The sequence below is a fragment of the Dendrobium catenatum genome, unplaced genomic scaffold (assembly GCF_001605985.2).
Source record: "Dendrobium catenatum unplaced genomic scaffold, ASM160598v2 fragScaff_scaffold_1608, whole genome shotgun sequence".
Classification (NCBI taxonomy): Eukaryota; Viridiplantae; Streptophyta; class Magnoliopsida; order Asparagales; family Orchidaceae; genus Dendrobium; species Dendrobium catenatum.
This window is the reverse complement of record NW_021320070.1, coordinates 3,020,887-3,129,695: the sequence shown is the minus strand read 5'-3', so window position 1 is coordinate 3,129,695 and position 108,809 is coordinate 3,020,887. Positions and strand designations below refer to the sequence as shown.

Genomic DNA, 108,809 nt, shown 5'->3' with positions numbered 1-108,809 from the left:
ACCTTAAATGTATAAATATATAACAAATTTGAGTTATGTATATAAATCCTAAAATATTAAAAATAAAACTCCTAACCTCTTAATTACATGAATAATTTTTTAAAAAATAAATTATAAATTGTTAGTAATTTAATGATATATCATATATATGTTTATATACTAAATGTATAAATACATAAAAATTTAAATTTATGTATAGAAATCCTAAAAATAAAAACTCCTAACCTCTTAATTACATGTATACATTTTTTAAATAATAAATTATAAATTATAAAATTTGTAAATTGAAACTCAAATTCATAATTTTGCAGATTCCAAACCGTGCACAGCTTCTAACCACGCACATTAAAAAAATCGCTGACCCCATCAGTCACATCAGAGAACAATAGTCACATCAGTGCGGCAGAAGAAGAAATAGTGACAAGAAGTTTTGGCTCTCTCTCTCCCTCTTCTCCCCCTTCTCTCTCTCTCTCCCCCTTATCACCTCCTTCCTCTTTTCAGACTCCAATCATGTAGCCACATATATAAGAACAGCACCAGGACCATCTTCCCAAACAGTTTCTCAGATCGAGATCCAACACCAATAGCCAGAGATCGAAATCTCTCAACAGAGTAATTAAATGGAAGCGGAGGCCTTCAAATCTCTCTCTATGGACTTTCTCAACCTTCTCATCAACGGGCAAGCCTTCAGCGACGTCACCTTCAGCGTCGAAGGCCGTCTCGTTCACGCCCACCGTTGCATCCTCGCCGGCCGCAGCCCTTTCTTCCGCCGCTTCTTCGACTCCCCGCCTGCAGCTAATCTGCACCGCAGAAACAACTCTTCGCTCAGATCAAGCTTAGTGATCCCCGTCAACTCTGTTGGCTACGAGGTTTTTCTTCTCGTTCTACAGTTTCTCTACAGCGGTCAGGTCTCGCTTATTCCTCCTAAGCACGACCAAAGGCCGAACTGCGCTGAGCGAGGCTGTTGGCATACTCACTGCTCTTCGGCCATCGATCTCGCTCTTGATACTCTCGCTGCTGCGCGTTCTTTCGGAGTCGAGGAGCTCGTCTTCCTCACGCAGGTCAACGCACTCATACCATATATATATATACATACATAAAGTTGGTCAATCAATTCATTTCTGATTGAAAATTAAACAGTATTTTTATTTGATTTGTTGGACTTTCTTCTGTCTTCCTCTTCTTCTTCTTCCTAGCTAGATCTCAGATCAGTTCAAATTAATTAGCATAATTGGTCAAACTTAAACTTAATTACACTAATCCTTTGGTATTTTTGAAGGATTTTATTTCATATGTAGAAGAATTCTTCTTTTCTTTTTCATTTTTCTGCCTGTGGTGCTTCTGTATGATCTGAGTTTATTTGTCTTAGAAGAAATTCATTGAGACATCTTAATTGTAAATTAGGGTTCTAATTTCTTACTCAGAGTTTTTCAGGCACTGATCCCAATCTATACTGTATCTATAGTGTTTGGTCCACACTTTATATATCTCTCTCCCAACTTTCCCACAACTAATTCCTTACATCATACAGTGCTTACTTTTGCAATACTATTCTTCTAATTAAGCCGTATTAAAGCAAAGCTCAAACCCTAATTTTCTTCATCATGCTTTCATTACCTCCTCTTTATTTCAACAGTAATTAAAGCTTCTAAATTACTTTCTGTCGAATCTTTTTAGTGCTGTAATCTTTATTGGTTGTTTATTTTCTTTCATCTAAAATTAATTATTACTAACTGGCTGTATGTATATGTGTGTATATGTTGGTGAAATAATGCAGAAGCAGCTGGAGAACATGGTAGAGAAAGCTTCCATAGAAGACGCCATGAGAGTTCTTCTTGCTTCTCGAAAACAAGAAATGCATCAGCTGTGGAACACCTGCTCCCACCTCGTTGCCAAATCAGGCCTCCCACCAGAGGTATTAGCCAAGCACCTCCCCATCGACATTGTTGCCAAGATTGAAGAGCTTCGCATTGAATCCTCCTTCTCTCGCCGCCCCTCCTTCCTCCACAACAACCACCACCTCCCCCTCGACATCGCCGTCGCCGTCCCCAAACACGACGATTACCACCACAAAATTCGACGCATGCGTCGCGCCTTAGACTCATCCGACGTCGAGCTCGTCAAACTCATGGTAATGGGAGAGGGGCTTAACCTCGATGAAGCCCTGGCCCTCCATTACTCAGTTCAGAATTGCAGCCGCGAGGTCGTCAAGGCTTTGCTTGAGCTCGGTGCAGCCAACGTTAACTTGCCGGCCGGCCCGACTGGCAAGACGCCTCTGCACGTCGCTTCAGAAATGGTAAGTCCCGACATGGTGGCCGTCTTGCTCGACCACCATGCCGACCCCAATGTCCGAACGACCGACGACATTACACCGCTCGACATACTCAGATCCCTCACCTCCGACTTCCTCTTCAAAGGAGCCCTACCAGGGCTCTCCCACATCGAGCCCAACAAGCTTAGGCTGTGCCTGGAGCTCGTGCAGTCAGCAGTAATGGTGCTTTCGAGGGAAGAAGCTGCTGCAACTGCGACGAATGGTAATAGTAATAATGCAGGTGGGGCAATATACCATCCATTGATGAGTGTTGAAGCAGGAGACATGGGCAACGAAAACGTGGATAGTAGCCTTAGTTTGGATTCGAAGATGGTTTATCTGAATCTTGGAATGGCGGCAGTGGGAAGTATGGACTGTGATAGCAGCAGAAATAGGTCGCAAGGGAGCAGTGGTGGGATAGGCTTGTCTTCCATTTATTCTCAGCATGATCATTTCCCATAGCTGCGCAGGCTACATACCTTCTTTTTAAAAGCAATGGAAAATGTTCTCTCTGTTTATCTTTTATATTTTGTGTATGTGTTCGATCATCTACATTTTAGTTTATATTGTCTATATTTTAATGTTGTATATTTACTTTTTTTTTTTAATTATTAATTAGCCACAATCACATTATAATAAACTTGATTAAAATGGTTAATTTACTTGATGTTTGGTTGCACCATTTTCTTTAATGTGACTGAAAATTAATAATCTTTTGCTTTACTTTTCATATACAATTTAGCCACACTGCTTTACTTTTCATATATATATATATATAAAAATAAATGGGGGGGGGGGAGAGAGAAAACAAGAATCTAAATGACCAACTTCCTCCTCTTTTGCTTTAGTAGTGGTAGAGTTATAAGGTGAAGGAAACACATCCTAGCCTCAAGAAAGCTAATATTTATTTTCTCTTTATGTGCTTTATATCTTTACCTAATTCTTTATCTAAATTCTTGTAGGCCAGAGGCCCTCATCTACAACTATGAAATCTACCCCTCACTAGCTCCAACCACTCCTATAATCAGTTGTAACCCTCATCCCTTTATAAATGATTCTTATCATGCTATTTTAAATGTCAAATAACTCATAAATCATATTATCTTCTCAAAACACTACAAAAATCCTACCTCCAAACACCTCAAAATATTTTAATTGTTCATCCTCTTACCTCGAAGACCAACTTGCAAGTTGATACTTCAATTATAGGTGTCAAATCCTCCTCCATCTTCTATTGAAAGTTCAACTTCGTTTCTCACACTATAGTCAGTATATATGATGAACTGGAAAGGGTTTCTCTCTAATCAAATCCTATCCCCATTGGGCTAGCTTTCCTGTTAACTTTGTCCATATAAATAATGAAGATGTCTCCTTCTTAATTAGATTTTGAGATGATACAAAATGTAAAGGATTGAGAAAATGTAGCTAGGCTCTAGTTTATAAGGCTCTTAAAAAGCAATGGAAAAATTTAGGAAGCTCAACGAAACCCTAATCTTATTACAATGAATGAGGTCTTCTGACTTTTTAAGCTCTCATATAAAGAAGACTTTGTATATGCATGGATGGTGGTATGTGATTATTTATGGGTAAACCTTCCATTCTAAAAAATATATTGTAGCTACTATTTCAGCTATTATTGTGCATGAATAACTTGAGGTTGAGGGTATTTAGTTAAATTGCATATGCAATAGCATGTGGTGAGTTGTACGAAGATATTTTTTCTGAAAGATGATAATGAGAATCTAAGGGACTTGTTCCTCTTTTGATGCGGTAATGTTAGAGTTATTATGAGTCTTTATATGATCTATCTATTTCTCTTGTTCATTTCTCTAAATTCTTATAACCCACAAGTGATCTTGTACAACTATCAAATCTCCCCCTCTTTAGTTATTGCTAACAAGCAGTTATAAGTCAATTTTATTTAGTTATTTGGCACTTATATATGAATGCTAAATTAACTCTTCATTCTTAATGTCTATTTCAAACACTACAAAAATCTTACCTACTGACACCTCAAAATATGTTATACTTCCTCTCACCTTCAAAACCAATCAACAAATTGGTACCTCAATTCTAGGCACCAAATCTTCCTCCCTCTATTTCTATTAAAAGAATAACTTCCTTCATCACACTACATGCATTATAATGAATTGGAAAGTGCTTGTCTCTACTCAAATCTAGGGGTGTCAATATTTGACACGACACGAAAACCCGACCCGGAAAATCCGGGTTGAACCCGACCCGATTTCAAAACGGGTCGGGTTCGGGTTCCAGATCAGTTCCAGGTTCGACCGGAACCTGACCCGTGACCCGAAATTGACACCCCTACTCAAATCCTATCATCTTTGTACTTTCCTTTCAACTTTTCCCAAAGTAATGATGAAGAGGTCTCCTTAATTATTATCTTTGAGATGATGGATGTCCCTAATGATTTGAACATGTTGAATCTTATTAATTTCTTGCTTAAAAGTGATAATATACATCGCTCTTTAGAACTAGTAAAAAAAGCTAAGAAGCTCAAAGGTGAAATATTTTAACAATCTTAATACTTTTTTCAGTGAATGAGGTTTTCTTCCTTTTTAAGCTTTCTTGAAAGGAAGACTTTCTTTTGCATATATAGATGGGTAGTATATATGAGAACTTTTAGGGAAAATCATTCAAGAAAAAGTTTACATTGACCCCTCGTAAAAAGGAATATATCAAGAACATTGAAGGTAGATGGTGTTAATTTTAAGATGAGGAGGTAGCTCCACAATATAGACATTATCATTTATACGTTCGAGGATCGGCACAAGACATATTTGTGGGGGCTCAACTTAGAATATGTTCATTATGGGAAACATTCCTTGTGCAACCTAACCATTATAATATAAAGGGCAAGGGTTAAAGGGTCACCCTATCTAATACCTTTGGGATCCTTTAAAAAAATAATGAATTATCATTGATGATCACAGAAAACCAATAATTTTCAATTATGCTTTTGAGGATGTAGATAATTTTTTCATCAAAGTCAAAATGCTTCAAAACATTAAACATAAAGTTCCAATTGACGTTATTATAAGCTTTTAGAGATATCAAGCTTCATAATTAAATTGTGGCCATGGACTTTTTTATATATCTTGTGAAGTAATTCTTGAGCAAGCAAGACGTTATTAGCAATATTTCTACCTTTTAACAAAACATGTTTGATTAGAAGAAATAATATTGGGAAGTAAAAATAGATAATCTATTAGACCTAATCTTGAAAATAAATTTTAAAGGTAGTGCACAAGCCAACTGCAGAGTCCTTATTCACAGACATTAAAACATTAAAAATCTCACCCTCATCAAGGTACTTAGAAAAACTAAAATTACCCTCATTTTTAATAATAGCAGGAATAATAGAAGGGTTGGATAACGGGAGAACATTCTTAGAAACATCAAAAGAAGATTTAAAGAAAGTTAAGGCAGAACCAATAATTAAAAATTGATCATTACTTACACCATTCTCCAGACGCCAATTTAATCATATTGATTTGAGCTTTAACTTTCTTAGAATTAAATAAGGCGTGAAATACTTAGTGTTTCTGTCACCATCGCAAATGTATTTAGCGACAGCTTTTTGTCTCCAATATTCTTCTTCCATTGATTGGAGATTAATCAAATTTTTCTTAGCTAGACACACCTGATGCATGCCAATCAAAAATACTCGTGGAAGAAGCAAATTGGTTTTCAAGGGAAATCACTTTTTTCTTAGCAAAAATAATATTATTAAAGATATTACCAAACCTTTTTATTCCACCATCTTAGAAATTATTTTAGCCTCTTAAGTTTGAGGAAAAGCAAGACCATATAACTATTCCCCTTAAAATAAGGCAAGGGAGCAACCAAATTGTTCTTCACAATATATAAGAAATCCTCAAGCAAGAGCCACATATTCTAAAAACATAATAAAAGGAAATCGGTCAAAGACAGTCATACTAAGGTGTTCTACCACAGTTTTAGGGAAAAAAAGCCACTCCCCAATGAAAAGCAACTTATCACACAACAAAAAAATTGTCAATTATTAGCGACAATTTCCGGTAGTTAATTAATAAACTGCGTAGGAAACGAACACCAGCGGCTATTTTCTGGCGGTTCTATTTTCTGGCGATTTTTCGGCAGATAAATAGTCAGAAATTAATAAATCCAAATTGTGGGTAAATCACCCGTAATTTCTGGCAATTAAACGGTTGAGAACCGCCATTGTATTGCTGGCGGTAAACACTGCCGGTATGTCTAACAACCAAACCGCGCGCCGGTTATTATCGCTGGCAAAATTAAAAAAATCGACAGTTTCTGAAAGTCGTCCGGTATCTACGTTTCTAGGGGCCAAACCACTGATTAGCCGCCAAAAACCTGTAGCATTTGTAAAAAAAATTTGATAGCCCCCTTCTATTTACACCAATTTTCACAATTACTTGCAGGTAAAAAATATATACAAAATAATTTTTTATTTTCAAAATTAAGAGATCAGTTCATATGAAAATAACAATGCACAGTCAACAAATATATTTACACAATTCATAATAACTAGAAAGAGTTCTTTAAACAAATAATAATGCATATATTCCACAATCAACATAATATATGAAATCCGCACTCAGATGTTCTAAATACACTAAATAGTTTTTCAAATAACTAACAACAAATAACAACAATAATTATCCACCGTGTCCTCGTTGTCATATGAAGCAAGTGTAGAGTCTTGCTCTTTTTTTCTTCTCATTTTCAGCTCGATATGATCGCAGCTCTACCTGCATCTCATTTTAAATTTTTATCATCTCATGTATCTCTCTTGTCAGGGCAGCAACACTCTGACTAACAGTTTTTTCAGCTCCACTAATATCATAAAATACTGAAGTAGATGTACTGCCCTCATAAGCATACCCCTGTGAACTTAAGCCATAAACCCTCCCCCTCTCCCTTCCGCAATAACGTCTAACCACGTGTGATACTCAAAATACATAATAGAGGTGCATTGAAGGCTCCAAGTTGGGACGACATTAGCCTCACATATCAATAAATATTCGAAATGACACCTCTTTCTCCCTATTTAATAGCGTTTGATGTTATATAAAAAGTAGGCTAAAGATGTTTGATCAATCTCCTCTCTTCTCTCTCTCTCTCTCTCTTTTTCTACTAATACATCACCATATGATATCATGTCTAACTGAACTAGGAATCTCTATCCCTGCCAATATTTGATATAATGTATAGAATCATTTATAATATTACTATATCTCTTGGTAGAGAAATTATTTTGTGCGGTGTCCGAACGCGTCCGGAGGCCAATCCGAACACGCCATATCACCTAATGCACAATGCATTGGGTGACATGGCGCGTTCGGATTGACCTCCAGACGCATTCGAACACCGCACATAATAATTTTTCTTCTTGGTGAGGATGTCATCATACGGAAAGGCAATTTGAAACTATATTGTGAAATTTAAGGAATCGACTATTAATCCCACCAAATCATACCCACTCCCCTAAAAAAAAAGCTTAATATGAGCCTACCCAGATGTTTTTTATTGATTTTCCTCTTTACTGTTCATTCCATTTGTTGCCATTTACCTCAATTTTTATTCTCCTTTTAGAGCTACTCTCACATTGTAGTATAAATCTATTATTGCTCATTCTCATTGACCCAGCTTCCATATACCTCTTATTTTTCTTCAATATACAAAATCAAGCTACATCCACATTCATCCTTCAAAAAAAAAAAAAATCTACAATTGAGAATTGAATTAGTGAGGAAGCTCCCTCTCTTGTCTTTTCAAGGTTTTTGTTTTTATTTGACACATATTTATAGCATCTATGGTCTCATGAGCTGTTTATTTATGAGCCTTTTGTTCTTGTCTCCCCCTTTTTCTTCACATTAATCAAATCCTGCATGGGCACCCTCTGACTCCCTCTCGATTAAAGACCATCTCCCTCTGTATAGTTTTGTTCACTAATGCTTCGTCTATGATGATCAAAGCTTCTTTTTTTTTTTTTTTCTTTTAAAATCTTATTATCAATAATCTTTCGTTTGGTTTCATTGCACGTGCAATGAGCAAAACACACTGTAAACATTAAAAGCTCCGTACTCTTTCAGCTGCTTCTGCAGATAATAATTTTACTATGGAAATGCGTTATCATGGCCTTGTCTGCTTCTGTAAGGCTTTATTTATCACAAGTGAATAAGAAGAGAGATGCAATGGCTAGTTTTGATGCTTTCGAACATGCATTCCTCCTCTGCTCCAAGAGAAATTATCTTTAGTCAGGACGGAAACTGATTATTCTGTGAGAAATTCGGACGGAAAGTTTTCGTCGAATTATGAGTGTACACAGTGATTGTGCACACTGTGTACAAAATTGTACACAATGTAAATACTATGTACACTCAGAGTCCGGACAGAAACTTTCCGTCCAAATTCCACACAAAATAATTTCTCCACTCCAAACTTGGAACTCCTATGAAACTTCAAAACGGGACAGAATCTCTGTGAGAACACTGTGTTTCATTCTTACTTTACCCATTCATTTAATTTGTTTATTATATTGTAAGTTTGGTTGATTGATGAAGCTAAAAAAAGATGAAAGATGGTGAAGTTGATGGTTTAATGGGGGTATAAGGCTGCAAGTGGGGAGATTTAGGCCTCGTTTGGGACCGCTTTCTTAATGTTTTTTAAAACAATTTTTAATATAAAAGTTAAATTATTTGTACTTAAAAAATACTTTAAGAAGCAGTAAAAAAGACGTCCCAAACGAAGCCTTAATGTGAAAGATTGGATGGCTAATTCATGGAAGCCAACTAATGGACAGCTGCAGAAGTGACAGTCAGTGACATGACCGTTGGAGTTTTTCTTTGGACATCTCATGCGACAAGGACTTATTTGGAAGAAAGAGGATCTGATGATTTGATAGAAATTCTAAGCCCTTTCTTTTTTCTTTTTGGGAAATTGAGATAAGAGGGGCTAAAAAGAGAATTAAGGGCAAAAAAAGTTACAAATTTGTAAAACCTTAAAAACAAAAGAGGTGGGACCAGCAAAAAAATCAGCTGAGTGCAACCATTAGTTTGATTTATAAGTAATTTGATATAAACAGAAATCAAAATAGTGTGAAAGAGAACCAGATGACCAAAAATATAATCAGCAAGACAAAACAGACAATAGCCATTAACAGCAACAGCAATAAGCCCAAGAAGCAAAATCACGAAGGAAAGAGGAAGGTGATAATGCTAGATGATTGATCCAAATGTTTCTAAGTCATTTTATTCACTCCAGATATTACAAATCAGACAAAAGATGGCAAAGAATAAAAAATTTTGGCATACACCCCTTCAAATTAGTTGATTATAAGCCTCATTAATTGAAGAAATTATTCTGTATGGACACCGGATGGCAAGAACCGCCCGAATTTGCCGCACTTTGACTGTCATTTTGCTGCGCTTTTACAAATACTCAGCAAAAAGCAACAAAAATGCATTCATAATTGCATATTTGTTGCCCTTTTGCTGAGTCTTTGCAAAAGCGCAGCAAAAAGACAGCTAAAGCACAGCAAACACCCTACAAATTGAATACTTGCTGCCCTTTTACAAATAATCAACAAAAGGGCAGCAAACATGCATTCATAATTACATATTTGCTGCCTTTTTGGAGAACTGGCAAAAACATAAAATCATAATATCGGTAGTTTGGGGTGCCCATAGAGTGTAAAAAATTCCAAATATGTTAACATTGTAAACAGAGTTCAAGATCGATTGAGGAGGAATCTCGAGTCCCTCTTGATTGTAGGGGTACATGTGTTTGCCTAGTGATTAGGTGGGCCTTTTTAGAACCAACATCACTATTAAAAGAGGAACTTAGCTCAGAAGCATTCAAGCTTCTTGACTACAGTACTGGGAAAAAAAAGGGGCTTTAACTCACATGTAACCAGATCCCTGATGGAAATGGCAATAATCGTTGATAATCTAAAAGTTACGACTTACATCAAATTAGGTCTTCATTTGGGATGGTTTTCTTACTGCTTTTTAAAGTAGTTTTTAATGCAAAAATTTAAATTTTTGTAGTAAAAACTGCTTTAAGAAGCAATAATTAGTAAAAAAAATTAATTTTTTTAATAAAAACTGCTTTAAGAAGCAATAAGAAAGCTGTCCCAAATGAAGCCTAAGAGGCATAACATTGGAAGCTAAATGAGAATTAAGAGCACCAGAGTACCTAGTGATTATAGAGAAGCATTTGTTGCCTTTTGTTGCTGTTGACTTTTAAGTTTTTTTCAAGCAAGAAAAAGACTAGGAAGGAGCTAAGGCACTCAAGATTGTCATAGCCATAAAAGTAGTTTTGCTGGTTTTGATAGGAATGATGGTTGATGATGCGTGCAATATATAGGTTGCTTTAGAATTTGGAAGTTAATACAATGCAATAAATACAAAAGGGGCATTTAAATACATAGCACACAAAACTATTCTATTTAAATATTTAACACCTAAATCTTACGAGTTAATCACATTTATTACTGCTAAATTCCTGTTAACCATGCTTTTCCTTTGCTACTTCATTAAACTCTTCTTCATTGATGAGGGTTTCAAGTGCGCACACCACTAGTCACATCAATGGCCTCCCAACAAGCTCTCATTGTGAGTTCATCTAATCTTCTTCATCGTCGAGGTTTTTGCAAGCACAAGCCATAGGTCTCATTAATGGCCTCTCCCAATAAGATATAGTCGCGACTTCTTCTTCACATGTCATCGTCCTATCATCTTCCCACCACGAGATTAGATCACGACTTCCTCTCTCATGCAAGAGAGGTTGTGTTAAGGGAGTGGCATCACATTCAAATAATAAGGTGTAGGGGTTAAATATATAAATATGATGATTTTAAATGTTATGCATGTAAATTCCCCAAAAAATTATAATAATCCTTCTAAAAATAATTATACTTAAAAAAGGAATTTTTTTAATAATATTCACAACTACTGCAGCTAGATGAAAAAAGGTGTTTTATATATACTAATACACATCAACTTTAGGAGCAAATACGTAGCTCACCTTGGTCTGTTAGTTGAGAACTTTGCTATCAACAAGAGATCTTGGGTTCAAGTCTTTCTTATGTATTGTGTGTGTGAGTTTGCCTTAATTGACCTAAATGCCCGTAAAAAAACAAAACCTTTAGGCGCAAACAGCAAGAAACTATAATTGTAAGTGTCGATTTATTTGGAAAGTGAAACAATACTCCAAATGTAAAGACATTTAAATCCAATGCAAGTAAAATAAAGCTTTGCTGATTTTCTTTTTTATGATGTGGTAATGTCTACAAGCATCAATTAGCTTAAAAAGATTGTTCTAAAACAAACAATCTGATAGAAATAACTATGTTAATAATAGAGAAACATAAAATATAATGTATCAAGATTTTGTAAAATAGGTGATGGATTCTTCAATATATGAAGTTAGATTAGCACGAGTGCTTTAATAGTCTCCAGAATTTATGAGAAAGAACATTCGCTAATAGTTTCCAGAATTTATAGGTGTCTTTTTAGAGAGTAGACTGGAAATAATCTTACTGCATAATTTCATGAGCAACTGTTCTTCCTGATCATAGATGGGGAATAGCAGTCTATAAATTGGTCTGCTAACATACAGTAATTAAGTCCTAGCTTGTCTGTGTCTTACAAAATACTTTTTCTAGCCCTGTATGTGTTGATATTTTGGTTACAATTGGGATAAATTTTTCAATTATATAGACTGCACAATTCTATTTCATTATTCATTTTTGATTATCTTCTTAAAATTTATGAGATAAGAAGAAAATTATCACAATCAAATTTACTAAAATACAGCTATAAAAAGTCATGATTTCACATAAAAATTTCACAATTGATCTTACTCTTTCCATTGTTAACTGTATTAACTAGTTAACTCTTTGAGTTGTCTCTAAATGGAATTAAGGACCTGCTTCTGCTTGTCTTTTCAAAATAGATGATTGTCGGTTCTCGTTATTAGCCACTTGATTAATCCAACAACAAATAGTGCAGCTTTTATATTGATATAAGCGTCAAACCTAAAATTATATAGCCGTTGAACCTTAAAAAACTGTGAAAGAAAGCCGACAAGTTTAATTCTAAAAGAAATTATATTTCTGTTTGGCGATGAGAAACAGTTTCCATAGTAGCTTGATTACTCTACGATTTTCATGTCATAATTATTTGTTCTATTGGAGAAAAGGTTGGAGTAGATCTAGTAGCAAATAAGATTAGAGAGAGTCGCCTTAGATAGTTTGATCACATAAAACGATAGCCTTCCGATGATCCGGTTAAGAGAATAGATATATTAGATTTAACCTATCTTAAGAAAGATAGAGGCAGACCTAAAAAGACTTGGCCAGAGAATATTAAAAATGAAATTTTTTTATTAAATTTAAATGAGAATTTGAGTCTTAAGAGGATACCAATGAAGAAAAAGGATTCATAAAGCCAACCCCACGTAGTGTGATAAAATCTTGATTTTGTTGTTTTTGGAGAATTGATGACAATGCATATCAAAAATATAATTAAAATATTAGATGATGTAATGAAAATTCTATACAAAATTTGCTAGAAGAAAAGGGGAAAATCCCTCAGCTATTATTAAGTTTTCTTTGATTTAGTCTCTCGACTATTACAAATTTGATCCCAAATAAACCTTCATATAGAAATTGAAAAATTTTGGGTAAAAATTTATCCCAACTTAGTTCTTCGACGGTACAAAATGGATCCCAAAGTATCATTCTTATTTATTCTAGTCTGTTCATACAAAAAACTAGCAAAGCCATATAAGGTATTGTTCAAGAGCTATCCAGGCCTTGCTAATATAAATATCTCCATCTCAATATATTCATATTTCAATTTGACCCAGAAATCAGCTTGGTCAGCTCTCAAGCCCTCAATTTGTTCACAATATGATTCAACCTACACTTGAAATTATCAGAATGATGCCTTAGGCCATCTAGTTTTACTTTCACAGTGGAAATATCCTTCATCGAATCTTCATGACAAGAATGGAATAGGAATTGAGAGTGTCAAGCCTTGAACTAATTAAGCTAGCCAGCGCCTCAATTTAACTCTCCATTACATCTAATCTAACTATAAATTTCTTAGCATCAACAGCCAAAGCAATTCACTGTGGTCGCATATGGGAAAATTCTCTGTCCCAATTCATCCTCAGCATCTTCTTCTCCTTCCTCATCCTTAATTTTGTTGATTCCTCCGTTGAACTAAAGGAGTAACACTAATCAAGTACTCAAGTTTTTCAAACAAGTTAGTCATGGAGACAATATATATATACCATCAGAACACCGGATCCCCCATATTAAGGAATAATGGCTTGAACCTAAGAAAAAGTTGTATCAGCGGCATCACCATTTCTTTCTGTAACATCTTTCACATGCAAACTACATCAAAAGTTTTCTCTACCGTTTTTAAAGACTTCTTTGGCCTGAGAGAATCGAAAACTACAGAAGGAAGAACCTCCATGACGAAAGAAAAAGATGGAATCCTAGCTGTTTATGTGGCATTATCAAATACTTAATCTAACATTAAATGATAGAGACATTCCAACTTCATCCCAGCGATTAACTGTGATTTGAAGGCAATTAACCCTGATGATTGATGAAGTTGTGTTGTGGTGTTCAATTAATCTTCAATTTAACTCTTGAAGAAACCATTTTTATAAACAATAGAAGTCACATCTCTCGAGGGGACAACTAACAGTATCGGATTGACAGATTTTTCTTAATCAATTTCATGATATTGAGAGCTCTTCAGAGAGTAATTTCGATTCTCTCTGCATGATGAACGCAGGCCTTAAGACCAATTCACTAAAATTATTTTCCACGGTATGAAATTCTACTGAGGCAATCTGTCAAACACCTTCACGGCATCCATAAACTCTTATGCCATAGATTTTAAGCCTTGCACAGCATCAGGATCTGAACATGACTTCAACATCTCTCTACAATTCGATCTTGGAAGTTGTTGCCACGATCGAATCCCTCCTCCATCATATTTTTCTTTTGGCATACAAATCTTCTCAGAAAAAATTTAAATAATAAAGTTAAAGAAGAAGGGCAGAGGCTTTGCCTGTATGGGCGTCGTGGAAAAGCTACAGAGAGAGCACCATTCACGCAGCGCGAGACGGCCCGGAAGCGAGTTGCAGTCTGTAGGGCGGTAATTTGGGACGACGGGTCGGTTTCGGTCTAAAAACAGGACAAATTCAGACCGAAATGATAATCGATCCTATAATTTAAGCACAAGCTCAACCCAAATAGTAAATTGACACGATCTGAAACCTGACTCGGACCTGAATCGAAAAAATCAGATTTTGAGTCAACCCGCAACCCGTTTGTGAAACGGGTCAGATACGGGTTCAGATTTCCGACCGGTTTGAAAATGGGTCGGATTCGGTTTGACCCGCTAACCCTCGAGTCGACCCAAATTGACCTGAAAGACACGCTCAGCGTCGTGTCATCCGTCAATCGGTCGCGGGTCGCGTAGCAGTCGCGTCAGACATCTCGTCACCAGAGGTCGCGTCACGCTCATTACAGTCCCGCTCGTTGCTCGAACTGTCGCTGGCCTGGCGCCATCTCGCGTGGATGCTCGCAAGTTGTCAAACTGAAGACCGTCGCTAGACAAACACCAGCTGCCCTGTCACTGCCGCTACCATCAAGCCCGCGAGATGCCACTGCCGGCTTACCACAGTCCCCCTTGAGAGCGGAATGTCGTCGTCCCTCCCTCAAGGGTCTGGTCGGGTTAACCCGATAACCCACACGGGTCGGGTATGGGTTGACAATCCTGACCCGTTTGCAAAATCGGATCGGGTTAGTGTCAACTCGTTTTAGGTTGGGTCAAGTCGGGTTCGACCCATTAACCCAAATCGACACCCCTATAGTAAACTAGTGACCCAGCGGCGTCACAGTCAACCTCTCTTTTGAGGTTGGATAAAATATAATTATGAAATGCACCATTGTCTATAAATCACAATCGGTTAGTTAGTTTTTTTTTTTTTCGAGCATATATTAAATTTGTAAATATATTTTATTTTAATGACATATATATATGCATAAAATTTTCCTAAATATAAAAAGATAAAATAATATTACAACTTCTCATATATATATATAAATTTATAAAATTTGCATTCTAATAATGTCATTAATTACTCATATAATTATGATCAATGCATACTAATCAACTTTTTAGTCATAATGAGTTTCAAATTTATTTAATTTACTTTTAGATAAATATAATACCAATTTTGATTAATTATTCATAAATTATATTAATCTCAAAATAAATCTAATGATCAGAGAACTATAAAAATCAAATTTTAATGTTAATTAGAATACACTGATCATTTTTTTAGTACATAGCGATGCAAATAAATAAAAAATTAGCAAATCGCCAAATAATGTCATCTTGAACAAAATTTTAACTCTCTTTATATCGGTTGCTTTATTATTTAAGAGAATATTTAATATTCACCATCGAGAGAAAATAAAACAGTGAAAATTGAAAGATTAGACATGCAACAGTCTGTTTCATAGACGCCTCTTATTTCCTTCATTTACAAGCTATATAACATCGTGTAAAATATTCTTTTCTTACTATGTTTGTCAAAGTTAGAATAAAAGTACCTTGAAGTAGACATTTTATTAATAATATTCTAATTCATTTGATCTTTTCGAACTCTTCAGCCAATTAAAAGCAAACTCAAACACACATCATATATGCAAGCTTCTAACTCAAAGACCTCTTGATTGATTATCAAAGCTCTCAACTAATAGATCAAGGTGAGCTGCATTTCTTTTGTTTGTTTGACAATTAATGATGTTAACAACGATCACTCGTTAATTCCGCCACACCTCTAGCTTGCTATTTTTTCACAAGAAAAAACGAAAAGAAAATTTTCAATAATTTTTTCTGCCAATAATCACCGTTTTGATCATCAATAGTCATATGATACCAACTGATAACTAAAGTATGATGTTTGTTAATCAACATCTTCAATACGCACATTTACGATCTCTATCATTTTAACCGCGATCAATATCGTATTTTGAATGATATTTCGCATGCACCATCCTCGTCAATACTTTGCTCTTATTTGGTATTTTACAATGTGAACTTAATTCTATTAATCTCTATTCCATCAATTTGTATAAGGGCCCACACCTCTTATTATTCTTCACAAGAAAAAGTTGATGGAAGATTTTTAGTCCATCCTCCCCACCAACAAGAACCACTCAATCCAGTACCCCCCCTAGTTTTCTCTGAGATGGCCAAGAATTCTCCACAGCTGATAGCAACTCTATTCCTCCTCCTGCTTATCTCCACAGGTAATTAATCAAATTATCATTATCTTCTACTTAATCTCTCTTTAATCCAAATTAAGTTCAGTAGCACAATTGAGAACTAGCTGGATTAGGGTTTATTGCAGAATCATCTTCTTCCTTGAGCAGCACTGTAAATGAAAAGCTTGAAGGCCTTCTTCAGCAGGTATCTTGCAGGCAAAACAGTACTGACTGTGTACAGATCTGTGGCAATTACTGTCAATCTCTCTGTGGTCATTCATGTCCTCTTATGAGATGTGATAATGGAAGCTGCTTCTGTTCCTGTAATTGATCACCAAAACCCTAAACTTAACAATCTGCAACACATGACAGGGTCAGTAGAAGAATAATTTTTATCAACAGTTCATTAGTTATTTGAAGAATCAGTGATTCAGTTGCAAGTATAGGAATTAGGAAGTAAAGTTTGTTAATTGTTATAATTATTTTTTATTATATTGTTCATACCAAAATCATTTAGCTATATATATTGTTCTTATACCAAGTGTTTAGATTGTTTAGAAATTAATTATTCTCTTACTATTTTAAAGCTGTCTTACTTATTTATTTCCTAGAAAAAGATATTTTGCAAGAAGATAGAAGAGAGAATTATATTTACAGAGAACTAAAGAAAACAAAGATTTCTGCAAAAAATAAATAAAGAAAAGAAAATTTTCTTCTCATTTGTTGCAAAAATGTAAAAAAATTGTTCAGTCTGTTATTGCAGAAGCAATCGTATATATTACTTATTGTCCTAAAGGGTTTTTTTTCTAAAATTGTTTATGAAATTTAAAAAAAAAAATTGTAATATTTTTCTCAACAAAGTTTCAATTAATTTTCTTAATGAAATCTCAGATATTTTTGTCTTGCACTTTTTTGAGGATTTTGTGAGTATTATTTGAATTTTAAAAAAATAAATAAAATTTTAACGCAAAAAAAAAATTATATATAATTTAACAGTTGCACTTAGCATGGATGATTGACCAATAAGAGTTCAAGAAATTGAACTTAAATAATTAAAATAAGATTAACGATGATGATGATAATTAAATTGTAAAATGTGAAAATACAGCGCTCCATTTTATCATAAAATGTTTTTAAATATATACATATTGTTGCGTCCAGGAGTATTCGCGGCGGTAGAGAAATATTATATTTAACGTCTTAGCATTGTACGAAGATCTGGCACGCAAGCAGATAAGGAGAGAGGGTCTAGCATTTATGAGACACCAAGATTTTTACGTGGAAAACCCCTGTAAAAGGGGGAAAAACCACGGGGCCTAGCCCAGTTTGAACGAATCCACTAGAGTGCAGAGTCAAAAATATATAAATATTTGGTATTTTGTAATAATGTAACTATTTATTTTTATCATTGTTTGTGTTGTTTGTCATTTTAAGCATATTTTCATTCTGCTTTTAATTTTGTTAATTCATTATTTTTTATTGAGTGAAAGAAGTTGTGACCCATTGTTTAGTGGATGCGAGGTTGTTTTTAATTCATCATAAAAAAAAAAACTTATTTTTTATTGTATAGAAAAGGTTGGAGTGGATCCAGATAACATTAGAGAGAATCATTTTAGATGGTTTGGTTACATAGAACGTCGGCCTTCTGAAGACCCAGTTAGGAAAGTAGATGTTTTAGATCCGGACCAGGTTAAGTAAAGTAGAGATAAAACCCAAAAAGACTGTTAGAAAGTATAAAAATTATAATGTACGTGTGGTCACCGGACCATTCATAGGCGAATCACGATGCGCTATACGTCACCCGATACACAGCAAAAAAGTGACGTAGCGTCCTGATTTGCCTCCGAACAACGTCCTGTGACCACAGAATAATTTCCCCAAATCTACATACAATCTAATTCATAAAAAAATCATAGGAAAGAAGTTTTCTGATTGCTGAATTTGCGCTGCTGGAAGGCATTTTCAACATAATTTTTTTAGCAGGCATGTGTGTACTAGAAAATCTCATTTCTGACAAATTTTATCTATTATTTCAATAAGTTTGTTCTTCAAAATAGATTATTTTCTTGTACTTTAACATTTTCAGCTGCCTTGCTCTGTCGATGGGGGGTTTCTTCCCTCCTCTTCTCTTCTTCTTTTTGTTTGGGTCCCCTCTCAAGAGAAATGAGGGGTTATTTATAATTTTTTTAGGATGTCATGACCTGTAAATAGGAGGATGATCAAGGGTAAATGTTGAGTGGTTCGGATGGACGGCCGATATTGAATCGCTTGATTGTGGACCGTTCGTCAGACATTTGATGGTCTTAATGATATCAAAATTCGGCGATCTTGGGCTCGTTGGATTCGTCTCGTCGAGTCGCTCGATTCAACTATAAGTATGTCATATTTGGAAACCATTTGGTAATCCAAATTGTGGTTTGAATCTTCCAACAACACTTCGGGTCTTCGATCGAGTTGAATTTGGTGTCATTAGGTTCGTATTTCTGAGACGCTTAGTTTGACTGTAAGTTTGCCAAAACCAGAATTCAGATGATTCCAGATTTAATTTTTGAAGCTTCCAACCTGATCTAGCCTCGAGATTCATGTCCGATCAAGATAATTTTTTGATGAGATATCAATTTTTATTTTTGACCAGTAATTGTCTTCTATCATAGAAATGTGGATTATATTTATTATATTTTCTTATCTTTTGACAAAAAATTCAAATATTAGATCTTCACTTTAGACATGAAAGACAATATTAGTCGTCCAAGTTGTAGGTAATCAGTCATACTTTGCTTTATTAAAATAAAGAGTGATAAATAATAAAATATATAACTTTAATTTAGGATCTTCTAAGAAAATCCTTGTCTTTAATAATATAGACATGCTCTAAAATCCTTTGGAAGTAACAAAATTTGATATTTTTTTTCCCCCACTTTCATAGTGGTTAGGTCATCAGCACTTCTGCTCGTTTTCAGCCTTTTTGAAGTTTGAAATCACAAAAATGATAATTTGACGATAGTACATCACAGGTAATATATTATTGGTGAAACCTTTTGGGTGCGATCGGATTCCATCATAACGTTGCCGTTAAGCATGTTTGGGCGAGAGTAGTACTAGGTTGGATGATCTAAGTCCTCGTGTTACACCCCTTTTTTAATCAGCCTTCCCTTTACCCTTTACACAGCTCACCTTGGTCTGTTAGTTGAGAGCTTAAGCTACCAATTAAGTGGTCTTAGGTTCGAGTCCTCGGTCTTGTTTATGTGATATGTGTGTGAATCTGTCTTAATTAGTCTAAATGTCCAAAAAAAAAAGTAATATATTATTGGTGAAGAGTTTGAAACTTCATTCACTTTATTGCAGCCCAAGATTTTATAATGAATTTAATAATGTCTAAAAGACTTTGGTTTTCTCCTTGATGACACTTCCTCTTAGATATGATAATTACTAGATTTTCCTTTTTTGGGGGCAAAGGGGCAAAATTTATAAGAAAATTGTTCTGAAAAAACTGTGTTGAAGACTGTACAAAACACTGAAAGGGAAAATCAAATGGGCATTACTAAAAACAATGTGGCATAAAAAATAGGTCTCCTGAGAGCAAGTTTACATACAAATAACTCTTCGTCTTTTATTAAAAATAAATGAGAGGAAAGACAATAAGTTTGGCATTACAAATTACCTTCCAAGACAGGACTTGATCAAATGATGCAACAGCTTCCAGCTTCTCAGCAGCTTATGAAGACGGAGTTCAATTTACATTTAGACCGTGCTGGGCAAAGGGAAAAGCTTCTCAAGCATGCGGTTGGAGAGGATTCCATTGGGATCCAACTCCTTGCGAGCTTTGTTATAAGAATCAACTGGAAAACGCTTTCTTAATCTTGTTTGCAGATCAACGAGCTCCTCCTTGTCCTTAGGGATCTGCAGTCAGGCTTCCATCAATTATATTATACCAAACAGAAGTGATTTTGTTCTTTTTGATGGGTTCATAGTTCACATTAAGTAATGTGATATATTATGCCTGATTTGAGATGTAAAAAATAAAACAAATATAATGCAACAAACACATAAAAGTTATTGGACACTATTTGCCACTACGTTCACATAGGCATACGTTAGTAGATCACAGTCAATGTAAGATGATTGGTGTGATTATCCTCCTTTAAGAGAGATTATTCTGTGCGGATATCGGACAGGAGAACCATCCGGTACCGCTTGGTACCGAGAGCGGTACTGACGCTCGGTACTGCTCGTTACAACGCTTGGTACTGAGGGCGGAATACTTTTGGGGTGAAGTAGTGCATTTTTATTGGCCTCTGGACGACATCCGGACTCCACACAGAATATTTTGCCCCTTTAAGAAGAGGGGTGAGTTTGTGCAAGCAGAACATCAATGACGATCAATTAGAGGTTTCAAGTGATTGATATTAGTAGAACATCTCGGTGGACTTATCATTTCAACTTATTTACTAAAATCGAAGTTAGTGCAACCTCCGAATAAACTTTTGAAGCTTTTGGCAGTATAATTTAAATATTTTTAGATACAATTCTGCATAAAAACTCATGCTTGATAAGATCTATGTTGTGAGACATTAATACCAAAATTAATTCCAAGAGAGGACAATGATGAAGAAGACATATAACTTAAAATTCGATAATATGCTTTGTTAATAATCAACAAATCATAAAGGTATGGCCCCCATCTTCCCCAGCCTTGATTAGGATGCCAAGACCTGAGTTTCGCTATGAACTCAAGAGTAGCAAAGTTGTTACGTTGCTGATAGCTAAACCACCTCCTTCTACACCGGTGAGTATTCCAATTGAGGTTGAGATATTGTTAAATTAATTTCCTAACTTGCTGACAACAAGCACTCAACTTGAACTCCCGACACCACAGGATATACCACACCAAATCGACTCCATCCTGCTTGTGAGCTTTCCTAATCAGCCACACTACTAGATGTGTATGAAGGAGAACGACATTATACAAAGCATTATTGATGAATTGTTGTCTTGTGAACTCATCTGAGTGAGCCTTAGTCCCTATGTCATACCAGCTAGGGGTTAAACGAGTTGAGCCAAGCTTGAGCTTGATTAATTAATCAAATTTGAGCTCAAGCTCGAGCTTAATTCTATGAGTTTGATTCAGCTCAAGAGCAGTCTCCTCTAATATAAACAAGAGAAAAAACATTTGATTCTTATTTTTTATTGTAATTTATGCTGCACCCCTGCGTTCACAGAGGTGTTTGTTCCTTTTAGGTTTGTTGTTGCTGCATCTATATTGTGAAGGACTTAAGGAAAAGGCAGACAATAGAATACCATTTTGAGTTCATTCCTGATACCCGTTTTGGTTTTTTAGCCCAGTTAGAACATTCTTCTACACTAATTTTAGCTTTCATTTAATCTTACAAGAATTACATATTCATTAAAAACGTCAAATAATGCAACTACAATGTGATGTAGGACAATGGAAAAAATCCTAAATGAAACTTGCTGACCAATAAAGCATTGGCTTAAAAATTTGCAACTTTCTTAAACTCATCAGATGAATAGTCAAGAAATGGATCATGTCAATAACTCAAAAGGACAGGGTAGATGAAAAGACAAGCGCCATGTTCGCTTAAGAAAAATGACTTTAGGCACGGATCCCACCTAGGCTTAAGATTCCATTTTTTTTTCTATTGGCAGATTGATTTTTAATTAGTCAGATTTTCCCCTGATGTCTATACCGGAGGTTTATTTAAGTCTGAGACCTTGCTTCCCATGAATGCAAGCCCTTATGGTTAATTAACCCTCTCACTTCTGGGGAGCGCACTCGCGATTAAGGAGGAGTCACTTTTAGCATAACTTTGGAATTTTAAGTTTAATAATCTTGGTTGTGTCATTTGTGGGGGATAGAGATAAACCCGATCAAAATCTCATGATTCCGTCATCCTGGAAATACTATAGATCTCAGTCTACCAGCAGTAATGAACCATTAGTTGTAGCATCCAATGAATTGATCAACAGTCATGGGTTGCCTCCTCTCAAGAATCGTGAGTTGATTGAGATGGTTCATTGTTGATTTTTGGTATGTCAGAGTTTGAGTTTGGGACTTAATGCTCCCTTTAGGAGCGCCTCGGTGTTTGGGTTTATTTAGTTTGGAGCTTATGACTCCTAGGAGTTGCCAATAGATTTAACTTTAAGATATGATGTATGACCTCACTTAGAAGTTGTTTATAGATTTGATTTAGGATTGAGCTTATGGCTTTATTTAGAAGCTGCCTATAGATTTGGTTTAGGATAGGTCTTATGGTTTCACTTAAAAGTTTCCTATAGATTTTGATTTAGGACAGGACTTATGACTTCACTTAGAAGTTGCCTATAGGATAGGGCATGTGGCTTCACTTAGAAGTTGCCTATAGATTTGATTTAGGATAGGACTTATGGCTTTACTTAGAACTTGCCTATAGATCTTGTCATCTTGATTTAGGATAGGGCTTACGACTTCACTTAGAAGTTTCTTATATATTTGATTTAGGATACGGCTTATGGCTTCATAAAAGTTGCCTATTAATTTTGGTTTAGATAGGACTTATTGCTTCAATTAGAACTCATCTAATGATGTGATTTAGGGCTTAATGCTTCAATTAAAAGTTGTTTGAAAATTTAATTTATTTGAACTTAAGAATAGTTCCGTGGTTTTACACTTTTCTCCAACCCCAACACCCTTTTTTTCGCTTTAGCATTGTTCTGTTGCATCTAATTTACAACTGTTTATTTGCTTGCAGGTATTGGGGCCCGCACTTTTTAGAGTTTAGTTTTTCTTGTGTTATAGATGTCTGTATGTTATATTTGGTGTAGTTGGACCATTGTATTTGGTTTGGACTTTGGATTGTTGCATTGAGCATTTCGATATAAACACTCTTCTTTTATTTATTTTTATTTAGCTTATTGTGTTTTATTTCAAATCAATCAATCAATTAATTAATTAATTAAAAGAAATAATAACAATAATTTTTTAAATAAGTAAAATTAAGATATTATCACTATTGCACAATAAATAAAATTTAGGTGGTTTTATTATTTTTTAATATTTAAATTTAATAAATAAAATAAAATTATTTTTAAAATATTAATATTTATTCAAGCCGCTTCAAGCTCGAACTCGAGCTCGAGCTTGACTCATGAGCTCGATAAACTCAATTCACGAGCCCATAAACGAGTCGAGCTCGAGCCGGCTCGGCTCACTTACACTCCTGCTCCCCAAATAGGGAGGTTGGGAAAACACTTGCCTTTCAATCCACCCGGCCAGATCAAAAATATGATGACGCGAGGGCTTTAGGACGATTATTCCCAGCACATGTAATTGGGTTTCAATCATGGTTTAAAATTGCGCAATAAGAGTCGCGCCTCAGTTCAATTTCGCCCCTTTAAGCCTCAAATCCCACGCAATGAGTTCAGGATTTGAGGTGTACGCCTCAAGTTTACTGAGGCACGCCTCGCCTCATGGTTGAGAGGAGTCCACCTCTAAAAATTAAAAAAAAAAATAACCTAATATATATTTGTTCGGTTCATACCCCCAACCCCTGCGCAGTCTTCCGTCAATTCTCGAAAACATATCTTCTCACTTCTTCTTCGAGCGACCTTTTTCCCTCTTCGTTTGGCGTCGGCTTCCTTCCACCGTTAGTTGCTCTTCGCCTATTGCTTGGAGTTATCTTCTACTGCGAGTTGGGTTGGAGTCTCCTTCGACCAACCGCTGAAAACTCTTCTTCTTCGTGGTTCCATCTTCTTCTCGGTATCGCTAGGTACATGCTCGATACCACTAGGTATATACTCGGTACCACTCGATAAAACAATGTTTAGTACCACTGGGTACATACTCAGTACCGCTCGGTATCTTTTCATACAAACAACTTACGAACTTTAAAAACAAGCATAACTTCAAAATTACTCTTACAATAAAAATTTGTACCCCGCCAGGGGGCAGCGCCCCCTTAGACCCCCGGCAGACTTGTATATTGTTGTATTCATCATCTTTAGTAATAGTTGTTAGTGTTAGTCTGCTTCTTCATGAGTGCATGCCTTGTATAAGTTTTCTTAATGTATAATAAGTGAAGCATTATGTTTAAGGATTTGATATATTGCACTACTATATTCTTCTCATAAATGATGGTCAGAAGGATAAAGCTGCATCAGGTCATAGAAAAGATCCAGCATGAAAATATAGCACTCATGTGGATGTAGAGGGAAGTGATAAAACATATATCTATCTAAAATGCAATTACTGTGATAAAGTTGTGAAGGGTGGTGTGACTAACTTTCAATAGTACGAAACCTGCCTTTTTTTTCTCTCTATCTCTTTTTCCTCTCTTTTTTTCCTTTCTCTCTTCCTCTTTTTTTCTTATATGCAAAAAATTTGTGCCAAATTTGTACACTCACGGTTCGAAAAGAGGCAGAGGACGGAACATAAGCGAAGTGCTCGAGTCGAATGCTTGGTTTGCACGAGGGCAGAGTGGACACGAACGCGTGATTACGTGTATGGGTTTTTGGTCGAACTCTGGACACAGGCTAGTAGGGGGTCGGGACTACCACTGGCTTGTGGTTTCAAACAAAAGCATGCACTGAGGGATGGGTGATGAAAGACTTCGCGCGGGACTTGTGAACCGAAGGCAGGCGTCAGGCTAATGACATGCGACTATGCTTGGGACGGCAGACTAGCAGCAGGTTGGGTCGCACAATTGCAAGTGATGTTGCGTGGGAGCGGGAGATGAAGGCTGGGGTCAAGCTCGTGGATGCAGGACCGTGGAGTTTTCCTCGGCTTCTTGTGTGCGGCACAGAGAGACGAGACGAAGGCTGTGAGACCGAAACTAAATAGTGAGCGTCTCTTTTTTTTCCATTAGCTTCTTGTGTTTTTGTATAACTGAACGGTTGAAGGAGGCATCAGTCTGGTCAAAAAAATTTATTTATTTCCTTTTTTTTTTACCTTTTCTCTTTTTTTATTTTTAATAATTCAACACGCCATAGAAGATAAAACTATGAGTAAAAGCTAGACAGGTTGTAATTATACCACCAAAATTACTGATCAATACCTCAATTTTAGCCCAGTGCTCATAAGCAGAATAATTATCCCATAGTCGTGTTTGTGCCAGATCTCTGTAAAGGAAGAATTCTTCTGTTATCTCCTTCCTCTGGCGAGCATCCATAGTAGGCAAATACATTATTATACCCACCTAGAAAAATATGAAATAGAATTAGCAATTAGATGATTGTAAAACTAAACATCATAAATTTTAATGCATAACAAACTATCACAAAATATAATGAAATTAATTTGATGGTAAAAAAAAAACTTAAAGAGCATTAAGATCTTAAGATCTAAACTCCACGACCGCAAAAATTCAGGTTAAAAGCAGTACCCCTCAAGGCCAGAAATTACTTTAAAACAAAAGCTATATTTTAAAACAGAAGCTAACACACTACTGTAAATGCAATAGCAGACATCAGTTATAAATAATAATAATAATAATAATAACAACAACAGAACAGGTACGGATGCTAAACATGAGAATCATGTAAAACAAGGCCATCTAGTTCCAAATATCCTTCACAGAGTCCTACTCAAGATATAGCAAATAAATTGCTACCTCAAGAAATGTTCATTTGTAATCAACCAGAAATCCAATGTTATATCATGATTTTGCAGATTAGCATACTAATAATGTCATTCAGTTATTTAATTTCGACATTATTTCAAATAATTATCCTAAGTAATTTGCTTTAACTTTTGCCTATTAAGTCCAGTTGTATAAGCACACCGCAGATTTACTATTGTGGAAATCTTCAGTTCCAATGACGATGATTTGTCAGAAATCAGAATAACAACTAGGAAAAAGTGAGGCAAGACTGAGATAAATAGAGAACCCAATTCCATGATATTCTTATATCTTACATGCATGGTAATTAGTAATAAACATAGATTACAATTACCATATTTTTAAGTTTACCCATCAGTTCAATGTCTTGAGGAAGATTAATTCCTATGGAGATATGATTTGTTTCTTTATAGTTACGTAGAGTTTTGATCTGATAATTGTATTAGATTTGCACAGAAAGCAACTACTGATGGAAATAGGATGGTTTTAGTATGTTGTTCCACACTTGGTAAATGTTTTTTTCAACTATGCTACTGGAAAGGCTATTTGAGGTGTACCATTCATTTGTATGTAAAAGTAAATATCAGTTTTTATTTCTTCCATTTAGAGAACATTTACCAATATCCAGTAAAGAATGAGAATATCAAAATTCGCACAGTAATAAGAATAACATAAAAAACTAAGTACCAGATGAAGCTGCAAACTTAAATTATAAACATACTGGAAAAAAAAAGCTACCCATGAGAATATATCATCTTCCTGAGAACTCCATGCTGGACTCATGAGACTCCTGCTGCGAGCAGTCCACCGTTGCTCTATAGGAGCCGGAGCTGGCACATTTTCTCTCTCTATAAGTTTCTTCAACTCCTCCATATATTCCAAATCCTTCATACTAGGATTTGCAAGAGTTCCTGCTGGAAAGCAGGTTTCTGATACCCATTGCTGCCCGCCACAATCAAAACCCAATATTTCATCACTCCAACCTACACGGTACCCCTCTGATTTTTTCCAGTATTCTGCTTCAGCTTTGTTCACTTCTACGACATAATCTTTGTTAAGAGGGTCTAAAGCAAGAAGCTTATCCCTCAGCTCAGTAAACGAAAGTTGATCTATATCTGGTTCATCAGGACTCTCACTTGTTCTGCAAGCATCTATAATTGGTAATAACGGAAAAAAGAATAAAATGTGCATTACAAATTACCTTCCAAGACAGGACTTGATCAAATGATGCAACAGCTTCCAGCTTCCAGCCACCAGCTTCCTCAGCAGCTTATGAAGATGGAGTTCAATTTACATTTAGATCGTGCTGGGCAAAGGGAAAAGCTTCTCAAGCATGCGGTTGGAGAGGATTCCATTGGGATCCAATTCCTTGCGAGCTTTGTTATAAGAATCAACTGGAAAACGCTTTCTTAATCTTGTTTGCAGATCAACGAGCTCCTCCTTGTCCTTAGGGATCTGCAGTCAGGCTTCCATCAATTATATTTTTCCAAATATACAAGTGATTTTGTTCTTTTTAATGGGTTCATAGTTCACATTAAGTAATGTGATATATAATGCCTGATTTGATATGTAAAAAAAAAAAAAAAACAAATATTATGCAACAAACACATAAAAGTTATCGGACAATATTTGCCACTACGTTCACATACGCAGACGTTAGTAGATCACAGTCAATGTAAGACGATTGGTGTGATTACCCTCCTTTAAGAGAGATTATTCTGTGCGGACATCAGACAGGAGAACCATCCGGTATCGCTTGATAACGAGAGCGGTACCGACGCTCGGTACAGCGCTCGGTACCCAGGGCGGTATACTTTTAGGGTGAAGTGGTGCATTTTTATTTGCCTCTGGACGATGTCCGGACTCTGCACAGAATAATTTGCCCCTTTAAGAAGAGGGGTGAGTTTGTGCAAGCAGAACATCAATGATGATCAATTAGAGGTTTCAAGTGATTGATATTAGTAGAACATCTCGGTGGACTTATCATTTTAACTTATTTACTAAAATCGAAGTTAGTGCAACCTCCGAATAAACTTTTGAAGCTTTTGGCAGTATAATTTAAATATTTTTAGATACAATTCTGCATAAAAACTCATGCTTGATAAGATCAATGTTGTGAGACATATTAATACCAAAATTAATTCCAAGAGAGGACAATGATGAAGAAGACATATAACTTAAAATTCGATAATATGCTTTGTTAATAATCAACAAATCATAAAGATATGGCCCCCATCTTCCCCAGCCTTGATTAGGATGCCAAGACCTGAGTTTCGCTATGAACTCAAGAGTAGCAAAGTTGTTACGTTGCTGATAGCTAAACCACCTCCTTCTACACCGGTGAGTATTCCAATTGAGGTGAGATATTAGTAAATTAATTCCTAACTTGATGACAACAAGCACTCAACTTGAACTCCCGCCACCACAGGATATACCACACCAAATCGACTTCATCCTGCTTGTGAGCTTTCCTAATCAGCCACACTACTAGATGTGTATGAAGGAGAACGACATTATACAAGGCATTATTGATGAATTGTTGTCTTGTGAACTCATCTGAGTGAGCCTTAGTCCCTATGTCATACTAGCTAGGGGTTAAATGAGTTAAGTCAAGCTTGAGCTTGATTAATTAATCAAATTTAAGCTCGAGCTCGAGCTTAATTCTAGGAGTTTGATTCAGTTCAAGCGCCATCTCCTTTAATATAAACAAGAGAAAAAAAAACATTTGATTCTAGTTGGAAAAAAATGATAAAAATATTAAGAAATTATAGAAGAAATAAAAAAAATACTAATTAATATGAAGAAACGAGATATGATTTTTAAATAATTTTAATAACTTAGTACTTAAACTCTTGAATTTAATCAATTATTAGCATATTTTAGGCTCAAAAGTTAACCAATCGAGTCAAATCTAGCTCAAGCTTAACTCATTGGCTCATGAGCTCAATCCACAAGTCATTTATAGAGCTGAGGCCAAGCCAACTAAGCTCAATTACACACCTAGTACCAACTCGCTTAGAAACCAATAAATACATTAACATGGCGGATATGTGTGTATAGCTTGACCATCAACATTGTTGCAGGCTAGAATATACGGGGTGATAGAATTAGAAAATTTTTGTCTCAGTATTGTACGGATATCCAACACACAAACAGAAGAAAACTGTAAAACCAGAATTTTTACGTGGAAATCCTAGAAAAGGAAAAAATAACAGGGTCACGCCCAGTTGAAAGGATTCCATTAGTGTTTGCTTAGACTACAAGTGGCTAACTCGTTCCTGAAATTAAGGACGATCAAATTACAATAATCAACTCCTGGGTCGAAATTTAGTTACAAACAGAGATTGGAAATCCAACAATGTTTGGTGGTCGGGCAAAAATCCGGCTTCAATTGACGGTTAGACAGAAATTCGGCGTCAGTTAGCTATCGTGCAGAACTCCGACGTCAGACAGCGGTCAGACAGAACTTAGGCTTCAGTCAGCAATCGGGAAAAACTCTGGCGTCAGTCGACTGCCGAGTGGAAGTCCAGCAATGGTCGAGGAGTCTGGTGGCAATAAAGCTATCTTCCTTTTCTTCCTTCTCTTCTCTTCTTCTCTTCTACCTTCACTCCATGCTTAGGTCCCCTCTGATGAGAAATGAGGGGTCTATTTATAATTTTCTGAGAGTGGCATGACTAGTAAATATGAGGAAGATCAAGGGTACATTGAGAGTGATTTGAATGGACGGCCAATGTTGAATCCCTTGATCGTGAACCGTTTATTGGGCATTTGAAGGCCCTAATGATATCAAAATTCGATGATCTTGGGGTCATTGGATTCGTCTCGCCGACCCGCTCGATTCGACTATAAGCATGTCACATTTGGAAACCGTTTGGTAATCCAAATTATAGTTTGAACCCTCCAAATGCGCTTCGGGTCTTTGATTTGGACTCATTTGGGCTCAGTTTGAGTTGAATTTAGTGTCGTTGGGTTCGTATTTTCGAGACATTCAGTTCAACTGTAAGTTTGCTGAAATCGGAGTTCATATGGTCTCTGATTTAATTTTTGAAGTTTCCAACTTGATTTTTCTTCGAGATTCGTGCCTGATCGAGATTATTTGTTTGATGATTTATCAAACATGATCATAATAAAAATTTGTTTTTGATACCTGTTTTAAGGAAATTCTCAACTAATTAGATAGGTCTCATATTTTTTCCAAGCTAGACCTTGAGAAAAAGCACAACCAAGTTCTAATTCATCTATGAGATGAGTGCAAGACCCAACCCGAACGGGTCGGAAAACCCAACTCAAATCTAATCTATTTATTAAACGTGCCAACCAGAACGTAGATTTTTCAAGTCGAGTTGGCAGATTGGATTATTTCTTGACACCCCTACTTTGTGGCACCCTTGGATTAGAGTCAAGCTTATGTTTATCATAATATTTATTATCTTTATTTAACATTTCACCATTTAGTCAGTTTTCCCATGTTCCTTTATTTTTTATTGTAATGTCTGCTACACCGAGCATATACGTGAAAAGGTTGGAGTAGCTCCAGTAGAAGATAAGATTATAGAGAGTCGTCTTAGATGGTTTGGTCACATAAAACAGCGGCCTTCCAATGGCCCGGTTAGGAGAGTAGAGGTATTAGATTTGACTTATGTTAAGAAAAGTAGAGGCAGACCTAAAAAGACTTGGTTAAAAAATATTAGAAATGACCTTTCTTTATTAGATTTAAACGAGAATTTGACCTTTAATATGACACAATGGATAAAAATGATTCATGTAGCCGACCCCACGTAGTGGGATAAAGGCTTGATGATGTTGTTGTTGTTGTTGTCTGCTACACCCCTGCGTTCACAGAGGTGTTTGTTCCTTTTAGGTTTGTTGTTGCTGCATCTATATTGTGGGCCCTATATTGTGAAGGACTTACGGTAAAGGCAGACTATAGAAAACCATTTTGGGTTCATTCCTGATTCCCGTTTTGGGTTTTTAGCCCAGTTGAACATTCTTCTACACTAATTTTAGCTTTTATTTAATCTCACAAGAATTACATATTCATTAAAAACTTCAAATAATGCAACTACAATGTGATGTAGGACAATGGAAAAAATCCTAAATGAAACTTGCTGACCAATAAAGCATTGGCTTAAAAATTTGCAACTTTCTTAAACTCATCAGATGAATAGTCAAGAAATGGATCATGTCAATAACTCAAAAGGACAGGGTAGATGAAATGACAACCGCCATTTTCGCTTAAGAAAAATAACTTTAGGCACGAATCCCACCCTCTAGGCTTAAGATTCCATTTTTTTTCTATAGGCAGATTGATTTTTAATTAGTCATATTTTCCCCTGATGTCTATACCAGAGGTTTATTTAAGTCTAAGTCCTTGCTTATCATGAATGCAAGCCCTTATGGTTAATTAACCCTCTCACTTCTTGGGAGCGCACTCGCGATTAAGGATGAGTCACTTTTAGCATAACTTGGGAATTTTAAGTTTAATAATCTTGGTTGTGTCATTTGTGGGGGGATAAAGATAAACCCGATCAAAATCTCATGATTCCGTCATCCCGGAAATACTATAGATCTCAGTCTACCATTAGTTGTGACGTCCAATGAATTGATCAACAGTCATGGGTTGCCTCCTCTCAAGAATCGTGAGTTGATTGAGATGGTTTATTGTTGATTTTTGGTATGTCAGAGTTTGAGTTTGAGACTTAATGCTCCCTTTAGGAGCGACTCGGTATTTAGGTTTATTTAGTTTGGAGCTTATGACTCCTAAGAGTTGTTGATATATTTAACTTTAAGATATGATGTATGACCTCACTTAGAAGTTGTTTATAGATTTGATTTAGGATAGGGCTTATGGCTTTATTTAGAAGCTGCCAATAGATTTGATTTAGGATAGGTCTTATGGCTTCACTTAAAAGTTCCCTATAGATTTTGATTTAGGATAAGACTTATGAATTCACTTAGAAGTTGCCTATAGAGTTGATTTAGGATAGGGCATGTGGCTTCACTTAGAAGTTGCCTATAGATTTGATTTAGGATAGGACTTATGGCTTTACTTAGAACTTGCCTATAGATCTTGTCATCTTGATTTAGGATAGGGCTTATGACTTCACTTAGAAGTTTCTTATATATTTGATTTAGGATATGGCTTATGGCTTCATAAAAGTTGCCTATTAATTTTGGTTTAGATAGGACTTATTGCTTTAATTAGAACTCATCTAATGATGTGATTTAGGGCTTAATGCTTCAATTAGAAGTTGTCTGAAATTTAATTTATTTGAACTTAAGAATAGTTACGTGATTTTACACTTTTCTCCAACCCCAACACCTTTCTTTTTTTTTTTTTGCTTTAGCATTGTTCTGTTGCATCTAATTTACGACTGTTTATTTGCTTGCATGTATCCCCTGCACTTGTTAGAGTTTAGTTTTTCTTGTGTTATAGATGTCTGTATGTTATGTTTGGTGTAGTTGGACCATTGTATTTGGTTTGGATTGTTGCATTGAGCATTTCAATGTAAACACTCTTCTTTTATTTATTTTTATTTAGCTTATTGTGTTTTATTGCAAATCAATCAATTAATTAATTAATTAATTAAAATAAATAATAACAATAATTTTTTAAATAAGTAAAATTAAGATATTATCACTATTGCACAATCAAATATTAAACTAATTGACATTTTTTAAAATTAATTTATTGTTCTCCTAAATAAATTTTAATTTTATACGCTCTCAAATTTCTCTCCAAAATAAATTAATAAAATTATTTTTAAAATAAAAAAAAATAAAAAAAAAATATTTTTAGAATTAAAACAATATTTATTAAAGCCGGCTCAAGCTCGAACTCGAGCTTGACTCATGAGCTCGATAAGCTCGGTTCACGGGCCCATAAACGAGTCGAGCTCGAGCCGACTCGTCTCACTTACACTCTTGCTCCCCACATAGGGAGGTTGGGAAAACACTTGCCTTTCAATCCACTCAGCCCGATCAAAAATACAACGATGCGAGGGCTTTAGGACGATTATTCTAGGCACAGGTTGTTGGTTTTCAATCATGATTTAAAATTGCACAATAAGAGGCGCGCCTCAGCGCAATTTCGTTCCTTTAAACCTCAAAGCCCACGCAATGAGTTTAGGATTTGAGGCGTACGCCTCAAGTTTACTGAGGCGCGCCTCGCCTCATGATTGAGAGGCGTCCAACCCCCACGCGGTCTTCCATCATTTCTCGAAAACAGGTTTTCTCACTTCTTTGAGCGACATTTTTCCCTCTTCGTTCGGCGTTGGCTTCCTTACACTGTGAGTTGCTCTTTGCCTACTGCTTGGAGTTATCTTCTACCGCGAATTCGGTTGGAGTCTCCTTCAACCAACTACTGAAAGTTCTTCTTCTTCGTGGTTCCATCTTCTTCTTGGTATCGCTAGGTACATGCTCGATACCACTTAGTAAAACAATGTTTGATACCACTAGGTACATGCTCGACACTGCTCAGTATCGTTCCATACAAACAACTTACGAACTTTAAAAACAAGCAGAACTTCAAAATTACTCTTACAATAAAAATTTGTACCCCGCCAGAGGGCAACGCTGTCATGCCCCGAGATCTAACTTGGAAAGAATGTCAATTAACCGGCCATTTACCAGAGTTATCTACAATTCTCCAATTAATCACAGTCTAAACAAAAGTTTATAAATTAAAAGCATCAATAACAAGTTGATTCATATCTCAAAAGTTCATGTACAATACTCATGAACTACACTACAAGTACAGAAATCTATCATGTCCTGAGTACAAAAGAATCACTATCAATCAAAAGACAAAAACCTGAAGATCCGGATCAATTCCTATCTTCTGCTCTCTTGCCCTGACCTGAAAATATCAACCACATATAATGAGCTTTACAAAGCCCAGCAGGTCACCTAATACCTATAACTGAAATCAAAGCACGGCGATGCTATCAATATGCATGTCAGTCAATCAAATTCATATCAGTCAATGGTCAATGAGTCTATGCAATACGGAAATCCATAGTCAATGAAACCAGTCAATGCAGCAGCAGGCTAATCGATAAATCTAGCTCAATCAATACACGTCAATCTCGAAGAAAATTAATCAATCCGTCAAATCAGTCAATCCGTCAAATCAGTTGCGTTGAATCAATCAATCAAATCAAATCAAATATATCTAGTCAATAAAATCAATCGGAAAAGCAATACGATAAATCTCAATCTATCCTATCAATAAGTCAAATGTAGCAAGTCAATACAATGCAGAATCAATAGTATCAATAAATCTATAAGCAATATCAATAAATCTATAATATCTATATCCGTAGCATCAATGAATCAATACGATATCTATATCCATCCATATCCATATCAATGTCAATAATCAATAGTATCAATGCTCAATGATCAATCAATGAAATCGTGCAGTAACAGAAACCCATAAAGTCGTCAATAAATCCAATCGGTAAAACATCAATTCAATACAATAAATCCGTCAATATCAATAAATCAATCAGAAATCAATAAATCATGCCTATCAGGAAATCCATACAATGCAATATCGTACACATGCAATTTCATACAATGGTCTTACTGAACAAGCATAAACACTGGCTATTATCAATAGTGATGTTGTAGAAATCCATAGTGCTGTTGTAGGTATCCATAGTGCTTTTGTAGATATCCATACGTTGGTTTCAACCAACATTCAACCAGGTTAAACACTGGCTATTATCAATAGTGCTGTTGTAGAAATCCATATTGCTGTTGTAGATATCCATAGTGCTGTTTAGATATCCATATGTTGGTTTCTATAAAAAGAGTCGTCACTCTATTGTCCGTCGGTCGCCCGTCGGCATATCTATAAGAACTCCTTATGACTCCCATCCATATATCCATAGTCGATATCCATAGTCGATGTTTAAAGGAAAGCCCGTCGGCCCACCATCCTGTACAGGTCAAGTCAATCTCCAACCAACGTTCAACCAGGTTTCCACTTATCTTTCAGTATCAATAATCAATTTAATAATCAATATAAGAACAATGCAGAGCAATCATATCAACATTCATATGCATATCCATTCAATTCATCAATATCAGAAAAATCGGAAATCGTACGAAATTCGGCAGCGTAACGGTAGTCTATCAAATTTACACAAAAATCCTACAAAATCACAATTTACCAAATTACAATAGAATGTTCACGACAATAATACAAGACTATTATTCTACTGAATCCACATTAATAAACATCCTGATATTATTCTATTCAATCAAAACCGCGTAGAACCCAAAATGACCGGTGAAATCGTTCCAGAAAACACTCAAATCGTGTAGAATATTCGTATCTATAACATATTAAAAGTTGTGCGGTGAAAATTGTGTCAATACAAAATCAGATCCAAAATTCGACTACGAAAACACAAAACAGGTCACAACACAATCAAAACTCAACATCTCTGAAAACAGAAATAGGATTCAGAGTCCTTACCACGAGATCTACACTTTCTCCAACAGCGGCGTCGGACGAAAAGCGCTCCGCGGCCTCCGAAACCCAAGATTTCTTCTCTTTTCCTTTCTCTTTCTCTCTCTTCAAAATTAGATATTTTATAAAAATGATTTTCTCTCTCCTCAAAACGAGCTGATTTTCTTATATCTTTAGTCTGATCGGCCTGGCCGATCGCCACATCGTCCTGGCCAATCAGAACAAAATCAAATCGTCCTGGACAATTCCACATGCCGATAATTAATTTGCCAAAACCCCTTGCTCTCGGGATTTTGCCATACATTGATCGTCCCAGGACGATCCAAAATCGTCCTGGACGATCCAGTCCAGAAATCATTCCAGAAACACTCCAGAAATCAGCTCTTTTCAATACACTGATCGTCCTAGACGATCTCAACATCGTCCTGGACGATCCTGGGAGGAAAAATCCAATTCAGAGAGGAACAGTAAGGGAACGAGGTCTCACAAGCCCCCCTTGGATCCCCGGCAAACCGGTATATTATTGTATTCATCATCTTTAGTAATAGTTGTTAGTGTTAGTCTGCTTCTTCATGAGTGCATGCTTTGTATAAGTTTTCTTAATGTAGAATAAGTGAAGCATTATGTTTAAGGATTCGATATATTGCACTAATATATTCTTCTCATAAAGAATGGTCAGAAGTAAGGATAAAGCTGCATCAAGTCATAGAAAAGATCCAACATGAAAACATAGCACTCAGGTGGATGTAAGGGAAACTCATAAAACATATATCTATCTAAAATGCAATTTTGTGATAAAATTATGAAGGGTGGTGTGACTAACTTTCAATTGTACGACACGTGCCTTTTTTTTCTCTATCTCATTTTCTCTTCTTTTTTTTACATTCTCTCTTCTCTTTTTCTCTCCTCTTTTTTCTTATATTAAAAAAAATTGTGCCAAATTTGTACACTCACGGTTCGAAAATAGGCGGAGGACGAAACGGAAGCAGAGTGCTCGAGTTGAATGCTTGGTTTGCATGAGGATAGGGTGGACACGAACGTGTGATTACTTGTATGGGTTTTTGGTCGAACTCTGGACACAGGCTAGTAGGGGTCAAGACTACCGCGGGCTTGTGGGATCAAACAAAAGCATGCACTGAGGGATGCGTGATGAACGACTTCGCGCGGGACTTGTGAACCGAAGGCAGGCGTCAGGCTAAATGACATGCGACTATGCTTGGGACGACAGACTGGCGGCGGGTTGGGTCGCGCGATTGCGAGTGGTGTCGCGTGGGAGTGGGAGATGAAGGCTGGGGTCAAGCTCGTGGATGCGGGACTGTGGAGTTTTCCTCGGCTTCTTGTGTGCGGCACAAAGAGACGAGACGAAGGCTATGAGACCGAAACTAAACAGTGAGCGTCTCTTTTTTTTCATTAGCTTCTTGTGTTTTTTGTATAACTGAACGGTTGAAGGAGGCATCAGTCTGGTCAAAAAAAATTATTTATTTCCGGTTTTTTTTTTTTTTTTGCCTTTTCTCTCTTTTTATTTTTAATAATTCAACACGCCATAGAAGATAAAACTATGACTTACAGCTAGACAGGTTGTAATTATACCACCAAAATTACTGATCAATACCTCAATTTTAGCCCAGTGCTCATAAGCAGAATAATTATCCCATAGGCGTGTTTGTGCCAGATCTCTGTAAAGGAAGAATTCTTCTGTTATCTCCTTCCTCTGGCGAGCATCCATAGTAGGCAAATACATTATTATACCCACCTAGAAAAAAATGAAATAGAATTAGCAATTAGATGATTGTAAAACTAAACATCATAAATTTTAATGCATAACAAACTATCACAAAATATAATGAAATTAATTTATGGTAAAAAAAAAACTTAAAGAGCATTAAGATCTTAAGATCTAAACTCCACGACCGCAAAAATTCAGGTTAAAAGTAGTACCCCTCAAGGCCAGAAATTACTTTAAAACAGAAGCTATATTTTAAAACAGAAGCTACATACTACTGTAAATGCAATAGCAGACATCAGTTATAAATAATAATAATAATAATAATAACAACAACAGAACAGGTACGGATGCTAAACATGAGAATCATGTAAAACAAGGCCATCTAGTTCCAAATATCCTTCACAGAGTCCTACTCAAGATATAGCAAATAAATTGCTACCTCAAGAAATGTTCATTTGTAATCAACCAGAAATCCAATGTTATATCATGATTTTGCAGATTAGCATACTAATAATGTCATTCAGTTATTTAATTTCGACATTATTTCAAATAATTATCCTAAGTAATTTGCTTTAACTTTTGCCTATTAAGTCCAGTTGTATAAGCACACCGCAGATTTACTATTGTGGAAATCTTCAGTTCCAATGACGATGATTTGTCAGAAATCAGAATAACAACTAGGAAAAAGTGAGGCAAGACTGAGATAAATAGAGAACCCAATTCCATGATATTCTTATATCTTACATGCATGGTAATTAGTAATAAACATAGATTACAATTACCATATTTTTAAGTTTACCCATCAGTTCAATGTCTTGAGGAAGATTAATTCCTATGGAGATATGATTTGTTTCTTTATAGTTACGTAGAGTTTTGATCTGATAATTGTATTAGATTTGCACAGAAAGCAACTACTGATGGAAATAGGATGGTTTTAGTATGTTGTTCCACACTTGGTAAATGTTATTTTCAAATATGCTACTGGAAAGGCTATTTGAGGTGTACCATTCATTTGTATGTAAAAGTAAATATCAGTTTTTATTTCTTCCATTTAGAGAACATTTACCAATATCCAGTAAAGAATGAGAATATCAAAATTCGCACAGTAATAAGAATAACATAAAAAACTAAGTACCAGATGAAGCTGCAAACTTAAATTATAAACATACTGGAAAAAAAAAGCTACCCATGAGAATATATCATCTTCCTGAGAACTCCATGCTGGACTCATGAGACTCCTGCTGCGAGCAGTCCACCGCTGCTCTATAGGAGCCGGAGCTGGCACATTTTCTCTCTCTATAAGTTTCTTCAACTCCTCCATATATTCCAAATCCTTCATACTAGGATTTGCAAGAGTTCCTGCTGGAAAGCAGGTTTCTGATACCCATTGCTGCCCGCCACAATCAAAACCCAATATTTCATCACTCCAACCTACACGGTACCCCTCTGATTTTTTCCAGTATTCTGCTTCAGCTTTGTTCACTTCTACGACATAATCTTTGTTAAGAGGGTCTAAAGCAAGAAGCTTATCCCTCAGCTCAGTAAACGAAAGTTGATCTATATCTGGTTCATCAGGACTCTCACTTGTTCTGCAAGCATCTATAATTGGTAATAACGGAAAAAAGAATAAAATGTGCTGCTTAGCATAGATAACAATTATACTATTGTAAGGAAGTTCAGGAAGAAGACAGTATAGCGGGCTATTAATGGGCCTGTTGAGCATTATGGATGTAGTTAGCAATATTGTATCGGTTTGGGCAAACTGTAAGAACAAAACTATAAGTAAATCAACCAAAAATAGCATGTCAGAAACTAAACAAGGTGAGTTATTTGGAATGGACAGGTTCATTTTGGGATCCAGTAAACCAAACCTGATGGGGTTAATTGCCAAAAACAATTAAAGAATATATATATATATATATATATATATATATTGGAAGATGGCAGCAATAGTAAAACAAAATAAAAACGGGAAAAAAAGGAGGGCTTTCCAAAGGGAACCGGACAAGTGCAGGAAATAGTGAAGTGAGATGGGGCTTTGTTCTTACAGAGTAGGCTTTAGAGCTTTGAAATGATCAAAATATTCGGTATCCAAGCTTTCTTATATTTCCCTCTGTTCATACTAAAGGATAAAACTTCTAATACTGGAAATTAAACACAGCCGCATAGCATCATACAGCTAGCCAACAAAAATAGGAAAATAAATATCATTCCTTGTCAGGTAATTTCAGTCAGCTACTCCAGGTTAAAAAGGAAAATTAGATCAAGGAACATGAAAAATACTTACAAACCAAAAAAAATCTGAGAAGCAAATGTCACTGACTATATCAGATAGGTTCCAATTAGATCTTTGGTTAGCCTGGCCGTGATGCAACCATAAAGGTTGCTTGAATTAAAGCCAACGGGCATTCCACTTGATAAATTTCAACAGCTGAAGCAAATACCTAATTTATAAATCAACTACATATCTGATAAACCTACCTATGTTTCTTGAGTGACTCACGAAATAGATGACGGACATGTTGTACTGCTTCCTCCTCTCCAAATTTTCGTGCCATTTTTGGCTTTTTCCACTTTGAAAGAGGATTACACTGTACAACAATGACAGTGTCAGTGTAAGGAATCCACAAGTATTTCACATGTTTATTTTCACCAAGCCATTTCCTGCAAATGAAGGAAAGGAATTCATTAAACATGGAAAGTATCCTTGACAGCAAACTTTATAATGTATATTAAATATAGATATAGTTTACTTGAAAAAAGAACAGGTAGTACTTGTGATTTTTTCTGATTTCATTCATATTAGATACAAATGTATGCTCCACAAGCTCATGCCGATCAACACACTGTATGGTGACTTCTGCAACCACTCCCAACCCACCTAAGCCACAGCGAGCGAGATAAAACAGTTCTGGGTCTTTCTCGGGAGAAACCTCTATTGTTCCTTTAGCAGGGGTCACTAATTTTATGCTGACAACCTGTTCATCAATAGGAGGTAGTCTTGCTCCAGTACCATGGGCACCAACCTGAAGGGTAAGTATAAAAATGAATAGAAATGTTTATGAAACGGTAAATGGAAATCTTAACTATCATAGAAAACTGAGGCAATAATGACAAGCAGTGTTTTGTCCATGAGAAAACATTTCTAAAACCAACATTTGAATAAATGGGCGATCAATATTACATGTATGAAGTGGAGAGCTTGAGCTGCCCCTGCAGTGAACACTGAAGATTTCAACTAATAATAGCAGCAACGAGGTAGGAGAAGAAGAGGAAAGATAAAGTAGCGGACTGCACACCGTTTCATTCATACTAACTGTAATTGTGCAAGTGTAGCTGAGTATGATTACATTTGAGAGTTGGTTTTAAACTAGAGGTTGTGAGAAGGTGGGAGGACATGAATGAAGCAATGAGGTGAAACCGTACTGGGAATGGCAGATTCAGTTTATTCTACTTTATAGCATTATCCTCCACACATTGAGAGGCTCGACAGGGATGATCAACTTGATGTTGAGATGTTTGTAACAGGAGCTGCGAGAAGAAATGTGGATATGACCCAAATCTTCAAGCATGAGTCAAGGGAAAGCGCATATGGGAGAAGAAATGTGGATATGACTCGATATAAGACTGGCAAGGTTTGGATCAATCAACATCCACATTTTATAGTTGGGATTAGGAATAAGTTTTCCAATGGCATCAGACACTAGCTTTGTAGGGCAACAGAAGGATCCATCTAGATATCCTTCATACCTATTGACATGAAAGGAGTTTGAGAAATCTGAGATTTCCATGTAAAATGATTTCATGAGTAAGTTGAAAGAAGATGATATGTTAATGTTAAAAAATAAACTTTATTTGAAATGGATAGGCTTGCCGCGCAGTCGTCTGATCGGGTTCTCCATTGGAGGTGCAATGTGAGATGAGGAGCAAGCCAATAAATCCATGAAGGTAATGTAAGGAAAATAGATGAGCCGAGGAAATGTAAAAAAAAGCGGAAGAAGATAATAATTTCGTAGGGCTCCACAACTCAAACACCATATGAACTACGAGTAATAAAACCAGATAGAGAGATAGGAGAAGAAGAGACTAATAGCAATGTGAGTAGAAAAAAATTTGTTGTGTTCACTTATTCAAGTTAGGAGCCTGAGTATGATTCCATTGCAAAGTTGGTTTTAAACCAGTGGTTATGATAAGGAGGAGGTTATACATAAAGGGATGAGATGAAATAGTATTGGGAATGGAAGCTTTAGCATCTTCTACTTTATAGCAATATCAAACACAATGCTTTGGAACTTAGATATCCGTAATGGAGCTTCGGATAAAAGTATTGTTGTCAACAAATGCATTTATGGCCTTCTAACTCTGCATTAAAATAATAAAATTGAGATTTATCCCAATTTATATCCTCTGCTATGAAATATATTTATAGAATACCCTCATAGAAATTACATTGAGTTGGTAATCAAATTTTATTAAGCTCAATTACATAGGAGTGGATATCTTAATGGACGATACAAGAAGAACCAGAAAATCAATGACACATAATGAAACGGCTAGAAAAGAAGATCAGTCTAAGTTAACATAAGTTTAAGTGGTGGATGATGATTGAGATAATATAGCTAAAACCAAATTAACACATAATGAAAATAAAGTAAGGTGAAGAAAAAGTTCATAAAACAATACTAAATTGTTGAGAAGAAATGGAGATGATACTATGCAGTTGAAGTTCAATCTACATAAGCATGGTTCTAAGTTAAGAACACCATCAACCTCATATACAATGAGGTCTAAGAAAATGAAACTTTGTATATAATCGTACAAAAACTAATATAAGTTATTGACAATGTTATATGAAAATTGTCACAAGTCAGTTGCGAGATGATTATGAAAAAGGATGGAGTAGCAAAGGCTTTAACAATTGAGTAACAATTGAGATATTGAATTGGAAATGCATATATATAAAGTGGAGCTCGCAATAGGGTTGAGGGAAATGTTCAATAGGGAGGCATAGAAATCTAGAGTACAGCTAGCAAAAGAGTTGATGATAATGTTAAATAGGGCATACATCAAATTAAAAGAAGACATTGGATTTAAAAGACTAGCAAATCAAAGGAAGATATGATACAAAGATTAAAATGCACCATACTAAGTCTCAACGAGTTTGACCAAAAAAAAAAGGTAAATTCTGACAAAAGCTAAGCTTTTGTAGCACTAGATTCAAAAGCATATAGAACTAACAAGGCTCAAGCTACTAAACCTTGTTTGGGGTTATCCTAAAGCTTCTTATGAAGCAGCTTGCAGCCTAAAACCCAAACAAGTGCCCAGTACAACTAGACTTAAAACTGGTTTGACTTAAAATATCCTCTTATGTAAGGGATGCAAATGGATGCAGTAGAAGTGTAGAACCAAACAAATGGTTCCTTTTGCTTTGTTGTAAGCTTAAGCAAAAAAGGAGATGGATAGATTGAGTAGAATTTCATTTAGAGGAATCAACTAGCAACGGTACTGTGCATAGTAGAATATCATTCAATGGGCAAACAAGCCCTATGACTAAACCAGCTATACATGTAGCCCATGAATTAGTTCACTAAGGAAACAGCTCAGCTCCAATCCCATAAATAAATAAGGAAAGGGCATATATAACTAATCAATCATCTCCAAGACTAACATATTGTGCCATGACTGATTCATTGTACTCCCAATCCTTTTTAAAATATTTGTGGAGCATAATATTGGATAAAGAAGAATATTGCAAGCTTGTTGTATTAATAAGGTATGTTATGTTTGAAGGAAGTGGAGGTAATGCAAATGCATTTTACTTCACAATTTTATATAGGTGCCTAATTTCAAAGCAATTAAAATACAGATAAACATAACTTAAAAACGTGAATAAATCAAAATTTTCTTTACCAATCCTATTGAAAATTTAAAAGAAAATTTTATTGGTCGTTATGACTAATATGTCCCCCGCCTGCAAGAAATAAAAGCTCAAAACATTATCATCAAACAAAAAAAGGAAAAAAATTAGTTACATTTCAACTAAACTAAACAAAACAAGGAGGTAAAAACCAATTTCAACTCAATTAATTTATTATCATCATTTCTTTTTTATTTCCTCTTTTTTCAATTCATCCTAACCAAATAGAGCCTAAAGGTATTTTTAATTTCGTATCAAATATTTGGCTCCAATAGGTAATAAGATTTTTTATTTATTTAAAAAACTATGAATAAATACTTTTTTAACATTGACAGCTCCCTAATAAATTGTATTAAACAAAAATGGAAGCAAAAATTTTCTGGTATTCCATCAACCAAATAATAAATTTATAAAAAAATTCAATCAATTTTTCCTCAGTCAAACAAGTGGGTTGAGAGAAGTATTTTCAGTTCAATTCCTTTACTACTCTCCTTTCCACTTCCTTTTCATTTCACTCCTTCAATTCCTTCAAACCAATGAGCAACCAATGAGCCTTAATCTTTAAAGTACAAACTAGAAAACTATTATTATTATTATCATTATTATATTGCAAGTGTTTAAGTAAATAACTAGAACTATTGATGCTTGCATGACAAGGGCTGACGCAATCCGAAAGCTAAAACATTCACCAAAAAACAATTAAAAGTAGAGAAAAGAAGAAAATTTTCAGAAGAGCTGGACAAAAATGAACATAAACCTGCAAAATGCCTCCGATCTGCTGTTCCCTGATGGAAGCGAAATTCTGGAGTGTGAGTCCGTGCTCTTTGAGCGCGTCCACGAGCTGAGAAACTCTTGCCCCTGCCTGCACCCGAACTCTCTTCTTCTCCTTATCCACATCGAGCACCTTATCCATGAGCGCGAGATTGACCATCCCAGCCCTCTGCAGCCCGATACCATTGGGCGAGAGGCCGGAGCCAACGGGTCGGATCTTTTGGCCACGCTCGTTCGCGTCGTGGACGATCTTCTCGAGCTCCTCGAGGTTCTCCGGCTGGAGGAAGACGCGAGTATAGACCTCGTGAGTGCCGCTCCAGTTGCTAACGGAGTGGAGATCTTCGGGTAACGGAGCGTAGCGGAAGATCTGAGCTTTTTTGTGCTTCGCGTTCGCGGGGAAGGGAAAGGAGTAGTAGGTAGCGACGCCGCAGCCCAGGATGAGGACGAAGTAGCCAGCGTACTTCCGGAATTCTGAATCTGACGAAGAAGAGGAAAATGGGCGGACGAAATCGAGCTGAGGTCTAGGGTTTAGGGTTTGAGAGCGGCCGAGGGAGGAGCGCAGTAGACCGGCGCACCGCCGGTAGTAGAGCCAGCGCTGCATTGAATTCTCTCCCTCTCTCTCTCCTCTCTCAAATTTTAAAATTTATCCTAGAATTTACGTATATTAACAAAAAAAATTTATATATTTACATATTTAACTATTAAATTTTATACTTATTTATTCAAATCATATCAAAATTTATGTACATCAAATATATATTTCATTATATATATTAATGATATTTGTATTTGTGATATGAAGATGTAAAGGAGTGCACCATAAAAATTATAGCATAATTTGAAAACAATGAGAGTGATGAGATCTTTCTACAACAAGAGAGATAACATGAACTTGATGCAAAATTCAAAATTCATCAGTGCAACTAGCGAGAATCATGTGATAATAAAACTTGGAAGATAAACATTTATGAGCTAAGACTTCTAACATAAATATTTTAAAAGAAAGACAATATATGATAAACATTTGGGAAGAGGAAAGTATCACAAAAAATGTTTTAAAAGAAAAATAATAATATTTGTGTATACACATATGTGCCTATATAAACAAGTTGTAGGTATTCAATAGTTTCCCATCAAGGAACTTAATCATGAGGGATCATATGATCAAAGTGGCACTCGTTTAAAGAGAGCATGACCCCACAAAGGCATAATTGGCACCAACTTATGCTTGGAATGGCTACTATCCTTTGTGCATATTGCAATGTGTAGACTTGTCATAGGAAAGCGTAACGATGATGTGGTCTATCTCAACGAGCTTCTATAAAAGACACTACCATGTAAGTACATGCCTTGAGGATCACTCCCCTTAACCCGAACCTGCTCTATTGTTCCATGATTAAAGCTACTAGTTTATCACATATATCCTCGTTTAAGCTACATGAAGTGAGCACATCTAAAAACTGTGACTAAGACTTCATTGGCTAGACTCGTCCCTGGCTTGCAACTGCCTTAGTCCAGGGGAACCATCCTTCGCTCATGGGGTGTCTCACCCCCGTAATCTAATGAAAGAATTAAATATCTAAACTTTTGTTTTGAACCATAATACGGAATATATCATAGCCAAATAAGTAGTCTAAAATAATAATTAAAAAAACATCCATCTAAATTCTCATTCCAAAATAAATGATGTACAAATAATTCATCATAAATTCATTCTATATATCAAAATATAAGAATTGAATTACAAAGTACCTTAATGGAAAAACTTCTAACAGATCCGCTCCTATCAACCTCGACTCTATTGAGCCCTTTTTTCTTTTCCTAAAATGTTATGAGTCAATAGAATGAGTATCCACAAACTCAGTAGGCAAACCCAATTCCCATTACATAAGATCAATACTCATATTTGTAATTTATAAATAAAGGTTTAATTATTAAAGCCAAATAAGCATGAAATAACTATTACTTTTCAAGAAACTTGTTAAAACTTATTTTTCTTATACCAAAATGTACAGGGTAGCAGAACAGAACGTCTATTTCCACCTATATTTTTACATAAACATTAGAGTGCACGTGTACGGGGATAACATATTGTACTTATCTATGGAACATTCTTTTGTATTTAACTCAATTTATTTATCAAAATATTATATAAGTTCAACTTATATCATTTAATATAATATGCAAGTATCTGAATTGTGATATGCATGTCCTAGTATCTGATATAACTCCACTTCACTTATGTCTCCCACAATCAACCTCCGTTAGGTGAAGGAGAACATCCTAAATCCCCTTATAACCCCACTTCTACTAGTGCCTTTCTTGAACTCTCACTCCTATATAAGTAGATGGGGTTAGAAATAATCTTTCACATCCGTACATAATAGATGAACCAAAATCAAAAGCAGACCAGAACAGAAAGCTAGGCTTTTATAACATAACTTATATTGCACTTTATCATTCTCCCATATTAGAACTTCCATCATATAATCGTGGATGCATATGCAAAGATTACCAAAATCTACAAGTATATAAGATGTTGAACTTGAACATAAACACACTTGTGCCACATTGTGGAGGATAATGCATGCATGATTGACACATTTCTTTTAACTTTTATTTTAAAAAAAAAATGTTCTTTAAAACATCATTTTAGGACCTTTAATGAATTATAAAGAATACTAGAAGAAATTGTTTTAAAAGAAAATACTTAGAAATTCATGTGGGTAAAATAAACTTAAAAAAATTGTTTATTTCTTTTAGTTAAAACTAAAATAAAGCATGATATAATATATTAGAAGTTACATTGTGAGAAGTTTTTCATACTTATTAAAATGCATTATTATTTCCTAACATTTCACGTAAATATTGGAATTAAAATCAGAAAAAGGACTTCCGTCATGTTATAGACTAATGTCGAACTTCGGCTCGAACATCGATTGATGCCGGACTTCCGCCAGACCACTGATTGTAGCAGGACTTTTGCGCGGCCACCGACTTTTGCATAACTTCAAGCCGAGCACCAACTGATATTGTACTTCCGCACGGGCCACCGACTATCGCCAGACTCCTGCTCGGTCACTAATTGACGCTGGACTTCAACCCGGTCACCAACTGATGTTGGAATTCCACCCAGCCACTAACAATGGCCGAACTTTTACCCGGACACATACTGTTGCTGGAATTCGGCCTGGTCATTAACGTTAGCATGCAAACTTTTTGCCTGATTATAGACTGGCGACAGAATTCTGCCCGATCACCGAATGACATCGGACTTCAACCCGGACATCGACTATCACCGTACTTCATCCCGGTCAACGACTAACGACGAACTTCTGCCCGATCACCAACTGACGCCAAACTTCTACCCGACCACCGACTAACATCAGATTTATGTCTGACCATTGAATGTCGTCAGATTTTCATTTGATCTCCACTCGTCACTAGATTTTATCCCGATTGTTGATTGTTGTAATCTTAACATCATCAATAGGACGTATCAATCATTTGTAATATATTCAAACACTAGTGTAATCATTTCAACTGAGCGTGGCCCCGTAGTTTTTCCCATTTATCAGGTTTTCCACATAAAAAAATATTGTGATACTGAATTCTCTATTTGTGTGTTGGATATCTATATAGCACAAAGATAAAAAATTCTAACTCTATCGCTACGTATACTCTAGCCCGCAACAATAACTTAGAATGAATAAAGCAATTTAATATATGTTAGACACTCTCAAATATTTTGAGCATACTCTGCGCCCTATTTTTTTCTCTCATTACTCAAACTCACTTCTCTCTCTAAGCTCTCTATCTATTAATAATACAATTATTTGCTAATAAAATTGAGTATCTCAAATATTTCTCTCTCTATAGATAATCAAATTACTTAGCTCCACTTAAAATATAAACCTGCCGTGTTCTCACATTAGCCTACACTAAACTCCAACTAACCCCATTATAAAATGTTTTCTAACAGCTACCAGATATCTGCTTACATTAATGACAAAACTAGCGCTGGCTTGACTTTATTGGCTTTGGCTGTGCCGGGCCCAGTCACGCTCCAGCAGCCAATAATCACGCGATGATTCCACGGGTGAAGTTTTGGGTGCGATCTAAATAAGTGCACTTAGCCTGCAACAAACTTATTTTACCGCCTCCTTTCTTCAAAATGTCTGGCTTGCACTTATTTGAGATGATCTTAAGCTAGCGGAACCGATTTACCTTTAGGAGAGTACATGAGGGTACAGCACACCGCTCCATTCTCCGAGCTGTCTGAATCCCGAGTAGGGATTTTTACCTATGGATGGCTTCAATTCGAATCAAACCTCTCTCTCTTCACCGTTTAGGCCTCCGTCGAAGGTGAAGCCGAAGCGGGGCTCCTCTTCCTAGCGCTCGCCTATGGGATTTTGAATCTGTTTTCGATTCTTCGACTGAGGTATGGGCGGAGAAAGGGTATCGCAGTTTGTTCTGATCTGCGAATTCTTGCGGGGTGTTTGTCTTGATTTGAGGCGAAACTGATTAGATTTTGGCCAAGTTTTTTAGGGTATTCACGGTTAAGAGAGTCTGGGATAATTTCATTACGTTACCTTCCTGGATCTATTTTAAAGGGACGCATGGTCTATGCTTGGTTTGTGGTTTTTGTATTATGTGGTACATCTAGGGACAATGTGGCATATTTGGGTTCTTTTGATTGTGCGTTGCTTGATTAGGTTGCTTTTAATTGTTTTTTAGCGTGTTATTATATATAAATCAACCATATCTGCTTATTGGCTGGTAGCTATTTTGTGATTCTCTAGGAATGTGGTTTCGAGTTAGCAGTGGCATTTGCGCATTGTTAAGCTATGCTATCACCATGAAGCTGCACATTTTCTTGGCTGTAATTGTGATCGTGTCATGTATGGTTGCAAACTTGCATTCACGTTTATGAAAGTTTTGAGTTCGCTGTATTGTGTTACCAGATTGAGTGTTCATTTTTTTTTAAATTGACATTTTTCTATTTTTTTTTTCTTGTTTTGAACTTCTCCGCTGTGCCTTGAACGCCTATGTTTGCTTGCTAAATTCGGTTTGACAAATCATTGATTGTGAACCAGCATGAACCATCCACAACTTGGACTTTCCAAGCTGAAGTCACCTGAAGCCTTGAGTTGGTTAGAGCAAATTCTCGTCAAGTTGCCCAAGAATCAATTCTTACTTCTTCCTTAATTTTGAGCTACTGAACTTTCTCAATGACTCGTACAGTTGCCTATTGGCTAAGACCATTTTCCCAAGGAACTCTATTACTTGCCTTGAGTGCTATCTCTTTGACTTGGTGTTCTTGCCTGAATAACTCACTAAGGGTGCTCGCTATCAATTTGAGACTCATGCGAAGGTCCCAACTAGCAGTCTAGCACCAACGATAATCCAGACGTGTACGCCACACAATTAATTACACTAAGTTCAAGTCATGTATTTTTTCCATAATCACATCTTGTAGTTTATTCTATCTCTTCGGCCTTGGTCCTAACCTATAAATAAGTGTCTATTGATCATAATTAGATATCATGTGGTCTTGTACTTCGGGGAAAAATTCTGTCTCACTGATCTCTCTCTTAGAATCTCTTTTAGATTCTCTCATAATCATCCCCATCTCTCTTAAGTGTCTCTGTAACCCTATTTGATTGGTTCATCTCTATTGAAGGAGTTCAAATGGATCTTATGTTTTCTAATTATAAGAGGATATTTGAAATTTAGTCTCCCACTCGCTTCCCTTATGCTCTTTAGGCTTATTTCCTATATTTGGTAGGGTCTTTGTATCATTCTATGGACAAAATTAGAACCAACATCCCATAAGATGTCGTGAATATAGTTATGATAAAGAACTATATTATGGATTGTCTTGTAGACAAGAAAAGGTCTTTATGCAATAAGCAACCTAACAATTTTGTCACCTTCGAGCAGTTGCAGGGCATGGAGGATAGTTTCACGAGGATGATCTAGGGAATCTTCAAGCACTTCTTTAAGTTATTTTTGCCATTCCCACACGAGAGCGTGAATCACCCATCTCTCCAAGGCATCAAGTGTGCCAAACCTTAATGATAGTGCTCCAACGTTTTTTTATGGGTGAGCCCAACTTCTCAGAGGAGAGTACAATAGAGGATCTTCTTCCCATTAATCAACAAAGCCTCATGCTTGCCATTTGAATGTTTTTTAGTACAAATAATGAAGGTTCAAGTTCAATCACATCCAAAATTCAAGATGCTAATGCTAAATTCTTATAGAGGGAAGTCAGATCTGATTGGCCATGCAACTTGTTTTGAGTCATCAATTTCTTATCTCATTGTTAGCGATGCTTTGAAACATAACGTCGGCTCCTCTTCACCATTATTAAGGAGACACCACTATTGTAATACTTTTTTATTTCTTCAACGAGCCCCTTTTTGACTTCAAGTGGGAATTCACAACCAAATTCATTAGTGCCCATAGTCTGCTAAAGTTTTCACAGGTTCTATTGATCATGAAATCATAGCTAAATGAATCACTCTATTGTTTCATTACTCGCTTTCAACAAGAGATGTTGGATGACCAATACTTTGGATCTTGTTGACCTGTAACTACATCAAACCTAAACGAACAGCTCACATAATCACTCGACCCAAGCTCTCGATCAGCCAGCCTCTAACTATCGCACTAACTCAAACATCAGTAAATCACACAACCCACGTCACTCAACTGCTCATTCCACGTCAGCCACGATCGATCCCACAACCTTCCCCACGATCTCAAACCATGCTCAAAACCGTCGCTCCTTATGACACAAAAGGCTCGTTCAGCCTCATTTGCACACTACAATTTACCTGTAAATGGAAGTCAGAGAATTTGTAGTGTTCTATATATTATGCTACAGGCATACGAGAAGCTCTTACAAAATAAACTAGTCTATCTAGGATATAAGCGAGGAACTTCTAGTTCATGTTACCATTCACTTGTAAATAAGAGCAAGATATTTATAGTGCCCATAACAACTAGCCTGTGAGCAAGAATAAGGAGCTTGTATCGAACAAATCAATCCACCTACGAGGGAGAATAGGAGAATTTATAGCAAACAAGATAATTCTTCTACTAGCACGACCTAGTAGTGGTGATTGAGCAAACACCCTCTACGAGCCGTGCTAAGTGATACTTAGAGGAGTTAAAACAAACTAAATGCAATAATTGAAATCCAGAAAGCATTAACGTCACCGAATTCACAATGTGTGCAAGAGGACAAAAGATGTTCGTAGGTCCTTAAATGAAATCTTGGCATTTTTCTAAATAAATTCACTTGGTTAAATGGATCATATTTAATTATTTTAAAATGCCTCCCTTATGTATTAAATATGATCCCTTAAACTAAATACGCCCCTGCATGTGCTCCGACAAGTGCAATAAATTTCTAAATGCCAATGTCTGAGAATGCTGCGCAGGGTCAAATGCTATAATTCGCATGTGCTCCAATCGTCTCTAAGTCCCAAATCCAACGATACGAGAATGTTGCGCGGGTCAAATATTGATGTAGGCCAAGGGGGGGTCAACACAATTCTATGGAGCCTTGGCTATTTTCGGTTTTGAGTTTTAGTTGTTGAATCTTTAGTTGTGCCAAGCTCATTAATATCTAGTGGAGAAGTAGCTCATTATGAGCTAATGACTTGCTATAAAAATATGAATTGGGAACAAGATTTGGTGTGTGGAATTTGCTCTTTCACATTCCTCTTGAAATTAAATTGCTGCAGCCCTTTTATAAAATCAAATTCAAAACCCTAAAACTATTGCTATTATACGATAGATTCATAACCTATGTAATCTCTTTAACGACTAGCCTTAATCGAAAGTTCTCTCATATTATCGGGAGGGGTAATTAACTATAGGGGCTTGCGCCTATAGGATACCAGAACTAAGATCAAAATGTCCTCACAAAATGAGGACGAAATCTCTGGGTAGTGTCTTATCTAAAACACAATCTGCCTTCTGAAAATTCCCCCGAAACCTAATCTTGTTAAAACTCTCTGCCATCATCGTCACACATACACTCAAAAGAAAAATATACGGATGGCGCGGAGAGGCCGGGATCATTCACACACATCATAAAATGGGAATTTTCGGAGCCCACAGATCTTTTATTGCCCGAATAACTCTCACACACAGTGCCTTCGAGAAGGTCCTTTACGCTACCTTTCTGGTTTGTAGCAATCATAGAAGTTGATTGAATCGGACAATATTCACATTAATGCGAAGGAGTACATGCGACTTTGATCTCCATACTGCATTGTTTTAGATTCTTTGGGGATTTGTGACTATACTCCTGATATCATAAAGGAAAAATCACACAACAATCTAGATAAGTTTATTTAGAAGTCCCAACATCTCTAATAACAACAAAACAACAACAACGTAGGGGTTTCACCACAAGAAATGAAAAGGGGCCTTAACTGTCTGCTAAAAAATTGAGGAGGTTGCCTTTAAAGTCTAGGTGTTCGATTTAGTACACTACAAGTGTCGCTGGTGGAGATCATAGATGCATTCACGAAGGGTTATTGTTGTGAACTTTTGCCAATACACACAATGCTTGTGGCTTGTCGTGTCTATCACGCATTTCACATTCATGATATGGAGAGCTATCACCACCTTTTTAGCTCATTTAAGAACTTGCCTGTGCATACAAACATAAAGAATTTTTCCTTTTTGAGCTTGGACGAAAAATTGATAAGGTGCTATTTGAGTAAAATAAGAACGAGCATGCCCCAACATAGATGATACTCATAATAGCAATTGGTTGATCGATTATTGTAGGAGCTATGGCTGAAGCATCAATGGAAGTAGACATTTGCTCAAATGTCTCTGATTAGAAGAGGTGGATGTTGCTTCTAGTTGAGTTGGGTTCAAATTCGCTTGAGCTTGGAATAGGCTGAAGAAGTTCATGATCTTGGAAACTTCAAGAAAGAACAGTAGTTGCAAGTCAAGTTTGAAATGATCTCGATAAAACACAACTATGCGTTAGAAAGTAAGTTGGGGAATCTCATGCGCCCTTATTGTGAAGCACTCTCGAAGTCACAATGCTAGCCATAGAAGTTTATCATTCTTCTCCTTGATGGAAGAAATAAATATCCACTGTGATTTGCAAAGCATTTAGGGCTGATATAACCAAGCCAGCTATCATTGAAGCAAGAACTTTTAGTGAAGAAGAACAAAGGGAGTAGGAGAAGGCAAAGTGCAAGGAAGCACATAGAGTGAGGTGGCAAGGTTGCAAATGCATAAATAAAGCATAAAAACATAAATAATGGAAAAAAAATGTATTTATAGGCAAAGAACATAGAAGACCCCAACTGCCATATGTCATATTAGCATGTTAATTTCATTAAGACTCTCATCACAGTCATTGATGTGACTGCCAAATCTTTGGGTAAAGATTTTACAATCACTACATATCCATTCATGAAGTTGAAACGACAAAACACTTTTGATTCAGTCAAACATTGATGTTATGGTCAAATACTGATTTCACAATGATGGCCGACTTCACAAGCGAAGGCTGATGCCACCATCAGAGATGACTTCAAAATCTCTGTATGGCTTCTGACTTAATAATAAAGCTACAACTTTTAGTTGGAGGATCGATTTCAAATTATTGACTTTTTTTCAAAGACAAGTGCATAAATAAGTGTAACTTCACAAATAATGAGGTTAAGTACATGCATATAATAAAAAAGTAAGATATAAAGGTAGTATTATAAATACAAGTAATTTCTTAGAAAAAAAAAGATTTTTTATTTAATTTAAAGATTCATTACATCAAGTTCAAATAAAAGAAAATAAAAAAGGAAACTTTTATCTCAAAATTTTATTATAATTCCTCTCTTAACAAGGTGCATCAAGTAAAAAAGCACAAAATTAGCTTCTGTGAGGATATATTGCAAGAGTAGAATAATTCTGATCTTATCATACATCAATGTTGAAGCTCCTCCATACAGGTAGTGAAACCTTGTTTCTAGGGCTATCTCACAGCATGATCGCTTCTTAAAATTAACTGGTGCTTAATGAACTTCTCACCCGTTGCAAATTGACTAATTTGAGAAGTTTATGAAAACTTTTCGTTAAGATTAATTTCATCCACAACTCATTGATCTTTTGACAAAGGCTTTTGGTGATTCTGTTGGGTTGCTCGACAAGGCAACGAGCTTGCTCGTTATGCATGACTTATATTTAATTGAGACGCTCCCTGTCAACTGAATTGGAGACTTCAAAGCTTGTGAATTTCATTTTCCTGTCATTTTAGCATTGTTAGCCTCCATTTTGACTTTAAAATTTCTTGCCAGCTTCTTCAAAGACTCAAATTCGGAAATTAGCTCCTCAAACATATTATTAGGGATCTTCATCCTTGACCCCTAGGTGAATTTATTGTGGGAAAGTTCCCTTAAAATATCCTAACTTCTCATTGGAGCTTGACCTTCTTCCTTATCAAAAGATGCAGCGATTGTAGAAGTCGTTATTAGCTTAACTCCAAAGCATCGCTAGCATGGTTAATTCAACTAACGACTTCAACATCTTCAGTAAGCAAGCTGCTCCTTGTTGGCTCTTTTGCACCCTTGGCTTATTCACCCTTTGGTTGAATGACTTTTGGGAACTCGCCCTCGCCTTTTACTGAAGTAGGCCCAAGCATTGCGAGAGTCATCTCCTCATAACCTTGTGGAATGTTAAAGATTAACTAAGGGGCTGTTTGGTTGACTAAAAAAGGAATGCAGTGTAAAAAAATGCAGTGTAAAATGAATACTTTGAAGTTATTTGGATGAATGTAAAGTAAATGCAGGTGAATGATTTTTTTTGTTTGGTTTTAAGTACTGAATGTAGTGTAAAGTCCAAAAATGGCGGGTGGCGGTGGTGGTGTCCGGTGGTCAAGCAAGATTACTTGTGGCGTAAACGATTCTCGCTCAAAATTGGGCGAGTTTGGTTTACTAAAAAAATGAACGAAAATTATTTACACTATATTTACTTCACTTTACTTTGGACCAAGGGAGGCCAACAGGAGTTTGGATAGGGAGGGTTCAAGCTAATAAGAGAATAGGGACGGTGGGGGAGAAGATCGGCGGGGTGTGGGGAAAAGGAAAAGGCCGGATGTAGGGGAAAGGAAGAAACGATAAGAGAATACTACGAGTACTAACCGCGAGTCCCGGAATCCACCTGCGGCTAACAGGTGATGCGTGGCCCTCTCTAGGGTTTTTCCTTTCAAGAACTCACAAAAAGATCAAGAACAAGAAAGCTGAATTTTCATTAGTAATCATTCATCATTCCATTACAATATAAGAGATAACAATATATAGGCCTAGAAAATAAAATAATAACGACTCAAATGCCTCTTGGGCTACAACTCAAACAAACTCAAAAGAAAGGGTACAATCATAATTAGTAAATAAACATAAATACATAAAAAATAATGGCTGTGAATCGTAGCCATCGATCTATGATTCCTACGCTGATAGACTCGTCGATATTGTCCGATGTCCTCATCAGTTCCGGTTCTAACCTATATTGCTACCTTGTTTTCTAGTGCTCCTTCAAGGACTGTGATCAATGATTCCACTCTTTCAATAGAAACTTTTTCGTTTAAGCTATAAATCCCTCAGATGTATTGGCTTTTCAATAGTCATCTTGCTTGGTGGGAGGACCCAACTTCTACCAACGCAGTTCGAAGTTGATATTCACTTTCTTTAGTAGAGGCGTCTCCACTGATGCAAATCCTTCAGCAGATTGAAGCTCTGCACATCACAATGTCCTTGTATTTCCTCATGATCTCATTAACAATAATAAAGCTTGAATGATATTCAAACTTCGTCATCGTTACAGTGGAAAATAGTTCCTTTGAAGCAAGAATAATGATTGAAGCAAAGCATAAAGTCTTTCAAATGAGTCATGAGCCTCACATTTATAGAGACTATTGCTGCTTTGTTGACCAAGTGCCAAATACCTGTTAACTCTGTAGAGCCAACACTATAGATCAAGCCTAAGTCTTTTAGGTTGAATTGGATTTATAGAAACTTTAATTATACTATCATTCTTGGCTTATCAGAAGGGACAAAAGAACTAGGAAACTGGTGTACACCATATTTACTTGTGTTAGGTCAAGTAAGTTATTGAGAGAGCTTAAATCGGGTTCAAGAAGTTATCAGTTGTGAACCAACGTGACCATCTACAACTTATAACTCACCAAGCTTTAAGTTTCCTAAAACCTTGAGTTGCTCAAAGACAAATCTTATTTACTTGACAAAGTCTTCATGCTTAGTTGCTTACTCGCCACCAAACATTGAGTTACTAAGCTTGTCTGAGGACTAGGCCTATAAATGAGCCTAACATCAAAGAGCGTGCTAAGTGTCAAACACGAGCTATTTATGAACAACAAGCTTTTTTGACAGCCCTTATGGAGGACTAATAAATTTGTCTATTTGCTAAGGCTATTTGCCCTGAGTACTCGCAAAATAATTAGGGTTGGTTATCAGAAAAACTTGCTAAGTGTGCATACTCCTAGTCCTTGATTTGTTTGAATTTCCCAACTGGGAATCGCCTATAAGCCTAACTTGATCGGTGCACAACTAGCCTCACGTAGTCCAAATCATGTATTTTCTATATAATCATATTATATAACCAATTCTATACTGTCGGACTTTTTTCTCATTGATATGGGGTCACTAGTCCAGCATAGGCATTGTGCAATTTTGCGCTTTTTGTAATGTCATCCCATCAAACTCTTTTCGTAGACTAAGATTCTCTTTGGAATTTTCCTTTTATCTCACGGAATTTTCTCTAAACTCTATTTGACTCACCCTTCTCTGTCTAAGGAGTTCAACCAATTTTCTGCAGTTCAATACACTTGAGAGAATTAGCATTTTATCTCTTTTATACTGCTCTTTGGGTTCAATCCTTATTGCTAGAAGGGTCTGTTATATTTTCACATATAATTTTGAGCCAAAATATTCCAACCAGTCCCACATTTGAATTTTGTTTGTAAATAATATTATTTTTAAGGCTATGCTTGTTCATTATTATTTCAAAACATGTCATTATGCAGTCTAAATGCAAGCATAATATATGCTCCATATTGTTTTTTTTTTTTAATTTCATGCCACAGTATTAATGATTTCTGTGCTATCTAATATGATCATCAACAAATCTAACCTTATTTTTTCCTCTCGTTTGTTTTATCCATTAATATTTTTTGATATGTATACGGTAGCTATCATAACTTGGATTGACATTTCAATAGCTGCAGTTTTATGATGTGAAAAAACCAAATCAATTATGTTTTTCTATAAAGATTTTATTTTCCTCAAAATGTTTGCAAACTAAATTGACTCCTACATTATTGCTACTGTTATTCAACACCGACTATAAATAAAATGTTCCATTATAAGTAGAATAGCCTTTTTGTCCGTTGTTGCTGTCATTTAATATTAACTAACTGGAAATAAAATGTTCCAATACGACCACAAAATATAAATAATTGACATTAATTATCATTTCAGTTGTTACATGAGGATCGGCGAATTAATTTGAATGTTGTCTTTTATTATTTTTTCTTAGTTGTTTTATTGATGTTCACACTATTGAGCAAAATTAGAGAGAAAAATTTTGGGTTACTATCTTGAGGATAGACTTTTAAGTGGCTTCATTTATAGTATATGAAGGTGGTCTTTATTTCTTGGAGTAATTTATGTTAAGGCCCGTGAATTGACCATCATTTAGTTCTAAGTCATTTGATTAATTTGTATTATTTTTAATCCTATCCAATTTCAAAATTTAAATTGTATTTGTAACTATTTTTGATGCCAAATATAAACTTATATTTCTTTTCGCATGTGTCATGAGCCTGAGCTGCTGTCTGCTCAAGCCAAATATAAACTTATCTTTATCTATTAGTTATTGAGCGTCCTTTTATTTTAAAATGCTTAGCTTAGATTGTATGTCTTGTCAAATATGTAGTATATTTATTATCGTTTAATTAATCATGTAAGTTCTCTCAAATTATTTTATTCCTTAATTTATTAATATACATTGAGAGAGAGAACGCCTAAGCATTATTAAGGTTTTGTTTGGGAGAACTTTAGACCACCTTTTTTCCCCTTTTTTAAAGAAATATTTGCACTAAAAATCAACTTTACAAAGCAATAAAAAAGTTATCCCAAACTAAACCTAAATCTTTTAATTGAGACCTAGAGCACTTTTCTACGTTGGGAAAAGTCAAGTTAGTTCCTACGTGGCTTAACCTGACTTGCCAATGGAATTTGCCAATTTGGTGATATTGGTGTGCTTATGTCCAATCAAGCTGCTTATGTCCAATCAAGCCAGGCTAAAAAATGAAGCAAACAATCCTTTCGGTGTAAATTTTATGCCTGTAACTAGTGAATATTCTTTTCCTTAATATATGGTTATATAGATTTGGTGAACGTAGTCATATGAGGATCCTTACTGAAATATGGCTTACAATTTGCTAGTTCTTGCTTTTGTTGAATTTTTAAGTATATAAAACTTAATTATGATAACGAAAGTGTTCACTAATGAAAAAAATACTGGAGGTATCTATAATTTAATATTATTTAATTTTTTTTTAATTTCCATTTGGTCAGGCTGGGTGGACAATTAAAGTCATGGCAGCTGGCAGCAGTTACTTTGATAGTATGGTGGATGATGTTGAGATAATTGATCCACCTAAAGGTGAATCCATGATGGATTTGGGTGAACATGGGAATGATCCAACACCATTCCAACCAAAGCCCAATACATCTGTTGTTAGCAATGTACGCGAACTGCTAGAATGCCCAGTATGCTTGAATGCTATGTATCCCCCTATACATCAGGTTTGCCACTATTATGATGTTTCTCTTCTTTTTACTGGTATATTTACCATTCTTTGACTAAGATTTGCATATTAGTTCGTTGCTGAATTTTATCTATACTGGTATGCAATGTCCATAGGCACAGTTTCTGTTATGCATTATTTTTTTAATATCATTAATTTTAAGTATCTGTATTGGAATGACTAATGTGATTTTAGTGAAACACTCCAGCGGACTTCAGAAAATTGATTTCCTTTGGAGGAAAATTGGATATTTTGTTGTAAAGAGATGCTTTGGTCATGAAGTTCAATGTAGGATACTTTGCTTTATATTGAAGGTTTAATTACATAATTTTCTCTCTCACATGTTTCCAACATTTATCGTTGTTAAACATCCTCAATCATGATTTCTAACCAAGGTACTTCTTAACTTTCAAGCTAATGCTATAATTTTTAATTTGAACCCGGAAACTTGTTGACATCACTTAAAATTAAGATCTCATTCTAAATTACCTTGGATTTGCCTGTATTTTTTACTGTAGAAATGATGCATGGGAATGGCTCAAGAATGCTTATTTAATGCATTAATTTCAAATATCTCTGATTTTGCAAACTTTTTCTGCAGAATTATAGATACTTTTCTGCTTTATCTGTTTATTTGGAGAAATATTAGAATGACAAAAAATAAAATAAAAATCGGAATCCTTAATTACTTTAATCTTGAAGAAGGGACTGCGGATATTGGGGCCTATCTTCTGTGTTTTTATTGTTTTTTAGAGAATGAATCATTGGGTTTACATGAATTTTTGTTGTCGGTTTTGTTTTTCTGCAAGCATTTTACTAAAGCATTAGTAGTTCTTTTAAATATTAAATAAACTTGATCCTGCTATATGTGGTCTTTCATGTTGAAAACTTTGTTAATGTTCTTTGCGCTGCTTAAATGGATACTGAATTAAAGAAAATCACAGATTTGTGCTGAACCTATCTTAGTAAGGGCCTCCATGGTTGCTTGTAAGCCGATGAAGTGTCACTTCATACTTCCGAAGTCATAGCTGGGGAAGTCATTATTGAGTTGTTTGGTAGTGCTTTATTAATATTTATGAAGTTGAACTTTTAGCTTCAGTTGCTTGAATTACATAATACATGAGCTCAGGAACTCTATAAGATCTACTTCTTAGCTTCACGTAAATTGTTTCAAAATGAAGAGAACAGCCAAGCAAACTGTTAATTTAATTCAGGACAACTGTAAAAAAACTTTTTAAATGAACCACAACCTATAAAGAAATGCCAACTTGGCTCTCATGATAAGAAACAATCAAAGTTGGTTCAGTAGCATTACAGCATAGAATTTAATCAATTTATTATTGTCATCCTCTTTGGCAACTTATCTCTCGTCAAGTCTGTTGTTCAATGTAATGGATGATGTAAAATCCATTGATAAAAAAAAAAATCTGTTGTTCACGAAGTTTTCCCAAAAATTGGAAAAGCATTTAATTAATTGAAATTGCTGTACTAGACTTGTTCAGATTTTTGGAAAAAATTGGAAAACCATTATATTGATTAATTATAATATTAATTAAATGAGCAATTTAAAAAGTAAAATTAAAATCCAAATCTAAACTAAAATTCAATGAATTGAATAAATTGGAATTTTAAAAGTTAATTAAAATCTAAAATTTAAATAAAATTATACCTTTAAAATTTTAATAATTATTTTGAACTATAATTTAATTAATTTAAGTCTAATTTGAACAATTAATTAAAATCAGAACTTTAGTGAAAATTTTTAATTAAAACTTTTACTTTAATTGAAATAATCATGAGAACATCTTTTAATTAATCAATTTAAATCCTTTAAATGAATTAAATTTATTGAGCAATTAAATTTAATTTAATTAATAATACAACAACAACATCAAGCCTTTATCCCACTACGTGGGGTCAGCTACATGAATCCTTTTTCTCCATTGTGTCCTATTAAAGGTCAAATTCTTGTTTAAATCTAATAAAGAAAGGTCATTCCTAATATTTTCTAACCAAGTCTTTTTAGGTCTACCCCTACCTTTCTTAACACCATCTAAGGCGACTCTCTCTAATCTTATCTTCTATTGGAGCTACTCCAACCTTTTCATGTATATGCTCATTTCGTATCATATCTCTATGGGTAAAGCCACTCATCCACCTGAGCATCCTCATCTCTGCCACACTTAACTTAGTATTATGCTTCTCTTTTAGTTAATAATATAATTAAAATAATTAAATAATTTTAAAATACATTTAAAATCAATTAAGGAGCTGAGTAGTTAATTTAAAGAAAATTTAAATCCTTAAATTAAATTAAATTAAATTAAATTTTAATTAATTAACCTAATTTATTAATAAATGCAGCTAATTTAAAATTAAATAAAATGCATTAAATAAAATAAAGAATAATGTTCATGACTTCACGCTATTAGACACCATACAACTCACACTAAAACCTAAACTCCTAAAATAAGCTAACCAAAGCATAAAGCAGAAAGAAAAGCTCTAAAAATCCTAAAACTAATCCCCTCCAGCTCTATAACAAGTAGCTCTCTAAGCCCCAACTCCTGATAAACCCTTTAGTTGCAAGCTGCAATTTACTAGCCTCAACATACTTGCTTGTAAACAAACAAAGCATTAGTACGATGTACTAAAGTGAAATGTACTGGTAAAAATAAAACTAGTACTGGTAAAACAAAACTAATGCTAGTAAAATTGGTACCGGTAAAACATGTATTGAAAGAACAAAACTAGTACCAGTAGGAACATAGCTGGTACTAAAACAAACATGTACTAAAGTAAAACTGATACTGAAAGTAAAGGAGAGAGTACTGAACAAATAACTCTACTTAAGTAAAAGATAGACTACTGAAGTAAGAAAGCTACGAGCACTACTATAAGTAAAACCACAGTAAACTACTGAAATCTAGGGTAAAAGGCACTAGTGTCGGGTGGTAGGGTGTGTAACAACTCTAATGCCAACCTAATAGGCAACAACTAGCTAAATAGGATAAATCTCAGTTAAATTAATGCACACAATGACACAACCTCCCATGAGGAGCAACAAATACTCCCTTAGGGGAGTAATCAAATCCATTGGTGACTTCCAAAGGGAAGCAGTAAGTCCTATAAACCAAACATACTTGGGTCGCCTAGCTTATAGGTTTAGGTTGTAAGACCCAACCAACAGAACAATTCTAAGCGAAGCTGTAAGACCCGCATGTTAGGGAAGCTTCTATGTGAAAAACTCTAAACCTTTTAAACCCACAGGCCTCTTCCAAAAGGAAGCAATAAGTCCTACCAACCAAACACTACATGGGCTACTTCTAAATGAAGCCGTAAGACTCGCTATACGAGCTATTTTCAATGAAAGCCGTATGCCCTGACCCAAATTTAAATTACAAGTAACTCCTAAATGGTGCCGTGAGACTTAACCTAAATCTACATGACAAGCAACTCTTAAACGGGGTTGTAAGACCTAACCTAAGTCTAAATTACACGCAACTCCTAAATGGGGTCGTAAGACCTAATCTAAATCTAAACTACGGGCAACTCTTAATCTATCTTCCAATGGAGCTATTCCAACCTTTTTATGTATATGCTCATTTCGTATCCTGTCTCTAAGAGTAAAGCCACACATCCACTTGAGTAGGCAAGAGAAGAGAACAATAAAGGAAAAAAAAATATAATATGGACAAATATAAAGAATAATGAGGAAATATAATATTAATATATAGTTCAAATTCTTACTACTATAAATAGTGCCATATTCATTTCTAATGGTAGTAATTATTTCCTTGCTTTTTTTTTGTTGGTAAATGTGCATTTGAATCTATCCTTCTAACGCTTGCCATTCTACTTCATTAAGTTACCTTGTATTTGAAGCCTTATATGATTTCTATAATATGATTTTGCAGTGTTCTAACGGCCATACACTATGTTCTGGCTGCAAGCCTAGAGTACATAACCGGTGCCCAACTTGCAGGCATGAGCTTGGCAATATAAGATGTCTTGCTTTGGAGAAAGTGGCGGCTTCTCTTGAACTCCCTTGCAAATACCAGGGTTATGGCTGCATGGGTATATATCCCTATTATTGCAAGATGAAACATGAATCACAATGTCCGTTTAGGCCATATAATTGCCCTTATGCGGGTTCTGAATGCACCTTTGTTGGTGACATTCCTTTCTTGGTTGGCCATCTTAAAGATGATCACAAGGTTGACATGCATAATGGAAGTACGTTTAACCATAGATATGTCAAGTCAAATCCACAGGAGGTTGAGAATGCAACTTGGATGCTAACGGTACTTTTCTAACGCAAAATATTCTTATGGTACTCGATTTTGTTTCTATTAACAAAATTTGACATGTGATTTAATGAGCCTTTGAGATTTCCATTGTCAACTCTATTTTCTTTCAGTTTGATCTTATTGGTGTGACTTGGGCATTGTTTTCTCCATACAGTTAAATAGCTATAGCACATGTATTAGTAGCTACTAACAATAAGTTACCAACAAGTATAATTAAACTTTCTAATTAGATTTACTTTTGCTGCAGTGGCCACTGAGTTAGCTAATAATAGAATTGTTTGGTTGCTACTTATGCTAATAAATTAGTAATATTTGTTAGTTGGTACCTCACAGCAGATGGCTATTTATCAAATTTATTAGTAATAGCAATTCTATAGCAGGCAGTTAGTGCGGGAGTGGAGTTGAATGCTTATGAGATCTTTTTCGAAGAGCTTGGTCAATGCATGATTGCTTGATCACCAAAATTAACTGGATTATTGTGATTAAGCTGATTTAGGCTTTGTTTGGGATAGCTTTTTTACATCTTTGCTTTTCAGACCGCAATCACAATTTTCATTTAACCACTTTTTTTTCACTTCATTAAAAAATTTTGTATTAGAAAACAGTTTTCTACAATAACTTTAAAAAGTTACTTTATCTAAAATAATTTTAAAAAACAGTAAGAAAGCCGCCCCGATGAAGCCTTTGTCAAAATGCCCAAAGAAGGCGTACATTTCAGAAGAGAAAGAATGTTGAGGTTATGGGAGCTTCCGAAGATTCTCACAGTAGATCCATTTCACTATCTGGGAAGTCTAATTAGAAGAAGACAAAATTCAATAGCCGTGATAGTCCGATGAATTTGAATAATTGCAGTAAGTGTGGAAAGCAACATAAAGGATAATATCTTTCTGGAACAAATACATGCTTTTGGTGTCATCAACCTAGACACATAGCTAAGAACAACCCTAATCTAGGGTAAAGACCATCAGGGGAATCAAGAATGAATGCTGCCTTCTTAGAGAATTGTTGGCAGACTAAGGATGATAGAATCAGTTACTTTCATTCTAGGGATAAGTCAAAGTCGACCAAATACTCAACATAGAGTATATGTATTATCTCAGCATGATTTTAAGGACTCACCTAAAGTAATTACATGTATGATAAAAATTCAAGGAATGCCAGTGCAAATGCTCTTTGATATGGCTTCACACTCCATTTCAGAAGAATTTATAAAAATAGTTGGATTGAATGTTCATGAAGTACCCACAATTTTAGAAATATTAATGCCAAATGAGTCCAAAATGAATGTTAATAGTTTTTGTCAAGTTGAGTTCGTAATAAATGAGGAGATTTAAAGCAATTCTGAATATATTACTGTTACATGAATTTGATGTGATTTTGAGAATGGATTGGCTGTCAAATCACTTTGTGATCATAGATTGCAATATGAAGATAGTAAAATTTAAATTATCGAGTAAAAAATAATGTAAATTTTATGAAGATAGAAGAATATCTTCAATGGTAATTACTTATATGAATGCTTGTAAATTGCTATCTAAGGGATATCAGGATTTATTTTGCTCAAGTAAGAGATACAATTAATGAAGTTAAAGAGTTAAAATATATACCTGTAATGAAAGAATATTCAGAAATGTTCCTACATGATTTTCTAGAATTAGCCCCCAGAAAGAGAGAGATAGTTCACTATCGATTTATTCCCGAGTTTAGAACTAGTAACAAAAGCATCATACAGAATGACAATTAAGAAATTGCAGAAACTAAAAGGAATTGTCAGATAAAAGATTTATTAGGCCAAGTTCCTTGCCATGAGGAGCTCCATTGTTATTTGTAAAGAAGAAGAATAAGAGTTTCAGAATGTGCATTGATTACATGGGATTAAATAAGCTAAATGTTAAAAATAAGTACCCATTGTTTAGAATTGATGACTTATTTGATTAGTTTGAGGGAGCTACAATTTTCTCTAAGATTGATTTGCATTTTGGATATCATTAGTTGCGCATTAAGGAAGAAGATATAGCTAAGATTGCATTCAGAACAAGATGTCATTTATGAATTTGTGGTGCTGCCATTTGGAGTGACGAATGCTTCAACTGTATTTATGGATATAATGAATAAAATTTTCAAATATTTTTTGGACATATTTGTGATCATATTTATCAATGACATTTTCACTTATTCAAGAGATTTAGAAAGCAATTTCAATCATCTGCATGCAGTGTTGCAAACACTTAAGGAGAATAAGCTGTATCCTAAATTCTCATAATGTGAACTCTAGTTGAATAATGTTAATTTTCTTGGGCATGTGATTAGTGGTGATGACATGTCTGTTAATCATAATAAAATTCAGGCTATTGCAGAATGGCCAAGGCCGATTATAGTTTCAAAAGTAAGGAATTTTCTGGGTCTTGCTGGTTATTATAAGAAATTTGTGGAAGGATTCTCTGAGATTGCAATGATGTTATCCATATTGATTTAAAAGGCAGTAAAATTTGAATATAATAATCAGTGTGAAGGAGCTTTTCAGGAGCTGAAGAGTTTTTTAATGACTGCTCTCATATTAACAATTACGTCAAGCACAGAGGGATTTCAAATTTTCTGTGATGCTTCGTTGAGGGGTCTTTGTATTAATGCAATATGATAAGGTAGTGACATATGCTTCAAGGAAGCTAAAATTTCATGAAATAAATTATCCCACAAATGATTTGAAATTAGCAGTTGTGATTTTTTAGCTTAAAATTTGGAGGCATTATTTATATGGAGTCGGGTGTAAGGTCTTCATACTAAAACGAGTATTGGAAATCTATATCAGGCTTGAGATTGGAAGGAACTTGAAGCACAAAAGTGACCAAGTGGGTAATTACAAATATTTTATATTATTTATTTCAAGTATTTCATGTCATAGTATTATGTTGACTGAATGTTTAAGATATTAACAAAAGTAATTAAGAGGCATAATATGGATAATTATGTTAGTCATAGTAAGGTTATGTTTTTATGTTATATGTATTGTTGATGTTATATCATGTTCAAATATTTGTTTTAGCTAAATAGTTAATGTACAATAAATTTGAGAATGACTGAATAACTGAAGTTCATACTATAATATATGTACGAGAGAAAAATATTTTTATAGATTTATATAACAAATAATTGCTAATATGAAATGAAAAGTAAATTAAAAAGGAAAAAGGTGCATGCACACAAATTATAGGAGCTCATCCCCTTATGATATTGACGGGAGACACAACATACTCGTACTCATTAAATGTAAATGAAAATTGTTGTACCTTCATTGATACAAATTTTAGACAACGCTCTATACTAAATGAGAAAGGGAATAAGAATAAATGAGAAAATGAAAAATGGATGAATATTAATTGAAAAAGCAATACGTTATTTGACAGATATATAATAAAGAATTATATCATATCCATTGATATATTTATATATATGTTAATTGGAAAGAAAGAAAAAATGCATATGATTCATTCTATTTTTTATATATAACTATTATGTTAAAATTGTGATTTTTCACTGAGTTTATCACGTAAACACAAACTATTAAACTAATTTTTATTAAGTTTTGTGTTGCAAAGATGAGGATGCTGAGGTGGATGAGTGCTTTACTCTTAGAGAAAGGATGCGAAATGAGCATATATGTGAAAATTTTGGAGTTGCTCCAGACTCCAGTTGAAGATAAATTAGAGAGAGTCGCCTTAGATGGTTTTGTCACATAAAACAGTGGCCTTCCGATGACTCGGTTAGGAGAATAGATGTATTAGATTGGCTTATGTGAAGAAAGGTAGAGATAGACCTAAAAATACTTCGTTATAAAATATTAGAAATGACATTTCTTTATTAGATTTAAATAATAATTTGACTTTTAATAGAACATAATGGAGAAAAAGGATGCATGTAGCTGACCTCATGTAGTGGTATAAAGACTTGATGTTATTATTATTGCTGTATTTATTATTCTACTTAAACAAGTCTTCAAATTGCTAGATAAACCGAAGCATTGGAAAGGCTGAAATATCTGAGGTTAACATTAACTAGTAGCCAAAGTACGGTGAGTTAAGAAAATACGTTTCCAGTTCGAATGCATCTTCATGATTAATGAGTCTATTTTTCCTTAGTAGTTTTGTCAACTTTGGTAATCAAATTGGTTGTAAATATTTTACCCTCAAATCTGCGAGTCAATTGTTTATGACATTAGCTGCCATTGAAATGCATTGCAATTTGTTCCCTTAGATTTCAGAATTCAAAGACTTACTTAATGTTCCGATTTACATAATGCGCTCTGGTCCTGATTTTTGTTAATACGCAAGCTCCTATCTCTTGAACATTGAGAAGAAAACATGCAAACTTGGATTTCACGGTCTAATGAAGCCTCCTATAAGTAGGTGTCAACATGAACCCTAAATCATCATAAAGTATTTTATGCTTCCACCTTACCTACTAGCCAGAAAACATATCCACTTATTGCTAAAAAGGGTTGCTTTAATTGCTATTCACCATTATCTTTCATGTTCATTGCAAATATTGGTGTTTGTGGATTGCTTTGGTTTGTAAATTTGTTTGTGGGGCGGAAGGAAAGTTGAAGGACATGGCATTTGCATGGAATAGACTTCAGTTCATGCGGTTCTAGCTAAGCTGTCTTTAGCATTATATGAACATCTGAAGTTAGAGTTATGCATCAATCCCTTATACCCCCTACAAATTTTTTTTTTTTTTTTGATTAAAATGCCCATAGCATTAAAGAAAAGAAATTACAACCTAATGAAGAAAATCCAACACATCACATTCCTCCTTTAACAAAGATAAACACGAAGAAGGAATGCCAATACTAGTAATGTCATCCCAAATAAAATTACTAAATAAAACAAATTTAACACTAAATCATCGAACTTATTACAATTTCTATTAGAAAAAAACTGAAAATAACTTGATCAAAATTCTTTCGAAACGAAAAGTGACTATCCCACATGCTTGAACCTAGCTTTGGACCCTTCAAAAGATCTTTAAAGAAATTTGATTGCATTGTAATTGTCTCCTTCAATAACTATTACTTTTAACTTCCCACATACAATCTTGACTAACCTTTCCCAATGAAAGGATAGCCATTAATTCCAGTTGAAATGCTACATTAACAAGAGGTCTTTGTATCAGAGTTGGATTTTTATTATGTTCTTCACTAATCCATCGCAGTTTATTGATAATTATAGAACTTTCTAGGTTTTCAGTTGCTTTGGGCAATATTTCTGCCTGCACTTCGAAGCATTTCAGTTGTCAATGGCGCCAGTCTACATAGCTTTCCTTCGCTTCATGGGAGATGACTCTGATGCCAAGAACTATAGCTACAGCCTTGAGGTTGGGGCGAATGGCCGGAAAATGATCTGGCAAGGAGTGCCGCGGAGCATCAGAGACAGCCACAAGAAGGTTCGCGACAGCTACGACGGCCTCATCATTCAAAGGAACATGGCTTTGTTCTTCTCTGGTGGTGATAGGAAAGAACTAAAGCTCAGAGTCACTGGCAGAATTTGGAAAGAACAGTAAGCCATCGTAAAATAATAATAATAATAATAAATAATATATATATATAAGTCTTGTGTTCTTTTTTTTTGTTAATTTTAGTCGGTGAATTCTTTTTCAGGTAGCAGTGAAGGATGAGTGGGAAGACAGATATGTTGTGGTAGTGACTTAATTCATGTAAGTTATTCTGCAGTTTTTTTGTTTTCATGTCTTGAAAGGACGACACAATTCAAAAGTGGGTTGAATTGAGTTGTTTTAAATATTTCTTGTTAATTTTTAAAAATATTTTCTCTATTCATCCAAGCGTTTGGGTTTGATGAAGAGTGTTTGAGTCATAAAAAATTATGAATATTTGCGAAGTACGTGATAACAAGGACTAATTATTCTGTGACAGAGAGAACTGTCCGGATTTGCAAATGGACAGCAAATATTTGATATTTACTAAATAATTGAATATTTGTTCCTTTTGCAGAAAGGCAGCAAATATTTGATATTTACTAAATAATTGAATATTTGTTGCGCTTTTGCAAAAAGGCAACAAATATTCAATTATTTAGTAAATATTAAATATTTGATGTCTTTTTGCAAAAACGTAATAAAAGGACAGTAAAAGCGCAGCAAATCCGGACGATTCTCTCCATTTGGTATTCGCACAGAATAATTTCTTGATAACAAGATTGATTGTGAATAAAAATATAAGCAATGCAAATAAAAAAAATGAACAATGCAAAAATATAATAATTTCAACAAGCTCTTTTTATAAAAATTAGCTTGGGCTTGTGTTATGAACCTTCACCAACTCTTGGCTTTTTTTTTTCTTACCCAGAAACTTATACTAATTTTGCTAATTTATACTGTCATGTGCTCACCTCTTTTTTATTTCTTTAAAATAAATTTAATTGATATTTGTTAAAAAATAGCAAATAATTTTTATTTGTGTAGCCCCTTGAACTATAATGATCTTTATATAGTCTTCTCGTGAAAACCGGTACAGCACAATCACTGCGATAATTTTTTTAAAAAAATGTGCTAAAAATTTGATTGATTATTATATAATTATGTGGTATTATAGCGTTAGAATAATAAAATAATATAATGCCTCCATTGTCATGTAATGTTATGTAATGATATGATACTTATTTAAAGGATTATTATTAAAAGAATTATCCTAAACTAAGTTCATCTCTCACAAGCAAAAGTCTAATAAAAACCGGCTTGTTTTTGTGAGAGTTTGAGTTCTCATTTGAAAACTGTCGATTCTGTTGACGGAATTAAAATTGAAATATATATTTTTTAAGAAGATGATCGACTAGATGCATTGCTTCGGTTCAAAAAAAAAAAGGAGAATGAAAATTGACCGAATAGGGTAAATTTTTTTACTAAGCAAGTTCTTAAGATTTTTTTTTTTTAAAATTAAAATTATGCATAATCGTCTGTTTAATGGGCCATTTGTCATACATAGTTAAATGGCCCGATTAACCGTGATATATTAGACATACCAAAATCGCTCGTTTAATGGGTGATTTTACAATGATAAGAATTGAATCTTCTGCCCGATGCTCTAGGCCACCTGCATCTCCTGCGTTCGTCTCTCTTGATCTCGTTGAAACTCCGCATGGCCATCGTTTTAGGGTTTTTTTATATACTTTTTTTTTTAAATTTTTTGTTCATTTCTTAATAGAAGTATGGATATGGAAAAAAAAAGGAAATGCATCATATAAAGTTGCAGAATAAAGGGGTTTTAGGTTAGTTCTGTATGTGTTTTTTAGATATATTTGAATAAATCATTGATAAAGCATAGTATATATGATTATTATGCATCATTTGAGTTTGGGGATGCTTAATCCTTGTTTGTAAAATTATTATGGTTCTTTTTACTTGGCTCTGCATGGTGATGAATTTCTAATGAAATTTTGTTTATGTTTCATAGATATACTAATGATTATGATGGTGAAAGCTAAAATCAGTCAATTGAAAGAATGTTTAGCACATTCCACTGATGATAGGTTAGAGAAGATGGCTAGATCAAGTGAAATTTGCTGGTGTTGTATGCATTCCTAGTTAGAAATAAAAGACTGCATATTAGGGTCACACACGTCGAAGTCATGGAGATTCTCTATTACAAGGATGGAGTCGGTTTGAGTGAGGAGGGTTGGAAATTTCTGCTAAAGAGGTTTATGGAACAGGTGGGACATGTACTGTTGATTAATGTTCTGAAAGGTAGATATGCTGAAATTGGACGCCGTGAAGATGGGTCGTTTGAGGTGATTATGGACAACCCAACGATTGATATAGCTCACTGTATTCTTTACTGTAAATGATATCTTACAGCTGATGCATTACTCGTTCAAATATATGAGAATATGATTTTTATGCTAGGTAGAAAGAGAAAATAATCTCAATGCATTGGACTAACAATGCGTCCAGCATTGGTTTAATCATAAATTCAATTGCTACCCAACTCAATCCCTAACTCCAAGCATACATGTGCATCGTGACCAAGAATCGTTGAGGGCTTTCTTTTTTTAGTACTCTACTAAGCGTGTTAGTAAGTGGTTTGCGTCTGATATTGTCTAAGTTATTATGTTTTATGGATATGTATGTTTGTGTCTGTCTAAATGTGGTTTTCTATTCAATGTTCTTATTGTTGTTGGAATGCTGCTTCTTCTTAAAATTTTTCTATCTCTTATATTTACATTTTTGGTACTTTTTTAAATAAAAGGAAATAATGTTACGAAAAAAAATTAAATAACATAAATTATACTATTATTTTGAAAAAAAAAACAAATGTTGAAAAATAAAGTAAATTAAAATCAAATACTAATTATAATAAATCATTAAATATTTTGTAATGAATAATTTCTCAATAAATCAATACCTATATTCAATTTTAGATATACACTTTTATAGTGTTTAAGCTTCATTTTTAAAAAATTCCAAGTACTTAACTTTATATTACTTCATAATTTTAATTAAAAATTTTAAGCTATTTCAAATTTTAAAATTATTACATGTAACTAAATAACTAATTTATGTACAACTTACTAATAACCAAAATAAAAAATTGGCAATAATGACATTTTGATTGTCACAAAAATTTTGCAAAATTTATGAATATACAAAATCAGAAATATTTATGAATTTTTTTATGCATTGCTAATCACTCGTTCGCCCATTAAACGGACGATTATGACTAAACTTGCCCAAAACCCGTCCGATCGACTACACCCAAAACCCTTCTCCAAACTACAACCTCCGTTCCGCCGGCTCTCGTCGACTCAACCCGTCGTCTGCCTAACCTAACTTGCGCCACCACCATTCGTCCGGCACTCCGGCCACGATCCCGCGTGCATCGCCCGCTCCTTCACACGAAAACAGCCGCGTGATCCTCCCGCATCGCCTTCGCTGCTCCCGCACGATGGAGCCCTTCTACCCGGCTTGCGGCACCACTGCTTCTTCTATACGAGTCGTGAGTCCTCTGTGTTGCCTTCGATTTTGAACAAGCACAGCCCGATACCCTGTTGTTGCATTTTTCAATTTACGAGGAGTAATTTAATTGAAATTTGAGAGTGATTATTTCAAAATTAAATATTAATTTGTTGTTTAATTTACTTAATTAACTAATTTAAATTTCAAACATAAAATAAGACCCAATTAATTGGTTAGTTAAAATTTGAAATTAACTTAATCAATTAATTTAGCATTATAATCAAAGTTGAATTTTTATTTAATTAATTAAATATAATTAATCAATTAATTTCAAATTAAATTTGAAATATAATTTAATAATTAATTAATATATTTAAAAATAATTTTCATTAATTAAGCAATTACTTAATTAAAATAGATTAATTGATTTTTTTTTTACCATTTAGTATGATTTCAAAATTTGGAGAGAGCCACTCTCGCGAAAAATTATATTTTTTTTAAATAAAAAGAATAGAAAAAAAGGGAAGTGTATTTTCCACTAATCAACCCTAAGTACAAGCTACAAACCAAAGTACCTACTATCTAATCTATCTATCCTAAAGTCAACAAACAAGCTACTTCCAAAGGGAAGCAGTAAGTCCTACAAATCCTAGGATGACTTTTAAATGAAGCAGTAAAACTTACACTTTAGTAAAACTTTTAAATGAAGTACAACAAACCTAAAACCCAAACAAAAGCCGTAAGACTTACCTAAATAGCTAGACATCTTCTAAGAGAAGTTGTAAGATCTGTTGTTCGGAAAATTTCTACAAGTGATGAACCAAATTAAACTACGGGCAACTTTCAATGAAACCCATAAGACCCACTTATAAAGCTTACAGATTATTTTGAATGAAAGTTGTAAAATCCACTTCTAAAACAATCGGGCTACTTCCTACAGAAGCCGTAAGCCTCGAACCAATTCAATCAAATGGGTAACTTCTAACTAAAATTATAAATCCCAAAGGAAATCAACTATTGAGTATTATAACAGATGTAAATCCCAAACCATGATAAAATTACAACCCACTCATAATCACTTCAGTTTACTCAGGATTTTTGACAAGAGGCAACCAATGGTTGCTAATAAGATTTCATCGACACTACGATCAACGATTGTTAGTATTAGTAGACTGAAAACTATTGTATACTCGGGATGACTAAATCATATGATATTGATTAAGTTTACCTCTATTCCCCCCGCAACTAAGACTAAGACACCTAAAATTGTTCATCCTTAATTAAAGTTCTCTTTTACACATTAAGAGATGTAATTAATTATGAGAGCTTGCACTCATATGAAGTAAGGATCCAGATCTGACTAAACCCTGAAACTACAATCAAAGAAAATATGATTAACTAGAATCTGTTTTAATGATAATGAAATCCTAAGTCTGCAAATCATGATTCTTACATACATGCCATTTTTTTTTTTTTTTGAACCAACAGTTTCATCCGTTAATTGTGTCGCAAATAGTATTGAGCAGAGCTTTTACAACGTCAACGTTATTTATTTCAGTATGCTTATATTTCCCTAAATCAAGTGAAATTGTACAAATGGACATAATTCATATTTGAGAGTGTTGACTATCAAACAAGAGGTCTTGAGTTCGAGTCTTGTGTATGTAGTGTGTGTTAATTTGCCTTAATGGACAACTACTACCCGAAGAATTTTAGCTCAAATAGTATTCTCTTGTTTTTTTTTTTTCAACTTAAAATTTAAATCTCAGTATGCTGATGGTTTTATTTTTAATTTTTTAAATCTGTAATTAATTTTATACCCACCTTATAACTTTGTTAGCTTAGCTTAATAACTCAATGCCAATTCAATGGTAAAACAAATAACCTGGATATTTCCAGAAAAAAGTCCTCAAAGGAGTAGAAATTATTCTGTGCGTGACACCGGACGCAACTCTACATTTGGAGATGAATCAAGTGCAACCACATCAGCGGTACCAAGCCGTGGTATCGAGCGGTACCAAGCAATACCAAGCGAAGGGGTGACGTGGAACATTCTGGATGGTCTCCGGATGGCGTCCGCACATAATAATTTTTCTCAAAAAGGAGAAACCATCAGAATAAAAGCTGGTACAATCACATAGAAAATTAAGTTGAATCACATAACAAACAATTATTACAGTAGATCTTTCAAATTTAAGAAAGAGCTAAAAAATCTTAAGTAAAAAAGTCAAATCCACACAACTCATTTTGGCCTGTTAGTTTGGAGCTTAGCCTACCAACTAAGAGGTATTGGGTTCGAATCTTGTGCATGTGATTTGTGTGTGAATCTGTCTTAATTGACCTAAATGTCCCCTCTCAAAAAAAAAAAAAAAAATAGAATCAAATTTAGTTGTTTTCAGTTTACTTTGTGTATGCATATTTGTTGAAGTGATTGTTGTATGGATCATGAAAGTTCCTTTGTGGGTCATTGATTATATTGTGATCTGATAAGTGTATAAATCTCTTTGTATAATAGTTTGTTCTATGTGATTCTTTAAGTATTGCACCTCAAGTGTTTGATGAATTGCTCCCAAAGAAAAGCCATGGGCATTATGGCTTTGTGTGGTGAGATTGCTGTTGTAGAACTTTCTTCAATATAGAATTATAATTATAAATGAAATTTCTTTTAATTAATTAAATATAATTAATCAATTAATTTCAAATTAAATTTGAAATTTAATTTAAAAATTAATTAATCTATTAAAATAACTTTAATTAATTGAGTGATTAATTAATCAATCAAATAAGTTTTAATTCATTAAAATAGATTAATTAATTTTTTTTTACATTGACCACGATTTTAAAATGCGGACAGAGCCACTTTGGTGAAAATATACATTTTTTTTTCAATAAAAAAAAAGAAGAAGTGCATTTTCCACTAAAGTCTAAGCACAAACTAAATACTGAACACTAAAACCAACATTGAAACACTAAAACTCATAAGCTCAAAACGCTAACAAAACTAAAACTCTTCTTCATGCGCTTCGCTGCTCCAAGAAAGCTCCAGCAGGTACAAAGCTTAAAATACATACAAATAAGAAACAAAACTGTTCAATACTAAAGCCAAACGGCTAAAGCAAGAAAGGGTAGAGTGTTGAACTAAACTAATGAAAGAAGAAAAAAATAGGGCACTATAATAGAAACATTAGTAAGTGTCAGACTAATAAATAACTGCAAATCAAAGTACCTGTTATCTAATATATCTATTATACACAGCTCATCTTGGCCTGTTAGTTGAGAACTTATGCTTTCAACTAAGAGGTCTTGAGTTCGAGTCTTTATGTATGCGTTGTGTGTGTGAGTTTGCCTTAAATGTCCAAAAAAAATATATATATATATATTATAAACTCAACAAACATGCTACTTTCGAAGGAAACCAGTAAAACCTACAAACCCTATGACGACTTTTAAGTGAAACAGTAAGATCCACATATTAGGAAAACTTTTAAAAATGAAGTTTAACAACCCTAAAACTCAAACAAAAGCCAAGGCAACTTTTAAGGGAAATCGTAAAACTTATCCAATCCAAACCTTTGGGTTTGCTTAGCTTATAGGGCTAGGTTGTAAGATCCACATTCGGGTTACTTTTTAAGCACAAAAGTCGTAAGACTTACAAAAATAATCAAGCATCTTCTAAGGGAAGTTGTAAGATCTGTTGTTTGGAAAAGTTCTATAAGTAGTGATGAATCAAATTAAACTATGAACAAATTCCAATGAAAGTCATAATACCCACTTCTAAAACTTATAGACTATTTTCAATCGTAAGGCCTACTTGTAAAATAATCAGGCTACTTCCCATAGAGGATGTAAGCCCCGATCCAATTCAATCAAATGGGCAACTTCTAAATGAAATCATAAATCCCAAACTAAATCAAGTACTGAGTATTATAACAGATAAAAATCCCAAACCACGATAAAATTACAACCTACTTGTAATCCCTTCAATTTACTCAGAATTCCTGAATGGAGGCAACTCATATTTGCTAATAAAATTCCATGGACACTACGATCAACGATTGTTAGTGTTGCTAAACTGAAACCTACGATATCTCCGAGGTGACAAAACTATGAGATCTTGATCATGTTTAACTCCATTTCACCCACAACTGAGACTAAAACACCTAAAATTATTGAGAGTTCTCTTTTACGCAGTAAGAGAGGTAATTAACTATGAGGGCTTGTGCTCATATGAAGGACTCAGATCTAATTAAACCCTAATACTACCCTAAAAAGAAATATGATTAATTACAATCTGCTTTAATGATAATGAAATACTAAGTCTGCAAAGAGGGATTCTTGCCTACGCGTCTTTTTTGTTGAGCCAACAATTTGATCCGTTAGTTGCATTGCAAATAGTATTGAGCAAAGCTTTTACAACGTCAGCGGTATTTATTTCAATATGCTTGTATTTGCCTAAATCATGTGATGTTGTATGAATGAACACAATTCACCTTTGAGAGTTTTGACTATCAATCAAGAGGTTTATATATATATATGGTATGTGTTAGTTTGATTTAATTGATCTAAATGTCCAAAAAAAGTTGTACAAACTGGAGATAAAAAAAAAAAAAAACTATGTATTATAGAATAAAAGGGTCTATCTGACAAAATAATGGATATACTTGACCTTCGTTGTTTGGTACAACTTTCTGTAATAACTTTTTAACACAGAATTTCATAAAAAAAAAAAAAACAGTGGTAAACAATTTTCCTAAATTAATACTCCAACTATCAAAATAGAAGGCTTTACTTTAAGGCACGCCAGATAATGAGAATATTAGCTTTTTAGGTAATGAGAATATAGAAACGACAACTAATAGCCAAATAATTTTAGCTCGAATAGTATTCTCTTATTTTTTTCAACTTAATTTTTAAATGTCAATCTCAACTAATACAATTTTGATGGTTTTTTTTTAATCTGTAATTAATTTTATACCCACCTTATAACTTTGTTAGCTTAGCTTATCTAATAAAATATGAATGGATTTCTATCTTTTTAAGAAATTTAATATATACACACACACAGACGAGAAATAATATAATTGATGTCTCTTCCATCATCCTTAAATGATAGCAAATAGCTAGATGCCAGTTCAATGGTAACAAATAATCTGGATATTTCCATAACAAGTCGTCATAGGAGGAGAAAATATTGTGCGATATCGGAAACAACAATACGTTCGGAGTTGAATTAGGTGCAATCATATCAACGGTACAAAGCCGAGGTACCGAGCCACTTATGATGCACAGACACAGACACGGCAACACGGATACGACACGACACAGATACGGGAAACGTCAGTTCTTGAAAATATAGGATAGGGACACGGGTTGGATATGGTATTATAGTTTTTATATTTAAAAAATAGTGTATAAAAATTAAATAAGTATAATTTTAAAAATAATTTGAAAATAATAAGTAATTTAACTAAAATTTGTGCTTAAAATAATTAGTATTAGGATATGGAGAGTCAGACGTCGATGCTGTTTATCGGACACCGAGAGAGAAGATGAAAATACATTCACAGCAAAAAAGAAATGAAAATGAGAATATTCGATGATTGGGTATTAAGTGCGGACGTTGATTTGGTGTTGTGAATAGGAAATAAGAAATTTAGTTTAAATCCCGCCAAATACAAGAAATTATATTTAAAAAATTCATAAAATATTTAAGATACACACGTCAGACACGCGTGTCCAATTTGTATTTAATATTTTTTAATCGGACACGTTGTCGGCGTGTACGACAAGTGTCGGACGAGTGTCGTGTCAGATACGGTGTCGGACACTGCACGCCTCTTTGAGGAGAAATGTCGGTGCATCATAGCGAGCCGCAGTACCAAGCGTACCAAGTGAAGGGGTGACGTGAAACATTCTGATTGGTCTCCGGATGATGGACGAGACGACGTTCGGCGTCCACACAGAATAATTTTTTCTCAAAAAGGAGAAACCATCAGAATAAAAGCTGGGACAATCACATAGAAAATAAAGTACAATCACATAACAAACAATCATTACAGTAGATATTTCAAATCCAAGAAAATGCTAAAAAATTTTAAGGAAAAAAATCAAATCTACACAACTCACTTTGGTCTGTTAGTTGGGAGCTTAACCTACCAACTAAAAGATCTTGGGTTCGAGTCTTATGTATATGATGTGTGTGTGTGAATCTGTCTTAATTAACCTAAATGTCTCCCCCCCCCCAAAAAAAAAAAAAAAATCCAAATCCATCCAATCCTGCATTGTTATTGAATAGCAAGCAACAAGAAAAATCTACAAGTGGCAACAATTCTAAACCTAAAATATGCCAAGCTGCAAACAAACAGAAATGCCTTCTCTGCTCTGGGACAACTCTACAGAGACTAAATAGTTCCTCTTTAAACAACTAATGGAAAACATTTTAAAGGTTTTTCAGCAATCAAGTAAAGCTTAATGTTCAGGTACTTGGTGAATCGAGGGCATGCTATTCCATGGACAAGAGTCCAGAGAGACCTCAGCTGGGCTCAAGTTATCACCTTGAAGTGCACAAAAAGAATCCGAGTTCTCTTTTGTTCTACGGGAATCTCTTAAATTCCAGTTTGATCCAAGCAAAGCATCAGGTCTCAGGAAACCTGGCTGTGTGTCCGGCGTGCTGGTGGTGGAATCCTGTTCAACCACCATTTTTCCATCTGAACCTACAGAAACCATATTTACAAGCTTCCCGTCCTGTATGTAAGAGCGAGAAATGAACGATATGTACAAATAATGCTCACCTGAAGTAGCTTTGGGAGTAAGTTCTTCCAAGGAATTGCTAGTGATCTGTGCGTGTTCATCGACAGATTGGGAGAAGGGAGATCTCTGGTCACAAGTTTCTTCCCATTCTGCAGTGCAGAAGTTCACAGTTGTACTTTCCATTATGTCGCTGAGAGTAATGGCAGAAGAGCAGGAGCTTTTCTCAGATGACTGGTTCTTTCCACAGTTTATCTTCTGCGACTCCTGAACCAACGCTTCTAACAGGCCATTGCTTCTTGGTGAAGCACAGTCGGACATTAATGAAACATTTCCAGGAGATTGGACGAGGATATTATAAGGAGGTGTATCCGGGCATGTCATCCAATTACTATAATTAGTATCTGGACATTGGAGTGAAGGGAGCTCCAGCTTCACAGTTCCTGCAGAGTGCCTGGAAGCAGAGAAGTTGCCATGTGATAAGCCATGGCTGCCAGGTATGGAACACGATAACAGGTTCTTCATATCAGGGTCAGCATCATAGGAAAAACCTAATCCGAGGTTCCGATACATTGATTCAGAGTGCCCGCTTGTAAGTTCTTTGAAGTTAGAAACAACACTGCCAAGGCTACCGTGGTATCCAGGCAAGAAGGTTTCAGATACTATATTTCGCTTAATATCGTTTAATCCTTGGTTCAACAAGCTGCGAGTATAAGGCCACTCAAGGCCCTGACTTAGAAGGTCTGATAAAGGTGCGTATGATACTTGCCCAATAGTAGTTTTGCAAGGATCAAATCCAAATTCCTGCATCTCATTCATGGCTTCATGTAAAACTCCACTGTTCTCTATATCACCATTGCAGAACTCACCGTCAATCTGGATCAGCTGGTTCTCATTTGAATCTCCTGAGCAAATACTACTGGCAGGGTAAAGTGGCAAGCCAGCTCGCTGCAATCTCTTTGTTCTTGTATTCCAAAAGTTCTTTATCTCATTATCTGTCCGTCCAGGTAACTGAGTGACACATTTGTATAAATATATAAGAGTATATCAAATCCAAAAGAAAACTAACTAAAACATGATAATTCAATAGTATGAATCATTAAAATTATGAAGCCATATGCAGGTTTTTATAGCATACAATATTGCAGAACTAAAAATGTTAAAGTTTCCATAAAACCCCCATTGAGAGTATGCCCAAATAAAATATCTATATCAGCCATCCAAGGAAAAATAAAGGCCTAATACAAAAAATTCACATCGTTATAGTCACCCCAACAAGAGCAATGTTACCCTACCAAGTGCTTATCATATTTCCCAATAATGAATCATGCATCTAAAGATTCTAAACATAAAGGTCTAGTGGTGGAATCATAACACATAGCGTGAAGTGCACAATATTAAAAATAGAGAAAAAAAAAATCATCTTCTATAATTTGAGATCATCTGATTTACTTTTCTTTTTAAAAGACATCAGCCAATTCATGAAATTCGACATTATAGAGGATTAGGAAACGATGAACATCTCAGAGACACCCTGCTTTTTAAAATGACTTGTTTCATTCCTAGAAATACGAGTATGAAGTTGAAAGGCATTCTTGTACTTGGAAAAAAAAAAGACGGATGGGCAGACAGGATAAATAGAGGATCATTGAAAAAAACAAAGGCGACTAGTGGTATAGAGTCTCCCAAGAGATCAATAATAGGTTGTTCCAAAATAACAAAGTAATACACTTAGGCTTCGTTTCGGACGGCTTTCTTACTGCTTCTTAAAGCAGCTTTCTAATACGAAAATTAAAATTTTTATACTAGAAAACTATTTTAAAAAGAAGTAAGAAAGCCGTCCCAAACAAAAGTCTTAATCTGTTGAATTACTTCATTTTGAAGGTTAGTTTGCTGAAAAATAAAAGAGAGAATGATTCCAAAACTACATGCACCTTCATTCACAAGTTTTTGCCACAGGAACCATTTTGAATTATGACCAGCACCGATCTTTTTCTCAAATGTTAAATTACAATATTCATGGCCTGAACACAAGGAAAAAACATTGATAGCAACTTCGAGGCATCCACATCTAGGCCTCAATGAAGCTATGATCTACAGAATCAGATAAGCACACGTGAATTTCTGGGCTAACTGATACAACCAGCTGAGAACTCAGACACAACCGTTTTGATATCTACTAATTGCATGAGATACAGCCAAGTTTATTGCATTAAGTATGTATTGCGTGCAAATCTTCTTAGAAATACTTTTGCACTTGCTGGCTACCTTGGGAAAAGAATTTGTAAAGTTTCAGCACCTCAACCCGGCATTGTTATTTCAGGTTCTTGCATGTCGCCTTCATCTTATCCTTTGCTTATCAATTTAATGGAAAGTAATAACAACCACATGACAAGTAACTCACCTGAACTACAACCATCAACCATAAACAAGCATATTATAGTAATATATTTAGCTGAATTGAAACAGAATTCTTGAGCCCATTTTTTTTTTCTAATAAAAAAACTGCGACAATGTAACTTAATCGATTAAATAGACAAAGAAAAATTATATTTTACATAAAATAATATTGTCTAAGCATTTGCTAGCAATAAGTTTCACAAATACAAAATCCAATTATTTGCTTGAACATGAACATTATTGGGAATTTTTGTATAAGATGAACAGTCTTATCAAAATGATTTATAATGATAAAAAAAATAAGAACACAATGTAGTAATGTACAGATTGTAAATATATAACACAGCATGAAAAAGAACAGTTAACAAAAGGAGTCATTATCCAAGAAAAACATAATATTCAAAAGTAAATAGAAGTAATAAGGAAAAATAAACTATTGCTTGAAACAAGAAATGGAAGCTTACAAGTGCAGCCATCTGAGCCCATTTGTTGCCAATTTTAGCATGCATTTGAATAATACATTCCTCCTCCTCTGGAGTAAGTGCCCCTTTTTTCAATTCTGGCCTAAGGTGATTCGCCCAACGTAAACGACAACTCTTCCCGCACCTACGGAGCCCCGTGTTTCTTTGAACAGAATTCCAGTTCCCCTCCCCATGTTTCTTCACAAAATCTATCAAAATGGCATCTTCTGTAGATGTCCATGGTCCCTTCTTCAAAACTACACCTTCACCAGCTGTTGGTGATCCACTCCAGCTACCTTCATCATTTGGTGATGAATCGGGCTGTTCTTTTGGCAGCCTTTCTGTGTCACCATCATTTTTCACAGCACACATGTTGAGGAACCTAATAACATAGATTGAATTTTAATAGCAAATAAGGCAAACACAGAAAAAAGATAGCTTACAACAAAAATGAAATCTTAATAGAATATTATCATCTACTACAATTCATAGCAGCTTAAGGTTTGATTTGGGACAACTTTCTTACTGCTTCTTAAAGAGCTTTTTAGTACAATAAATAAATTTTTTATACTAAAAAGCCAGTAAGAAAGCCATCCCAAATGAAGTAAAAAAACAAATGCGTTTGGATTCAAATAACAAAATAAAACAAAATAAAATTTGCACAAACGCTAAAAGCATTACCATCCTACGTATTTATAATGAAAAAGGTCCGAATAGGCAAAAAATTAGATGCTGGATGAGAGAAAAACAATGAACGCCATTAATGCCCTTTAATGAAACATATATTATATTGGCACTTCAAATCTTCAATGCATAAGCATCCAAGCTTGAAAAATCAACAAGCTAAAAAAGCACACATCATAAGGTAAATTTCCAGCTCCCCCAAACATTACATAGTTCCTCAAAACACAAAATTCAGACCAAAAGTAATCTTCTCATCCATAAATTATAGAAGCCATTTGACACACCAATTCTCGAATAAATCATCCCAAGCAGCAAAAGTGAAATCAAGAAGATTTATAGAGAGAGAAAACGGAATGCATTCAGCTCAAAACAAAAGAACGAAATTAACCATCTCACCATACCAAAGAAGAAAAACGGAGAAACAACAGTAAAAGAACATGACAAGCTCCACAATCAAATCCCAAACCTTCAACCGCTCCAACCTAGATCAATTTCCCTAAAAAAAATCCTGAAAAAGAAAGCAAAAAAACAAAAATGTAAAGTCTTTCTAATAAAAACCAGATCGAACTTGGACAAAAAATCCAAAACCCAGACAAGACAAATGATCGCGTTTACTGACTCCGCCAGTCAACACCATAAAGACCCTCGAATTACAATAGTTGACGAAGGCCCAATAGAAAATCCTTCCCCAACTCTGAATTGCAAACCCATTCCCAAAGAATCCGAGAACGGAGCGGAGGCAGACGAAACCTCAAATTATCCGGAAAGCGCAGTAGAAGAAGAGATTACCGAAAATCGAGTGAAAGTGAGATAAAATATCGCGAGATCTCCCACAATTTGATTTAATTTTAAGCTAAATTCGTTATAATTTTGACACTGAGTGATATTTACTGAAATTTTAACATAAATTTTAAAAAAAATTTACCGGCGTCGGGCGGACCCGATCGACTCTCTCTCCATCCCCCGAACTTTATAACTGCAGCAGCTTTCCTCCGCTCTCTCGCAAGTCGGCGTGAAGTTCGCCTGGAGTGAGCTTAAAATATTAATTTAATTTGTAAGTAAATTTAAATTATTATTTTTATTATTAAGTGCCTAAAATATTAAAGAAGTTTCTCAACAACAAAAAAAAGGCTCGATCTTTATTTAGTGAATTATTTTTTAATTAATTTTACATTTTTCATTCCATATCAAAAAAAAAAAAAAAATCATATATTTGAGCAAGTCGAAAATTTGATCTCTAGGGCATCACGACACGTGCTTCAGTGTTAGTGCTTTTGAGAAAATTGATAATTAATCAGCGAAACAACACTGTGGGCTCTCTGAGGGAGCACCGTGGGGCACTATACCAAATTTTAATATTTAAAATATTCAAATCCATTATTTCATTTGAGCATGCGCTGACATTTATGTATTTTTATGTCATGTGTCTATCTGTTGTCGGGGACTGTGATAACAAAAATCTTAAAATTTTGTTAATAATTTCTTCTTCCCTTAGTCATAAGAATTATGCTTAGACTTTGAAAATTGTGAATGCAATGGGAGTGCATGGAATCCAAGATTTTCACTCGCATAATTTCCGCATCTCTTCTATAGTGAATCCTAATTCATTAGCATAAACCTCTCAATTTTGAGAATATAGCAATCTTAAAGATACAATTTTAAACCTAATTTTTTTTAATAAAAAAATATATTTCGTATTATTACACCGTGCATATTACATACATGTACAAGCACGCATACACATGTGTGAGCCATCTTATTTTATCTTTAGAAATATTTTTCATGCGATTACATTGTACTGCAATATTGATGTTATAGGCATTTATATTTCCAAAACCTCTGTAATAAACATTATAATAAAGAGTTAACATAGCTAAACCAAGTGAGATATATTGATTTGAATTACTCTCTTCCCTCTTCTAGTGCATACTCTCTTTTATTGTATTCCTAAAAAATAACTTGAAATTTACTCTTTTTCATTAATTATCTATGATGTTTTGTGATGCTTTGGACATTTGAGATAGCTCATGAGAAGAGAGCAAATAGGAAATTATAATATAAAATTTTTTTGATGATAATATTAATATATAATATAATAGTTCAGTAAATATAGTAAAAATAATGAAGTAAAAATATTATGATTATATTCTCTTCATTCAAGAAAACTACTCACCAATGAAAATATCTCCATTCTTAAGCATATTTGAATATTCTTTTTGACCAATTGTTCTATTAGAATTCCTCCACTTTGTCAAATAATGATGTTTATCTTTACATAGTGTCCGATCGAAAATAAAACAAAATAATCTTAAAAGAAGCTATCACATTCAATGGGAAGTTTGAGTTTATATGCTCAGTGATGCTCAAAATTGAAGAAATATCCTCGCTTTAGACAGAAGACTACCTTATTTTTTTAGTTTGTTGCAACCAATTTTGATTTGAATAAAGTTTGAACGAGATTTGATAGAGTTTGAGATTATATATGATAAAAATAAAATCCATATAACATTCAAAAGAAGTTTGAAAAAAAAAATAAATAAACAAAATTTTTTATCAAGATTAAAATTATATATGCAATAAAAATTTGATCTATGATTGAGCATTCTTTCAATCCTAGTCAAACATTAATCACTCATATTTAAAAAAAATTCAATTTTGTGTACACATTGTTCGAATAATGTTCAAGTAAGACTTTAGATAAATTTATAAAATAATTAAATTACATGTTCAACTAAGTTTGAACTTATTAAATAACATGTCTAGCATAACACAATTAAAATAGTTATAACATCATAGATTATAAGGAAATAACAAAGGATAATATTTTTATAACAAGACTTGTCTTAAATTAAAGTGGTTACAACATTTTTACAATAACACATGCTAAATACAATAATAATAGTTATAACTTAGGAGCAATCTAGATGTCTTCGCCTGGATGACTGCAAAGATATTAGTCATCGGTGAAGAAGTTGTCTGTCATTAACTAAAGAGTGATGCTCACCCTATCAAACAAAAAACTAGAAAGACATTCACCTTACTTGTTAAGCCTATCCAAGAAGAGGTGGGGAATCTCTTAACTATGGACTTTATCAGAGAAGTACGATACACATATTGGATCTCTAATGTGGTGGTGATGTAAATGGTGACAGGCAAAATGAAGATGTGTGTGAACTTCACTAACTTAAACTCGATGTGTCCAAAGAATGATTACCCATTACCAAGGATTGACACTCTAGTTGATTGATAATAGCTACCCAGTGATGACTTTTTTGGATGCTTTCTCACTGGCTACACCAAATAAAAATGCATCCATATGATTGTGAGAAGATAACCTTCATCATGGCTAATGGCCGAAGGTTACAGGGGTGACCTACCACTGAATGATGTATAAGTTCTTCAAGGAGCATAATGGGAGGAATATTGAGGTATGTGTGGACAACCTCCTAATAAAAAAGCAAGCAGTTCATCCAACACATTCAAGATCTGAAGGAGATATTTTCCATTCTGAAGAAATATAATATGAGGCTTAATCCCCTAAATTGTACACTTTTGGGCGGGTTCATGCAAACTCCTAGGAATTCTCCTTACGTCATAATGCATAAAGGTCAATTTTGACAAGGCGAGAGTCATACCCAAAATGAAGTCGCCCAAGATGGCCAAATAAGTGAAGCAACTTACTGAGCGAATCTTCAGGCCAATCGCTTCATCTCTCAAATTGATGAGAGATGCTCGTCTTTCTTCAAAGTCCTTATAAGCACAAAGAAGTTCTCTTGGGATAAGGAATACAAAGTTGCTTTCCATAAGTTGCATCTTCTTCTCATCTTATCGCTCCTCCTCCAAAGCCCACGACTAGACGAAAACCAACTGGTATACTTAGGGGTTGGTGAGGATGCCATTAGTTACGTTATCTTTAGAGAAACGGGGAGAAAATGGTGGTCATTCTATTACGTCAGCCATATTCTTAGAGGCACAAAATAGTAGTATCCAATCATAGAAAAGCTCAAATGGGCACTAGTATGCTCTACAAGAAGGTTGTGCCCTTAATTAATTCCATGTCCATCCTATTCAAGTGGTGACAAATCACACTTTCAATATTATACTTCTTGCTAAGGCATGTCACTCTAAGAGACTGCTCAAATGGTTGGTAGAGCTCAACGAGTTCCAAATCTCCTACTCACATGAACTACATTGAAATTTGATTTCTAAACTATCACTACCGAGCTAGAATCGTCAGACGCGCGAGAAGTAGCTAAAATTAGTAATTTTTTGCCCAAAATGTCACTTATATAAACTAAAGCATATTTTCAACTTCCCGAAATATTTTAATTCAAATAAAACTTATGATTATTTTTTTAGAAAAAATAAAGCTAAATATATATTTCTTAAAATTTGAATATCGTCAAAAAAAAATATAAGACAAATTTGCTTATTAAATTTGGGTATGCTAATTGAATATTAAATCTAAATAAAATGAAGATTTTTTTATCAGAAAAAGAAGAATTAGCTGACAAGGATATGACGGTCGTCAAGTCAGCACCACGCAGGCTTGAATTTCAACGAGCATAAACAATTGAAGGTTTGAAAGACAATTACTTATAAATTTAGGGGGGCATGTGGCTAATGTGACACACTTAAAGGCTTAAAGCGAGTGGCCCAAAATTTAAAGGAATTCTATTCAGGTCCTATGAAACTACGATAATGACAAAACTACAAATCCCTGCATCCAGGTGGCATTGTGGGCCCACACATCCAATAGCCATACTATTATTTTTTTTTTTTTTTGAAATAATTAGTGCTAAATCACTAAATTAATCTTCGACCACTAAATTACACATTCCTTTAATATTGTGGGCCCACTTAGGGCATACTCATAATATTAAAATGAAAATCTAAAATATTCTTATTTTATTTAATAATGATATTTAAAATTATTATTTATATTAAAATAAATATTATTTTATATGCTTATTTAATGCATAGTATATTATGATGTCATGATATCTTCCATAAAATTTTAAATTAAATGCTTTTTTTTTTTCAAGCTGTAATAATTTTAGGCAATTACATAAAGAACATTTAAATTTTAGTTATTTATAAAATTATGAGTCTCTTATCTTCATTTTTAAAATTGGCACACAGAATTCACAATACATTCAAATATGTATTTTCCGCTTTTATCATGGCACGCAGAAATAAAAAAATAATATGAATAGTAATTTTGCAAATAACTAAAATTTAAATGGTCTATATATAATTCTAACATTTTTTAAATAAAATATTTTCTATATTATAAGATTTTATTTTAGAAATTATAATAAAATAGCCTTACATATGTAAAATTTTGTGATCATTTGATTGTTTCTAAATTAAAAAAAAAAAAACATATATTATACAAAGTTGGAATAATAAAAGGTATAAACTTTCAAATCAATTAAGAGTTCAAATTAAATAAAATTAATTATGATATTTTTGTGAAGTTTGAAATTAATATTATAGCATAATTAATTAAAAAATTTAATAAATTGTATCATTTTTTTGACAAACAATTTCTTATTTATTTTAACCAAATGAGTCCTTTAATCCATCAACAGACAACGGTCTTTCTGACTCCGGTCTCCTGCCGACTACGGTCTCCGGCCGACTACGGTCTCCTGCCGACTACGGTCTCCTGCCGACTACGGTCTCCTGCCGACTACAGTTCTTCAGGCCTTTGTCGCCTGCTATGGTCCTTCCGACCTCCATCAACAGACAACGGTCTTTCTGACTCCGGTCTCTTGCCGACTCTGGTCTCCTGCCGACTCCAGTCTCCTGCCGACTCCGGTCTCCTGCCGACCACGGTACTTCAGGCCAAACAAACCTGTATATGTAACTCTTACCATGTAATGCAATCTATATGATGTACATTTGCTACATCAATCCAAGGCCTTCTCCTAAGGAAGGGCCTCATTTGTAATCGACTACAAATACTAGTGGATTCATTCAAACCGGGCCAGGCCCCGTGGTTTTTCCCCCTTTTTCAGGGGTTTTTCACGTAAAAACTTTGGTGTCTCTTATGAACGCTACACCCTCTCACTTATCTGATTGTGTGCTGGATCTTCGTACAACGCTAAGACGTTAAACTATATATTTCTCTACCGCCGCGAATATTCCAGGACGCAACAATATATATATATATATATATTTCATGCATTCACTTAATTTATTGACAATATTTTCTTAAATATATTTGATTATATTACATTTATTTTACACATACATTCTTAGAACTTTCAATCATATAGCCCCAAAATTCTACACAATCCCAATTTTTATTATGATTTTAAACTCTTAGAAGTGCCACACAATTAAAAGCTAAGCTGTTCAAACTTCAAACCATCACTTTCCTTACCAACTTTTCATTCTCTTCCTTACGCTTTGACAGTGAAGTCATGTGGCTATATGCGCATAGCCATGCAAATTGTGTGTTTCACCTAAAATAGAGGAACAAATTTCTATGAGGAGATCCTCTCCGAAAGTGGATAAGACTATGTCCCATGATAGTTCTTTTTCTTTCATGAAAATATTTAATTTTTAAGAAGATTTATCAATTAAATATTGAAACTAATTAATTGGGCATGTAAAAAGTTTTTTTTATATATTTTATTTTATGCAGATTGATACAATGATACATATTGTATTAATTTAATATGAACATTCGAATATTGATCAGCCAATTTTGACATGATTGTAAATGCTTTTAAGTTTTTGGCGGTGATATCTCTATGATGACATTAATTTTTAGGGCTAGACTGTTTGCTCCTCATTCAATTACATGAGAGATATTGAACCTTTGTCTTGATCCGTCATGGCGTCATATCTAGACCGCTGTGGTGATATGCTCTCTATCGTTCAATGCTGGGCCGCCTGGGAACATAGCTTCAGGGTGCTCGGGTACGCAGCGTCGAGGATCTAGGGTACACAGCGTCGGGACGTTTTACGAAGAAAAAAAAATTTTACACCCAAACCCAAGCAGGGGATAAATCCCTTGCACCGCCCATCAAGTATGACAAACTTGAGATTCAAGGCAAAAAAACAACCCGTTTGATCACCACAATCAGATTCCACGCATAACTCAACTCTTGTGGATGACCAAACAAAATATGTTAATCCTATGTGTGGGTTCATGCCCACCTCATATGGATATCAATCTATGGTACCAGGTCCAATGGCAGGCAAAGATATTGAACATGATGAAGAAGAGTGGCTTGTCCAAGGAGCACATTTCTCAGGTGGCTGTATCCAGAGGACTTAGGTTTCGTTTGGGACGGCTTTCTTTCTACTTCTTAAAGCAACTTTTTAGTACAACAATTTTTTATTTTGTATTAGATAGCTCCGTCCCAAACCCTTAGTCACCCAGGTCAATGTAAAAAACCAAGCACCAATGAAACTTGTGGTCATCCATGGTGTGGGACCCCTACACTGGTTACATACCTATATGGTGAACAGTGTCCTATATGGTAAGAAATGACTTATTTGGTCCATAGGAAGCTCTAAGATGTGAGAGATTATTGGGTTCGGACATCGAATACAGCTTAGGTTCGGTATTCACAGTACAAGCAGTACTGAACTCGGTACTATGAAGTACTAAGTACCGAGCAGTACTGAGCTCAGTACTGAGCAGTACTAAGCTTGGTACTGCTCAGTACCAAGTAGGAGGTGATGTGACGCATTTTCATTGGGCTCCTAACACGTCCATGGACCTGACCTAATAATTTTCCCTAAGATGTTGCCATGGCTGCCTTTTTGCCATTGCAGCTGCATCCTCTTTTTTTTTTGTAACGAGGAATTATATATTGTCCTTAGGCTAGTAAAAACTCCGGTTGATCTAGCATGCAACCCACATGCACCAATTTACACAGGCCATTGACGTCCCAGACATCTATAGTGAAAGGATTCATCAGCATACTTTTCTTCTCTTTCTCAGATCAATATAGACATCCAAAAATGATAATTGAATTAAAGAAAACGAATACAATATAAAAATATGCACATTTTTCGGTAACAGGAACACAAAACTGAGCAGAAAAATATCAAAACACAAAATCTTCTAAATCAAAAATAGGATTCGGATTCCTTACTTCAAGACAAACAAATCTTTTAACTGCGTCGACGGACGAAAATCGCTCTGCGGCCTTCAAAACCAAGCCTTTCCTTCTCTTTTCCTCTCCTGCTTTTCTCTCTCTTCAAAATATATCAAAATCAGATATTTATCAAGCATGATCGTCCAGGACGACCCCCCATCGTCCCGGGATGATATTTTAGTCCAGACGAACACTCTGGACGAAGGGCTCTAGACAAATTTCGTCCTGGACGAATTCAGGTTCGTACGGACAAACTCAGGTTCATACATGCAGTTCGTACGTACCAACCATACAGATTTTCACAATTTTCTTCAGTTCATCCCGTACTAAGGTCAGTTCGTACATACTAATTGCTCTCAAAAAAATAGAATTTGGAGGGATTTTACACCAACACTTAAGGCTTTCACTGCTTGCCAAGGGATTCAAATCAGGGACTTGGGCTTTTGCCCAGCCGGCTCTTCACCGCCTGGACAAGCAGCGGTGGGTGCAGCTGCATCCTCAGCTGGAATTAGGGGCCATGCTGTTTTGGAAGAAAAAAGACAAGCCATCGATGAATCTTTGTTTCTCCTCCACATACTCTCTTCAAGAAAAGGGAACTTTGCCCGGCATCTGCAACCAATATTGGGGCTTTTTCCTGATCTATTTTAATAAGGCGATCTTCATTTGAACTTAATTTAGCTATCCTTGCCATTTTTTACATTGCAAAAATACTAGACAAAATATAAACAAAATTTCTTCTTTCAATCTTTAAAATAGTAAGTTTTTTTTTTTTTTGAAAAAAAAAATTTCTACTTTTTTTTTTAATTTAACCAATTTTTTATGCAATAATAAAAGAAAATTTGGCTTAGGCTGAAGTCATGTCGCTCTTCAGGCCTGTTCAATATCTTGGGGAACAGTAGCTGAATTTGCAGCTCAAATGGCTTTGGTACAGAGCTTTGACTTCACAAAGTACAAATTTTATTTAAATCTCATTTAGGATCTTACACTGGAATTTGAATTATTTAGGTGTTCTTGATTTGAAGCTCTAATTGATGATTTCTATGAAGGTATGCAGCAGCCCCCTTGGTATAATTATGCATGGCATCTGAATTTATAAGACTCATTTCAATTCATTCGTTCATGTATGTAGTTGAACAAATTCGAATGAAATTTTGAAATCCCATTATATAAATGAACAAATTTTGAGTATCGATTGATTTGTTCATTTATGTTCATGAACAAACTCACAAATCTCATCATTCGGCCGACATTAAGGCTACTTCAACTTAAAGCTATTGCTCAACAAAGATGCCATTGCAATGTGAAATAATCTCATTCAACTATCAAACATTGTATACATTTATGTACTCAAAAGCTACCAGTGATCCTATTGAAAACATAAAATTTAAATGTAGAAAAAAATTCGCACTTCATCTGCATCTATTGATCTAAATCTAACTGATTATGATTATATTCCAAACTCCAAATGTGATTAATAACAAAAAAATTAGATCCGGGCATTCAAAATATTGAGTAATTGAAGAGAAGAATGGATATATTCAATTAGTTTGGATTTTGCACCATAATTCACAACTTTGAACTGCAAGATTGATGGTTCAAATATGAATAAAGAAAGACAATAACTTGATCTGCTGAAGAAAACCAATGGGGCAAATAACTAAGGAAGTAATCATCTTCATCTGCTGGAAAAAGAAAAAAGAGGAACTGATTCAGAAGCAGTAGATAGTGCAAAAAATGATAGTAAGAATGTCATTTGGAACTATAAAATCACTAGTTGTGAAGCTTTTTAATGGAACAGTAAAAATAATTGCAATTGCTTCAAAATATGGGGAAGATGTAAATATGGAACTTAGAGCTTTGCGCGCCTGAGCAAAATGAATTTATGGTAAGTAGCTACTGCAAGGTTTCAATGTCATAGTTAAATCCTAAACTAATTTACCTCTAAATTCTTAGCTGAAATATCAACCATGGCAGCCTAGAAGTAGTCCAAATCCCTTGCTCAAAAATTTGAAAATGTTGAACATGAGGAAAAAAGTCCAAGGTTTTGTGGATTTGACCAACAGGCAGTAAAGTGAGAATCTTAATTAGATTATTAAAACAGTAGCTTGAAGTTACTTCCATCATAAAGTTTAGCTATTAGCCTCTTGTGGTCCCTAGAGTGGATTGTGTTGATGTGCTTGCCGTTATCTTGTTTCGGTATAAGAATTACAACTTTTTTTTAACTCTTAGGTTTCATTTGAGACGGCTTTCTTACTGCTTCATAAAGCAACTTTATAGTACAAAAATTAAAAATTTATACAAAAAAACTGCTTTAAGAAGCAGTAAGAAAGCCGTCCCAAACGAAGCCTTAATCAAGCTACCATGCTACCACCACCTTGATCAAATGACTAGCAGATTATGGGCACTAAAATGCACTAAGCAATGCATACATGTAAGTCCAGTTACCTCATATCGGTTGCTGCTGTATATCTTCATCAGGTACACAAACTGTTACAGGTTCATCTTCAGTCTCAGTCTCTCCTGTGCAACTTTGTTTAAATTCCTTTGATTCTTGATAATTATTTTCCTGAATCTTAGATAAATCTGACGGATCAAGAGCCTCACCCTTCTGTTTATTAATGGCTCCTTGATTTTCATTGATGGAGCTGTAATCTAAGTTCACAGCAGGAACTTGTAAGTTGATACCCATTTCAAGCTTATCGGCTGTTTCAATATCAAACTTCTCAGTAGAGCTAGCGATATCCATGCCCATATTTGGAGCAAGCGCTCCATATTCAACAACTTGATCAAGCACCCTTGCTCGAAACTTGTTCATTGAAGGTGGAATATTTAAGAACACCTCCTTGAAGTTTTTCAATATACCCCTGTTAAATGGGTTTTCCTTCTTATCATAGTGGTATCGAAAATTCTCGTATGTTGTCTGCAAGCATAAAATAACTCATCAATGCTAACATATTGAGAAACGGGTCAAAATGATTCCAAAACTCTTTGTGAGGGATCAAAATAGTCTTCAACTCTTTTATGAATCAATTCAATCACTCAACTCTTTAAAATGAAAAATTTTTATCCTAATATTCAATGTTTAAACTCATGTTAAAAACTAATGATTTTATTTTCACTCATTTTGTGTGTAAATCAAAACTGATTTCGAGCTGCATCTAGCCAAATGACGAAATCTGATAAATTCACCATCTTTGAAAACATATTTTCTAACTCCAAGCAATCAAATGGCCCTTAAATGATGAAATCTGATAAATTCACCATCATTGAAAACATATTTTCTAACTTCAAGCAATCAAATGGCTTTTAAATGACGGAATTAAAAAAATTCACCCTCTTTGAAAGCATATTTTTCTAATTTCAAGCAATCAAATGACCCTGAAATGAATCTCATTCTTTGCATATTTAAAGAACATTTCATAGAATTACCTGATTTGTGCAGATCAGATATAGATGGAAGACAGTCAGCCCACCAACAAACCAGACAGACAAAAAACTGTACACCATTAGTATCGCTGAAATGATCTCCCCCACAACCAGCTTCAGAAAAGAGTGATAATGTTTCCTCTCTTGCAGAATATTCACGACAGAAAGAGTGAAAACGTATATGCACAAGAAAGTGGAAGTAGAAATAAATAAGAAGAAGAATCGATAGTTCCGCTGTATTCAATAATAACAAGTCAAATTAGAACTCTTGTTGATCTCATTTATTGAAAAAATACCATGATGAACTTGGCAACTTACTAGTCCAATGCACTGACCAACCCATGGGCAGTGATGATCAAACTTCTGAACACAGTTGTTGCAGATTGAACAATGAGAAGTGCGAGGTGGACGATACAACAAGCAAGTGTCGCAATATTTTACCTTGATAACAAAACCGTTCAGAATAATATCTTTTGTACGAGGCAATCTCATTTGTGGGGCTCTTCCATTGATCCATTCCATGGAAGGAGTGTTAAAGTCAGAAGTTTCTGATGATTCTATCGATTGAGCATTTCTTGGTACAATTCCTGGATCTCTGCTTGAGGTCAGGAGGAGGAAAGTCAAATCCTACATCGTATACAAACAATTTTATTTGTTAAAGAAAAAACATGCTATGATCCTATATGATACAATGGAAACTGTCACTCACCGCAATCATGACGATTATGGTCACAATTAGAACTGGAAGCCCAAGTACATGGTGGTTCTCGTGAATCAAATCTTCATGGTGCTTCTGACGATTTCGAATTTTTGAAATTATTTGGTAAGAAAATGTTATAATAGGACCAGCAATCAGAAACATGGATAGAAATAATGAAGCCACATCTGGACCGAATATACATCTTCCTCCACAAAAGAACCTCTGCAAATAAACAACAAAAAAAGTCTCAAATTTGCTAAAAATTCATTGAGTTTTTGTGCTACATCACAGCAATGTTTTGCAAATCAACATCTACATTTAGCCAAAAATCAGATAGATTTTATTCAAAAAACAGATTGTTTAATAACAGACACTCAACTTATATAACCAGAAAAGAAGACTACTCAGAACATCCTGAGATAAGTAATATAACCAAAAGCAGATTGGAAAGAGATTTTTCTATTATGGAGAGCAGATTGGAAAGAGGTTTTTCTATTATCAATAAAAACTTTTACTGCAAATGATTAAAGTTATACTGGAACTTATTTGCCAACTATGTTGCTCTTAAAATTTACAACTTTAAGACTCCATTCATCATAATCTTCCACAAAAACATGATAAGTTGCAATCAGAAAAACAAACAAAGTCAACCTTTTGATTTAAAACAAAAACATATTGAACAAATTGCAACCAAATAAAATCAAAGCAATACCAATAGAGAAAAAGAAAATGAAAAAAGTTACTAACATTATCTCCCTTCCAAACTTGATATAGCCTCTTTGATTTCGGAATCGGCGCCATGTCTTCCACGGCAAAGCAATTTAAACAGAAGAAAAATCAATGGCAGCCGTTAACAACGCCGAACAGATTGGTGATGCAAAGCATGAAAGAAGTAGAAATACGAAAGATTGAAACTTTTTATTTGTTTCTTCCTATCTCTCTCTTCCCCCTTTGGCTTCACATCAAATCCAGACTGGTGGTGAAAGAAGGAATAGAGAAAAAGGATAGAGAGATCTGTTTTCTTTGGGGCATAACGACAAACACCTTCACGACATTCTCAATATCAGACGATATCTTCGCCGGCGGGAGAGGGCAGATGCTTATTTGCTGATTTGGTCCGAAAAATAATTAGGGAATCATGATTAGAAGGAGGTTAGGATAAATAAATAAATCAAGATTAGTTTTTCAGGAGCTCACATAAGGCCTGATCATGGCGGGGCCGGCTGAACCGGTTTCAGTGAAGCTTGATACAGGTGTCGGTCTTGCTGTAGACGAAAATACTAAAATAGTACCCAAACTTTTTTTTAAAAACTAAATTTTAAAGCTTTAATTAAATCATATTCTTATTGAAGCATATTGATGCCGTTTTTATTATTAATGAATTTTAAAAATGTGTTTAATAATTTAAATTTTCTTAGAAGTAATTAATTGTTGACAATATATATTAACACCTATTTTTTATATTTATTCATATAACATTCTATTATCTAAATAGCTTTGAATAGTCTTGCTGTAGACGAAAATACTAAAATAGTACCCAAACTTTTTTTTTTAAAACTAAATTTTAAAGCTTTAATTAAATCATATTCTTATTGAAGCATATGATATATTTTTTTATTATTAATGAATTTTAAAAATGTGTTTAATAATTTAAATTTTCTTAGAAGTAATTAATTGTTGACAATATATATTAACACCTATTTTTTATATTTATTCATATAACATTCTATTATCTAAATAGCTTTGAATAAGGGTGTCAATTTTTGAACCCGACCCTGAAAGATTCAGGTTCGGGTCAACCCAAACCAGGGTTCGGGTCAACCCGAACCCGAAACGGGTCAGGTTCGGGTTCAACAAATCAACCCGTTTTAAAAATCGGGTCTGGCTCGGGTTGACCCAACAACTCGAAATTGACCCAAAAGTGACACGAAAACTCTTATTTTACCCAAAAACCTGAGATTGATCCGTTTTTTACCCGAAAATCAAAGATTGACCCGAATTTTACCCAAAAACTAGCAATTTTGGGTCAACTCCGGGTCATTCGTGTCGGGTCGGGTTCAGGTCCGAAAACCTGACCTGTTTTTTAAAATGGGTCGGTTTAGGTTGACCTGAATAGTTCCGGGTTCGACCAGAACCCGACCCGTTGACCCGAATTGACACCCCTAGCTTTGAAATATTATTAATATAAATTTATTTAAAATAAAATATATTTTGAATGCATATATGTTGATGTGATTTAATTTGCCACTAAGCATTATATAAATAAATATTAAAATTAAAAAATAGATATATAAAGACATTAAAAAAAAAATCCTTCATAAATAATAACTATGATGACTCTTATTATGTTGACACATAGTACTAAGTACACTCCAATTGCTCAAATGTGAATCAAATTCATAATCACTTTTATAAATAATAAATAATTGTGATGTTACCTTTGAGCCAAATCTTTTTTTTTTTCCTTTAAAAAATTTTCAGATGAAAGTTCTCTCTAATTATGTAAATTCAAAAATAACAAGCTAACACTAACATAATAAATATATATTAAAGTCAAATAGCAGCTTTCTTTGTCACAAATTAGTATGATTTCGTTTGGGACAGCGTTCTTATTATTTTTTGAAACAAATTTTTATTATAAAATTTAAAATTTTTGTACTAAAAAGTAATAAAAAAAAAAATCATCCCAAAAAAAGCTTGCATCTTATTGCAAAAAACAATTTGTAACCATAATTATTTTAAAAAATAGCAAGAAATTAATAGTTAAACAAAAATATAGCTGTAACTTGAAAAACAAAATAATTAAAAAGCTTCATCAAACGGACTCTAGGTTCCAACAAGAAAAGAAACAATAATTATCAAAAGTTTTAGAAAAAATCATTTATTTATTCAAATTGTACTATCTTAGGATTGATTAATTTTGATTAATTTAATAAAAAAATAAATAGATTTTTATTCTTAAATAAATAGAGAACCATTTTTTCCATTATTATATATAGCCCAAGTGGTGCGTCCCCATTAAATCATTAAAAAATATTATTCAGTATTCTCATTTCTCACACAAATCTCAAGCCAAAATTTAAGTTATGTTTCTTTAAGACAATTTTCTTAATTTCTAAAGCTATTTCTTAGTTTAAAAAAATATCTTAAAAATTTATTTTAGAAAGCAATAATAAAGTTATCTCAAAAAGACTTAGGTCTTATTTGGGATGGCTTTCTTTCTGCTTCTTAAATTATTTTTTTAGTAAAAAATTAAAATTTTTGTACTAAAAAGTAACTTTAAAAAGTACTAATAAAGTCATCACATACAAAGCCTTAGGTTTCATTTGAGACAACTTTTTATCGCTTTATAAAGCAGCTTTTTAGTGCAAATATTTTTACACTAGAAAGTTGCTTTAAAAAGTAAAAAAACAGTAAAAAAATTGTGTCAAATAAGAGAAATTATTTTGTGCGGACACCAAATTGTTCGGAGGCCAATCAAAATGCGTCATGTCACCCGTTGCACAAACACTATACACACCAAACGAATGACATGACGTGTTAGCATTCATATCATAATTTCACCTCACATAAATCCTTATTATGTCCTATTAATTAAAAAAAAAAAATAGCGAGCCAAAAATGGTGCAGGCCGGCTAATTATTGCCTACAACTGGCAATTTGTGAACGACTACGACGTGGTAAGTGGCACGCATGCAAGAGGAGAACGATAATTAATATAATATATAACGAGATTTTTTAATAAAAATAAAGGTCAAATATTTTAATCAAAACACATAATAAATACTAAATAATAATCACCGTCCATCACACATCATGATTCGTGCTCAGGATGTGATGAAGAACTGTCCATCACATGGATTACTTTATTTAAAAAGACCAAGCCGGCTTTGCCTTTTCCTTCTTTTTTTTTTTACTTAATCATATTTAATTATCATAATAATTTTATAACCTTATTTATATTTGTTGCGTTCGGGAGTATTCATGGCGATAGAAAAAAAATATAGTTTAACGTCTTAGCATTATACGAAGATCCAGCACACAATCAGATAAGAGAGAGTGTGTAGCATTCATAAGAGACACCAGAGTTTTTAAGTGGAAACTCCTGAAAAAAGGGGAAAAAACCACAGGGCCTGACCCAATTTGAATGAATACACTAGTATTTGCAGTCGATTACAAATGAGACCCTTCCTTAGGAGAATACATTGGCTTGATGGTACAAATGTACATCATATAGAGCGCATTACATAGTGGGAGTTATAATATTATACATGTTTGTTTAGTTGGAAATGCCATAGTTGGCACGAGACGGGAGTCCGAAAGATCGTAGTTGATAGGAGATTGGGGTCAGGAAGACCATTGTCTGACGATGTAGGTCGGAAGGACCGTAGTAGGTGACATAGGTCATGAGGACCGTAGTCGGCAGGAGATTGGGGTCTGAAAGATCGTTGTCTGGTGATGGAGGTCGGAAGGACCATAGTAGGCGACGGAGGTCGGGAGGACCGTAGTCGGCCGGAGATAGGAGTCTGGAAGACCGTAGTTGGCAGGAGATTGAGATCTGAAAGACCGTTGTCTGGTGATGAAGATCGGAGTGACCATAGTAGGCGACATAGGTCGGGAGGACCGTAGTAGGCATGAGATAGGAGTCTGAAAGACTGTAGTAGAAAGATGGTACATCGGTAGAACTCTGGGCGTTAGGTGATGGCCTGGTGGAGCTCGGGGCCTCAAGTGACAGTCCGGAGGAAGTTCGAGCTTCAGGTAGTGGCATGGTGGAGCATAGAGTCTCAAGTGGTGGCACGACGGAAGTCCGGGCCTCAGGTAGTGGTCCAGTGGAAGTCTGGGCCTCAGATGATGGTTTGGCAGAAGTCTGGGCCTCAGGTGGTGTCTGGCGAAGCAGCGGAGCAACGACGTCAGGCGGTGGTTCGACGGAAGTGAGGGCCTCAAGTGGTGGTTCGGCGGAGCAACGATGTCAGGCGGTGGTTCGGCGGAGGCGAGGGCGTTAAGTGGTGGCAAAATTAAAATTGGAATCATCCGAACTCTGATTTCAACAAACTTATAGTCGAAATGAGCGTCTAGAGAATACGAACCCAACGACATCAAATCCAACCCATTCCAAGCCCAAACGGGTCTAAATCAAGGGTTAGAAGCATTGTTAGAAGGTTCAAACCACAATTTCGATTGCCAAACGGTTTTCAAACATGACGTGCTTATTGTTGAATCGAGCGACTCGACGAAACAAATCCAACAAGTCCAACATCATCAAATTTTGACATCACTAAGGCATTCAAATGTCCATCAAATGATTCTTGATTAAGGGATTCAATATCGGCCGTCCATCCAACCACTCCCCATTTACCCTTGATTTCTCACCTATTTACAGGCCATGCCACTCCATAAATCTATAAATAGACCCCTCTTTTCTCTTGAAAGGGGAGGGATCCAAGCAAGAAGAGAAGAAGATAAAAGAATGAATAATAGAAGGAAGAGAAGGAAGAAGCTTCCTCGATCACCGCCTGAGTTTCGCCGAACCACTGACCGACGTCGTTGCTCCGCCGGACCATCACCTGAAGCCCTCACACCTGAAGCCCTCACCTTTGCTGAACCACTACCTGAGGCCCTCACCTTTGTCGAACCACCACTTGAGGCATGGACTTCCGCCGGACCACCACTTGAGGCCCGAACTTCTGCTGGATAACCACTTGAGGCCTGGATTTTCGCCGGACAACCACTTGAGGCACTGAGCTTCTTCGGACCACCTCTTGAGGCCCTCACCTTCTCCGAACCATCGCCTAATATTATAGCTCCGTCGAACCACCACCTGTGACCCTGAGCTCCGTCGGACCTCCACATGAGGCCTTGGGTTCTGCCGAACCACTACATAAGACCCAGACTTATCCCAGACCACCACGTGATGCCTGAACTTGTGTCGGACCACCACTTGAGGCCTGGACTTGTGTCGGACCACCACTTGAGGCCCAAACTTCTGTCGGACCACTGCTTGATGCCTGGAGTTCTACCGAAGTACCGCCATACTACTATGGTCTTTCAGACCCCCATCTCCTACTGACTACGGTTCTTCTGACCTCCATCATCGATTACGGTCCTTCAGACCTTCATCACCAAATAACGATCTTTTTGACTTCTATCATATCGACTATGGTCATGCTGACCAAACAAACATGTTTATATTGTAAACCCACCATGTAATATACTCTATATGATATACATTTGTACCATCAAGCCACAACCTTCTCCAAAGGAAGGGCTTCATTTGTAACTGACTGCAAATACTAGTGGATTCATTCAACCTGGGTTAGGCCTCGTGATTTTTCCCCCTTTTCAGGGGTTTCCACGTAGAAACTCTGGTGTCTCTTATGAACAATACACCCTCTCTCTTATCTGATTGTGTGCTGGATATTCGTACAATGTTATGACGTTAAATTGTATATTTCTCTACCGCCGCGAATACTCCAGGACGCAACAAAAGTAAAATTAATGTTTTGTTTGGGACAGCTTTGTTACTGCTTTATAATATTTTTTAGTACAAAAATTTTATGGAAGAAGTAAAAAAATATTGGCTAAAAGCTGACGCAAATGAAACATAAGTCTTCAACTAATTAGATATGAATTATACATATGTAATAAATACCATGTCACAATAAAGTTAAAAAGGTTTCTTATCCTAGTTAGCTCTTGAGCAAGCTCTATCATGCCATGAGCAATGTATATTCTTGTTCATGTTCATCTAGTGCCTTTGACTTGCCCCCACATCCTTTGGTTTCCTTTCTAACCACTCCTTTCCTATAATGCTTTCAACGGAATAGGGAGTGAAGCCTGTAATAATTAAAATATTTAAAATAAATTTATTTAAAAAATATGAAATTTCGAAAGTAGAGCACTTTGAAGCTGATTTGGTGAGCGTTGCGATGCTACACAATGAACAAAATTTATTTATATATTTATAAATATACCTACCTCACCCCACCGACTCCCTCACTTGATTGCTTGGCCATGAAAAATTTGAAAGAGGGTAAGAAGAGAGAATATAGATAAAAGATTTTGGATCAAATTTGTTAACAATTTATATTGCAAATTTTATTCTATTCATTATAAGTAACTTATCTCTTACTTTTATTTTTGATGATTTAGATTTCTATGAATTTTATCTCTCCTAAATTTACAAATATTGCATTATCTCCTGATTTCATGAGCTCATCATACAAGTTTGGATATGTTATAGATTTGATAGTTCTGAATGATTTGGTATAATTTTATTATATTTTAAATGAAGTACTGAATGATCTCAGATATATGATATAATAACTCCACGTGATACCCCACTGATCCATGTGATTCGCTGATTGGGAATGATAACGAGTTCAAAATTGATTGGGAGTTATAAGGAGTTAGGGGCGACTAATTCACATGATTCAATGAGAGTTATAAGGAGTACATTCATTAGGAGTTATAAGAGGCGACAAATTGGAGTCATAAGTGCATCAATAAGATTACCTTAAGATACACTCATTGAATATCTGAATATTGATATTGATATTATTACGAACACTATACTAATATTGTGACTAACACTATTATTATTATTATTAACACCATTTTACGTTATTGATCATGATACTAATATTATTACTAACATTAATATTATTGATTGTTATGGATAATGTGACTAATGATGTAATAAATTGAGATGTGATGATAGAATTATAAGTTGATACAAATAATCAGTATATATATTGATGCATATATTTTTTTTATATGATTTATAACATGTTATTCTCTTTTATCATCATTAATATTATTTAATATTATTGATCATGATATTAATATTGCTACTAATATTTATATTGTGTATTGTAACTGATATGTACTATGATTGATGATGTAATGGATTAAGATGTGTGATGATAGAATGATAAATTAATATAGATAATCAGAATAGATATTGATGTATTTATTTATTTTAAATGATTTATAACATATTATTTTCTTTTATCTTGCATTGACTTTAGTTGTAAGATTTTAGTTATTTGTTTGACTATGTGCTCATTATATAATTTTATATATTTCAGAGAAGGATAATGATCATATGATATGAGATTCTGGACAACATGCATAATTTTTCTACCTACAATTATAGACAAAATGCAATCATGTTTTTTTTCCTTTCTGTTGTTCACAAGAATTTGATAAGCTCTAGTTAAATATTAAAATGAAAAACAAATACAATTCTTCCAATATAGATCCTTGAGTGCAACATAGCCACTAGGAATCGAGGCCCTAGGAAGGCTCCCGTTGAGAAAGAAGAAAGAAAAACTGAACTGAGTGTTTAGTGAGGATATATATCGAGATAGGCTTCATTTTTAGTGTATTTTAGTATGAGATGCCCAAGATAAGAGGAACAAGGAGAAGAGTCGACAAAATAAAAATAAAAAAGTACATCTTCTAATTCAATTGGAAAAAGTTCGAAAAACAACACGAGCAATATTTTCTTTCATATCTCAAAAATTGTGATTACTATCAAATGCAAATGTCAAGTACTAACTTTCAAAACCTCAACTATAAATACCAGCTCCAAATCTAGAGAAATAGTTTGTTTGGCCAATAGATCGGAGAAGAAATCCATTACTGGAGTGAGAAATCGGGATAGAGAGGGGGAGGAGAGATGTGCGGGATCTTTGCGTACCTGAACTACAATGTTGCGAGGGAGAGGAGATACATAATGGAGGTCCTCTTCAACGGGCTGCGGCGACTCGAATACCGCGGCTATGACTCGTCGGGAATCGCGATCGACAATGATCTCTCTTCTGCTGCGGGGGAGGGGGAGCGGCCCTACGCCTCCGCGTTGCCGCTTGTTTTCCGGCAGGAGGGAAAGATCGAGTCGCTTGTTAGATCGGTCTACTCAGGTGAGCATCCTTAATGACCAGATGTGCTGTTTTAGTTGCAATGTGAGTTTATTTTGTCTATTTTGATTTGATTACTCTATCCGTTTCATGTGTGTTAGTTGTTTTATTTGTAATTATTTGAGCACCATGTAGACGATAGAATTTGGGGTTCTTGCTCATGTTGTTTGGTGAATTATTTGGAATGAATTGTGGAATTGTTCTGAGTAGAGTTGGATTTCTGATTCTTGATGCATTTAAGGGTTAGATTGTGGCCTAGAGAGTCTAACAGGCTTATTCCGCATTGTATTTGGCTGACGCCGAAAGAATCGGGTGTACTGGCTATGAAATTAAAAAGATTCAATACTTGTATGAAGTTAAGAGGCGTTGGCTTGCTCTTTTGTGACTTCTGTATGAAAAGTGTAGTTGCACATTTTATGTGCTAAGTTAAGATAGGATCGTCGAAGGCTGTACATGAAAGTAGTTACACCTAAATGTATTTATTACATTGCAGTTAACGCCAAGAAAATTATAGAATACCTACAAGCATAATGCAAACAGGAATAGCACTGGTGCAATTTTGTAGGATATCTGTGGCTAAGAAGCACAATGCTGCAAAGATAGTTAAATTGACCATTTGAGCTTCTTCCTCTTTACCTATGATGAAGCATCTTTTCTCATAGTTCCTTCTAGTGGACATGTAAGCTTCTCTTGGCTGCTTGCTTGAGAACATTGCTTTCTCAATGTTATCCTTTAAGCTGTTGCACCTCGAATACTTTGTTTAGGTATATTCCTCATTTTTTAGTTAGTTTGATATCGGGTATTTGTCTTCATTAACTATTAAAACTTCTCTATTTTCAAAAGGATTTGTATAAATTATTTCTGTTATGATCCTTCGTTTAGGGCCTTTTAACTTTTTTCTCTCTTCCTTGACCCCTTTTCATGACACTCATAAACAAATGTTGGTGGCCAACAACAACCAAATGCCTTCCCCTCCGTTGTCTCTGCCCATTTATATATCCATTTCTACAAAAGGAAGAGGGTTTAAGTTTTATCTACTGCAAACACTAGACAAAAACACATAAATAGGGACCTGGACACTTAGGGGATTGCCATTCTTTCAATGTTTATATAGAAATGAGAACGTATGAATACACAAAAATTGATGATAATAGTCCCACTACAAGTCGTAACATAAAGTGCCTATTTAGACATTTTAAAAAGGGCGATTCCATCTTTGTATTGAACTAAAAGACCTATTTAAGAATTATTAAAACTTTAGAAACATAAGGGGAATTTGATAATGTAATTGGCCTAATTGTTAACTCGCCTAATCAAGGGAGCTATATGCATTCCACCTTATTTTTGACAAGAAGTCATTGTTTGAAATATTTTAAAACCTTTTTCATTAACACAATTTGAGGAGGTTTATTTTTCTTTATGATTATATAAAATTGGTAAACTTCTCAAATTAGTACTCATTTTGTAAAATACATTAACCATGGAAAACTCTACAGCTTATGCTAAAAACAAGGTCTCATTATTTATAAAATATGAAGTTTCAGAAAAATTCCTATGTCCGGTTAATCTGTATCTACAATAGTATCTGTAACTAGAGATTTTTGTTGGTATTGGTTTTAGCTATGGAGATTGTTTTTATGGTTTAATCTTACCAAGTGAGGGGCCTTCACCCATATTTTTGCATTTTTTGTAATTCATGCAAATTGCAAGTTATTTCAAGTTATTTATTTTACAAATCTCAATTAGATTACTAACTTATGTAAACTTATATTTCAGAACTATAAAATAGAGGTCAAATTATGTCGAGGGCCTGGAAGTTTGTAAGCACATTTTGATGTAAAACGTAAATGTCATTTACTTGCCTAGGTGGCAAGATTAATTAAATCCTAAATCAATTTGGGGAGAGAGAATGAAAATCTGAAATTAAATTTCAGATTAAGTGGAATTGGCGGGATGAATTTAAATTTAAATTCAAATTTAATGGAGAGAATTAAATTGGATGAGAGGGAATTGTGGGAGGTAATTAGGGAGGCTTAATGAGGGGGGCTATTAATGAGACAGGAGAGAGATTATGCCCAATGAGGGGGGCCGGCCACATAGAGAGAGGGAGGAGATTATTTGTCATAAGTAGAGTGGGGCCCACAATACTAATCAAAGATTTAATAAAATCTGAATTAAAATTCAAATTTTGAAAGAAATGAAAGTTTCCAATAATGGGGCTATCAATTAGAATTAATTTGAATTTCAAATTCAAATTGACATCCAATTAATATGAAAGCCTTAAATCAAGGAACTATTTTAGTAAAGTCTTTAATGCCTCTTCGAAACAAATTTGAATTTCAAATTTGAAATTCCCAAGAGGGAGGCCGGTGGCTTGGCCGTCCCAAGGAGGCCGGCGGAGCCACCAGTGGCGGGATTGGCCTGGGGTGGCCGGCGGTGGACTTGTGGGGGCCGGTGGAGGGGATTTGGGAGGAAGAGAGTTTGGTTAGGTAGAGAAGAAATAAATTGGGTTTAGGAAAAAGAAAATCTGGAGCTACACACCTCGAGCAACACCTCCAATAGAACTCACAAAGAGATCTACAAGCGCCACTTCCTCAAGAACTCACAAAGAGATCTTGGGAATCTCGGAACTCACAAAGATATCCTTCCACTTACTCAAGAACTCACAAAGAGATCTTGGGAATCTCGGAACTCACAAAGAGATCCTTCTCCTCTCATGAACTCACTAAGAGATCAAACAAGTAGAATAAAATTTCATTATCAATTCATCATCCCATTACACAAGAAAGGGCCTCTATATATAGGCATAAGAAACTAAAACAAGACACATATGCCCTAAGGCTTACATAGGACGACCCTTTTAAGTGAGGGTAAAAACGGAAAATTTATAATAAAAATTTAAAAATTACAAATAAAATATAACATAACGTGGGACGATGACAGCCGTTGATCTTCAGCTCCTCGGATAGCCATGGACGGTTGGATGTCCGCATCACATTCATGTACTATATTTTCCACCTTGATGATTGCTTTTTATTAGTGTATTTATAATATACTTTTATAGAATGACAAATCAGTTTCTAATTAACTTATCATTAACACTCTTGTTTCCCTCAAATAATTGGAATAAGGATAGTGATGATGATGATAATCAACATTCTTTTTTACATTGAAGTGGTTTTATCCATAGGAGTTAGAGTGGGCATTTTACCATGTTAATGTCAAGTTTTGTTCTGATGTTGGTCTTCTCTTATCTTATTTATAGGGGTTAGGGTTGTGGCAATGTATTTTAATTTTTGTCCAATTTTGTTCAGTTTTTGGTGTTTAACACATTTGCTAAGTAGTTTTTTTTTTTTTTTTTTTCATGGTATTTTAATGCTTTTGTAATAATGTATACTACAGACTCGAGTTTTCCCTATTTTAGAGCCCAAATTCATCTAGTTCTTGTAGTTGTATTATTAGACTTGATGGGTGGGATTTCCATCATTTTAGGGGCTTTAAAGTTTAAACCTTTGGGTTCTTAAGATTTATTGTTTTTTTTTTTTCTTATGTTTTTTTTTCCTTTTAATTCTACACTTTCAATAGGATAGTAAAATTTTATTTTATTTTTTTGAAATTTACTTGTATGTCTCGGCCTAACTTCCTACCTTTACAGAAGTGTTTTTTTTTTTTAAAGGGTGAAGTATTGGTTTGCTAATAGTCATTCTTGTATATGCACAGGGTATCTTGACAGTAGAAAACATTATGTCCTGAAGTCTTTATTGCATAGCTTATTATGCATTAGAGAGTAACACACCTTGAGTCACATTTTTCACGATGTACTTGAAGACTTAGTTGGATAATTTAAAGATGATGATCTTTTCCCTTCCTCTAATTCTGAAAGAATCATAAACATTCTTATTGATGATTATATTTCCATTTTATAGTAAAGGCCTTGTAAGACATGCTTCAGGAAATGACATTTTTTTGTATGTTTCTCGGCATTTGTAGAAGTGGATGCTATGGGTTTGGACCTAGAGAAGTCATTTATGGTTCATGCTGGGATTGCCCATACAAGATGGGCTACTCATGGTGTACCTTCTCCAAGGAACAGTCATCCGCAATCATCGGGCTCATGGGATGAGTTCTTGGTTGTTCATAATGGTATTATAACAAATTATGAGGTTTGTACAAATGTTTATCTTTGTAATTTTGGTACTCTAAGGAGTTTGATCCATAAGTTAATAACCTGAATGAAAGATAACTCTGCTTTTGTTTTGTTTTAAAAGGTATTGAAGGAGACATTAATTCGACATGGTTTTACATTCGAATCAGATACTGATACTGAAGTTATACCTAAGCTTGCCAAATTTGTTTTCGATCAAGCACGTGGAGGTGGTTTGCATTTATTTTTAATATTTGTTTTTTTTTTTAATGCTGACCTTTTTGTTTTTGTATTCCTTCATCTACCTGACCAAATTTCTTTGATTATCCTAAAGAATGTGTTGAATTCATAGCAGCAATTAATACTTATGTTTTACTGAGTTATCATGCCAAGTTTTTAATTTGCTGCCATATACTGCTTCTTGCTGTGTTGTAGGAGATCAGTCTGTCACTTTTAGCCAAGTCGTCATAGAAGTTATCCGGCAGCTTGAAGGAGCATATGCACTTATATTTAAGAGTTCACACTATCCAAATGAGTTAATTGCATGCAGGCGCGGTAGTACCCTAATTCTGGGTGTGAAGGTATGTTTCAATGCTTTGTGGATGAGAAATAGTGAACGTGAAAATCTTTAATTCCCAAAAAAAAAATAAGCGATCTGTCATCAGGCATGAACTAAGTCTGAATAATGCAACATATTGAAGAAAGGCTAACTGAAGAAATTCTACAAAAACATAATTCAAAAGCTGCCGATCATGGAAATAAAAATTTATTACTTCCTCTTTTGCTATACCATCACAAGTTTAAGTTGGCATTCAGGCATTTGGTAGATATAGAGGACAAATTAATCAAGATATGCACAAAGAGAAAAATGCTATATATATATATATATATATATATATATATATATATATACTCAT

At 34.8% G+C, this 108,809-nt stretch overlaps 6 protein-coding genes and 2 long non-coding RNA genes across 16 annotated transcripts in view; 4 read left to right on the top strand and 4 right to left on the bottom strand.

Moving 5' to 3' along the window:
- Positions 1–470: 470 nt before the first annotated feature.
- On the top strand, positions 471–2,925 carry LOC110114455 (regulatory protein NPR5). The gene is made up of 2 exons (XM_020847341.2): positions 471–1,061; positions 1,778–2,925. Exons 1-2 carry the CDS (start codon positions 621–623, stop codon positions 2,771–2,773), a joined length of 1,437 nt encoding a protein of 478 aa, XP_020703000.1. The 5' UTR covers positions 471–620; the 3' UTR covers positions 2,774–2,925.
- A 7,884-nt stretch (positions 2,926–10,809) lies between these two features.
- Positions 10,810–11,460, bottom strand: LOC114581215. Its single transcript, XR_003703098.1, has 2 exons — positions 11,366–11,460; positions 10,810–11,069 (listed from the first exon to the last, which is right to left on the bottom strand). It is a non-coding gene; the product is annotated as an uncharacterized LOC114581215 (long non-coding RNA).
- A 5,069-nt stretch (positions 11,461–16,529) lies between these two features.
- On the top strand, positions 16,530–17,200 carry LOC114581216. The gene is made up of 2 exons (XR_003703099.1): positions 16,530–16,688; positions 16,778–17,200. It is a non-coding gene; the product is annotated as an uncharacterized LOC114581216 (long non-coding RNA).
- Positions 17,201–20,158: 2,958 nt separating this feature from the next.
- Positions 20,159–44,793, bottom strand: LOC110114488 (L-galactono-1,4-lactone dehydrogenase 2, mitochondrial). 2 transcript variants are annotated; one of them, XM_020847383.2, is made up of 8 exons: positions 44,139–44,793; positions 40,240–40,490; positions 39,946–40,128; positions 38,651–39,053; positions 37,351–37,491; positions 27,509–27,712; positions 22,415–22,417; positions 20,159–20,349 (listed from the first exon to the last, which is right to left on the bottom strand). In XM_020847383.2, the coding sequence occupies exons 1-6, from the start codon at positions 44,751–44,753 to the stop codon at positions 27,554–27,556; spliced, it is 1,752 nt and encodes a 583-aa protein (XP_020703042.1). In that variant the 5' UTR covers positions 44,754–44,793; the 3' UTR covers positions 20,159–20,349; positions 22,415–22,417; positions 27,509–27,553. The 2 variants fall into 2 exon arrangements, with proteins under 2 accessions (XP_020703042.1, XP_020703044.1); XM_020847385.2 differs by lacking the exons at positions 20,159–20,349; positions 22,415–22,417; positions 27,509–27,712; positions 37,351–37,491 and adding exons at positions 20,356–20,543; positions 25,694–25,834; positions 26,996–27,398 and having other exon boundaries at positions 38,900–38,908.
- A 3,579-nt stretch (positions 44,794–48,372) lies between these two features.
- On the top strand, positions 48,373–69,174 carry LOC110114503 (E3 ubiquitin-protein ligase DIS1). Of its 2 annotated transcripts, XM_020847409.2 has the most exons (5): positions 48,375–48,593; positions 58,786–59,016; positions 62,936–63,322; positions 68,564–68,880; positions 68,982–69,174. In XM_020847409.2, exons 2-5 carry the CDS (start codon positions 58,807–58,809, stop codon positions 68,983–68,985), a joined length of 918 nt encoding a protein of 305 aa, XP_020703068.1. In that variant the 5' UTR covers positions 48,375–48,593; positions 58,786–58,806; the 3' UTR covers positions 68,986–69,174. The 2 variants fall into 2 exon arrangements, with proteins under 2 accessions (XP_020703069.1, XP_020703068.1); XM_020847410.2 differs by lacking the exon at positions 68,982–69,174 and having other exon boundaries at positions 48,373–48,593; positions 68,564–68,884.
- A 9,380-nt stretch (positions 69,175–78,554) lies between these two features.
- Positions 78,555–83,627, bottom strand: LOC110114505 (transcription factor GAMYB). 4 transcript variants are annotated; one of them, XM_028700896.1, is made up of 4 exons: positions 83,507–83,627; positions 81,901–82,279; positions 79,081–80,047; positions 78,555–79,002 (listed from the first exon to the last, which is right to left on the bottom strand). In XM_028700896.1, exons 1-4 carry the CDS (start codon positions 83,539–83,541, stop codon positions 78,758–78,760), a joined length of 1,626 nt encoding a protein of 541 aa, XP_028556729.1. In that variant the 5' UTR covers positions 83,542–83,627; the 3' UTR covers positions 78,555–78,757. The 4 variants fall into 4 exon arrangements, with proteins under 4 accessions (XP_028556729.1, XP_028556730.1, XP_028556731.1 ...); XM_028700897.1 differs by having other exon boundaries at positions 78,555–78,996; XM_028700898.1 differs by lacking the exon at positions 83,507–83,627 and adding an exon at positions 83,201–83,376.
- An 8,585-nt stretch (positions 83,628–92,212) lies between these two features.
- LOC110114450 (probable protein S-acyltransferase 1) lies at positions 92,213–96,141 on the bottom strand. 4 transcript variants are annotated; one of them, XM_028700938.1, is made up of 8 exons: positions 96,028–96,141; positions 95,763–95,937; positions 95,578–95,633; positions 94,840–95,052; positions 94,449–94,757; positions 94,134–94,364; positions 93,150–93,624; positions 92,213–92,386 (listed from the first exon to the last, which is right to left on the bottom strand). In XM_028700938.1, the coding sequence occupies exons 3-7, from the start codon at positions 95,629–95,631 to the stop codon at positions 93,151–93,153; spliced, it is 1,281 nt and encodes a 426-aa protein (XP_028556771.1). In that variant the 5' UTR covers positions 95,632–95,633; positions 95,763–95,937; positions 96,028–96,141; the 3' UTR covers positions 92,213–92,386; position 93,150. The 4 variants fall into 4 exon arrangements, with proteins under 4 accessions (XP_028556771.1, XP_020702993.1, XP_020702994.1 ...); XM_020847334.2 differs by having other exon boundaries at positions 95,578–95,937; XM_020847335.2 differs by having other exon boundaries at positions 92,213–92,383; positions 95,578–95,937.
- A 7,264-nt stretch (positions 96,142–103,405) lies between these two features.
- LOC110114490 (glutamine--fructose-6-phosphate aminotransferase [isomerizing] 2) overlaps positions 103,406–108,809 on the top strand; it is a 10,219-nt gene continuing 4,815 nt past the window's right edge. Inside the window, exons 1-4 of the mRNA XM_020847388.1 lie at positions 103,406–103,751; positions 107,739–107,911; positions 108,017–108,122; positions 108,328–108,473. Of these exons, the coding sequence (XP_020703047.1) occupies positions 103,511–103,751; positions 107,739–107,911; positions 108,017–108,122; positions 108,328–108,473 (666 nt within the window). The 5' untranslated portion in view covers positions 103,406–103,510. The remainder of the gene's footprint in view (positions 103,752–107,738; positions 107,912–108,016; positions 108,123–108,327; positions 108,474–108,809) is intronic.

Excerpts from the sequence above, each read along its gene's own strand:
- LOC110114455 (XM_020847341.2), top strand. The coding sequence starts at position 621 with ATGGAAGCGGAGGCCTTCAAATCTCTCTCTATGGACTTTCTCAACCTT. Across the intron at positions 1,062-1,777 it reads AGCTCGTCTTCCTCACGCAG|AAGCAGCTGGAGAACATGGT; the intron begins GTCAACGCACTC and ends GAAATAATGCAG.
- LOC110114488 (XM_020847385.2), bottom strand. The coding sequence starts at position 44,753 with ATGCAGCGCTGGCTCTACTACCGGCGGTGCGCCGGTCTACTGCGCTCC. Across the intron at positions 40,491-44,138 it reads AGATCGGAGGCATTTTGCAG|GTTGGTGCCCATGGTACTGG; the intron begins GTTTATGTTCAT and ends CTTACCCTTCAG. Across the intron at positions 25,835-26,995 it reads AAGATGATATATTCTCATGG|GTGGGTATAATAATGTATTT; the intron begins GTAGCTTTTTTT and ends ATATTTTTCTAG.
- LOC110114503 (XM_020847409.2), top strand. The coding sequence starts at position 58,807 with ATGGCAGCTGGCAGCAGTTACTTTGATAGTATGGTGGATGATGTTGAG. Across the intron at positions 59,017-62,935 it reads TGTATCCCCCTATACATCAG|TGTTCTAACGGCCATACACT; the intron begins GTTTGCCACTAT and ends ATGATTTTGCAG. Across the intron at positions 63,323-68,563 it reads ATGCAACTTGGATGCTAACG|GTTTTCAGTTGCTTTGGGCA; the intron begins GTACTTTTCTAA and ends AGAACTTTCTAG.
- LOC110114505 (XM_028700896.1), bottom strand. The coding sequence starts at position 83,541 with ATGGAGAGAGAGTCGATCGGGTCCGCCCGACGCCG. Across the intron at positions 82,280-83,506 it reads ATCGGGTCCGCCCGACGCCG|GTTCCTCAACATGTGTGCTG; the intron begins GTAAATTTTTTT and ends CTATGTTATTAG. Across the intron at positions 79,003-79,080 it reads TACTCCCAAAGCTACTTCAG|GTTCAGATGGAAAAATGGTG; the intron begins GTGAGCATTATT and ends TGGTTTCTGTAG.
- LOC110114450 (XM_020847334.2), bottom strand. The coding sequence starts at position 95,631 with ATGGCGCCGATTCCGAAATCAAAGAGGCTATATCAAGTTTGGAAGGGA. Across the intron at positions 94,758-94,839 it reads CCATAATCGTCATGATTGCG|GATTTGACTTTCCTCCTCCT; the intron begins GTGAGTGACAGT and ends TATACGATGTAG. Across the intron at positions 94,365-94,448 it reads TTGGTCAGTGCATTGGACTA|CGGAACTATCGATTCTTCTT; the intron begins GTAAGTTGCCAA and ends TATTGAATACAG.